Source organism: Scyliorhinus torazame, chromosome 4, assembly GCF_047496885.1.
Source record: "Scyliorhinus torazame isolate Kashiwa2021f chromosome 4, sScyTor2.1, whole genome shotgun sequence".
Taxonomy (NCBI): domain Eukaryota; kingdom Metazoa; phylum Chordata; class Chondrichthyes; order Carcharhiniformes; family Scyliorhinidae; genus Scyliorhinus; species Scyliorhinus torazame.
In genome coordinates this window covers 49,387,289-49,499,622 of record NC_092710.1, presented here as the reverse complement: position 1 = coordinate 49,499,622, position 112,334 = coordinate 49,387,289, and the positions used below count along the sequence as shown (strand labels likewise).

General features: G+C 44.6%; 16 non-coding genes across 16 annotated transcripts; all 16 read left to right on the top strand.

Moving 5' to 3' along the window:
- Positions 1-12,199: 12,199 nt before the first annotated feature.
- trnat-agu (transfer RNA threonine (anticodon AGU)) lies at positions 12,200-12,273 on the top strand. Its single transcript has one exon. It is a non-coding gene; the product is annotated as a tRNA-Thr (tRNA).
- A 16,470-nt stretch (positions 12,274-28,743) lies between these two features.
- Positions 28,744-28,817, top strand: trnat-agu (transfer RNA threonine (anticodon AGU)). Its single transcript has one exon. It is a non-coding gene; the product is annotated as a tRNA-Thr (tRNA).
- A 1,785-nt stretch (positions 28,818-30,602) lies between these two features.
- Positions 30,603-30,676, top strand: trnat-agu (transfer RNA threonine (anticodon AGU)). Its single transcript has one exon. It is a non-coding gene; the product is annotated as a tRNA-Thr (tRNA).
- Positions 30,677-32,255: 1,579 nt separating this feature from the next.
- trnat-cgu (transfer RNA threonine (anticodon CGU)) lies at positions 32,256-32,329 on the top strand. The gene has a single exon. It is a non-coding gene; the product is annotated as a tRNA-Thr (tRNA).
- Positions 32,330-33,920: 1,591 nt separating this feature from the next.
- trnat-agu (transfer RNA threonine (anticodon AGU)) lies at positions 33,921-33,994 on the top strand. The gene has a single exon. It is a non-coding gene; the product is annotated as a tRNA-Thr (tRNA).
- A 1,592-nt stretch (positions 33,995-35,586) lies between these two features.
- trnas-aga (transfer RNA serine (anticodon AGA)) lies at positions 35,587-35,660 on the top strand. Its single transcript has one exon. It is a non-coding gene; the product is annotated as a tRNA-Ser (tRNA).
- A 1,578-nt stretch (positions 35,661-37,238) lies between these two features.
- Positions 37,239-37,312, top strand: trnat-agu (transfer RNA threonine (anticodon AGU)). Its single transcript has one exon. It is a non-coding gene; the product is annotated as a tRNA-Thr (tRNA).
- A 1,594-nt stretch (positions 37,313-38,906) lies between these two features.
- On the top strand, positions 38,907-38,980 carry trnat-agu (transfer RNA threonine (anticodon AGU)). The gene has a single exon. It is a non-coding gene; the product is annotated as a tRNA-Thr (tRNA).
- A 1,583-nt stretch (positions 38,981-40,563) lies between these two features.
- On the top strand, positions 40,564-40,637 carry trnat-agu (transfer RNA threonine (anticodon AGU)). The gene has a single exon. It is a non-coding gene; the product is annotated as a tRNA-Thr (tRNA).
- Positions 40,638-43,697: 3,060 nt separating this feature from the next.
- Positions 43,698-43,771, top strand: trnat-agu (transfer RNA threonine (anticodon AGU)). The gene has a single exon. It is a non-coding gene; the product is annotated as a tRNA-Thr (tRNA).
- Positions 43,772-46,831: 3,060 nt separating this feature from the next.
- trnat-agu (transfer RNA threonine (anticodon AGU)) lies at positions 46,832-46,905 on the top strand. The gene has a single exon. It is a non-coding gene; the product is annotated as a tRNA-Thr (tRNA).
- A 4,863-nt stretch (positions 46,906-51,768) lies between these two features.
- Positions 51,769-51,842, top strand: trnat-agu (transfer RNA threonine (anticodon AGU)). Its single transcript has one exon. It is a non-coding gene; the product is annotated as a tRNA-Thr (tRNA).
- A 10,891-nt stretch (positions 51,843-62,733) lies between these two features.
- On the top strand, positions 62,734-62,807 carry trnat-agu (transfer RNA threonine (anticodon AGU)). Its single transcript has one exon. It is a non-coding gene; the product is annotated as a tRNA-Thr (tRNA).
- Positions 62,808-74,193: 11,386 nt separating this feature from the next.
- Positions 74,194-74,267, top strand: trnat-agu (transfer RNA threonine (anticodon AGU)). Its single transcript has one exon. It is a non-coding gene; the product is annotated as a tRNA-Thr (tRNA).
- Positions 74,268-76,061: 1,794 nt separating this feature from the next.
- trnat-agu (transfer RNA threonine (anticodon AGU)) lies at positions 76,062-76,135 on the top strand. The gene has a single exon. It is a non-coding gene; the product is annotated as a tRNA-Thr (tRNA).
- Positions 76,136-82,657: 6,522 nt separating this feature from the next.
- Positions 82,658-82,731, top strand: trnat-agu (transfer RNA threonine (anticodon AGU)). Its single transcript has one exon. It is a non-coding gene; the product is annotated as a tRNA-Thr (tRNA).
- The last annotated feature ends 29,603 nt before the right edge of the window (positions 82,732-112,334 follow it).

The following is a 112,334-nucleotide window of genomic DNA, read 5'->3' as shown; positions in this document are numbered from 1 at the left end:
TGAGCTGGAGAGGCTGCATCACCAAAGAAGGAAATTCAAAACATCCCTCATGAAACGTTGAAGTAAATTATGAGAACCAGCAAAGATTAGGCCTTGGTAGCTCATTCGGTAGAGCTTCAGACTTTTAATATGAGGGTCCAGCGTTCAGGTCCCTATCAGGGCTTTTACTTTGGCTCAAGATGTTTGCTTCCCAATGAACAACAAAAAAGACAAAGAAAGAATGCAGAACGGGTCAAGGAAAATGGAAGAGCGGTGACAATATCATCTTTGCTAAAGAGCAACAGCCATGGAGAATTGTCAAGAAGTTTGCTACATTTTCAGTTCATGTTAAAACTCTCTCCTGACATTGTCCTATATTAAACCACAATAGATTTCTGGTCATGTTCACTCACTTCCCAGTTCGACCAATCATTTCCTGTTTGTTTACTTATCCCATGCAACACTGCTGAAAATCCAAATTGCAAGCCAAATAAAATAACTAATGCTGTACCTGCAAATCCATCTCGACTTTTATTGAGGCCAGACTGACGGGTAAAGAAATTTGGGATTTGACAATTAGTGCCGAAACCCGGGATTTCTCAAGACGGTTCTGACCAACTGCGAAATCAGAATTTGACTGATTATGAACAGGAGGATGGGGAAAAAGGGCCCACAATGTACAGCTGGAAAATGACCGCGCATTGATTTTTCCCCTCTTCTTATCATCTGATTAGTCTGGTCACTCGCGGTTGGTACAGAAAGATCGTCTCGATGAAATCAAAGGTCAGTCTGGGGATTAGAAATTTAATTGATGGGATTTCATATTGTTGATTTGGCTTGGGTTAGGTTTTGGGTTGATGGGACATCTAAAAGATGATTTAATTCCAAGTATAAGTGTTTTTATGGCTGATGTGACTTCAGTAGATGGAGGTTCAGTCAAGAATAAGTGTTGTTATGGCTGATGTGACTTCAGTAGTGAAGGTTCAGTCAAGTATAAGTGTTTTTAAATCTGAAGATGATTCAATTCCATGTGTGAGTGTTTTAAATCTATAGTTGATTAAGCTAAAAAATTGTACCCTTGGGCTGTAGTGGCGAAGGGCGCAGTTCTGAGGACTAGTTGAGATTGAGGGGAATGCTGCATATTGGTTGAAGCAGAAGTCTCTCAAAGGGTTAACAGCAGCAGCCAAAATTAAAGACGACAGACTGTGCTTCTCACTCAGGCCTTGAGATAACAGCAGCAGCCTATAGTGTAATCGGATACCTTTCCTTTGAGTCAGTGAACTCCAGCAAAGTTACGTTTTGAATTAATTAAAGGAAACCAGTGGGTTTCTCCACCTCTTTGATAAAAGTTATTATTTTCGAAAGCAATTGATTGAAATTGCCAGAATCTTAAGTTTTACTTACTTGAAATAATGTTTATCTCATTTTATTTGTGAATTAATAGAAACTTAAAGAAGATCATTGACACCATTTTAAAAAGTGTAAATCTGGAGATGATAGTTGACTTTGCCAACATTTTTGTGAATGTAAGAAAAACTCGTTTCAAGAAAAATTGTTAAGATAAAGAATTAATTAAGTTGTAAATGTTATACAAGTTTGTGTTAAGCAAATCGTAAATTTAGTTCTGAGTTGAGATCAGAGCTAAGCTTGCAAGTTGCAGTAATTCAATTTGAATTTTCAAACATTTTTAAGTTTTAAAAGAACACTGTTAGAACCTTTTCAATCGTTTTGCCAAGAAAAAAAAACGCGCAAGTAGAGACAGGAAAGGCTCGGGTCAAACAAAAGATGAGCTACGTAGTTCAATGGCTGGCCTTGAATTGACAGAAAATGATTAATTCAATAATTTAAAAATGTCAGTAAAAGTTTTGACTGCACCTGTAGCATTGTCTGCACTAATTCCAGAACCACCAGAGAATAATAATTTATATCCAGTCACTGCTCCCCAGATTCTAATCATGCCAGTAACTCCAGCCCTTTTTGGTTGATAGTGTGGGTCCCGATTTACCATCTTCACGATCAGTAGAGAAAGAGGAGCTCTGTTCCGCAAGCCCAGTTAGCTCGAGGATCAGATCTCAGACAGCGAGAGAAGGGCTTGGCCCTAACCAGAAACAATTAAGCATACCACCTAAATCCCTCCAAACCAAGGGGAAACTGCAAATTTCGAGAACAAAGGGAGCTGCAACAGATGATTTTGAAGAGAAAGAACTCCCTCTAGTGACAGGGAGGGACGTCGAAGTCTTGGAAGAACCAGAGGAAATAGCTAGAGTGCCCCCTGGTGGGACTCGGAGACAGTTGCCGATTAGGAAGATACCAATCACCTGAATTATGCTAGCCACGCCGCACTTCAGCAAGCCCATGCGTTAGACGACGATAGACGGACACAGATCCTGAATGCGTTGAATAACACATTTCAAAAGCCCATAAATATTTCTGCTATCTTAGACCTAAAACCTAAGAAGACTGAAGAGCCAGAGGAATTTCTGGAGCGTTTTAATGAAATCTACCGTGGGCAGTCAGGCGACTTGCCATATCAAAATGGTCAGAATTCCCCTCAATGTTGTGCTATGTTAATGCATTTCCTACCACCTTCTGTGGCTACTGCTGTGAAATGTAATAACATGAATTGGACAGAGAACGACCCTTCCCAGATGGCAAGGGCAGTCAGATTTTATTGGAAGGAAAGTGTAGGCCAGGAAGGAGGCTCAGTTACAAAGGTTAAGACTGAGTATGTAATGAAAAAGGATGATCTGCGACCCCAACAAGCGGCAGAAATGGTAGTTTACCAGCAGGAGGCCCAATATTGTGACTCTGGGTGGGTGGATCAGCGAGGGGGAGGATATCAAACCCACCCAAAGGGACCCTCAGCTCCTTTTTATGGCCCACCGTATGCACCAACAGCTTTACAACCGACGCCCCCTCTGAGGGGCCATTGGTCTACTGGGAGAAGAGGACGGGGCAGATATAGAGGGAGCAATGCATGTTTTAATTGCGGCCGTGCAGATCACTGGCAACAGGAATGCCCCTTTAAAAGACAGGCAGCAGAAGGAGATTATCCGCCCCAAAGGAGGGGGTACCCACCAAGGGGGGGACAGACGAGATACACTGACTTCTCCCAGGCAAACCCTTTCCCAACACAGGATTGACTAGCTAATTTAGTCATAAGGACTCCCCAATCGGACAGGGAACCTATTATCTCTCTGCAGATTGGAGATTAACGTCACTCATTTGTAATCGACACTGGAGCAGCCATGTCTTCTGTGCAATCAGAACTTCGACTACCATTATCCGACCACACGCAGCAATTGTCGGGGTTCCAAGGACAGGTGTGTGAGTATCCTATTTCTGAACCTGTGACAGTCACTTGCGAGAATAAGTCTGCAGATCATCAGTTTGTAGTGACTACTGGATTGGACAGTAATTTGTTGGCCCGAGATTTACTGTGTATCTTCCAGCTGCAGCTAGAATACGGAGACGAAGGGGTAAAGGTCCAATCGTGGAGGATGAGACAACAGTGCTATATTTCTATCACCCACCGTGGTGGACGTTAGACATTGAACAGTCACTGCATCACGTTACCCTGGCCTATGACAGAACCGGACAAAACAGGGAGTTGGAGGACAAATACCGGCCATTAATTGAGACCGAATGGCCAGTCAAAGGTACAGCCACAGTCACGGGAAAAGAAGGTGCAGCCGATTTTGTTACAATACCACCACATTTATGGCCACAGTCAGCTTCGGTAAGCCCTCATATTACACGTCAGGTCCACGACCAGTACCATGCCAGGGATCTGGGGCAAATGGTAAGGAGGGCAGTGGATCATTCGGATCCAACAGAGTACGCACTTCAAGTCATGCCGGACGGCACTGCCATAAAATATTTTGAGGTCCCTGAAACAATTAACACTCGACTGCAGCATCACTGGGGACATGATGTTTTGGAATATGTCAATCCACAGGCCTGGGCGAAATACCCATCACAAGTGGGAAAGACAAATGTTACACCTATAAAGGTAACGATTAAGGATCATGTAAAGCTACCTTCCATTCGGCAATACCCCGTGAAATCCCAAGCTGCTCCGTCTATAGACAAATTAACCCAAGAGCTGTTGCAACAGGGTATTTTGGTCCCTTGCCAATCAGAATGTAACACCCCCATACTTGCTGTGCCTAAACCAGCCAAACCAGACCAGTACCGATTAGTACAGGATTTACGTTCAATCAATGCCATCGCATAGCCGTTGTTTGCTCTCACCCTCCAACAGGATATTAAGGTGTATAGCTCCCACTCGGTCATCGCACTACTGAGGCAACTGCAGACTCAGCATCTTACCGCAGCTCGTCAGAATAGGTATGAGATATACCTTTTGAACAATCCACGTCTGACATTTAAACACTATACCACTATCAATCCAGCCTGTTTTCTTAGTGGTCCATGAAGACGCACCTGGCCACGACTGTTTAGCCTTGATTCAGGAAACTACCACAATAAGGGTCGATTTGAGTGACATTTCGTCAGAACAACCTGACATGATTATGTGTGGTCAAATATCCCACCGGGGTTTAGTTAATGACTTACTGCAGGCCCTCCTTATGCCCGCGCAGATTTCAGTTATTAAATGCGCTGCCCACACAAATGGTTAGACCCCAGTTGACGTTGGTAATGAACAAGCAGATCGTGCAGCGCGCACAGCCGCACAAATTCAGCAAGTGATGGTGCCTAAGATGTTAAGTCAGACTAAACGATCTACTATAAATATGTCTGCTTCTGACAAGTCAATGCCAACCATCCAAGACATCATAAGGTTACAGGAGGACGCTCCTGAGAGTGATAAACAAATGTGGAAACGGTTAGGTTGTACATATGATTCTGTTTCTTCTTTATGGACCACGCCAGCACATCAGACTTGTATGTCTGATATACTGGCTTTATGAGTCATCAAATGTGTACACTTTGCAACTCATTGTGGGGCTCGGGGGACTAGTGATTTGTTGTTGGACACTTGGTGGCACCCTAAAATGCAGGGGTTGGCCCAGAGTATCAGTAATCGGTGTTTGATTTGTCAGCAATATAACACCGGAAAAGGTATCCCTTGTGGGTTGGGGCAAACCCCATTGCCCAGTGGTCCCTTTGAGACGCTCCAAATGGATTACATTGAGTTGGAAAGGTGTCAATGTTATAAATATGTTTTGGTCATTGTGGGTGGGTTCAGCAGATGGGTTGAGGCATATCCGACTACCGATAATAAAGCTGCTACTGTGGTTAAAGTTCTGATGCGGGAAATCATTCCCCGGTACAGTAGACCAGCTCAGTTGAGTTCTGATAACGGGCCTCATTTTCTTGGACAGATTAACCTGCCTCCCTTCTCCAGTGCTATTTTACAGGTGTGGAGCATGATGGGGTGGCTACGCACCGTCTGTGTGATATTTGGCCTCACCTCGCTTGGAGTGTTATTGGCGACGGGCATAGAAAAGGGGAATATTATCTATATTTGTAACCCCAACCAATCTACAAGGATACATCACCTATGCAAAGGTGATGTTCTTCGCTGCCCCCATATACGAAGACATGGTATCGACTCATGGAAGGTCGTCAAAGTTAAGGAGAATGCAGGAGTCATGAAGCAATTGCACTGGTCCCGGCGATGGGAAGGGAACATTATATGGACATTGCCTCGTTTTTGGAGTAAATGTAAGTTTGATTTTGGATGTGTTAAGATTGGTGCGATAAAGGTAACATCAGACCGTCAGGAGAGCGTAGGAAGAGATTGTGAGAGAGCGAGAGGGACGAGAGAGAGGACGGGGCGTGTGAGAAGGGAAGTACAGCTAGAACGTAGGTTATCGGGAGATACACTTAATTTAGTTAAAGGCCAAACTGAGGAAAACCTGGGTAGTATGAATCACTTCTACCAGATTTACCACTGCTTGTATGGCCATGGACGGGTTGTCTGCTACCCGAACCCCGCAGCTGTGTCTAGGTTATTTTCTGTTTCACCGCTTTGGGGAACTCCCCAAACGGTGGTTCATTGTCAACGTTCCGAGCCACCGCCCGAGCAAGTCACTCTTCCTTACGATCCGGGTTGCGTACCACCGGCTATTTGCCTATCCCTTCCTCGGGATAATTCCCATTCACAGTATGATAGGCTGCAACGGTGGAGGGCATATATACCTAGCCACTTCACTCCCAATAGGGATTCCCGGTCGTACGAGGATTGTTTCAGCAGTGAAGGATACGGCTGTTTGCTGGTACAGGTGGAAACGAATATAACATGTCTGTTCCCCACCTGTACGGATAGGAGGTGCCATATCACCCAGGCGTCTGGCCAATGCGTTTGTTACAACACCACTTGCGTTCCATTGAACGCCGGCCTCCAGCTCCTTTGTGGCTGGGGGAATGTCTCTCATATCACTGTTGGGACGAGGGCTTTCCGCATTGCTAGGCGGCCCGAATGGGCGTTTCGAAGCTAGATAAACTGGGCTACTGGGGGGTTCCTTGGCTGTCAGCAATGGGAATTATTTTATTTGTGGCCTTACCATCTTGGGAAATGAAACCTTGGGAGCCCTCGGGGCAATAACCAAGGAATTGCCTCAGCTACGGTTGTTTGCAATGCAGAACCGGTATGCTCTTGACTATCTTCTGGCCCGTGAGGGTGGGGTATGCGCCATAGTGCAGGACAAGTGTATCATGGGAGTTCAGGACTTGACCGCTAACATCACTAAATTTATGGATCACATATGGGATCACCTAGACGGAATGCAGGATCCTGGCGCTTGGGGTAACTGGGGATTTGGAGGTTGGAAGGACTGGTTGATAAATATGGTCATGCATTTAGTGGTGGCTATCGGCTGCATCTTTGTGGGCCCAGCCATCCTTAAATGTGTGATGGGTAGAATGTGGGGTACACTGGAACAGATCAACGCCCCTAAAATCTTAGCTGTCAAAATCCATGAGGGTGCAGCTATGCCAGGAATTGGAAATGCAGTGACAGATCTTTTTAGATGAGGGACCGTAGCTATGGATTTGATAGTTCGGTTATCATGGAATGATAAAAGGAGGGAATGACGAATGTGATGTAAAATAGTTACTTTAGAGATATTAGTTACTGTAATGTAGAGATACGCCAGTCTCATTCTGGTGAGTTCACAGACAAATGATTTCAGACCGCATGGCAAAGCAAGGAGGAGGTGTGTCCACCAAAGGAGGAGAAAAGGATGCTGGGTAATAGGGGCCAGAGGAAGGGATTGGAAGTGAGCCAATCAGAATGTCTGACTAGGTCAGGAGGGGCATAGGATGACCTATGGGAATCGTCTATGTGAAACTTGATACCATTTGAATTGATTTGCAGAGATCCCTTTGTCTCTTTGTTCATTCGCTTTCCGGGGTGTAGGAGACTGGATGTGTCTTATGCCTCTGAGATGAATCAAGCTTGCAAGTCAAATAAAATAACTAATGCTGTACCTGCAAATCCATCTCGACTTTTATTGAGGCCAGACTGACGGGTAAAGAAATTTGGGATTTGACAGGATCACGCGCATTTGAAACTTTAACTCTGTGTCTGGCACCACGGAGATCCTCAGATTTTTAAAGATTTTACCCTCTCACTTTTAGTTTCTCTTGCAGATTTGCAGCATCCGCGGTATTTTCCTTTGAATGCATAATAGGATTTACCTCAAGAAAACCTGCAGGCACATTTTAAAAGTATAGCAACGACAACAGAGTGTAACGATTGAATGATTAACTGATTTGCTCTGACTACGAGTGACCCTGAGTTGAAAAAATTGCTCAGTTCTCTCTTCACAGATGCCGCCAGAACCGCTGAGATTTTCCATCTTTTCCCCTTTTTCTTTGAGATTTCACATCCAAAGTAATTTGCTTTTATGTTGAACAATTTCTGTTGCTGTACATTAGCAAGAACAATTCGGGCGGGAGAAATAGCGGTCCGTTTTGCATGAAGATTTGGTGCTGACAAATCTATTTCCACCCAAAAACTTTGAGATTTTGACACTTTGCAACTTGACCGGTTAACCTTACTTGCATTCACACTCTGCCACAACAAACGCCAGATGACACCGTTTACTCTCTCTCACAATACAATCTGTGTCTTTGTAGCTTCCCACTTATATTTCACCGAATTAAACGTAACCTTCAAAGCCTTGAAGTGACAGTGCAGGTCCAGGGGTAACAACTGCTGTCACATCACAAGTCACTGGTGAGAAGCGAGTAGTTGGTGCAAGCTGAAGAATTTGTGAAAGGAAGCCAAACGGAGGCTGCTGCTCTGCCTGCGAGTAAAATGAGCTGGAGAGGCTGCATCACCAAAGAAGGAAATTCAAAACATCCCTCATGAGACGTTGAAGTAAATTATGAGAACCAGCAAAGATTGGGCCTTGGTAGCTCATTCGGTAGAGCTTCATACTTTTATTATGAGGGTCCAGCGTTCAAGTCCCTATCAGGGCTCTTACTTTGGCTCAAGACGTTTGCTTCCCAATGAACAACAAAATAGAAGAATAAAGAATGCAGAACGGGTCAGGGAAAATGGAAGAACGGTGACAATATCATCTTTGCTGAAGTGCAACAGCCATGGAGAATTGTCAAGAAGTTTGCATCATTTTCAGTTAATGTTAAAATTCTCTCCTGACATTGTCCTGTATTATACCACAATAGATTTCTGGTCATGTTCACTGACTTCCCAGTTCGACCAATCATTTCCTGTTTGTTTACTAATCCCATGCAGAACTGCTACAAATCCAGCATTTCCAGTAATAAATGCAAGTTTACAGTTTCAAAGACTAGTGCCAATGAATATTTTAATTTGCACTCGGAAGGCCCGTATGAGATGTCAGGAAAACTGATGTTGAATCAAAATGATTGAAATCTGTTCTAAACTTGCACGCTAAGCTTGCATGCTGGTGCTGTGGCTTAGATGGTTACAGCACCTGTCTAGTAAACAGGAGATTCTCAGTTCAAATCTCAGTCGTGCTTTCAATGGAAGTTAACAGCTGGAGTAATGCCTGACATTTCATGGTAAATGCAGAAAATGTTGGCACAATCCCTGCAACGCAAACATTAAAGCTCACTTTTCCTTGCGTGCTGAAGCAATTTTTTCAAACCTTTAAACTCACATTTTCCGCTCATCTTCAATTTTGCTCACCTACACCATCGCATTTCCTCCTCGCTTCAGCCTTGTAGAAGGATCTCGCGCATTTGAAACTTTAACTCTCTATCTGGCACCATGGATAACCTCAGAATTTTAAAGATTTTATCCTCTCACTTTTAATTTCTATTGCAGATTTGCAGCATCCGCGGTATTTTCCTTTGAATGCATAATAGGATTTCCCTCAAGAAAACCTGGAGGAACATTTTAAAAGTATAGCAACGACAACAGAGTGTAACGATTGAATGATGAACTGATTTGCTCTGCCGAAGAGTCACCCTGAGTCGAAAAAATTGCTCAGTTCTCTCTTCCCAGATGCCGCCAGAACCGCTGAGATTTTCCATCTTTTCCCCTTTTTCTTTGAGATTTCACATCCGCAGCAATTTGCTTTTATATTGAACAATTTCTGTTGCTATACGTTAGCAAGAACAATTCGGGCGGGAGAAATAGCGGTCCGTTTTGCATGAAGATTTGGTGCTGACAAATCTATTCCCACCCAAAAACTTTGAGATTTTACACTTTGCAACTTGACCGGTTAACCTTACTTGCATTCACACTCTGCCACAACAAACACCAGATGACACCCTTTACTCTCTCTCACAGTACAATCTGTGTCTTTGTAACTTCCCACTTATATTTCACCGAATTAAACGTAATCTTCATAGCCTTGAAGTGACAGTGCAGGACCGGGGGTAACAACTGTTGTCACATCACAAGTCACTGGTAAGAAGCGAGTAGTTGGTGCAAGCTGAAGAATTTGAGAAAGGAAGCCAAACGGAGGCTGCTGCAATGCCTGCGAGTAAAATCAGCTGGAGAGGCTGCATCACCAAAGAAGGAAATTCAAAACATCCCTCATGAGACGCTGAAGTAAATTATGAGAACCAGCAAAGATTGGGCCTTGGTAGCTCATTCGGTAGAGCTTCATACTTTTATTATGAGGATCCAGCCTTCAAGTCCCTATCAGGGCTCTTACTTTGGCTCAATATGTTTGCTTCCCAATGAACAACAAAAAAGAAGAATAAAGAATGCAGAACGGGTCAGGGAAAATGGAAGAACGGTGACAATATCATCTTTGCTAAAGAGCAATAGCCATGGAGAATTGTCAAGAAGTTTGCATCATTTTCAGTTAATGTTAAAATTCTCTCCTGACATTGTCCTGTATTATACCACAATAGATTTCTGGTCATGTTCACTCACTTCCCAGTTCGACCAATCATTTCCTGTTTGTTTACTAATCCCATGCAGAACTGCTACAAATCCAGCATTTCCAGTAATAAATGCAATTTTACAGTTCCAAAGGATTTTTTAATATGCACTCGGAAGGTCCGTATGAGATGTCAGGAAAACTGATGTTGAATCAAAATGATTGAAATCTGTTCTAAACTTGCACCCTAAGCTCGCATGCTGGTGCTGTGGCTTAGATGGTTAAAGCGCCTGTCTAGTAAATAGGAGATCATGAGTTCAAATCTCAGCAGTGTTTTCAATGGAAATTAACAGCTGGAGTGATGCTGAACATTTCATGGTAAATGTAGAAAATGTTGGCGCAATCCCTGCAACGCGAACCTTAAAGCTCGCTTTTCCTTGTGTGCTGAAGCAATTTTTTCAAACCTTTAAACTCACATTTTCCGCTCATCTTCAATTTTGCTCACCTACCCCATCGCATTTCCTCCTCGCTTCAGCCTTGTAGAAGGATATCGCGCATTGGAAACTTTAACTCTGTGTCTGGCACCACGGATATCCTCAGAATTTTAAAGATTTTATCCTCTCACTTTTAGTTTCTCTGGCGGATTTGCAGCATCCGCGCTATTTTCCTTTGAGTCCAGAATAGGATTTACCCAAGAAAACCTGGAGGAACATTTTAAATGTATAGCAACGACAACATAGTGTAACGATTGAATGATTAACTGATTTGCTCTGCCTGAGAGTGACCCTGACTTCAAAAAATTGCTCAGTTCTCTCTTCCCAGATGCCGCCAGAACCGCTGAGATTTTCCATCTTTTCCCCTTTTTCTTTGAGATTTCACATCCGCAGTAATTTGCTTTTATATTGAACAATTTCTGTTGCTGTACGTTAGCAAGAACAATTCGGGCGGGAGAAATAGCGGTCCGTTTTGCATGAAGATTTGCTGCTGACAAACCTATTTCCACCCAAAAACTTTGAGATTTTGACACTTTGCAACTTGACCGGTTAACCTTACTTGCATTCACACTCTGCCACAACAAACGCCAGATGACACCGTTTACTCTCTCTCACAATACAATCTGTGTCTTTGTAGCTTCCCACTTATATTTCACCGAATTAAACGTAACCTTCAAAGCCTTGAAGTGACAGTGCAGGTCCGGGGGTAACAACTGATGTCACATCACAAGTCACTGGTGAGAAGCGAGTAGTTGGTGCAAGTTGAAGAATTTGTGAAAGGAAGCCAAACGGAGGCTGCTGCTATGCCTGCGAGTAAAATGAGCTGGAGAGGCTGCATCACAAAAGAAGGAAATTCAAAACATCCCTCATGAGACGTTGAAGTAAATTATGAGAACCAGCAAAGATTGGGCCTTGGTAGCTCATTCGGTAGAGCTTCATACTTTTATTATGAGCGTCCAGCGTTCAAGGCCCTATCAGGGCTCTTACTTTGGCTCAAGATGTTTGCTTCCCAATGAACAACAAAAAGAAGAATAAAGAATGCAGAACGTGTCAGGGAAATGGAAGAACGGTGACAATATCATCTTTGCTAAAGAGCAACAGCCATGGAGAATTGTCAAGAAGTTTGCATCATTTTCAGTTAATGTTCATATTCTCTGCTGACATTGTCCTGCATTATACCACAATAGATTTCTGGTCATGTTCACTCACTTCCCAGTTCGACCAATCATTTCCTGTTTCTTTACTTATCCCATGCAGAACTGCTACAAATCCATCATTTCCAGTAATAAATGCAATTTTACAGTTCCAAAGACGAGTGCCAATGAATATTTTAATTTGCACTCGGAAGGCCCTTATGAGATGTCAGGAAAACTGATGTTGAATCAAAATGATTGAAATCTGTTCTAAACTTGCACGCTAAGCTTACATGCTGGTGCTGTGGCTTAGATGGTTAAAGCGCCTGTCTAGTAAACAGGAGATCCTGAGTTCAACTCTCAGCAGTGCCTTCAATGGAAATTAACAGCTGGAGTGATGCTCAACATTTCATGGTGAATGCAGTAAATGTTGGCACAAGCCCTGCTATGCGAGCCTTAAAGCTCGCTTTCCCTTGTGTGCTAAAGCACTTTTTTCAAACGTTTTAACTCCCATTATCCGCGCATCTTCAATTTTGCTCACCTACACCATCGCATTTCCTCCTCGCTTCAGCCTTGTAGAAGGATCACGCGCATTTGAAACTTTAACTCTGTGTCTGGCACCACGGATATCCTCAGATTGTTAAAGATTTTATCCTCTCAGTTTTAGTTTCTCTTGCAGATTTGCAGCATCCGCGGTATTTTCCTTTGAATGCATAATAGGATTTACCTCAAGAAAACCTGGAGGAACATTTTAAAAGTATAGCAACAACAACAGAGTGTAACGATTGAATGATTAACTGATTTGCTCTGCCTAAGAGTGACCCTGAGTCGAAAAAATTGCTCAGTTCTCTCTTCACAGATGCTGCTAGAACCGCTGAGATTTTCCATCTTTTCTCCTTTTTCTTTCAGATTTCACATCCGCAGTAATTTGCTTTTATATTGAACAATTGTTCACCAAAGGAGGAGAAAATGATGCTGGGTAATAGGGGCCAGTGGAAGGGATTGGAAGTGAGCCAATCAGAATGTCTTACTAGGTCAGGAGGGGTATAGGATGACCTATGGGAATCGTGTAGGTGAAACTTGATACCATTTGAATTGATTTGCAGAGATCCCTTTGTCTCTTTGTTCATTCGCTTTCCGGGGTGTAGTAGACTGGATGTGTCTTATGCCTCTGAGATGAATCAAGCTTGCAAGCCAAATAAAATAACTAATGCTGTACCTGCAAATCCATCTCGACTTTTATTGAGGCCAGACCAGCGGGTAAAGAGATTTGGGATTTGACAATTAGTGCCGAAACCCGGGATTTCTCAAGAAGGTTCTGACCAACTGCGAAATCTGAATTTGACTGATTATGAACAGGAGGATGGGGAAAAAGGGCCCACAATGTACAGCTGGAAAATGACCGCGCATTGATTGTTCCCCTCTTCTTATCGTCTGATTAGTCTGGTCACTCGCGGTTGGTACAGAAAAATCGTCTCGATGAAATCAAAGGTCAGTCTGGGGATTAGAAATTTAATTGATGGGATTTCATATTGTTGATTCGGCTTGGGTTAGGTTTTGGGTTGATGGGACATCTAAAAGATGATTCAATTCCAAGTATAAGTGTTTTTATGGCTGATGTGACTTCAGTAGATGGAGATTCAGTCAAGTATAAGTGTTTTTATGGCTGATGTGACTTCAGTAGATGGAGGTTCAGTCAAGTATAAGTGTTTTTATGGCTGATGTGACTTCAGTAGTGAAGGTTCAGTCAAGTATAAGTGTTTTTAAATCTGAAGATGATTCAATTCCATGTGTGAGTGTTTTAAATCTATAGTTGATTAAGCTAAAAAATTGTACCCTTGGGCTGTAGTGGCAAAGGGCGCAGTTCTGAGGACTAGTTGAGATTGTGGGGAATGCTGCATATTGGTTGAAGCAGAAGTCTCTCAAAGGGTTAACAGCAGCAGCCAAAATTAAAGATGACAGACAGTGCTTCTCACTCAGGCCTTGAGATAACAGCAGCAGCCTATAGTGTAATCGGATACCTTTCCTTTGAGTCAGTGAACTCCAGCAAAGTTACGTTTTTAATTAATTAAAGGAAACCAGTGGGTTTCTCCACCTCTTTGATAAAAGTTATTATTTTCGAAAGCAATTGATTGAAATTGCCAGAATCTTAAGTTTTACTTACTTGAAATAATGTTTATCTCATTTTATTTGTGAATTAATAGAAACTTAAAGAAGATCATTGACACCATTTTAAAAAGTGTAAATCTGGAGATGATAGTTGACTTTGCCAACATTTTTGTGAATGTAAGCAAAACTCGTTTCAAGAAAAATTGTTAAGATAAAGAATTAATTAAGTTGTAAATGTTATACAAATTTGTGTTAAGCAAATCGTAAATTTAGTTCTGAGTTGAGATCAGAGATAAGCTTGCAAGTTGCAGTAATTCAATTTGAATTTTCAAACATTTTTAAGTTTTAAAAGAACACTGTTAGAACCTTTTCAATCGTTTTGCCAAGAAAAAAAAACGCGCAAGTAGAGACAGGAAAGGCTCGGTCAAACAAAAAATGAGCTACGTAGTTCAATGGCTGGCCTTGAATTGACAGAAAATGATTAATTCAATAATTTAAAAATGTCAGTAAAAGTTTTGACTGCACCTGTAGCATTGTCTGCACTAATTCGAGAACCACCAGAGTATAATAATTTATATCCAGTCACTGCTCCCCAGATTCCAATCATGCCAGTAACTCCAGCCCTTTTTGGTTGATAGTGTGGGTCCCGATTTACCATCTTCACGATCAGTAGAGAAAGAGGAGCTCTGTTCCGCAAGCCCAGTTAGCTCTAGGACCAGATCTCGGACAGCGAGAGAAGGGCTTGGCCCTAACCAGAAACAATTAAGCATACCACCTAAATCCCTCCAAACCAAGGGGAAACTGCAAATTTTGAGAACAAAGGGAGCTGCAACAGATGATTTTGAAGAGAAAGAACTCCCACTAGTGACAGGGAGGGACGTCGAAGTCTTGGAAGAACCAGAGGAAATAGCTAGAGTGCCCCCTGGTGGGACTCGGAGACAGTTGCCGATTAGGAAGATACCAATCACCTGAATTATGCTAGCCACGCCGCACTTCAGCAAGCCCATGCGTTAGACGACGATAGACGGACACAGATCCTGAATGCGTTGAATAACACATTTCAAAAGCCCATAAATATTTCTGCTATCTTAGACCTAAAACCTAAGAAGACTGAAGAGCCAGAGGAATTTCTGGAGCGTTTTAATGAAATCTACCGTGGGCAGTCAGGCGACTTGCCATATCAAAATGGTCAGAATTCCCCTCAATGTTATGCTATGTTAATGCATTTCCTACCACCTTCTGTGGCTACTGCTGTGAAATGTAATAACATGAATTGGACAGAGAACGACCCTTCCCAGATGGCAAGGTCAGTCAGATTTTATTGGAAGGAGAGTGTAGGCTAGGAAGGAGGCTCGGTTACAAAGGTTACGACTGAGTATGTAATGAAAAAGGATGATCTGCGACCCCAACAAGCGGCAGAAATGGTAGTTTACCAGCAGGAGCCCCAATATTGTGACTCTGGGTGGGTGGATCAGCGAGGGGGAGGATATCAAACCCACCCAAAGGGACCCTCAGCTCCTTTTTATGGCCCACCGTATGCACCAACAGCTTTACAACCGACGCCCCCTCTGAGGGGCCATTGGTCTACTGGGAGAAGAGGACGGGGCAGATATAGAGGGAGCAATGCATGTTTTAGTTGCGGCCGTGCAGATCACTGGCAACAGGAATGCCCCTTTAAAAGACAGGCAGCAGAAGGAGATTATCCGACCCAAAGGAGGGGGTACCCACCAAGGGGAGGACAGACGAGATACACTGACTTCTCCCACGCAAACCCTTTCCCAACACAGGATTGACTAGCTAATTTAGTCATAAGGACTCTCCAATCGGACAGGGAACCTATTATCTCTCTGCAGATTGGAGATTAACGTCACTCATTTGTAATCGATACTGGAGCAGCCATGTCTTCTGTGCAATCAGAACTTCGACTACCATTATCCGACCACACGCAGCAATTGTCGGGGTTCCAAGGACAGGTGTGTGAGTATCCTATTTCTGAACCTGTGACAGTCACTTGCGAGAATAAGTCTGCAGATCATCAGTTTGTAGTGACTACTGGATTGAACAGTAATTTGTTGGCCCGAGATTTACTGTGTATCTTCCAGCTGCAGCTAGAGTACGGAGACGAAGGGGTAACGGTCCAATCATGGAGGATGAGACAACAGTGCTATATTTCTATCACCTCCAGTGGTGGACGTTAGCCATTGAACAGTCACTGCATCACGTTACCCTGGCCTATGACAGAACCGGACAAAACAGGGAGTTGGAGGACAAATACCGGCCATTAATTGGGACCGAATGGCCAGTCAAAGGTACAGCCACAGTCACGGGAAAAGAAGGTACAGCCGATTTTGTTACAATACCACCACATTTATGGCCACAGTCAGCTTCGGTAAGCCCTCATATTACACGTCAGGTCCACGACCAGTACCATGCCAGGGATCTGGGGCAAATATTAAGGAGGGCAGTGGATCATTCGGATCCAACAGAGTACACACTTCAAGTCATGCCGGACGGCACTGCCATAAAATATTTTGAGGTCCCTGAAACAATTAACACTCGACTGCAGCATCACTGGGGACATGATGTTTTGGAATATGTCAATCCACAGGTCTGGGCGAAATACCCATCACAAGTGGGAAAGACAAATGTTACACCTATAAAGGTACCGATTAAGGATCATGTAAAGCTACCTTCCATTCGGCAATACCCCCTGAAATCCCAAGCTGCTCCGTCTATAGACAAATTAACCCAAGAGCTGTTGCAACAGGGTATTTTGGTCCCTTGCCAATCAGAATGTAACACCCCCATACTTGCTGTGCCTAAACCAGCCAAACCAGACCAGTACCGATTAGTACAGGATTTACGTTCAATCAATGCCATCGCATAGCCGTTACATGCTCTCACCCTCCAACAGGATATTACGGTGTATAGCTCCCACTCGGTCATCGCACTACTGAGGCAACTGCAGACTCAGCATCTTACCGCAGCTCGTCAGAATAGGTATGAGATATACCTTTTGAACAATCCACGTCTGACATTTAAACACTGTACCACTATCAATCCAGCCTGTTTTCTTAGTGGTCCATGAAGACGCACCTGGCCACGACTGTTTAGCCTTGATTCAGGAAACTACCACAATAAGGGTCGATTTGAGTGACATTTCGTCAGAACAACCTGACATGATTATGTGTGGTCAAATATCCCACCGGGGTTTAGTTAATGACTTACTGCAGGCCCTCCTTATGCCCGCGCAGATTTCAGTTATTAAATGCGCTGCCCACACAAATGGTTAGACCCCAGTTGACGTTGGTAATGAACAAGCAGATCGTGCAGCGCGGACAGCCGCGCAAATTCAGCAAGTGATGGTGCCTAAAATGTTAAGTCAGACTAAACGATCTACTATAAATATGTCTGCTTCTGACAAGTCAATGCCAACCATCCAAGACATCATAAGGTTACAGGAGGACGTTCCTGAGAGTGATAAACAAATGTGGAAACGGTTAGGTTGTACATATGATTCTGTTTCTTCTTTATGGACCACGCCAGCACATCAGACTTGTATGTCTGATGTACTGGCTTTATGAGTCATCGAATGCGTACACTTTGCAACTCATTGTGGCACTCGGGGGACTAGTGATTTGTTGCTGGACACTTGATGGCACCCTAAAATGCAGGGGTTGGCCCAGAGTATCAGTAATCGGTGTTTGATTTGTCAGCAATATAACACCGGAAAAGGTATCCCTTGTGGGTTGGGGCAAACCCCATTGCCCAGTGGTCCCTTTGAGACGCTCCAAATGGATTACATTGAGTTGATAAGGTGTCAATGTTACAAATATGTTTTGGTCATTGTGGATGGGTTCAGCAGATGGGTTGAGGCATATCCGACTACCGATAATAAAGCTGCTACTGTGGTTAAAGTTCTGATGCGGGAAATCATTCCCCGGTACAGTAGACCAGCTCAGTTGAGTTCTGATAACGGGCCTCATTTTCTTGGACAGATTAACCTGCCTCCCTTCTCCAGTGCTATTTTACAGGTGTGGAGCATGATGGGGTGGCTACGCACCATCTGTGTGATATTTGGCCTCACCTCGCTTGGAGTGTTATTGGCGACGGACATAGAAAAGGGGAATATTATCTATATTTGTAACCCCAACCAATCTACAACGATACATCACCTATGCAAAGGTGATGTTCTTCGCTGCCCCCATATACGAAGACATGGTATCGACTCATGGAAGGTCGTCAAAGTTAAGGGGAATGCAGGAGTCATGAAGCAATTGCACTGGTCCCGGCGATGGGAAGGGAACATTATATGGACATTGCCTCGTTTTTGGAGTACATGTAAGTTTGATTTTGGATGTGTTAAGATTGGTGCGATAAAGGTAACATCAGACCGTCAGGAGAGCGTAGGAAGAGATTGTGAGAGAGCGAGAGGGACGAGAGAGAGGACGGGGCATGTGAGAAGGGAAGTACAGCTAGAACGTAGGTTATCGGGAGATACACTTAATTTAGTTAAAGGCCAAACTGAGGAAAACCCGGGTAGTATGAATCACTTCTACCAGATTTACCACCGCTTGTATGGCCACGGACGGGTTGTCTGCAACCCGAACCCCGCAGCTGTGTCTAGGTTATTTTCTGTTTCACCGCTTTGGGGCACTCCCCAAACGGTGGTTCATTGTCAACGTTCCGAGCCACCGCCCGAGCAAGTCACTCTTCCTTACGATCCGGGTTCCGTACCACCGGCTATTTGCCTATCCCTTCCTCGGGATAATTCCCATTCACAGTATGATAGGCTGCAACGGTGGAGGGCATATATACCTAGCCACTTCACTCCCAATAGGGATTCCCGGTCGTACGAGAATTGTTTCAGCAGTGAAGGATACGGCTGTTTGCTGGTACAGGTGGAAACGAATATAACATGTCTGTTCCCCACCTGTACGGACAGGAGGTGCCATATCACCCAGGCGTCTGGCCAATGCGTTTGTTACAACACCACTTGCGATCCAGTGAACGCCTGCCTCCAGCTCCTTTGTGGCTGGGGGAATGTCTCTCATATCACTGTTGGGACGAGGGCTTTCCGCATTGCTAGGCGGCCCGAATGGGCGTTTCGAAGCTAGATAAACTGGGCTACTGGGGGGTTCCTTGGCTGTCAGCAATAGGAATTATTTTATTTGTGGCCTTACCATCTTGGGAAATGAAACCTTGGGAGCCCTCGGGGCAATAACCAAGGAATTGCCTCAGCTACGGTTGTTTGCAATGCAGAACCGGTATGCTCTTGACTATATTCTGGCCCGTGAGGGTGGGGTATGCGCCATAGTGCAGGACAAGTGTATCATGGGAGTTCAGGACTTGACCGCTAACATCACTAAATTTATGGATCACATACGGGATCATCTAGACGGAATGCAGGATCCTGGCGCTTGGGGAAACTGGGGGTTTGGAGGTTGGAAGGACTGGTTGATAAATATGGTCATGCATTTAGTGGTGGCTATCGGCTGCATCTTTGTGGGCCCAGCCATCCTTAAATGTGTGATGGGTAGAATGTGGGGTACACTGGAACAGATCAACGCCCCTAAAATCTTAGCTGTCAAAATCCATGAGGGTGCAGCTACGCCAGGAATTGGAAATGCAGTGACAGATCTTTTTAGATGAGGGACCATAGCTATGGATTTGATAGTTCGGTTATCATGGAATGATAAAAGGAGGGAATGATGAATTTGATATAAAATAGTTACTTTAGAGATATTAGTTACTGTAATGTAGAGATACGCCAGTCTCATTCTGGTGAGTTCACAGACAAATGATTTCAGACCGCATGGCAAAGCAAGGAGGAGGTGTGTCCACCAAAGGAGGAGAAAAGGATGCTGGGTAAAAGGGGCCAGAGGAAGGGATTGGAAGTGAGCCAATCAGAATGTCTGACCAGGTCAGGAGGGGTATAGGATGACCTATGGGAATCGTGTATGTGAAACTTGATACCATTTGAATTGATTTGCAGAGATCCCTTTGTCTCTTTGTTCATTCGCTTTCCGGGGTGTAGGAGACTGGATGTGTCTTCTGCCTCTGAGATGAATCAAGCTTGCAAGTCAAATAAAATAACTAATGCTGTACCTGCAAATGCATCTCGACTTTTATTGAGGCCAGACTGACGGGTAAAGAAATTTGGGATTTGACAGGATCACGCGCATTTGAAACTTTAACTCTGTGTCTGGCACCACGGAGATCCTCAGATTTTTAAAGATTTTACCCTCTCACTTTTAGTTTCTCTTGCAGATTTGCAGCATCCGCGGTATTTTCCTTTGAATGCATAATAGGATTTACCTCAAGAAAACCTGCAGGCACATTTTAAAAGTATAGCAACGACAACAGAGTGTAACGATTGAATGATTAACTGAATTGCTCTGACTACGAGTGACCCTGAGTTGAAAAAATTGCTCAGTTCTCTCTTCACAGATGCCGCCAGAACCGCTGAGATTTTCCATCTTTTCCCCTTTTTCTTTGAGATTTCACATCCGAAGTAATTTGCTTTTATATTGAACAATTTCTGTTGCTGTACATTAGCAAGAACAATTCGGGCGGGAGAAATAGCGGTCCGTTTTGCATGAAGATTTGGTGCTGACAAATCTATTTCCACCCAAAAACTTTGAGATTTTGACACTTTGCAACTTGACCGGTTAACCTTACTTGCATTCACACTCTGCCACAACAAACACCAGATGACACCCTTTACTCTCTCTCACAATACAATCTGTGTCTTTGTAGCTTCCCACTTATATTTCACCGAATTAAACGTAATCTTCAAAGCCTTGAAGTGACAGTGCAGGTCCGGGGGTAACAACTGATGTCACATCACAAGTCACTGGTAAGAAGCGGGTAGTTGGTGCAAGCTGAAGAATTTGTGAAAGGACGCCAAACGAAGGTTGCTGCTGTGCCTGCGAGTAAAATGAGCTGGAGAGGCTGCATCACCAAAGAAGGAAATTCAAAACATCCCTCATGAGACTTTGAAGTAACTTAGAGAACCAGCAAAGATTAGGCCTTGCTAGCTCATTCGATAGAGCTTCAGAATTTTAATATGAGGGTCCAGCGTTCAAGTCCCTATCAGGGCTCTTACTTTGGCTCAAGACGTTTGCTTCCCAATGAACAACAAAAAAGAAGAATAAAGAATGCAGAACGGGTCGGGGAAAATGGAAGAACGGTGACAATATCATCTTTGCTGAAGTGCAACAGCCATGGAGAATTGTCAAGAAGTTTGCTACGTTTTCAGTTCATGTTAAAACTCTCTCCTGACGTTGTCCTGTATTAAACCGCAATAGATATCTGGTCATTTTCACTCAACTCCCAAGTCGACCAAGCATTTCCTGTTTGTTTACTTATCCCATGCAGAACTGCTACAAATCCAGCATTTCCAGTAATAAATGCAATTTTACAGTTCCAAAGACCAGTGCCAATGAATATTTTAATTTGCACTCGGAAGGCCCGTATGAGATGTCAGGAAAACTGATGTTGAATCAAAATGATTGAAATCTGTTCTAAACTTGCACGCTAAGCTTGCATGCTGGTGCTGTGGCTTAGATGGTTAAAGCACCTGTTTAGTGAACAGGCGATCTTGAGTTCAAAGCTCAGCATTGCCTTCACTGGAGATTAACGGCTGGCGTGATGCTCAACATTTCATGGTGAATGAGGGAAATATCGGCAGAATCCATGTAACATAAAGCTTGCTTTCACTTGTGTGCTGAAGCACCTTTTTGAAACATATTAACTCCCATTTTCGGCTCACCATCAATTTTGCTCACCTCCACCATCGCATTTCCTCATCGCTTCAGCCCTGTAGAAGGATCACGCGCATTTGAAACTTTAACTCTGTGTCTGGCACCACGGATATCCTCAGATTTTTAAAGATTTTATCCTCTCACTTTTAGTTTCTCTTGCAGATTTGCAGCATCCGCGGTATTTTCCTTTGAATGCGTAATAGGATTTACCTCAAGAAAACCAGGAGGAACATTTTAAAAGTATAGCAACGACAACAGAGTGTAACGATTGAATGATTAACTGATTTGCCCTGTCTCCGAGTGACCCTGAGTCGAAAAAATTGCTCAGTTCTCTCTTCACAGATGCCGCCAGAACCGCTGAGATTTTCCATCTTTTCCCCTTTTTGTTTGAGATTTCACATCCGCAATAATTTGCTTTTATATTGAACAATTTCTGTTGCTGTACGTTAGCAAGAACAATTCGGCGGGAGAAATAGCGGTCCGTTTTGCATCAAGATTTGGTGCTGACAAATCTCTTTCCACCCAAAAACTTTGAGATTTTGACACTTTGCAACTTGACCGGTTAACCTTGCTTGCATTCACACTCTGCCACAACAAACACCAGATGACACCCTTTACTCTCTCTCACAACACAATCTGTGCCTTTGTAGCTTCCCACTTATATTTCACCGAATTAAACGTAATCTTCAAAGCCTTGAAGTGACAGTGCAGGTCCGGGGGAACAACTGATGTCACATCACAAGTCAGTGGTAAGAAGCGAGTAGTTGGTGCAAGCTGAAGAATTTGTGAAAGGAAGCCAAACGGAGGCTGCTGCTGTGCCTGCGAGTAAAATGAGCTGGAGAGGCTGCATCACCAAAGAAGGAAATTCAAAATATCCCTCATGAGACTTTGAAGTAACTTATGAGAACCAGCAAAGATTAGGCGTTGGTAGTTCATTCGGTCGAGCTTCAGAATTTTAATATGAGGGTCCAGCGTTCAAGTCCCTATCAGGGCTCTTACTTTGGCTCAAGACGTTTGCTTCCCAATGAACAACAAAAAAGAAGAATAAAGAATGCAGAACGGGTCAGGGAAAATGGAAGAACGGTGACAATATCACCTTTGCTAAAGTGCAACAGCCATGGAGAATTGTCAAGAAGTTTGCTACATTTTCAGTTCATGTTAAAACTCTCTCCTGACATTGTCTTGTATTAAACAACAATCGATTTCTGGTCATGTTCACTCACTTCCCAGTTCGACCAGTCATTTCCTGTTTGTTTACTTATCCCATGCTGAACTGCTACTAATCCAGCATTTCCAGAAATAAATGCAATTTTACAGTTCCAAATACCAGTGCCAATGAATATTTTAATTTGAACTCGGAAGGCCCGTATTGTAGATCCCCAAATTTCTTTCTCTGTCAGTCTGGCCTCAATAAAAGTTGAGACGGATTCGCACGTAAAAAGAAGTTATTTATTTAGCTTGCAAGCTTAATCATCTTACAGAAACGTAAAAGACATCCAGCCTCTTACACCCCAGAAAAACGACTGACTAAAAGACAAAGGGATCTCTGCAAAATCAATTCAAATGGTATCAAGTTTCACATACTCGACGGACATAGGTCAGCCTATGTCCCTCCTGACCTGTTCGATCTATTCTGATTGGCTCACTTCCAATCCCTTTCTCTGGCCCCTATCAATGCAGCATCACTCTCATAGACACACCTCTTCCTGCTTTTTCCATGCGGTCTCAATCCCCTTTGTCCCTAACTGCCAGAATCAAAGTGGCTTATTTCTACATTACATTAACTAGTATCTCTAAAGTAACTATTTTATATCACATTCGTCATTCCCTCCTTTTATCATTCCATGATAACCGAACTATCCAATCCATAGCTACGGTTCCTCATCTAAAAAGATCCTTCGCTGCATTTCCAATTCCTGTCTTAGCCCCCCTTCATCTGCCTCACCCTCATGGATTTTAACAGTTAAATTTTTTTTCGGTGATTGGGGCGGTGATCTGATCTTGTGCACCCCGCATTCTACCCATCACACATTTAAGGATGGCCAGGCCCACAAAGATGCAGCCGATAGCTACCACTAGATACATGGCCATATTTATCAACCAGTCCTTCCATCCTCCAAATCCCCAGTTACCCCAAGAGTCAGGATCCTGCATCCCGTCCAAGTGATCCCGTATGCGATCCATAAATTTAGTAATGTTAGCGGTCAAGTCCTGAACACCCATGATACACTTGCCCTGTACTATGGCGCATACCCCACCCTCACGGGCCAGAAGATAGTCAAGTGCATACCGGTTCTGCATTGCAAACAACCGTAGCTGAGACAACTCCTTGGTTAGTGCCCCGAGGGCTCCCAAGGTTTACTACCCGGGTTTTCCTCAGTTTGGCCTTTAACTAACTTAAGTGTATCTCCCGGTAACCTACGTTCTAGCTGTACTTCCCTTCTCACACGCCCCGTCCTCTCTCTAGTCCCTTTCTCTTTCTCATGGTCTCTTCCTACACTCTTCTGACAGCCTGATTTTACCTTTATTGTACCACTTTTAACACATCCAAAATCACATTTACATGTATTCCAAAAACAAGGCAATGTCCATATAATGTTCCCTTCCCATCGCCGGGACCGGTGCAGCTGCTTCATGACTCCTGCATTCTCCTTAACTTTGATGACCTTCCATGAGTTGATACCATGTCCTCGTACATGGGGGCAGCGAAGAACATCACCTTTGCATAGGTGATGTATCCTTGTAGATTGGTTGGGGCTACACAGATACATAATATTCCCCTTTTCCATATCCATCGCCAATAACACGCCAAGCGAAGTGAGGCCAAATATCAGACAGACGATGCGTAGCCACTCCATCATGCTCCACACCTGTAAAATAGCACTGGAGAAGGGAGGCAGGTTAGTATCCGACCTTTTACAGTAGTGGAGATGGACTCAATTTACAGTGATGTAGGTGGACCCAAGCACTTCGCCCCTCCACTTTAACTGCTGTGGGGGTGGTAAGGAGAACTTGGAAGGGCCCGTCCCATCGCGGCTCCGACCCCTTCCTAGTCCAATTTTTTGACCATGACATAACTACTGGGCTGGACTGAAAGTGAGCTAGGTACTGGGGCAATGGCTGGTGAGCCGCACGGACTGGGCCATGGAGTTCCTTGAGCACTTGCGTAAGGGCTAGAACATAGGTGGTCATTTCTTCAGTCATCTGATGAAACTGAACCCGTCTGGGAACCTGCAGGCTCCAAGGAGTTCTAAGAGGCCTGCCATAAAGAATCTCGGCGGGAGAGAGCCGGGCTGGTCCCGCAGGTGTAACCCGCAGCTGGAAGAGGGCAACGGGGAGCAACTTAAGCCATGTCAGTCCCGTATCTGCTCTTAATTTAGCCAATTTAGTTTTGAGGGTCTGATTGTGTCTCTCAACCAACCCGGCCGCCTGCGGTCTGTAAGCACAGTGTAACTGCTGGCGTATGCCCAACTGGGAGCAAAACTCCTTGTTAATTTGTCCAATAAAATGAGGCCCTTTATCAGAACTTAACTGAGCTGGTATACCATACCGGAGAATGATTTCCCTCATCAAGACTTTAACCACAGGAGCAGCTTTACTATAGATAGTCGGATACGCCTCGACCCATCTGCTGAACACATCCACAATGACCAAAACATATTTGTAACATTGACACCTTTCCAACTCAATGTAATCCATTTGGAGCGTCTCAAAGGGACCACTGGGCAACGGGGTTTGCCCCTTCCCACAAGGGATACCTTTTCCGGTGTTATATTGCTGACAAATCAAACACCGATTACTGATACTCTGGGCCAACCCCTGCATTTTAGGGTGCCACCAAGTGTCCAGCAACAAATCACTAGTCCCTCGAGCCCCACAATGAGTTGCAAAGTGTACACATTCAATGACCCATAAAGCCAGCGCATCAGACATACAAGTCTGATGTGCAGGCGTGGTCCATAAAGAGGAAACAGAATCATATGTACAACCTAACCGTTTCCACATTTGTTTATCACTCTCAGGAGCGTCCTCCTGTAACCTTATGACGTCTTGGATGGTTGGCATTCGCTTGTCAGAAGCAGACATATTCATAGTAGATCGTTTAGTCTGACTTAACATTTTAGGCACCATCACTTGCTGAATTTGTGCGGCTGTGCGCGCTGCACGATCTGCTCGTTCATTACCAACGTCAACTGGGGTTGTACCATTCGTGTGGGCAGCGCATTTAATAACGGAAATCTGCGCGGGCATAAGGAGGGCCTGCAGTAGGTCATTAACTAAACCCCGGTGGGATATTTGACCACACATAATCATGTCAGGTTGTTCTGACGAAATGTCACTCAAATCGCCCCTTATTGTGGTAGTTTCCTGAATCAAGGCTAAACAGTCGTGGCCAGGTGCGTCTTCATGGACAGGGGGACCACTAAGAAAACAGGCTGGATTGATAGTGGTACAGTATTTAAATGTCAGACGTGGATTGTTCAAAAGGTATATCTCATACCTATTCTGACGAGCTGCGGTAAGATGCTGACCATTCGCCCCATATCCCTGGCATGGTACTGGTCATGGACCTGACGTGTAATATGAGGGCTTACCGAAGCTGACTGTGGCCGTAAATGTGGTGATATTGTCACAAAATCGGCTGTACCTTCTTTTCCCGTGACTGTGGCTGTAACCTTGACTGGCCATTCGGTCTCAAGTAATGGCCGGTATTTGTCCTCCAACTCCCTGTTTCGTCCAGTTCTGTCATAGGCCAGGGTAACGTGATGCAGTGACTGTTCAGCGTCTAACGTCCACCACTGGGGGGGTGATAGAAATATAGCACTGTTGTCTCATCCTCCTCTTCGCTGATACACCCACCCAAAGTCACTATATTGGAGCTCCTGCTGGTAAACTACCATTTCTGCCGCTTGTTGGGGTCGCAGATCATCCTTTTTCATTACATACTCAGTCTTAACCTTTGTAACTGAGCCTCCTTCTTGGCCTACACCCTCCTTCCAGTAAAATCTGACTGCCCTTGCCATCTGGGAAGGGTCGTTCTCTGTCCAATTCATGTTATTACATTTCACAGCAGTAACCACAGAAGGTGGTAGGCAATGCATTAACATAGCACAGTATTGAGGGGAATTCTGACCATTTCGATACAGCAAATCGCCTGACTGCCCCCGGTAGATTTCATTAAAACGCTCCAGAAATTCCTCTGGCTCGTCAATCTTCCTAGGTTTTAGGTCTAATGTAACAGAAAGATTTATGGGCCTTTGAAATGTGCTATTCAACGCATTCAAGATCTGTGTCCTTCTTTTCTCTATTTGCTCTCTTTTTTTTTAAAAACTTAAAAATGTTTGAAAATTCAAATTGAATTACTGCAACTTGCAAGCTTAGCTCTGATCTCAACTCAGAACTAAATTTACAATTTGCTTAACACAAACTTGTATAACATTTACAACTTAATTATTTCTTTATCTTAACAATTTTTCTTTTAACAAGTTTTTTTTCTTTTACATACACATAAGTATTAGCAAAATCAGCTATCATCTCCAGATTGACACTTTTTAAAATGGTGTCCATGATCTTCTTTAAGTTTCTATTAATCTCCAGATAAAATGAGATAAACCTTATTTCAAGTAAGTAAAACTTAAGATTCTGGCAATTTCAATCAATTGCTTTCGAAAATAATAACTTTTATCAAAGAGGTGGAGAAAACCACTGGTTTCCTTTAATTAATTCAAAACGTAACTTTGCTGGTGTTCACTGACTCAAAGGAAAGGTATCCGATTACACTACGGCTGCTGCTGTTATCTCAAAGCCTGAGTGAGAAGCACTGTCTGTTTTCAACTCCGCCTGCTGCTGTTAACCCTTTGAGAGACTTCTGCTTCAACCAATATGCAGCATTCCTCACAATCTCAACTAGACCTCGGAACTTTACAGTCCAAGGAGACAATTTTAGCTTAATCAACTATATATTTAAAACACTCACACATAGAGTTGAACCATCTTCAGATTTAAAAACAGTTATACTGGACTGAACCTCCATCTATTGAAGTCTCATCAGCCCCTGAACCCATATAATAGACTGAACCTTCATTAATTAAGTCACATCAGCCTCTGAAGCCTTATAATAGACTGAACCTTCATTAATGAAGTCCCATCAGCCCAAAACCCTAACCCAAGCCGAAACAACAATATGAAATCCCATCAATTAAAGTGCTAATCCCCAGACTGACCTGTGATTTCGTCGAGGCGGTCTTTCTGTGCCAACCACGAGTGACCAGACTAATCAGACGATAAGAAGAGGGGAACAATCAATGCGCGGTCGTTTTCCAGTTCTACATTGAGGGCCCTTTGTTCCCCATCCTCCTGTTCATAATCAGTCTAATTCTGATTTCGCAGTTGGATCAGGATCGCCCAGAGAAATCCCGGTTTTCGGCACCAAATGCAGATCCCCAAATTTCTTTCTCTGTCAGTCTGGCCTCAATAAAAGTTGAGACGGATTCGCACGTAAAAAGAAGTTATTTATTTAGCTTGCAAGCTTAATCATCTTACAGAAACGTAAAAGACATCCAGCCTCTTACACCCCAGAAAAACGACTGACTAAAAGACAAAGGGATCTCTGCAAAATCAATTCAAATGGTATCAAGTTTCACATACTCGACGGACATAGGTCAGCCTATGTCCCTCCTGACCTGTTCGATCTATTCTGATTGGCTCACTTCCAATCCCTTTCTCTGGCCCCTATCAATGCAGCATCACTCTCATAGACACACCTCTTCCTGCTTTTTCCATGCGGTCTCAAACCCCTTTGTCCCTAACTGCCAGAATCAAAGTGGCTTATTTCTACATTACATTAACTAGTATCTCTAAAGTAACTATTTTATATCACATTCGTCAGTATGAGATGTCAGGAAAACTGATGTTGAATCAAAATGATTGAAAACTGTTCTAAACTTGCACGCTCAGCTTGAATGCTGGTGCTGTGGCTTAGATGGTTAAAGCGCCTGTCTAGTAAACAGGAGATCCTGAGTTCAAATCTCAGCAGTGCCTCCAATGGAAATTAACAGCTGGAGTGATGCTCAACATTTCATTGTGAATGCAGAAAATGTTGGCACAATCCCTGCAACACGAATGTTAAAGCTTGATTTCCCTGGTGTGCTGAACCTCTTTTTTCAAACCTTTTACCTCTCATTTTCCGCTCATCTTCAATTTTGCTCACCAACACCATCGCAGTTCCTCCTCGTTTCAGCTCTGTAGAAGGATATCGCGCATTTGAAACTTTAACTCTGTGTCTGGCACCACGGATACCCTCCGATTTTTAAAGATTTTATCCTCTCACTTTTAGTTTCGCTTGCAGATTTGCAGCATCCGCGGTATTTTCCTTTGAATGCATAATAGGATTTACCTCAAGAAAACCTGGACGAACATTTTAAAAGTATAGCAACGACAACAGAGTGTAACGATTGAATGATTAACTGATTTGCTCTGCCGAAGAGTGACCCTGAGTCGAAATAATTGCTCACTTCTCACTTCACAGATGCTGCCAGAACCGCTGAGATTTTCCAACTTTTCCCCTTTTTTTTAGAGATTTCACATCCGCAGTAATTTGCTTTTATATTGAACAATTTCTGTTGCTGTACGTTAGCAAGAACAATTCGGGCGGGAGAAATAGCGGTCCGTTTTGCATGAAGATTTGGTGCTGACAAATCTATTTCCACCCAAAAACTTTGAGATTTTGACACTTTGCAACTTGACCGGTTAACCTTACTTGCATTCACACTCTGCCACAACAAACACCAGATGACACACTTTACTCTCTCTCACAATACAATCAGTGTCTTTGTAGCTTCCCACTTATATTTCACCGAATTAAACGTAATCTTCAAAGCCTTGACGTGACAGTGCAGGTCCGGGGGTAACAACTGATGTCACATCACAAGTCACTGGTAAGAAGCGAGTAGTTGGTGCAAGCTGAAGACTTTGTGAAAGGAAGCCAAACGGAGGCTGCAGCTCTGCCTGCGAGTAAAATGAGCTGGAGAGGCTGCATCACCAAAGAAGGAAATTCAAAACATCCCTCATGAGATGTTGAAGTAACTTATGAGAACCAGCAAAGATTGGGCCTTGGTAGCTCATTCGTTAGAGCTTCAGAATTTTAATATGAGGGTCCAGCGTTCAAGTGCCGATCAGGGCTCTTACTTTGGCTCAAGACGTTTGCTTCCCAATGAACAACAAAAAAGAAGAATAAAGAATGCAGAACGAGTCAGGGAAAATGGAAGAACGGTGACAATATCATCTTTGCTAAAGTGCAACAGCCATGGAGAATTGTCAAGAAGTTTGCTACATTTTCAGTTCATGTTAAAATTCTCTCCTGACATTGTCCTATATTATACCTCAATAAATTTCTGGTCATGTTCACTCACTTCCCAATTCGACCAAGCATTTCCTGTTTCATAGATTATCATAGAATTTACAGTGCAGAAGGAGGCCATTCGGCCTATCGAGTCTGCACCGGCTCTTGGGAAGAGCACCCTACCCAAGGTCAACACCTCACCCTATCCCCATAACCCAGTAACCCCACCCAACACTCTAAGGGCAATTTTGGACACTAAGGGCAATTTATCATGGCCAATCCACCTAAGTTTGTTTACTTATCCCATGCAGAACTGCTACATATTCAGCATTTCCAGTAATAAATGCAATTTTACAGTTTCAAAGACTAGTGCCAATGAATATTTTAATTTGCACTCGAAAGGCCCGTATGAGATGTCAGGAAAACTGATGTTGAATCAAAATGATTGAAATCTGTTCTAAACTTGCACGCTAAGCTTGCATGCAGGTGCTGTGGCTTAGATGGTTAAAGCGCCTGTCTAGTAAACAGGAGATCCTGAGTTCAAATCTCAGCAGTGCCTTCAATGGAAATTAACTGCTGGAGTGATGCTCAACATTTCAAGGGGAATGCTGTTAATGTTGGCACAATCCCTGCAACATGAACATAAAAGCTTTTTTTCCCTTGTGTGCTGAAATGCTTTTTTCAAACCTTTTAACTCCTATTTTCAACTCATCTTCAATTTTGCTCACCTACACCATCACATTTCCTCCTTGCTTCAGCCCTGTAGAAGGATATCGCGCATTTGAAACTTTAACTCTGTGTCTGGCACCACGGATACCCTCCGATTTTTAAAGATTTTATCCTCTCACTTTTAGTTTCTCTTGCAGATTTGCAGCATCCGCGGTATTTTCCTTTGAATGCATAATAGGATTTACCTCAAGAAAACCTGGAGCAACATTTTAAATGTATAGCAACGACAACAGAGAGTAACGATTGAATGATTAACTGATTTGCTCTGCCTAAGAGTGACCCTGAGTCGAAAAAATTGCTCAGTTCTCTCTTCACAGATGCCGCCAGAACCGCTGAGATTTTCCATCTTTTCCCCTTTTTCTTAGAGATTTCACATCCGCAGTAATTTGCTTTAATATTGAACAATTTGTGTTGCTATACGTTAGTAAGAACAATTTGTGCGGGAGAAATAGCGGTCCGTTTTGCATGAAGATTTGGTGCTGACAAATCTATTTCCACCCAAAAACTTTGAGATTTTGACACATTGCAACTTGACCGGTTAACCTTACTTGCATTCACACTCTGCCACAACAAACACCAGATGACACCCTTTACTCTCTCTCACAATACAATCTGTGCCTTTGTAGCTTCCCACTTATATTTCACCGAATTAAGCGTAATCTTCAAAGCCTTGAAGTGACAGTGCAGGTCCGGGGGTAACAACTGATGTCACATCACAAGTCACTGGTGAGAAGCGAGTCGTTGGTGCAAGCTGAAGAATTTGTGAAAGGAAGCCAAACGGAGGCTGCTGCTATGCCTGCGAGTAAAATGAGCTGGAGAGGCTGCATCACCAAAGAAGGAAATTCAAAACATCCCTCATGAGACGTTGAAGTAAATTTTGAGAACCAGCAAAGATTGGGCCTTGGTAGCTCATTCGGTAGAGCTTCAGACTTTTATTATGAGGGTCCAGCGTTCAAGTCCCTATCAGGGCTCTTACTTTGGCTCAAGATGTTTGCTTCCCAATGAACAACAGAAAAGACGAAGAAAGAATGCAGAACGGGTCAAGGAAAATGGAAGAGTGGTGAAAATATCATCTTTGCTAAAGAGCAACAGCCATGGAGAATTGTCAAGAAGTTTGCTACATTTTCAGTTCATTTTAAAACTGTCTCCTGACCTTGTCCTGTATTAAACCACAATAGATTTCTGGTCATGTTCACTCACTTCCCAGTTCGACCAATCATTTCCTGTTTGTTTACTAATCCCATGCAGAACTGCTACAAATCCAGCATTTCCAGTAATAAATGCAATTTTACAGTTCCAAAGAATGTTTTAATATGCACTCGGAAGGCCTGTATGAGATGGCAAGAAAACTGATGTTGAATCAAAATGATTGAAATCTGTTCTAAACTTGCACACTAATCTTGCATGCTGGTGCTGTGGCTTAGATGGTTAAAGCGCCTGTCTCGTAAACAGGAGATCATGAGTTCAAATCTCAGCAGTGCCTTCAATGGAAATTATCGGCTGGAGTGATGCTGAACATTTCATGGTAAATGCAGAAAATGTTGTCGCAATCCCTGCAGCGCGGACCTTAAAGCTTGCTTTCCCTTGTGTGCTGAAGCAATTTTTTCAAACCTTTAAACTCACATTTTCCGCTCATCTTCAATTTTGCTCACCTACACCATCGCATTTCCTCCTCGCTTGAGCCTTGCAGAAGGATATCGCGCATTTGAAACTTTAACTCTGTGTCTGGCACCACGGATAACCTCAGAATTTTAAAGATTTTATCCTCTCACTTTTAGTTTCTCTTGCAGATTTGCAGCATCCGCGGTATTTTCCTTTGAATGCATAATAGGATTTACCTCAAGAAAACCTGGAGGAACATTTTAAAAGTATAGCAACGACAACAGAGTGTAACGATTGAATGATTAACTGATTGCTCTGCCGAAGAGTCACCCTGAGTCGAAAAAATTGCTCAGTTCTCTCTTCCCAGATGCCGCCAGAACCGCTGAGATTTTCCATCTTTTCCCCTTTTTCTTTGAGATTTCACATCCGCAGTAATTTGCTTTAACATTGAACAATTTCTGTTGCTGTACGTTAGCAAGAACAATTCGGGCGGGAGAAATAGCGGTCCGTTTTGCATGAAGATTTGGTGCTGACAAATCTATTTCACCCAAAAACTTTGAGATTTTGACACTTTGCAACTTGACCGGTTAACCTTACTTGCATTCACACTCTGCCACAACAAACGCCAGATGACACTGGTTTACTCTCTCTCACAATACAATCTGTGTCTTTGTAGCTTCCCACTTATATTTCACCGAATTAAACGTAACCTTCAAAGCCTTGAAGTGACAGTGCAGGTCCGGGGGTGACAGCTGTTGTCACATCACAAGTCACTGGTAAGAAGCGAGTAGTTGGTGCAAGCTGAAGAATTTGTGAAAGGAAGCCAAACGGAGGCTGCTGCTATGCCTGCGAGTAAAATGAGCTGGAGAGGCTGCATCACCAAAGAAGGAAATTCAAAACATCCCTCATGAGACGTTGAAGTAAATTATGAGAACCAGCAAAGATTGGGCCTTGGTAGCTCATTCGGTAGAGATTCATACTTTTATTATGAGGGCCCAGCGTTCAAGTCCCTATCAGGGCTCTTACTTTGGCTCAAGACGTTTGCTTCCCAATGAACAACAAAAAAGAAGAATAAAGAATGCAGAACGGGTCAGGGAAAATGGAAGAACGGTGACAATATCATCTTTGCTAAAGTGCAACAGCCATGGAGAATTGTCTAGAAGTTTGCTTCATTTTCAGTTCATGTTAAAATTCTCTCCTGACATTGTCCTGTATTATACCACAATAGATTTCTGGTCATGTTCACTCACTTCCCAGTTCGACCAATCATTTCCTGTTTGTTTACTTATCCCATGCAGAGCTGCTACAAATCCAGCATTTCCAGTAATAAATGCAATTTTACAGTTCCAAAGACCAGTGCCAATGAATATTTTAATTTGCACTCGGAAGGCCCGTATGAGATGTCAGGAAAACTGATGTTGAATCAAAATGATTGAAATCTGTTCTAAACTTGCAAGCTAAGCTTGCATGCTGGTGCTGTGGCTTAGATGGTTAAAGCGCCTGTCTAGTAAACAGGAAATCCTGAGTTCAAATCTCAGCAGTGCCTTCAATGGAAATTAACAGCTGGAGTAATGCTCAACATTTCATGGTCAATGCAGAAAATGTTGGTGCAATCCCTGCAACACGAACCTTAAAGCTTGCATTCCCTTGTGTGCAGAAGCAATTTTTTCAAACCTTTAAACTCACATTTTCCACTCATCTTCAATTTTGCTCACCTACACCATCGCATTTCCTCCTCGCTTCAGCCTTGTAGAAGGATATCGCGCATTTGAAATTTTAACTCTGTGTCTGGCACCACGGATAACCTCAGAATTTTAAAGATTTTATCCTCTCACTTTTAGTTTCTCTTGCAGATTTGCAGCATCCGCGGTATTTTCCTTTGAATGCATAATAGGATTTACCTCAAGAAAACCTGGAGGAACATTTTAAAAGTATAACAACGACAACAGAGAGTAACGATTGAATGATTAACTGATTTGCTCTGCCGAAGAGTCACCCTAGGTCGAAAAAATTGCTCAGTTCTCTCTTCCCAGATGCCGCCAGAACCGCTGAGCTTTTCCATCTTTTCCCCTTTTTCTTTGAGATTTCACATCCGCAGTAATTTGCTTTAATATTGAACAATTTCTGTTGCTGTACGTTAGCAAGAACAATTCGGGCGGGAGAAATAGCGGTCCGTTTTGCATGAAGATTTGCTGCTGACAAATCTATTTCTACCCAAAAACTTTGAGATTTTGACACTTTGCAACTTGACCGGTTAACCTTACTTGCATTCACACTCTGCCACAACAAACGCCAGATGACACCGTTTACTCTCTCTCACAATACAATCTGTGTCTTTGTAGCTTCCCACTTATATTTCACCGAATTAAACGTAATCTTCTTAGCCTTGAAGTGACAGTGCAGGACCGGGGGTAACAACTGATGTCACATCACAAGTCACTGGTGAGAAGCGAGTAGTTGGTGCAAGCTGAAGAATTTTTGAAAGGAAGCCAAACGGAGGCTGCTGCTCTGCCTGCGAGTAAAATGAGCTGGAGAGGCTGCATCACCAAAGAAGGAAATTCAAAACATCCCTCATGAGACGTTGAAGTAAATTATGAGAACCAGCAAAGATTGGGCCTTGGTAGCTCATTCGGTAGAGCTTCATACTTTTATTATGATGGTCCAGCGTTCAAGTCCCTATCAGGTCTCTTACTTTGGCTCAAGACGTTTGCTTCCCAATGAACAACAAAAAAGAAGAATAAAGAATGCAGAACGGGTCAGGGAAAATGGAAGAACGATGACAATATCATCTTTGCTAAAGTGCAACAGCCATGGAGAATTATCTAGAAGTTTGCTTCATTTTCAGTTCATGATAAAATTCTCTCCTGACATTGTCCTGTATTAGACCACAATAGATTTTTGGTCATGTTCACTCACTTCCCAGTTCGACCAATCATTTCCTGTTTGTTTACTAATCCCATGCAGAACTGCTACAAATCCAGCATTTCCAGTAATAAATGCAATTTTACAGTTTCAAAGACTAGTGCCAATGAATATTTTAATTTGCACTCGGAAGGCCCGTATGAGATGTCAGGAAAACTGATGTTGAATCAAAATGATTGAAATCTGTTCTAAACTTGCACGCTAAGCTTGCATGTTGGTGCTGTGGCTTAGATGGTTAAAGCACCTGTCTAGAAAACAGAAGATCCTGAGTTCAAATCTCAGCAGTGCCTTCAATGGAAATTAACAGCTGGAGTAATGCCTGACATTTCATGGTAAATGCAGAAAATGTTGGCACAATCCCCGCAACGCGAACCTTAAAGCTCACTTTTCCTGGTGTGCTGAAGCAATTTTTTCAAACCTTTAAACTCACATTTTCCGCTCATCTTCAATTTTGCTCACCTACACCATCGCATTTCCTCCTCGCTTCAGCCTTGTAGAAGGATATCGCGCATTTGAAACTTTAACTCTGTGTCTGGCACCACGGATAACCTCAGAATTTTAAAGATTTTATCCTCTAACTTTTAGTTTCTCTTGCAGATTTGCAGCATCCGCGGTATTTTCCTTTGAATGCATAATAGGATTTACCTCAAGAAAACCTGGAGGAACATTTTAAAAGCATAGCAACGACAACAGAGTGTAACGATTGAATGATTAACTGATTTGCTCTGCCGAAGAGTAACCCTGAGTCGAAAAAATTGCTCAGTTCACTCTTCCCAGATGCTGCCAGAACCGCTGAGATTTTCCATCTTTTCCCCTTTTTCTTTGAGATTTCACATCCGCAGCAATTTGCTTTTATATTGAACAATTTCTGTTGCTGTACGTTAGCAAGAACAATTCGGGCGGGAGAAATAGCGGTCCGTTTTGCATGAAGATTTGGTGCTGACAAATCTATTTCCACCCAAAAACTTTGAGATTTTGACACTTTGCAACTTGACCGGTTAACCTTACTTGCATTCACACTCTGCCACAACAAACACCAGATGACACCCTTTACTCTCTCTCACAATACAATCTGTGTCTTTGTCGCTTCCCACTTATTTTTCACCGAATTAAACGTAATCTTCAAAGCCTTGAAGTGACAGTGCAGGTCCGGGGGTAACAACTGATGTCACATCACAAGTCACTGGTAAGAAGCGAGTAGTTGGTGCAAGCTGAAGAATTTGTGAAAGGAAGCCAAACGGAGGCTGCTGCTCTGCCTGCGAGTAAAATGAGCTGGAGAGGCTGCATCAGCAAAGAAGGAAATTCAAAACATCCCTCATGAGACTTTGAAGTGACTTAGAGAACCAGCAAAGATTAGGCCTTGGCAGCTCATTCGGTAGAGCTTCATACTTTTATTATGCGGGTCCAGCGTTCCAGTCCCTATCAGCGCTCTTACTTTGGCTCAAGACGTTTGCTTCCCCATGAACAACAAAAAAGAAGAATAAAGAATGCAGAACGGGTCAGGGAAAATGGAAGAACGGTGACAATATCATCTTTGCTAAAGTGCAACAGCCATGGAGAATTGTCTAGAAGTTTGCTTCATTTTCAGTTCATGTTCAAATTCTCTCCTGACATTGTCCTGTATTATACCACAATAGATTTCTGGTCATGTTCACTCACTTCCCAGTTCGACCAATCATTTCCTGTTTGTTTACTTATCCCATGCAGAACTGCTACAAATCCAGCATTTCCAGTAATAAATGCAATTTTACAGTTCCAAAGAATGTTTTAATATGCACTCGGAAGGCCCGTATGAGATGGCAAGAAAACTGATGTTGAATCAAAATGATTGAAATCTGTTCTAAACTTGCACGCTAAGCTTGCTTGCTGGTGCTGTGGCTTAGATGGTTAAAGCGCCTGTCTAGTAAACAGGAGATCCTGAGTTCAAATCTCAGCAGTGCCTCCAATGGAAATTAACGGCTGGAGTGATGCTGAACGTTTCATGGTAAATGCTGAAAATGTTGGCACAATCCCTGCAACCCGAACCTTAAAGCTTGCATTCCCTAGTGTGCTAAAGCAATTTTTTCAAACCTTTAAACTCACATTTTCCGCTCATCTTCAATTTTGCTCACCTACACCATCGCATTTCCTCCTCGCTTCAGCCTTGTAGAAGGATATCGCGCATTTGAAACTTTAACTCTGTATCTGGCACCACGGATAACCTCAGAATTTTAAAGATTTTATCCTCTCACTTTTAGTTTCTCTGGCAGATTTGCAGCATCCGCGGTATTTTCCTTTGAGTCCAGAATAGGATTTACCTCAAGAAAACCTGGAGGAACATTTTAAATGTATAGCAACGACAACACAGTGTAACGATTGAATGATTAACTGATTTGCTCTGCCTAAGAGTGACCCTGACTTCAAAAAATTGCTCAGTTCTCTCTTCCCAGATGCCGCCAGAACCGCTGAGATTTTCCATCTTTTCCCCTTTTTCTTTGAGATTTCACATCCGCAGTAATTTGCTTTTATATTGAACAATTTCTGTTGCTGTACGTTAGCAAGAACAATTCGGGCGGGAGAAATAGCGGTCCGTTTTGCATGAAGATTTGCTGCTGACAAACCTATTTCCACCCAAAAACTTTGAGATTTTGACACTTAGCAACTTGACTGGTTAACCTTACTTGCATTCACACTCTGCCACAACAAACACTAGAAGACACCCTTTACTCTCTCTCACAATACAATCTTTGTGTCTTTGTAGCTTCCCACTTATATTTCATCGAATTAGACGTAATCTTCAAAGCCTTGAAGTGACAGTGCAGGTCCGGGGGTAACAACTGATGTCACATCACAAGTCACTGGTAAGAAGCGAGTAGTTGGTGCAAGCTGAAGAATTTGTGAAAGGAAGCCAAAAGGAGGCTGCTGCCATGCCTGTGATTAAAATGAGCTGGAGAGGCTGCATCACCAAAGAAGGAAATTCAAAACATCCCTCTTGAGACTTTGAAGTAACTTATGAGAACAAGCAAAGATGAGGCCTTTGTAGCTCATCAGGTAGAGGTTCAGACTTTTAATCTGAGGCGCCAGTGTTCATGTCCCTATCAGGGCTCTTACTTTGGCTCAAGGCGTTTGCTTACCAATGAACAACAAAAAAGATGAATAAAGAATGCAGAACGGGTCAGGGAAAATGGAAGAACGGTGACAATATCATCTTTGCTAAAGTGCAACAGCCGTGGAGAATTGTCAAGAAGTTTGCTTCATTTTCAGTTCATGTTAAAACTCTCTCCTGACATTGTCCTGTATTAAACCACAATAGATTTCTGGTCATGTTCACTCACTTCCCAGTTCGACCAATCATTTCCTGTTTGTTTACTTATCCCATGCAGAACTGCTACAAATCCAGCATTTCCAGTAATAAATGCAATTTTACAGATTCAAAGACCAGTGCCAATTAATATTTTAATTTGCACTCGCAAGGCCCGTATGAGATGTCAGGAAAACTGATGTTGAATCGAAATGATTGAAATCTGTTCTAAACTTGCACGCTAAGCTTGCATGCTGGTGCTGTGGCTTAGATGGTTAAAGCGCCTGTCTAGTAAACAGGAGATCCTGAGTTTCAATCTCAGCAGTGCCTTCACTGGAAATTAACAGCTGGAGTGATGCTCAACATTTCCGGGTGAATGCAGTAAATGTTGGCACAATCCCTGCAACATGAATGTTCAAGCTCGCTTTCCCTTGTGTGCTGAAGCACTTTTTTCAAACCTTTAAACTCCCATTTTCCGCTCATCTTCAATTTTGCTCACCTACACCATCGCATTTCCTCCTCGCTTCAGCCTTGTTGAAGGATATCGCGCATTTGAAACTTTAACTCTGTGTCTGGCACCACGGATATCCTCAGACTTTTAAAGATTTTATCCTCTCACTTTTAGTTTCTCTTGCAGATTTGCAGCATCCACGGTATTTTCCTTTGAATGCATAATAGGATTTACCTCAAGAAAACCTGGAGGATCATTTTAAAAGTATAGCAACGACAACAGAGTGTAACAATTGAATGATTAACTGATTTGCTCTGCCTAAGAGTGACCCTGAGTCGAAAAGATTGCTCAGTTCTCTCTTCACAGATGCTGCCAGAACCGCTGAGATTTTCCATCTTTTCCCCTTTTTCTTTGAGATTTCACATCCGCAATAATTTGCTTTTATATTGAACAATTTCTGTTGCTGTACGTTGCAAGAACAATTCGGGCGGGAGAAATAGCGGTCCGTTTTACATGAAGATTTGGCGCTGACAAATCTATTTCCACCCAAATACTTTGAGATTTTGACACTTTCCAACTTGACCGGTTAACCTTACTTGCATTCACACTCTGCCACAACAAACACCAGATGACACCCTTTACTCTCTCTCACAATACAATCTGTGCCTTTGTAGCTTCCCACTTATATTTCACCGAATTAAACGTAATCTTCAAAGCCTTGAAGTGACAGTGCAGGTCCGTGGGTAACAACTGATGTCACATCACAAGTCACTGGTAAGAAGCGAGTAGTTGGTGCAAGCTGCAGAATTTGTGAAAGGAAGCCAAACGGAGGCTGCTGCTATGCCTGCGAGTAAAATGAGCTGGAGAGGCTGCATCACCAAAGAAGGAAATTCAAAACATCCCTCATGAGACTTTGAAGTAACTTATGAGAAGCAGCAAAGATTAAGCCTTGGTAGCTCATTCGGTAGAGCATCAGACTTTTAATATGAGGGTCCAGCGTTCAAGTCCCTATTAGGGCTCTTACTTTGGCTCAAGACGTTTGCTTCCCAATGAACAACAAAAAAGAAGAATAAAGAATGCAGAACAGGTCAGGGTAAATGGAAGAACGGTGACAATATTATCTTTGCTAAAGAGCAACAGCCATGGAGAATTGTCAAGAAGTTTGCTACATTTTCAGTTCATGTTAAAATTCTCTCCTGACATTGTCCTGTATTAAACCACAATAGATTTCTGGTCATGTTCACTCTCTTCCCAGTTCGACCAATCATTTCCTATTTGTTAACTTATCCCATGCAGAACTGCTACAAATCCAGCATTTCCAGTAATAAATGCAATTTTACAGTATCAAAGAGTAGTGCCACTGAATATTTTAATTTGCACTCGGTATGAGATGTCAGGAAAACTGATGTTGAATCACAATGATTGAAATCTGTTCTAAACTTGCAAGCTGAGCTTGCCTGCTGGTGCTGTGGCTTAGATGGTTAAAGCGCCTGTCTAGTAAACAGGAGATCCTGAGTTCAAATCTCAGCAGTGCCTTCAATGGAAATTAACAGCTGGAGTGTTGCTGAACATTTCATGGTCAATGCAGAAAGTGTTGGCACAATCCCTGCAACGCGAGCCTTAAAGCTTGCATTCCCTTGTGTGCTGAAGCAGTTTTTTCAAACCTTTAAACTCACATTTTCCGCTCATCTTCAATTTTGCTCACCTACACCATCGCAGTTCCTCCTCGTTTCAGCCCTGTAGATGGATCACGCGCATTTGAAACTTTAACTCTGTGTCTGGCACCACGGATATCCTCAGATTTTTAAAGATTTTATCCTCTCACTTTTAGTTTCTCTTGCAGATTTGCAGCATCCGCGGTATTTTCCTTTGAATGCATAATAGGATTTACCTCAAGAAAACCTGGAGGAACATTTTAAAAGTATAGCAACGACAACAGAGTGTAACGATTGAATGATTAACTGATTTGCTCTGCCTAAGAGTGACCCTGAGTCGAAAAAATTGCTCAGTTCTCTCTTCCCAGATGCCGCCAGAACCGCTGAGATTTTCCATCTTTTCCCCTTTTTCTTTGAGATTTCACATCCGCAATAATTTGCTTTTATATTGAACAATTTCTGTTGCTGTACGTTAGCAAGAACAATTCGGGCGGGAGAAATAGCGGTCCATTTTGCATGAAGATTTGGTGCTGACAAATCTATTCCCACCCAAAAACTTTGAGATTTTGACACTTTGCAACTTGACCGGTTAACCTTACTTGCATTCACACTTTGCCACAACATACACCAGATGACACCCTTTACTCTCTCTCACAAAACAATCTGTGTCTTTGTAGATTCCCACTTATATTTCACCGAATTAAACGTAATCTTCAAAGCCTTGACGTGACAGTGCAGGTCCGGGGGTAACAACTGATGTCACATCACAAGTCACTGGTAAGAAGCGAGTAGTTGGTGCAAGCTGAAGAATTTGTGAAAGGATGCCAAACGGAGGCTGCTGCTATGCCTGCGAGTAAAATGAGCTGGAGAGGCTGCATCACCAAAGAAGGAAATTCAAAACATCCCTCATGAGACGTTGAAGCAAATTCTGAGAACCAGCAAAGATTAGGCCTTGCTAGCTCATTCGGTAGAGCTTCAGACTTTTAATATGAGGGTCCAGCGTTCAAGTCCCTATCAGGGCTCTTACTTTGGCTCAAGACGTTTGTTTCCAATGAACAACAAAAAAGAAGAATAAAGAATGCAGAACGGGTCAGGGAAAATGGAAGAACGGTGACAATATCATCTTTGCTAAAGTGCAACAGCCATGGAGAATTGTCTAGAAGTTTGCATCATTTTCAGTTCATGTTAAAACTCTCTCCTGACATTGTCCTGTATTACACCACAATAGATTTCTGGTCATGTTCACTCACTTCCCAGTTAAACCAATCATTTCCTGTTTGTTTACTAATCCCATGCAGAACTGTTACAAATCCAGCATTTCCAGTAATAAATGCAATTTTACAGTTCCAAAGAATGTTTTAATATGCACTCGGAAGGCCCGTATGAGATGGCAAGAAAACTGATGTTGAATCAAAATGATTGAAATCTGTTCTAAACTTGCAGGCGAAGCTTGCATGCTGGTGCTGTGGCTTAGATGGTTAAAGTGCCTGTCTAGTAAGCAGGAGATCCTGAGTTCAAATTTCAGCAGTCCCTTCAATGGAAATTAACAGCTGGAGTGATGCTCAACGTTTCATGGTGAATGCAGAAAATGTTGGCACAATCCCTGCAACACGAACGTTAAAGCTTGCTTTCCCTTGTGTGCTGAAGCACTTTCTTCAAACCGTTTAACTCCCATTTTCCGCTCATCTTCAATTTTGCTCACATACACCATCGCATTTCCTCCTCGTTTCAGCCCTGTAGATGGATCACGCGCATTTGAAACTTTAACTCTGTGTCTGGCACCACGGATATCCTCAGATTTTTAAAGATTTTATCCTCTCACTTTTAGTTTCTCTTGCAGATTTGCAGCATCCGCGGTATTTTCCTTTGAATGCATAATAGGATTTACCTCAAGAAAACCTGGAGGAACATTTTAAAAGTATAGCAACGACAACAGAGTGTAACGATTGAATGAGTAACTGATTTGCTCTGCCGAATAGTGACCCATGTGTCGAAAAAATTGCTCAGTTCTCTCTTCCCAGATGCCGCCAGAACCGCTGAGATTTTCCATCTTTTCCCCTTTTTCTTTGAGATTTCACATCCGCAATAATTTGCTTTTATATTGAACGCCAGATGACACCCTTTACTCTCTCTCACAATACAATCTGTGTCTTTGTAGCTTTCCACTTATATTTCACCGAATTAAACGTAATCTTCAAAGCCTTGAAGTGACAGTGCAGGTCCGGGGGTAACAACTGATGTCACATCACAAGTCACTGGTAAGAAGCGAGTAGTTGGTGCAAGCTGAAGAATTTGTGAAAGGAAGCCAAACGGAGGCTGCTGCAATGCCTGCGAGTAAAATGAGCTGGAGAGGCTGCATCACCAAAGAAGGAAATTCAAAACATCCCTCATGAGACGTTGAAGTAAATTATGAGAACCAGCAAAGATTAGGCCTTGGTAGCTCATTCGGTAGAGCTTCAGACTTTTAATATGAGGGTCCAGCGATCAAGTCCCTATCAGGGCTCTTACTTTGGCTCAATATGTTTGCTTCCCAATGAACAACAAAAAAGACAAAGAAAGAATGCAGAACGGGTCAAGGAAAATGGAAGAGCGGTGACAATATCATCTTTGCTAAAGAGCAACAGCCATGGAGAATTGTCAAGAAGTTTGCTACATTTTCATTTCATGTTAAAACTCTCTCCTGACATTGTCCTGTGTTAAACCACAATAGATTTCTGGTCATGTTCACTCACTTCCCAGTTCGACAAATCATTTCCTGTTTGTTTACTTATCCCATGCAACACTGCTGCAAATCCAGCATTTCCAGTAATAAATGCAATTTTACAGTTCCAAAGAATGTTTTAATATGCACTCGGAAGGCTCGTATGAGATGGCAAGAAAACTGATGTTGAATCTAAATGATTGAAATATGTTCTAAACTTGCACGCTAAGCTTGCATGCTGGTGCTGTGGCTTAGATGGTTAAAGTGCCTGTCTAGTAAACAGGAGATCCTGAGTTCAAATCTCAGCAGTGCCTTCAATGGAAATTAACAGCTGGAGTGATGCTGAACATTTCATGGTAAATGCAGAAAGTGTTGGCACAATCCCTGCAACGCGAGCCTTAAAGCTTGCATTCCCTTGTGTGCTGAAGCAATTTTTTCAAACCTTTAAACTCACATTTTCCGCTCATCTTCAATTTTGCTCACCTACACCATCGCATTTCCTCCTCGCTTCAGCCTTGTAGAAGGATATCGCGCATTTGAAACTTTAACTCTGTGTCTGGCACCACGGATAACCTCAGAATTTTAAAGATTTTATCCTCTCACTTTTAGTTTCTCTTGCAGATTTGCAGCATCCGCGGTATTTTCCTTTGAATGCATAATAGGATTTACCTCAAGAAAACCTGGAGGAACATTTTAAAAGTATAGCAACGACAACAGAGTGTAACGATTGAATGATTAACTGATTTGCTCTGCCGAAGAGTCACCCTGAGTCGAAAAAATTGCTCAGTTCTCTCTTCCCAGATGCCGCCAGAACCGCTGAGATTTTCCATCTTTTCCCCTTTTTCTTTGAGATTTCACATCCGCAGTAATTTGCTTTAATATTGAACAATTTCTGTTGCTGTACGTTAGCAAGAACAATTCGGGCGGGAGAAATAGCCGTCCGTTTTGCATGAAGATTTGGTGCTGACAAATCTATTTCCACCCAAAAACTTTGAGATTTTGACACTTTGCAACTTGACCGGTTAACCTTACTTGCATTCACACTTTGCCACAACATACACCAGATGACACCCTTTACTCTCTCTCACAAAACAATCTGTGTCTTTGTAGATTCCCACTTATATTTCACCGAATTAAACGTAATCTTCAAAGCCTTGACGTGACAGTGCAGGTCCGGGGGTAACAACTGATGTCACATCACAAGTCACTGGTAAGAAGCGAGTAGTTGGTGCAAGCTGAAGAATTTGTGAAAGGATGCCAAACGGAGGCTGCTGCTATGCCTGCGAGTAAAATGAGCTGGAGAGGCTGCATCACCAAAGAAGGAAATTCAAAACATCCCTCATGAGACGTTGAAGCAAATTCTGAGAACCAGCAAAGATTAGGCCTTGCTAGCTCATTCGGTAGAGCTTCAGACTTTTAATATGAGGGTCCAGCGTTCAAGTCCCTATCAGGGCTCTTACTTTGGCTCAAGACGTTTGTTTCCAATGAACAACAAAAAAGAAGAATAAAGAATGCAGAACGGGTCAGGGAAAATGGAAGAACGGTGACAATATCATCTTTGCTAAAGTGCAACAGCCATGGAGAATTGTCTAGAAGTTTGCATCATTTTCAGTTCATGTTAAAACTCTCTCCTGACATTGTCCTGTATTACACCACAATAGATTTCTGGTCATGTTCACTCACTTCCCAGTTAAACCAATCATTTCCTGTTTGTTTACTAATCCCATGCAGAACTGTTACAAATCCAGCATTTCCAGTAATAAATGCAATTTTACAGTTCCAAAGAATGTTTTAATATGCACTCGGAAGGCCCGTATGAGATGGCAAGAAAACTGATGTTGAATCAAAATGATTGAAATCTGTTCTAAACTTGCAGGCGAAGCTTGCATGCTGGTGCTGTGGCTTAGATGGTTAAAGTGCCTGTCTAGTAAGCAGGAGATCCTGAGTTCAAATTTCAGCAGTCCCTTCAATGGAAATTAACAGCTGGAGTGATGCTCAACGTTTCATGGTGAATGCAGAAAATGTTGGCACAATCCCTGCAACACGAACGTTAAAGCTTGCTTTCCCTTGTGTGCTGAAGCACTTTCTTCAAACCGTTTAACTCCCATTTTCCGCTCATCTTCAATTTTGCTCACATACACCATCGCATTTCCTCCTCGTTTCAGCCCTGTAGATGGATCACGCGCATTTGAAACTTTAACTCTGTGTCTGGCACCACGGATATCCTCAGATTTTTAAAGATTTTATCCTCTCACTTTTAGTTTCTCTTGCAGATTTGCAGCATCCGCGGTATTTTCCTTTGAATGCATAATAGGATTTACCTCAAGAAAACCTGGAGGAACATTTTAAAAGTATAGCAACGACAACAGAGTGTAACGATTGAATGAGTAACTGATTTGCTCTGCCGAATAGTGACCCATGTGTCGAAAAAATTGCTCAGTTCTCTCTTCCCAGATGCCGCCAGAACCGCTGAGATTTTCCATCTTTTCCCCTTTTTCTTTGAGATTTCACATCCGCAATAATTTGCTTTTATATTGAACGCCAGATGACACCCTTTACTCTCTCTCACAATACAATCTGTGTCTTTGTAGCTTTCCACTTATATTTCACCGAATTAAACGTAATCTTCAAAGCCTTGAAGTGACAGTGCAGGTCCGGGGGTAACAACTGATGTCACATCACAAGTCACTGGTAAGAAGCGAGTAGTTGGTGCAAGCTGAAGAATTTGTGAAAGGAAGCCAAACGGAGGCTGCTGCAATGCCTGCGAGTAAAATGAGCTGGAGAGGCTGCATCACCAAAGAAGGAAATTCAAAACATCCCTCATGAGACGTTGAAGTAAATTATGAGAACCAGCAAAGATTAGGCCTTGGTAGCTCATTCGGTAGAGCTTCAGACTTTTAATATGAGGGTCCAGCGATCAAGTCCCTATCAGGGCTCTTACTTTGGCTCAATATGTTTGCTTCCCAATGAACAACAAAAAAGACAAAGAAAGAATGCAGAACGGGTCAAGGAAAATGGAAGAGCGGTGACAATATCATCTTTGCTAAAGAGCAACAGCCATGGAGAATTGTCAAGAAGTTTGCTACATTTTCATTTCATGTTAAAACTCTCTCCTGACATTGTCCTGTGTTAAACCACAATAGATTTCTGGTCATGTTCACTCACTTCCCAGTTCGACAAATCATTTCCTGTTTGTTTACTTATCCCATGCAACACTGCTGCAAATCCAGCATTTCCAGTAATAAATGCAATTTTACAGTTCCAAAGAATGTTTTAATATGCACTCGGAAGGCTCGTATGAGATGGCAAGAAAACTGATGTTGAATCTAAATGATTGAAATATGTTCTAAACTTGCACGCTAAGCTTGCATGCTGGTGCTGTGGCTTAGATGGTTAAAGTGCCTGTCTAGTAAACAGGAGATCCTGAGTTCAAATCTCAGCAGTGCCTTCAATGGAAATTAACAGCTGGAGTGATGCTGAACATTTCATGGTAAATGCAGAAAGTGTTGGCACAATCCCTGCAACGCGAGCCTTAAAGCTTGCATTCCCTTGTGTGCTGAAGCAATTTTTTCAAACCTTTAAACTCACATTTTCCGCTCATCTTCAATTTTGCTCACCTACACCATCGCATTTCCTCCTCGCTTCAGCCTTGTAGAAGGATATCGCGCATTTGAAACTTTAACTCTGTGTCTGGCACCACGGATAACCTCAGAATTTTAAAGATTTTATCCTCTCACTTTTAGTTTCTCTTGCAGATTTGCAGCATCCGCGGTATTTTCCTTTGAATGCATAATAGGATTTACCTCAAGAAAACCTGGAGGAACATTTTAAAAGTATAGCAACGACAACAGAGTGTAACGATTGAATGATTAACTGATTTGCTCTGCCGAAGAGTCACCCTGAGTCGAAAAAATTGCTCAGTTCTCTCTTCCCAGATGCCGCCAGAACCGCTGAGATTTTCCATCTTTTCCCCTTTTTCTTTGAGATTTCACATCCGCAGTAATTTGCTTTAATATTGAACAATTTCTGTTGCTGTACGTTAGCAAGAACAATTCGGGCGGGAGAAATAGCCGTCCGTTTTGCATGAAGATTTGGTGCTGACAAATCTATTTCCACCCAAAAACTTTGAGATTTTGACAGTTTGCAACTTGACCGGTTAACCTTACTTGCATTCACACTCTGCCACAACAAACGCCAGATGACACCGTTTACTCTCTCTCACAATACAATCTGTGTCTTTGTAGCTTCCCACTTATATTTCACCGAATTAAACGTAACCTTCAAAGCCTTGAAGTGACAGTGCAGGTCCGGGGGTAACAACTGATGTCACATCACAAGTCACTGGTGAGAAGCGAGTAGTTGGTGCAAGCTGAAGAATTTGTGAAAGGAAGCCAAACGGAGGCTGCTGCTATGCCTGCGAGTAAAATGAGCTGGAGAGGCTGCATCACCAAAGAAGGAAATTCAAAACATCCCTCATGAGACGTTGAAGTAAATTATGAGAACCAGCAAAGATTGGGCCTTGGTAGCTCATTCGGTAGAGCTTCATACTTTTATTATGAGGGTCCAGCGTTCAAGTCCCTATCAGGGCTCATACTTTGGCTCAAGACGTTTGCTTCCCAATGAACAACAAAAAAGAAGAATAAAGAATGCAGAACGGGTCAGGGAAAATGGAAGAACGGTGACAATATCATCTTTGCTAAAGTGCAACAGCCATGGAGAATTGTCTAGAAGTTTGCTTTATTTTCAGTTCATGTTAAAATTCTCTCCTGACATTGTCCTGTATTATACCACAATAGATTTCTGGTCATGTTCACTCACTTCCCAGTTCGACCAAGCATTTCCTGTTTCATAGATTATCATAGAATTTACAGTGCAGAAGGAGGCCATTCGGCCTATCGAGTCTGCAGCGGCTCTTGGGAAGAGCACCCTACCCAAGGTCAACACCTCACCCTATCCCCATAACCCAGTAACCCCACCCAACACTCTAAGGGCAATTTTGGACACTATGGGCAATTTATCATGGCCAATCCACCAAAGTTTGTTTACTTATCCCATGCAGAACTGCTAAAAATTCAGCAGTGCCTTCAATGGAAATTAACAGCTGGAGTGATGCTTAACTTTTCAAGGTGAATGCAGTAAATGTTGGCACAATCCCTGCAACGTGAACTTTAAAGCTTGCTTTCCCTTGTGTGCTGAAGCACTTTTTTCAAATCTTTTAACTCCCATTTTCAACTCATCTTCAATTTTGCATTTCCTCCTTGCATCAGCCCTGTAGAAGGATCACGCGCATTTGAAACTTTAACTCTGTGTCTGGCACCACGGATAACCTCAGAATTTTAAAGATTTTACCCTCTCACTTTTAGTTTCTCTTGCAGATTTGCAGCATCCGCGGTATTTTCCTTTGAATGCATAATAGGATTTACCTCAGGAAAACCTTGAGGAACATTTTAAAAGCATAGCAACGACAACAGAGTGTAACGATTGAAAGATTAACTGATTTGCTCTGCCGAAGAGTGACCCTGAGTCGAAAAAATTGCTCAGTTCTCTCTTCCCAGATGCCGCCAGAACCGCTGAGATTTTCCATCTTTTCCCCTTTTTCTTTGAGATTTCACCTCCGCAGTAATTTGCTTTTATATTGAACAATTTCTGTTGCTGTACGTTAGCAAGAACAATTCGGGCGGGTGAAATAGCGGTCCGTTTTGCATGAAGGTTTGGTGCTGACAAATCTATTCCCACCCAAAAACTTTGAGATTTTGACACATTGCAACATGACCGGTTAACCTTACTTGCATTCACACTCTGCCACAACAAACACCAGATGACACCCTTTACTCTCTCTCACAATACAATCTTTGTCTTTGTAGCTTCCCACTTATATTTCACCGAATTAAACGTAATCTTCAAAGCCTTGAAGTGACAGTGCAGGACCGGGGGTAACAACTGTTGTCACATCACAAGTCGCTGGTAAGAAGCGAGTAGTTGGTGCAAGCTGAAGAATTTGAGAAAGGAAGCCAATCGGAGGCTGCTGCTATGCCTGCGAGTAAAATGAGCGGGAGAGGCTGAATCTACAAAGAAGGAAATTCAAAACATCCCTCATGAGACGTTGAAGTAAATTATGAGAACCAGCAATAATTGGGCCTTGGTAGCTCATTCGGTAGAGCTTCATACTTTTATTATGACGGTCCAGCGTTCAAGTCCCTATCAGGGCTCTTACTTTGGCTCAAGACGTTTGCTTCCCAATGAACAACAAAAAAGAAGAATAAAGAATGCAGAACGGGTCAGGGAAAATGGAAGAACGGTGACAATATCATCTTTGCTAAAGAGCAACAGCCATGGAAATTGTCAAGAAGTTTGCATCATTTTCAGTTCATGTTAAAATTCTCTCCTGACATTGTCCTGTATTATACCACAATAGATTTCTGGTCATGTTCACTCACTTCCCAGTTCGACCAATCATTTCCTGTTTGTTTACTTATCCCATGCAGAACTGCTACAAATCCAGCATTTCCAGTAATAAATGCAATTTTACAGTTCCAAAGAATGTTTTAATATGCACTCGGAAGGCCCGTATGAGATGGCAAGAAAACTGATGTTGAATCAAAATGATTGAAATCTGTTCTAAACTTGCAGGCAAAGCTTGCATGCTGGTGCTGTGGCTTAGATGGTTAAAGTGCCTGCCTAATCAACAGGTGATCCTGAGTTCAAATCTCGGCAGTGCCTTCAATGGAAATTAACAGCTGGAGTGATGCTCAATGTTTCATGGTGAATGCAGAAAATGTTGGTACAATCCCTGCAACGCAAACCTTTAAGCTCGCTTTCCCTTGTGTGCTGAAGCACTTTCTTCAAACCGTTTAACTCCCATTTTCCGCTCATCTTCAATTTTGCTCACCTACACCATCGCATTTCCTCCTCGTTTCAGCCCTGTAGAAGGATCACGCGCATTTGAAACTTTAACTCTGTGTCTGGCACCACGGATAACCTCAGAATTTTAAAGATTTTATCCTCTCACTTTTAATTTCTCTTGCAGATTTGCAGCATCCGCGGTATTTTCCTTTGAATGCATAATAGGATTTCCCTCAAGAAAACCTGGAGGAACATTTTAAAAGTATAGCAACGACAACAGAGTGTAACGATTGAATGATGAACTGATTTGCTCTGCCGAAGAGTCACCCTGAGTCGAAAAAATTGCTCAGTTCTCTCTTCCCAGATGCCGCCAGAACCGCTGAGATTTTCCATCTTTTCCCCTTTTTCTTTGAGATTTCACATCCGCAGCAATTTGCTTTTATATTGAACAATTTCTGTTGCTGTACGTTAGCAAGAACAATTCGGGCGGGAGAAATAGCGGTCCGTTTTGCATGAAGATTTGGTGCTGACAAATCTATTTCCACCCAAACACTTTGAGATTTTACACTTTGCAACTTGACCGGTTAACCTTACTTGCATTCACACTCTGCCACAACAAACACCAGATGACACCCTTTACTCTCTCTCACAATACAATCTGTGTCTTTGTAGCTTCCCACTTATATTTCACCGAATTAAACGTAATCTTCATAGCCTTGAAGTGACAGTGCAGGACCGGGGGTAACAACTGTTGCCTCATCACAAGTCACTGGTAAGAAGCGAGTAGTTGGTGCAAGCTGAAGAATTTGTGACAGGAAGCCAAACGGAGGCTGCTGCTGTGCCTGCGAGTAAAATGAGCTGGAGAGGCTGCATCACCAAAGAAGGAAATTCAAAACATCCCTCATGAGACGTTGAAGTAAATTATGAGAACCAGCAAAGATTGGGCCTTGGTAGCTCATTCGGTAGAGCTTCATACTTTTATTATGAGGGTCCAGCGTTCAAGTCCCTATCAGGGCTCTTACTTTGGCTCAAGACGTTTGCTTCCCAATGAACAACAAAATAGAAGAATAAAGAATGCAGAACGGGTCAGAGAAAATGGAAGAACGGTGACAATATCATCTTTGCTAAAGAGCAACAGCCATGGAGAATTGTCAAGAAGTTTGCATCATTTTCAGTTAATGTTAAAATTCTCTCCTGACATTGTCCTGTATTATACCACAATAGATTTCTGGTCATGTTCACTCACTTCCCAGTTCGACCAATCATTTCCTGTTTGTTTACTAATCCCATGCAGAACTGCTACAAATCCAGCATTTCCAGTAATAAATGCAATTTTACAGTTTCAAAGACTAGTGCCAATGAATATTTTAATTTGCACTCGGAAGGCCCGTATGAGATGTCAGGAAAACTGATGTTGAATCAAAATGATTGAAATCTGTTCTAAACTTGCATGCTAAGCTTGCATGCTGGTGCTGTGGCTTAGATGGTTAAAGCGCCTGTCTAGTAAACAGGAGATCCTGAGTTTAAATCTCAGCAGTGCCTTCAATGGAAATTAACAGCTGGGGTGATGCTGAACATTTCATGGTAAATGCAGAAAATGTTGGCACAATCCCTGCAACGCGAGCCTTAAAACTTGCATTCCCATGTGTGCTAAAGCAATTTTTTCAAACCTTTAAACTCACATTTTCCGCTCATCTTCAATTTTGCTCACCTACACCATCGCATTTCCTCCTCGCTTCAGCCTTGTAGAAGGATCACGCGCATTTGAAACTTTAACTCTGTGTCTGGCACCACGGATAACCTCAGAATTTTAAAGATTTTATACTCTCACTTTTAGTTTCTCTCGCAGATTTGCAGCATCCGCGGTATTTTCCTTTGAATGCATAATAGGATTTACCTCAAGAAAACCTGGAGGAACATTTTAAAAGTATAGCAATGACAACAGAGCGTAACGATTGAATGATTAACTGATTTGCTCTGCCGAAGAGTCACCCTGAGTTGAAAAAATTGCTCAGTTCTCTCTTCCCAGATGCCGCCAGAACCGCTGAGATTTTCCATCTTTTCCCCTTTTTCTTTGAGATTTCACATCCGCAGTAATTTGCTTTTATCTTGAACAATTGTTCACCAAAGGAGGAGAAAATGATGCTGGGTAATAGGGGCCAGTGGAAGGGATTGGAAGTGAGCCAATCAGAATGTCTTACTAGGTCAGGAGGGGTATAGGATGACCTATGGGAATCGTGTAGGTGAAACTTGATACCATTTGAATTGATTTGCAGAGATCCCTTTGTCTCTTTGTTCATTCGCTTTCCGGGGTGTAGTAGACTGGATGTGTCTTATGCCTCTCAGATGAATCAAGCTTGCAAGCCAAATAAAATAACTCATGCTGTACCTTCAAATCCATCTCGACTTTTATTGAGGCCAGACTGACGGGTACAGAAATTTGGGATTTGACAATTAGTGCCGAAACCCGGGATTTCTCAAGACGGTTCTGACCAACTGCGAAATCAGAATTTGACTGATTATGAACAGGAGGATGGGGAAAAAGGGCCCACAATGTCCAGCTGGAAAATGACCGCGCATTGATTGTTCCCCTCTTCTTATCGTCTGATTAGTCTGGTCACTCGCGGTTGGTACAGAAAGGTCGTCTCGATGAAATCAAAGGTCAGTCTGGGGATTAGAAATTTAATTGATGGGATTTCATATTGTTGATTCGGCTTGGGTTAGGTTTTGGGTTGATGGGACATCTAAAAGATGATTCAATTCCAAGTATAAGTGTTTTTATGGCTGATGTGACTTCAGTAGATGGAGATTCAGTCAAGTATAAGTGTTTTTATGGCTGATGTGACTTCAGTAGTGAAGGTTCAGTCAAGTATAAGTGTTTTTAAATCTGAAGATGATTCAATTCCATGTGTGAGTGTTTTAAATCTATAGTTGATTAAGCTAAAAAATTGTACCCTTGGGCTGTAGTGGCGAAGGGCGCAGTTCTGAGGACTAGTTGAGATTGTGGGGAATGCTGCATATTGGTTGAAGCAGAAGTCTCTCAAAGGGTTAACAGCAGCAGCCAAAATTAAAGACGACAGACAGTGCTTCTCACTCAGGCCTTGAGATAACAGCAGCAGCCTATAGTGTAATCGGATACCTTTCCTTTGAGTCAGTGAACTCCAGCAAAGTTACGTTTTGAATTAATTAAAGGAAACCAGTGGGTTTCTCCACCTCTTTGATAAAAGTTATTATTTTCGAAAGCAATTGATTGAAATTGCCAGAATCTTAAGTTTTACTTACTTGAAATAATGTTTATCTCATTTTATTTGTGAATTAATAGAAACTTAAAGAAGATCATTGACACCATTTTAAAAAGTGTAAATCTGGAGATGACAGTTGACTTTGCCAACATTTTTGTGAATGTAAGAAAAACTCGTTTCAAGAAAAATTGTTAAGATAAAGAATTAATTAAGTTGTAAATGTTATACAAGTTTGTGTTAAGCAAATCGTAAATTTAGTTCTGAGTTGAGATCAGAGCTAAGCTTGCAAGTTGCAATAATTCAATTTGAATTTTCAAACATTTTTCTGTTTTAAAAGAACACTGTTAGAACCTTTTCAATCGTTTTGCCAAGAAAACAAAACGTGCAAGTAGAGACAGGAAAGGCTCGGGTCAAACAAAAGATGAGCTACGTAGTTCAATGGCTGGCCTTGAATTGACAGAAAATGATTAATTCAATAATTTAAAAATGTCAGTAAAAGTTTTGACTGCACCTGTAGCATTGTCTGCACTAATTCCAGAACCACCAGAGTATAATAATTTATATCCAGTCACTGCTCCCCAGATTCTAATCATGCCAGTAACTCCAGCCCTTTTTGGTTGATAGTGTGGGTCCCGATTTACCATCTTCACGATCAGTAGAGAAAGAGGAGCTCTGTTCCGCAAGCCCAGTTAGCTCTAGGACCAGATCTCGGACAGCGAGAGAAGGGCTTGGTCCTAACCAGAAACAATTAAGCATACCACCTAAATCCCTCCAAACCAAGGGGAAACTGCAAATTTTGACAACAAAGGGAGCTGCAACAGATGATTTTGAAGAGAAAGAACTCCCACTAGTGACAGGGAGGGACGTCGAAGTCTTGGAAGAACCAGAGGAAATAGCTAGAGTGCCCCCTGGTGGGACTCGGAGACAGTTGCCGATTAGGAAGATACCAATCACCTGAATTATGCTAGCCACGCCGCACTTCAGCAAGCCCATGCGTTAGACGACGATAGACGGACACAGATCCTGAATGCGTTGAATAACACATTTCAAAAGCCCATAAATATTTCTGCTATCTTAGACCTAAAACCTAAGAAGACTGAAGAGCCAAAGGAATTTCTGGAGCGTTTTAATGAAATCTACCGTGGGCAGTCAGGCGACTTGCCATATCAAAATGGTCAGAATTCCCCTCAATATTGTGCTATGTTAATGCATTTCCTACCACCTTCTGTGGCTACTGCTGTGAAATGTAATAACATGAATTGGACAGAGAACGACCCTTCCCAGATGGCAAGGGCAGTCAGATTTTATTGGAAGGAGAGTGTAGGCCAGGAAGGAGGCTCGGTTACAAAGGTTAAGACTGAGTATGTAATGAAAAAGGATGATCTGCGACCCCAACAAGCGGCAGAAATGGTAGTTTACCAGCAGGAGCCCCAATATTGTGACTCTGGGTGGGTGGATCAGCGAGGGGGAGGATATCAAACCCACCCAAAGGGACCCTCAGCTCCTTTTTATGGCCCACCGTATGCACCAACAGCTTTACAACTGACGCCCCCTCTGAGGGGCCATTGGTTACTGGGAGAAGAGGACGGGGCAGATATAGAGGGAGCAATGCATGTTTTAATTGCGGCCGTGCAGATCATTGGCAACAGGAATGCCCCTTTAAAAGACAGGCAGCGGAAGGAGATTATCCGACCCAAAGGAGGGTGTACCCACCAAGGGGAGGACAGACGAGATACACTGACTTCTCCCAGGCAAACCCTTTCCCAACACAGGATTGACTAGCTAATTTAGTCATAAGGACTCTCCAATCGGACAGGGAACCTATTATCTCTCTGCAGATTGGAGATTAACGTCACTCATTTGTAATCGACACTGGAGCAGCCATGTCTTCTGTGCAATCAGAACTTCGACTACCATTATCCGACCACACACAGCAATTGTCGGGGTTCCAAGGACAGGTGTGTGAGTATCCTATTTCTGAACCTGTGACAGTCACTTGCGAGAATAAGTCTGCAGATCATCAGTTTGTAGTGACTACTGGATTGGACAGTAATTTGTTGGCCCGAGATTTACTGTGTATCTTCCAGCTGCAGCTAGAGTACGAGACGAAGGGGTAACGGTCCAATCATGGAGGATGAGACAACAGTGCTATATTTCTATCACCCCCAGTGGTGGACGTTAGACATTGAACAGTCACTGCATCACGTTACCCTGGCCTATGACAGAACCGGACAAAACAGGGAGTTGGAGGACAAATACCGGCCATTAATTGGGACCGAATGGCCAGTCAAAGGTACAGCCACAGTCACGGGAAAAGAAGGTACAGCCGATTTTGTTACAATACCACCACATTTATGACCACAGTCAGCTTCGGTAAGCCCTCATATTACACGTCAGGTCCACGACCAGTACCATGCCAGGGATCTGGGGCAAATGGTAAGGAGGGCAGTGGATCATTCAGATCCAACAGAGTACGCACTTCAAGTCATGCCGGACGGCACTGCCATAAAATATTTTGAGGTCCCTGAAACAATTAACACTCGACTGCAGCATCACTGGGGACATGATGTTTTGGAATATGTCAATCCACAGGTCTGGGCGAAATAACCATCACAAGTGGGAAAGACAAATGTTACACCTATAAAGATAACGATTAAGGATCATGTAAAGCTACCTTCCATTCGGCAACACCCCCTGAAATCCCAAGATGCTCCGTCTATAGACAAATTAACCCAAGAGCTGTTGCAACAGGGTATTTTGGTCCCTTGCCAATCAGAATGTAACACCCCCATACTTGCTGTGCCTAAACCAGCCAAACCAGACCAGTACCGATTAGTACAGGATTTACGTTCAATCAATGCCATCGCATAGCCGTTACATGCTCTCACCCTCCAACAGGATATTACGGTGTATAGCTCCCACTCGGTCATCGCACTACTGAGGCAACTGCAGACTCAGCATCTTACCGCAGCTCGTCAGAATAGGTATGAGATATACCTTTTGAACAATCCACGTCTGACATTTAAACACTGTACCACTATCAATCCAGCCTGTTTTCTTAGTGGTCCATGAAGACGCACCTGGCCACGACTGTTTAGCCTTGATTCTGGAAACTACCACAATAAGGGTCGATTTGAGTGACATTTCGTCAGAACAACCTGACATGATTATGTGTGGTCAAATATCCCACCGGGGTTTAGTTAATGACTTACTGCAGGCCATCCTTATGCCCGCGCAGATTTCAGTTATTAAATGCGCTGCCCACACAAATGGTTAGACCCCAGTTGACGTTGGTAATGAACAAGCAGATTGTGCAGCGCGGACAGCCGCGCAAATTCAGCAAGTGGTGGTGCCTAAAATGTTAAGTCAGACTAAACGATCTACTATAAATATGTCTGCTTCTGACAAGTCAATGCCAACCATCCAAGACATCATAAGGTTACAGGAGGACGCTCCTGAGAGTGATAAACAAATGTGGAAACGGTTAGGTTGTACATATGATTCTGTTTCTTCTTTATGGACCACGCCAGCACATCAGACTTGTATGTCTGATGTACTGGCTTTATGAGTCATCGAATGTGTACACTTTGCACTCATTGTGGGGCTCGGGGGACTAGTGATTTGTTGCTGGACACTTGGTGGCACCCTAAAATGCAGGGGTTGGCCCAGAGTATCAGTAATCGGTGTTTGATTTGTCAGCAATATAACACCGGAAAAGGTATCCCTTGTGGGTTGGGGCAAACCCCATTGCCCAGTGGTCCCTTTGAGACGCTCCAAATGGATTACATTGAGTTGGAAAGGTGTCAATGTTATAAATATGTTTTGGTCATTGTGGATGGGTTCAGCAGATGGGTTGAGGCATATCCGACTACCGATAATAAAGCTGCTACTGTGGTTAAAGTTCTGATGCGGGAAATCATTCCCCGGTACAGTAGACCAGCTCAGTTGAGTTCTGATAACGGGCCTCATTTTCTTGGACAGATTAACCTGCCTCCCTTCTCCAGTGCTGTTTTACAGGTGTGGAGCATGATGGGGTGGCAATGTACCGTCTGTGTGATATTTGGCCTCACCTCGCTTGGAGTGTTATTGGCGACGGACATAGAAAAGGGGAATATTATCTATATTTGTAACCCGAACCAATCTACAAGGATACATCACCTATGCAAAGGTGATGTTCTTCGCTGCCCCCATATACGAAGACATGGTATCGACTCATGGAAGGTCGTCAAAGTTAAGGAGAATGCAGGAGTCATGAAGCAATTGCACTGGTCCCGGCGATGGGAAGGGAACATTATATGGACATTGCCTCGTTTTTGGAGTACATGTAAGTTTGATTTTGGATGTGTTAAGATTGGTGCGATAAAGGTAACATCAGACCGTCAGGAGAGCGTAGGAAGAGATTGTGAGAGAGCGAGAGGGACGAGAGAGAGGACGGGGCGTGTGAGAAGGGAAGTACAGCTAGAACGTAGGTTGTCGGGAGATACACTTAATTTAGTTAAAGGCCAACCTGAGGAAAACCTGGGTAGTATGAATCACTTCTACCAGATTTACCACTGCTTGTATGGCCATGGACGGGTTGTCTGCTACCCGAACCCCGCAGCTGTGTCTAGGTTATTTTCTGTTTCACCGCTTTGGGGAACTCCCCAAACGGTGGTTCATTGTCAACGTTCCGAGCCACCGCCCGAGCAAGTCACTCTTCCTTACGATCCGGGTTCCGTACCACCGGCTATTTGCCTATCCCTTCCTCGGGATAATTCCCATTCACAGTATGATAGGCTGCAACGGTGGAGGGCATATATACCTAGCCACTTCACTCCCAATAGGGATTCCCGGTCGTACGAGAATTGTTTCAGCAGTGAAGGATACGGCTGTTTGCTGGTACAGGTGGAAACGAATATAACATGTCTGTTCCCCACCTGTACGGACAGGAGGTGCCATATCACCCAGGCGTCTGGCCAATGCGTTTGTTACAACACCACTTGCGTTCCATTGAACGCCGGCCTCCAGCTCCTTTGTGGCTGGGGGAATGTCTCTCATATCACTGTTGGGACGAGGGCTTTCCGCATTGCTAGGCGGCCCGAATGGGCATTTCGAAGCTAGATAAACTGGGCTACTGGGGGGTTCCTTGGCTGTCAGCAATAGGAATTATTTTATTTGTGGCCTTACCATCTTGGGAAATGAAACCTTGGGAGCCCTCGGGGCAATAACCAAGGAATTGCCTCAGCTACGGTTGTTTGCAATGCAGAACCGGTATGCTCTTGACTATCTTCTGGCCCGTGAGGGTGGGGTATGCGCCATAGTGCAGGACAAGTGTATCATGGGAGTTCAGGACTTGACCGCGAACATCACTAAATTTATGGATCACATACGGGATCACCTAGACGGAATGCAGGATCCTGGCGCTTGGGGTAACTGGGGATTTGGAGGTTGGAAGGACTGGTTGATAAATATGGTCATGCATTTAGTGGTGGCTATCGGCTGCATCTTTGTGGGCCCAGCCATCCTTAAATGTGTGATGGGTAGAATGTGGGGTACACTGGAACAGATCAACGCCCCTAAAATCTTAGCTGTCAAAATCCATGAGGGTGCAGCTACGCCAGGAATTGGAAATGCAGTGACAGATCTTTTTAGATGAGGGACCGTAGCTATGGATTTGATAGTTCGGTTATCATGGAATGATAAAAGGAGGGAATGACGAATGTGATATAAAATAGTTACTTTAGAGATATTAGTTACTGTAATGTAGAGATACGCCAGTCTCATTCTGGTGAGTTCACAGACAAATGATTTCAGACCGCATGGCAAAGCAAGGAGGAGGTGTGTCCACCAAAGGAGGAGAAAAGGATGCTGGGTAATAGGGGCCAGAGGAAGGGATTGGAAGTGAGCCAATCAGAATGTCTGACTAGGTCAGGAGGGGTATAGGATGACCTATGGGAATCGTGTATGTGAAACTTGATACCATTTGAATTGAGTTGCAGAGATCCCTTTGTCTCTTTTTTCATTCGCTTTCCGGGGTGTAGTAGACTGGATGTGTCTTATGCCTCTGAGATGAATCAAGCTTGCAAGTCAAATAAAATAACTAATGCTGTAACTGCAAATCCATCTCGACTTTTATTGAGGACAGACTGACGGGTAAAGAAATTTGGGATTTGACAGGATCACGCGCATTTAAAACTTTAACTCTCTGTCTGGCACCACGGAGATCCTCAGATTTTTAAAGATTTTACCCTCTCACTTTTAGTTTCTCTTGCAGATTTGCAGCATCCGCGGTATTTTCCTTTGAATGCATGATAGTATTTACCTCAAGAAAACCTGCAGGCACATTTTAAAAGTATAGCAACGACAACAGAGTGTAACGATTGAATGATTAACTGATTTGCTCTGACTACGAGTGACCCTGAGTTGAAAAAATTGCTCAGTTCTCTCTTCCCAGATGCCGCCAGAACCGCAGAGATTTTCCATCTTTTCCCCTTTTACTTTGAGATTTCACATCCGCAGTAATTTGCTTTAATATTGAACAATTTCTGTTGCTGTACGTTAGCAAGAACAATTTGGGCGGGAGAAATAGCGGTCCGTTTTGCATGAAGATTTGGTGCTGACAAATCTATTTCCACCCAAAAACTTTGAGATTTTGACACTTTGCAACTTGACCGGTTAACCTTACTTGCATTCACACTCTGCCACAACAAACACCAGATGACACCCTTTACTCTCTCTCACAATACAATCAGTGTCTTTGTAGCTTCCCACTTATATTTCACCGAATTAAACGTAACCTTCAAAGCCTTGAAGTGACAGTGCAGGTCCGGGGGTAACAACTGATGTCACATCACAAGTCACTGGTAAGAAGCGAGTAGTTGGTGCAAGCTGAAGAATTTGTGAAAGGAAGCCAAACGGAGGCTGCTGCGATGCCTGCGAGTAAAATGAGCTGGAGAGGCTGCATCACCAAAGAAGGAAATTCAAAACATCCCTCATGAGACGTTGAAGTAAATTATGAGAACCAGCAAAGATTGGGCCTTGGTATCTCATTCGGTAGAGCTTCATACTTTTATTATGAGGGTCCAGCGTTCAAGTCCCTATCAGGGCTCTTACTTTGGCTCAAGACGTTTGCTTCCCAATGAACAACAAAAAAGAAGAATAAAGAATGCAGAACGGGTCAGGGAAAATGGAAGAACGGTGACAATATCATCTTTGCTAAAGTGCAACAGCCATGGAGAATTGTCTAGAAGTTTGCTTCATTTTCAGTTCATGTTAAAATTCTCTCCTGACATTGTCCTGTATTATACCACAATAGATTTCTGGTCATGTTCACTCACTTCCCAGTTCGACCAATCATTTCCTGTTTGTTTACTTATCCCATGCAGAACTGCTACAAATCCAGCATTTCCAGTAATAAATGCAATTTTACAGTTTCAAAGACCAGTGCCAATGAATATTTTAATTTGCACTCGGAAGGCCCGTATGAGATGTCAGGAAAACTGATGTTGAATCAAAATGATTGAAATCTGTTCTAAACTTGCACGCTAAGCATGCATGCTGGTGCTGTGGCTTAGATGGTTAAAGTGCCTGTCTAGTAAACAGGTGATTGTGAGTTCAAATCTCAGCAGTGCCTTCAATGGAAATTAACAGCTGGAGTAATGTCTGACTTTTCCTGGTAAATGCAGAAAATGTTGGCACGACCCCTGCAACGCGAACCTTCAAGCTCTCTTTCCCTTGTGTGCTGAAGCAATTTTTTCAAACCTTTAAACTCACATTTTCCGCTCATCTTCAATTTTGCTCACCTACACCATCGCATTTCCTCCTCGCTTCAGCCTTGTAGAAGGATATCGCGCATTTGAAACTTTAACTCTGTGTCTGGCACCACGGATAACCTCAGAATTTTAAAGATTTTATCCTCTCACTTTTAGTTTCTCTTGCAGATTTGCAGCATCCGCGGTATTTTCCTTTGAATGCATAATAGGATATACCTCAAGAAAACCTGGAGGAACATTTTAAAAGTATAGCAACGACAACAGAGTGTAACGATTGAAAGATTAACTGATTTGCTCTGTTGAAGAGTCACCCTGAGTCGAAACAATTGCTCAGTTCTCTCTTCCCAGATGCCGCCAGAACCGCTGAGAATTTCCATCTCTTCCCCTTTTTCTTTGAGATTTCACATCCGCAGTAATTTGCTTTTATATTGAACAATTTCTGTTGCTGTACGTTAGCAAGAACAATTCGGGCGGGAGAAATAGCGGTCCGTTTTGCATGAAGATTTGGTGCTGACAAATCTATTCCCACCCAAAAACTTTGAGATTTTGACACTTTGCAACTTGACCGGTTAACCTTACTTGCATTCACACTCTGCCACAACAAACACCAGATGACACCCTTTACTCTCTCTCACAATACAATCTGTGTCTTTGTAGCTTCCCACTTATATTTCACCGAACTAAACGTAATCTTCAAAGCCTTGAAGTGACAGTGCAGGACCGGGGGTAACAACTGTTGTCACATCACAAGTCACTGGTAAGAAGCGAGTAGTTGGTGCAAGCTGAAGAATTTGTGAAAGGAAGCCAAACGGAGGCTGCTGCTATGCCTGCGAGTAAAATGAGCTGGAGAGGCTGCATCACCAAAGAAGGAAATTCAAAACATCCCTCATGAGACGTTGAAGTAAATTATGAGAACCAGCAAAGATTGGGCCTTGGTAGCTCATTCGGTAGAGCTTCAGACTTTTATTATGAGGGTCCAGCGTTCAAGTTCCTATCAGGGCTCTTACTTTGGCTCAAGACGTTTGCTTCCCAATGAACAACAAAATAGAAGAATAAAGAATGCAGAACGGGTCAGGGAAAATGGAAGAACGGTGACAATATCATCTTTGCTAAAGTGCAATAGCCATGGAGAATTGTCAAGAAGTTTGCATCATTTTCAGTTAATGTTAAAATTCTCTCCTGACATTGTCCTGTATTATACCACAATAGATTTCTGGTCATGTTCACTCACTTCCCAGTTCGACCAATCATTTCCTGTTTGTTTACTAATCCCATGCAGAACTGCTACAAATCCAGCATTTCCAGTAATAAATGCAATTTTACAGTTCCAAAGAATATTTTAATATGCACTCGGAAGGCCCGTATGAGATGGCAAGAAAACTGGTGTTGAATCAAAATGATTGAAATCTGTTCTAAACTTGCACCCTAAGCTCACATGCTGGTGCTGTGGCTTAGATGGTTAAAGCGCCTGTCTAGTAAACAGGAGATCTTGAGTTCAAATCTCAGCAGTGCTTTCAATGGAAATTAACAGCTGGAGTGATGCTGAACATTTCATGGTAAATGCAGAAAATGTTGGCGCAATCCCTGCAACGCGAACCTTAAAGCTTGCATTCCCTCCAATTATCAGCAAATCAAGGTTTATTGCAAAACCCAGGTCAAAATCATCAAACAGAAGAAATTATAATAAAATCTTAAACTCTAACACAAACTAAGTCTATTCAGAAAGTACTATAATGGACACAACGTAAAATCTTATTGTTACACAGTTTTAGCAATGACACAGAACACAAATCAAGTCCCCTTCCCCAAATCCTCAACCACTATCAAAGTCAAGGGAGTTTCGCAAGCTGCTGCAGGGTACTTACAGTCACAGGCTGCAGGAGGTCAAGTCAGAGGTGGAGAGGTCAAGCCAAGAGACCCTCAATCGAAATACATCCCCTTTTATATTGTTTTACCTGGCTATTTCCTGTGTTCGGCCAGCCCCTTTTGCATTGAATCCATAAGGTTTAAAGTTCCCGCTGGTCCTGCCCCCTTTGAGCCGGTCAGACCTGTCAAGATAGGAGTACCTCCCCTAGGTCCGCCTCCAGTCTGCTTTTTGAGATAACGAGGTTGAGCTCCCTTGTGAAGATTTTCAAAGTCTTCCATCTGCTCCGGAGATCGCTGCTATGTTGATGGGGTGTTGATTGGATTCTGCTCTTGTGGAGGCATAGTCATTTACATCTGCATGGGGCTATGACCATCCCGTTGTCCTGCTTGCAGGCAGGCCCCTTGTGTATTCCCGTGCCCCTTTGACTGTGTTTTAATCTTATCTAGTTGTCTGGCTCCTTCTTCCTTGTAGCTCCTGGGGGGGGTTTGTAAATACCTATGCCCCTACTCGGCTCAGCGGACCAAGCCTGCTGGGAAATTTGGTTACGTTCCCTTGGCTGAAAAGTGTCCAGTTTACAGTCTCTGGGTTTTATCCTTGGGCAGTCCAAAAAGGGCCGAATTGCCCGAAAACCTTACAGATGCCCCTTCGATACGTCCCTACCTGCTTGGACCGTATCGACACAGGTGAAGGGCAATTCATTTCCTTTTGTGTGGACCGTAGGCCCCCCCCTCAACAACATGCGAAACTACAAGTCCCAAGACAGTTCCCTTAATCTAGGCTACCCCTAATTTCATTGAAAGGGAAAGACAAGACCATACTTAATTCAAACACACAGTAACATACACACATTTCACCGGAACCCCAAACGTAAGGGTCCCTGTACATATATCACAATCAAGTAACTGAAACCCGCGAATCCATACACCTATTTACATTTGAATCTCTTTATTTCACTAAGGATGCTCTTTTCTGGGCTGCACTTCGCTTCTTCCCGTTGAAGGCTCTTCATTTTTCCTCCATCGTCGATACCTGCAGCTGAGAGGTTCAGTACAACTGAGGCGACAGCATAATGTACCCCCTGGTACAACATTTTCTTTGTGGGGACAAACATTAAACCATTCTCAGGCCCCCCTGGTGGTGATCGGACAGTTGTGAGGGTCGATTGGTTGGGCTGTGGGCAGGGGTCGCTTTACCTGAACCAGCAGTTCGGTAGCTTTTACAGTCATCCCTTCCCTGGGCGTTACACATCCCTCCCCACTGCGGTCAATTCATCCCGTTCCCTGGGTTCTGCCATCACCTTACAAAAGTGATCGATGCCCCTTGTGGACATGCCTTGGTAGACCCCCATAAACACAAATAAATGCCCTGGTCAGAAGCCCACCACTTATCCCAGCAAACGGTGATCCTACCCGGTGAGCCTGTGATGGTCCGGTAGGTGTTGTTGTCCAGGCGTTCCCAGTCCGAGGACCGATCCCTCATGTCCAGGCTCAGCTTCCTGGGCCACCACCATCTCCCCAAAGGAATGTCCCCCTTACAGGTTAAACACACCCGCCTGCCCTCAGTCACCCTAACCCGGTCAGTCGCCACCTGTATCTCCTCGCAGAGTACAGAGGCCTCTCCATAGGCGAAGCTCTGGTGGCTGGAGTACCTGGTCGAGTTTGACCCCAGCCACCCAGGCCACCTCCCCAGGTGTGAGTAGCGGGTCTGCTCTGTGGCCACCTGGTCTCCCTGTCCGGTAGTGACAAGAGGGGCTCTGCCGCCAGAGCACCCGTAGACGAAGGACTCTTCTGTCTCGCCTCTGCGGAGTTCTCCCGGTCCCACCATCGCCAGGATCATCAGCAAGTTCCACATCGGCGGGTGCCCCATCTGTAAAACAGACAAAACACATCCTTGCCTCTACAGAACTACCTACCTTAAAGTGCATGGCTTCTATCCAGCGGCAGCAGCAGCTCCCGCTTTGAAGTTGGGAAATTGACATGAAATTGCCGCAGCCTGTCTGTGGTTCTGTGTCCACAGCCCGGCTCCACCAGGGTCCTAGTGCCTGCTGCTCAATCATTATTTCACTGCACTATGCGCTTCTGTGATCCCACGATCCTAAATAACCCACACACCACTAAACATTAATTAGAACTAACAGGGGGGGAATGCTATATACAATGCCACCCGTCTCCGGGTGGCCAAATTAAAACTGGACCCCGCTATACTGGGGCTGTTCACCTGTTTGGACCAACGGCTCGGGCCAGACCTCCCCCTCCCGGGGGTCCGGACTGCCCCTTGCCTCTCCTTCCCCAAAGGGGTTCGGGGATCCCTTTCTGCTCCCTCCGGAGACTGGGCTACCTGTGGCAGCACTGGATAATGTCCTACATCCCTCACCGTTCCCTTCTACTGGGGACCATCTTACCGGGGGCTTGGAGACCCGATTGCTCCTTCGTCCCCTGGATGGTTCCCACGCCCAAGGTGATACCTCCCTCTCCTCTGCCTCCCTAGCCTGTATACTAAGGCAGGCCACCTGACCCACAGGTAATGGCTTGGGAATCGTTACTGTCCCTGGGCTGGGTGCTTGCAGCACTGTCAATTTCTTTGGGACTGCCCCTTCGGGACAGCACCTTGTCACCGGCTGTGTGACCGTGGAGTCAGGGATCTCCCCCACCGTCGTTAATTCTACGGGGGGTTTCTCCACTACCATCCCCAGTCTTCCCCCCACCTTGCTCTTTCTTGCCCTTATGGGGTGGAACAATTTAAATTGACTGATGTAGCGTTCGCATGGGTCCCACCTTAAGGGATTTAAACTGCAAATAGCCGCTGAGGCAGCCTCCAGATTGGGACCCTGCACCTGGACCGGACCAGGGTCTGGGGCTAGAACTACCCCTGCGCTCCCTTTTTCCTGAGGCTGCTCCCTGGGTAGTCATACGGGTTCTTGTGGTGTGGGTGCGGGCAGGCCCTGGCCCGTTGCCATTGCCACCTGTCCCGACCCAGCTGCTAGGCTCTGCAAAAAGGCTAAAAGTTTTTTTAATTCGATGGTTTCCGGGGCAGCTGCTCCTGCCGCCGGGGTCTGACTCTTTACTGCGGGAGCCCTCTCCTCCTTGCTAGGGTTTTCACACTCCCTCTTGAAATGCCCGGCCTTACCACACCTGTAGCATACCGGTCTCTTGTCGGAGGTCCGGGTGCCCTCATGCTTCCACTCTCTCTTAGGGGGTGCTGGCGCGATTTCATGCACCTTACCCTTAAGGGGCTTTTCCTCACTCCTCTCCCCATTGCGATATGCGAGGGTGAGTTTCCTAAGGACCTCTGCCTCATTAAGGGCCGGGGTCTGCGGGTCGAACCAGTGTTCGGCTTTTGCCCTAACGTTAGGGAGACAGTTGGCTACTAGGGTCTTTAGCCAGTGGGCTGTTCTCTCCCCTAAATTCAGTCTATCCGCGGGGACCCCGCACGCCTCCACATAGACAATCCACATCCTGTCTGCGAACATAGTGGGAGATTCCCCTGGTTGCTGCTTGGTTTCCCCCACCCTCATGAAAGGGCTCCCCAGATTCAAACCCATTGCCTCCAGCACAGCAGTCTGTGCTGCCGCCCATGTGTCAGGTTGTCCCCCATTCCCGGAGGTCACTGCCCTGCATAGCTGTGCATCTAGGGTCATCAGGAGCATCCTTACTTGCTCCCCCTCGTCGCAGTCATTAATGCTGGCTGCCTGCTCCACCGCCATAAAATGAAGCGACGGATCCCCTTTTGGAGTTAGCCTGGGAACGTGGGCCACCATCCCCCTGAGCGCGGATGCCCCATGAGGAATGATAATGTCGCCCTCAACCGGTCCCCTATTCGCCAGTCCCGCCGGGGGACCATACCTTCTCTGCCTGACAGGGCACATCTGCCCTACCTGGGGTTCCTGCTCCTCCGCCTCCCCGGCGTCCAGCTCTCCTGCCCCGTTGGGTAGCCCCCCTGTCCCCGGGCTAACTACCCATATAGGAGACGCCGCTATCTGGGGATACACCACTGACCCCCCTTGGACCTGCCCCTGACCGGGCGGTCCGAACCCTACCTGCTGACCCGGCCCCATCACCGGCATCCCAGGCAGCGGTCTGTCCCCATCCCATGGGGACCCACATACGAAACCAGGCGGACACGCCGCCAGCTGGGGGTACCCTGCCGACCCCCCTTGGACTTGCCCCTGAACGTGCAATCCGATCCCCCCCTGCCGACCCGGACACAATCCCGGCGCCTCAGGAGGCGGTCGATTCCCCTTAGCCTTTGGGGAATCATCCGCTGCGAGGAGCCCCTTGCCCCTTGGAAACCCCCCTGGACCTACCAGGTGTACCTGTCCCCTGACCTTGGACAAGGTCTCCTCCAACTCTGTTATCCGTGCCTGGCACGGCCCGTGAGCACAGTCCCCTACTTCCTCGCGAGCCACTCGGTACGCTGCCTGGATGTCCCGGAACTTCCCCTCCAGCTTCCTACACTGCTCTGTACTCCGAGCATAGAGTTCCTGGAGCCTCCATTCCTTTGTCTTACCCTCCACTATCTGGCAGTGGAGATATTCCTTCTCGCACCGGTTAGACTCGCTTTCCTGTAGGCTGTCCTGTTTCATTTCTGCCAATTCCTCCCGCAGTCGTTCCGCTGCGCTAGCGCTGTCCCCTGCGCTGGCCCTAACTTCTCCCAACTCCTGCTCTAATTCTTCGACCCTTCGCTCTGTTTTGACTACCTGCTGGGACAGGCAGACCAGCCAAACTGCCTTCTCCAAGTGCCGTTTGTGTGCCTTACTTTCTGTCCATGCAGCCGCCACCATTACGGGTCGCTCCGCATTGATTAGTTCTGAGACCCAAGGTTTGGTGAGGTTGACCTTTTGCCACATATACGAGGAGATTCTCTCCTCCATTTTACTTCGTTCCCTCACCCCCTCTGCCAAGTCACATACTCCAAACCACCGGGCTCCTGCCGCGGTCGCCATTGTAGAGGGTGCCATCTCTGCTACTCCACTACTGGGCCGATATCTGGGGTTTGAGTATCTGTGTGTGTCTCTCTCCAGCTGGCACTGAAACTTCAGAGGCCAGGGGATGCCGCACTGGGACACCTCCACAGAAGAGAGCACTGAATCAAGCCTGCCGTTTATTCCTAACCGGAAGCCTGAGGCTTATATCACACAGATATCCAGACCCCCACCAATGCCCAGGTGATTCTCTCTCTTGCCGGTGGTACAACACCCACCCGGTTCCTACTTCGCTGGAGTAGCTTTCCCAAGAGAGAGAAGAGGACACTGCTGTTTATTACCTAACCAGCAGCCTGTCCTGAGTGAATCGTTCAAGATGACCCTAGATTCTCGAACCCGGAATTAAGGTGAGGAATATCTTAACAATGACTTGGTCAGAGATCGCTGGTGAGAGATTGAAGAATTTAAACGACTCCAATTATCAGCAAATCAAGGTTTATTGCAAAACCCAGGTCAAAATCATCAAACAGAAGAAATTATAATAAAATCTTAAACTCTAACACAAACTAAGTCTATTCAGAAAGTACTATAACGGACACAACGTAAAATCTTATTGTTACACAGTTTTAGCAATGACACAGAACACAAATCAAGTCCCCTTCCCCAAAGCCTCAACCACTATCAAAGTCAAGGGAGTTTCGCAAGCTGCTGCAGGGTACTTACAGTCACAGGCTGCAGGAGGTCAAGTCAAAGGTGGAGAGGTCAAGCCAAGAGACCCTCAATCGAAACACAGCCCCTTTTATATTGTTTTACCTGGCTTTTTCCTGTGTTCGGCCAGCCCCTTTTGCATTGAATCCATAAGGTTTAAAGTTCCCGCTGGTCCTGCCCCCTTTGAGCCGGTCAGACCTGTCAAGATAGGAGTACCTCCCCTCGGTCCGCCTCCAGTCTGCTTTTTGAGATAACGAGGTTGAGCTCCCTTGTGAAGATTTTCAAAGTCTTCCATCTGCTCCGGAGATCGCTGCTATGTTGATGGGGTGTTGATTGGATTCTGCTCTGGTGGAGGCATAGTCATTTACATCTGCATGGGGCTATGACCATCCCGTTGTCCTGCTTGCAGGCAGGCCCCTTGTGTATTCCCGTGCCCCTTTGTCTGTGTTTTAATCTTATCTAGTTGTCTGGCTCCTTCTTCCTTGTAGCTCCTGGGGGGGGTTTGTAAATACCTATGCCCCTACTCGGCTCAGCGGACCAAGCCTGCTGGGAAATTTGGTTACGTTCCCTTGGCTGAAAAGTGTCCAGTTTACAGTCTCTGGGTTTTATCCTTGGGCAGTCCAAAAAGGGCCGAATTGCCCGAAAACCTTACACCGCTCATCTTCAATTTTGCTCACCTACACCATCGCATTTCCTCCTCGCTTCAGCCTTGTAGAAGGATATCGCGCATTTGAAACTTTAACTCTGTGTCTGGCACCACGGATAACCTCAGAATTTTAAAGATTTTATCCTCTCACTTTTAGTTTCTCTTGCAGATTTGCAGCATCCGCGGTATTTTCCTTTGAATGCATAATAGGATTTACCTCAAGAAAACCTGGAGGAACATTTTAAAAGTATAGCAACGACAACAGAGTGTAACGATTGAATGATTAACTGATTTGCTCTGCCGAAGAGTCACCCTGAGTCGAAAAAATTGCTCAGTTCTCTCTTCCCAGATGCCGCCAGAACCGCTGAGCTTTTCCATCTTTTCCCCTTTTTCTTTGAGATTTCACATCCGCAGTAATTTGCTTTAATATTGAACAATTTCTGTTGCTGTACGTTAGCAAGAACAATTCGGGCGGGAGAAATAGCGGTCCGTTTTGCATGAAGATTTGGTGCTGACAAATCTATTTCCACCCAAAAACTTTGAGATTTTGACACTTTGCAACTTGACCGGTTAACCTTACTTGCATTCACACTCTGCCACAACAAACGCCAGATGACACCGTTTACTCTCTCTCACAATACAATCTGTGACTTTGTAGCTTCCCACTTATATTTCACCGAATTAAACGTAACCTTCAAAGCCTTGAAGTGACAGTGCAGGTCCGGGGGTAACAACTGATGTCACATCACAAGTCACTGGTAAGAAGCGAGGAGTTGGTGCAAGCTGAAGAATTTGTGAAAGGAAGCCAAACGGAGGCTGCTGCTATGCCTGCGAGTACAATGAGCTGGAGAGGCTGCATCACCAAAGAAGGAAATTCAAAACATCCCTCATGAGACGTTGAAGTAAATTATGAGAACCAGCAAAGATTGGGCCTTGGTAGCACATTCGGTAGAGCTTCAGACTTTTAATATGAGGGTCCAGCGTTCAAGTCCCTATCAGGGCTCTTACTTTGGCTCAAGATGTTTGCTTCCCAATGACAACAAAAAAGAAGAATAAAGAATGCAGAACGGGTCAGGGAAAATGGAAGAGCGGTGACAATATCATCTTTGCTAAAGAGCAACAGCCATGGAGAATTGTTAAGAAGTTTGCTACATTTTCAGTTCATGTTAAAACTCTCTCCTGACATTGTCCTGTGTTAAACCACAATAGATTTCTGGTCATGTTCACTCACTTCCCAGTTCGACCAATCATTTCCTGTTTGTTTACTTATCCCATGCAACACTGCTGCAAATCCAGCATTTCCAGTAATAAATGCAATTTTACAGTTCCAAAGAATGTTTTAATATGCACTCGGAAGGCCCGTATGAGATGGCAAGAAAACTGATGTTGAATCAAAATGATTGAAATCTGTTCTAAACTTGCACGCTAAGCTTGCATGCTGGTGCTGTGGCTTAGATGGTTAAAGCGCCTGTCAAGAAACAGGAGATCCTGAGTTTAAATCTCAGCTAGTGCCTTCAATGGAAATTGACAGCTGGAGTGATGCTCAACATTTCATGTTGAATGCAGAAAATGTTGGCACAATCCCTGCAACACCAACCTTAAAGCTCGCTTTCCCTTGTGTGCTGAAGCACTTTTTTCAAACCTTTTAACTCCCATTTTCCGCTCATCTTCAATTTTGCCCTCCTACACCATCTCATTCCCTCCTCGCTTCAGCCTTGTAGAAGGATATCGCGCATTTGAAACTTTAACTCTGTGTCTGGCACCACGGATATCCTCAGATTCTTAAAGATTTTACCCTCTCACTTTTAGTTTCTCTTGCAGATTTGCAGCATCCACGGTATTTTCCTCTGAATGCATAATAGGATTTACCTCAAGAAAACCTGGAGGAACATTTTAAAAGTATAGCAACGACAACAGAGTGTAACGATTGAATGATTAACTGATTTGCTCTGCCGAAGAGTCACCCTGAGTCGAAAAAATTGCTCAGTTCTCTCTTCCCAGATGCCGCCAGAACCGCTGAGCTTTTCCATCTTTTCCCCTTTTTCTTTGAGATTTCACATCCGCAGTAATTTGCTTTAATATTGAACAATTTCTGTTGCTGTACGTTAGCAAGAACAATTCGGGCGGGAGAAATAGCGGTCCGTTTTGCATGAAGATTTGGTGCTGACAAATCTATTTCCACCCAAAAACTTTGAGATTTTGACACTTTGCAACTTGACCGGTTAACCTTACTTGCATTCACACTCTGCCACAACAAACGCCAGATGACACCGTTTACTCTCTCTCACAATACAATCTGTGTCTTTGTAGCTTCCCACTTATATTTCATTGAATTAGACGTAATCTTCAAAGCCTTGAAGTGACAGTGCAGGTCCGGGGGTAACAACTGATGTCACATCACAAGTCACTGGTAAGAAGCGAGTAGTTGGTGCAAGCTGAAGAATTTGTGAAAGGAAGCCAAACGGAGGCTGCTGCTATGCCTGCGAGTAAAATGAGCTGGAGAGGCTGCATCACCAAAGAAGGAAATTCAAAACATCCCTCATGAGACATTGAAGTAAATTATGAGAACCAGCAAAGATTGGGCCTTGGTAGCACATTCGGTAGAGCTTCAGACTTTTAATATGAGGGTCCAGCGTTCAAGTCCCTATCAGGGCTCTTACTTTGGCTCAAGATGTTTGCTTCCCAATGACAACAAAAAAGAAGAATAAAGAATGCAGAACGGGTCAGGGAAAATGGAAGAGCGGTGACAATATCATCTTTGCTAAAGAGCAACAGCCATGGAGAATTGTTAAGAAGTTTGCTACATTTTCAGTTCATGTTAAAACTCTCTCCTGACATTGTCCTGTGTTAAACCACAATAGATTTCTGGTCATGTTCACTCACTTCCCAGTTCGACCAATCATTTCCTGTTTGTTTACTTATCCCATGCAGAACTGCTACAAATCCAGCATTTCCAGTAATAAATGCAATTTGATAGTTCCAAAGAATGTTTTAATATGCACTCGGAAGGCCCGTATGAGATGGCAAGAAAACTGATGTTGAATCAAAATGATTGAAATCTGTTCTAAACTTGCACGCTAAGCTTGCATGCTGGTGCTGTGGCTTAGATGGTTAAAGCGCCTGTCAAGAAACAGGAGATCCTGAGTTTAAATCTCAGCTAGTGCCTTCAATGGAAATTGACTGCTGGAGTGATGCTCAACATTTCATGGTGAATGCAGAAAATGTTGACACAATCCCTGCAACACCAACCTTAAAGCTCGCTTTCCCTTGTGTGCTGAAGCACTTTTTTCAAACCTTTTAACTCCCATTTTCCGCTCATCTTCAATTTTGCTCACCTACACCATCTCATTCCCTCCTCGCTTCAGCCTTGTAGAAGGATATCGCGCATTTGAAACTTTAACTCTGTGTCTGGCACCACGGATATCCTCAGATTCTTAAAGATTTTACCCTCTCACTTTTAGTTTCTCTTGCAGATTTGCAGCATCCACGGTATTTTCCTCTGAATGCATAATAGGATTTACCTCAAGAAAACCTGGAGGAACATTTTAAAAGTATAGCAACGACAACAGAGTGTAACGATTGAATGATTAACTGATTTGCTCTGCCTAAGAGTGACCCTGAGTCGAAAAAATTGCTCAGTTCTTCCTTCACAGATGCTTCCAGAACCGCTGAGAATTTCCATCTTTTCCCCTTTTTCTTTGAGATTTCACATCCGCACTAATTTGCTTTTATATTGAACAATTTATGTTGCTGTACGTTAGCAAGAACAATTCGGGCGGGAGAAATAGCGGTCCGTTTTGCATGAAGATTTGGTGCTGACAAATCTATTTCCACCCAAAAACTTTGAGATTTTGACACTTTGCAACTTGACCGGTTAACCTTACTTGCATTCACACTCTGCCACAACAAACACCAGATGACACCCTTTACTCTCTCTCACAATACAATCTGTGTCTTTGTAGCTTCCCACTTATATTTCACCGAATTAAACGTAATCTTCAAAGCCTTGAAGTGACAGAGCAGGTCCGGGGGTAACAACTGTTGTCACATCACAAGTCACTGGTAAGAAGCGAGTAGTTGGTGCAAGCTGAAGAATTTGTGAAAGGATTCCAAACGGAGGCTGCTGCTTTGCCTGCGAGTAAAATGAGCTGGAGAGGCTGCATCACCAAAGAAGGAAATTCAAAACATCCCTCATGAGACGTTGAAGTAACTTATGAGAACCAGCAAAGATTGGGCCTTGGTAGCTCATTCGGTAGAGCTTCAGACTTTTAATATGAGGGCCCAGCGTTCAAGTCCCTATCAGGACTCTTACTTTGGCTCAAGACGTTTGCTTCCCAATGAGCAACAAAAAAGACGAAGAAAGAATGCAGAACGGGTCAGGGAAAATGGAAGAACGGTGACAATATCATCTTTGCTGAAGAGCAACAGCCATGGCGAATTGTCAAGAAGTTTGCTACATTTTCAGTTCATGTTAAAACTCTCTCCTGACATTGTCCTGTATTAAACCACAATAGATTTCTGGTCATGTTCACTCACTTCCCAATTCGACCAAGCATTTCCTGTTTGTTTACTTATCCCATTCTGAACTGCTACAAATTCAGCATTTCCAGTAATAAATGCAATTTTACAGTTTCAAAGACCAGTGCCAATGAATATTTTAATTTGCACTCGGAAGGCCCGTATGAGATGTCAGGAAAACTGATGTTGAATCAAAATGATTGAAATCTGTTCTAAACTTGCACGCTAAGCTTGCATGCTGGTGCTGTGGCTTAGATGGTTAAAGTGCCTGTCTAGTAAACTGGAGATCCTGAGTTCAAATCTCAGCAGTGCCTTCAATGGAAATTAACTGCTGGAGTGATGCTCAACATTTAAAGGTGAATGCTGTGAATGTTGGCACAATCCCTGCAACGCAAACTTTAAAGCTCGCTTTGCGTTGTGTGCTGCAGCACTTTCTTCAAACCTTTTAACTCATATTTTCAACTCATCTTCAATTTTGCATTTCCTCCTCGCATCAGCCCTGCAGAAGGATCACCAGCATTTGAAACTTTAACTCTGTGTCTGGCACCTCGGATATCCTCAGATTTTTAAAGATTTTATCCTCTCACTTTTAGTTTCTCTTGCAGATTTGCAGCATCCGCGGTATTTTCCTTTGAATGCACTTTTTTCAAACCTTTTAACTCCCATTTTCGGCTGATCTTAAATTTTGCTCACCTACACCATCGCATTTCCTCCTCGCTTCAGTCCTGTAGAAGGATCACGTGCATTTGAAACTTTAACTCTGTGTCTGCACCACTCCTCAGATTTTTAAAGATTTTATCCTCTCACTTTTAGTTTCTCTTGCAGATTTGCAGCATCTGCGGTATTTTCCTTTGAATGCATAATAGGATATACCTCAAGAAAACCTGGAGGAACATTTTAAAAGTATAGCAACGACAACAGAGTGTAACGATTGAATGATTAACTGATTTGCTCTGCCGAAGAGTGACCGTGAGTCGAAAAAATTGCTCAGTTCTCTCTTCCCAGATGCCGCCAGAACCGCTGAGATTTTCCATCTTTTCCCCTTTTTCTTTGAGATTTCACATCCGCAGTAATTTGCTTTTATATTGAACAATTTCTGTTGCTGTACGTTAACAAGAACAATTCGGGCGGGAGAAATAGCGGTCCGTTTTGCATGAAGATTTGGTGCTGACAAATCTATTCCCACCCAAAAACGTTGAGATTTTGACACTTTGCAACATGACCGGTTAACCTTACTTGCATTCACACTCTGCCACAACAAACACCAGACGACACCCTTTACTCTCTCTCACAATACAATCTGTGTCTTTGTAGCTTCCCACTTATAATTACCGAATTAAACGTAATCTTCAAAGCCTTGAAGTGACAGTGCAGGTCCGGGGGTGACAGCTGTTGTCACATCACAAGTCGCTGGTAAGAAGCGAGTAGTTGGTGCAAGCTGAAGAATTTGTGAAAGGAAGCCAAACGGAGGCTGCTGCTATGCCTGCGAGTAAAATGAGCTGGAGAGGCTGCATCACCAAAGAAGGAAATTCAAAACATCCCTCATGAGACTTTGAAGTAACTTAGAGAACCAGCAAAGATTAGGCCTTGGTAGCTCATTTGATAGAGCTTCGGAATTTTAATATGAAGGTCCAGCGTTCAAGTCCCTATCAGGGCTCTTACTTTGGCTCAAGACGTTTGCTTCCCAATGAACAACAAAAAAGAACAATAAAGAATGCAGAACGGGTCAGGGAAAATGGAGGAACGGTGACAATATCATCTTTGCTAAAGTGCAACAGCCATGGAGAATTGTCAAGCAGTTTGCTACATTTTCAGTTCATGTTAAAATTCTCTCCTGACATTGTCCTGCATTATACCACAATAGATTTCTGGTCATGTTCACTCACTTCCCAGTTCGACCAATCATTTCCTGTTTGCTTACTTATCCCATGCAGAACTGCTACAAATCCAGCATTTCCAGGAATAAATGCAATTTTACAGTTTCAAAGACCATTGCCAATGAATATTTTAATTTGCACTCAGAAGGCCCGTATGAGATGGCAAGAAAACTGATGTTGAATCAAAATGTTTGAAATCTGTTCTAAACTTGCACACTAAGCTGGCATGCTGGTGCTGTGGCTTAGATGGTTAAAGCGCCTGTCTAGTAAACAGGAGATCCTGAGTTCAAATCTCAGCAGTGCCTTCAATGGAAATTAACTGCTGGAGTGATGCTCAACATTTAAAGGTGAATGCTGTGAATGTTGGCACAATCCCTGCAATGCAAACTTTAAAGCTCGCTTTGCGTTGTGTGCTGCAGCACTTTCTTCAAACCTTTTAACTCATATTTTCAACTCATCTTCAATTTTGCATTTCCTCCTCGCATCAGCCCTGCAGAAGGATCACCAGCATTTGAAACTTTAACTCTGTGTCTGGCACCTCGGATATCCTCAGATTTTTAAAGATTTTATCCTCTCACTTTTAGTTTCTCTTGCAGATTTGCAGCATCCGCGGTATTTTCCTTTGAATGCAGAATAGGATTTACCTCAAGAAAACCAGGAGGATCATTTTAAAATTATAGCAACGACAACAGAGTTTAACGATTGAATGATTAACTGATTTGCTCTGCCTAAGAGTGACCCTGAGTCGAAGAAATTGCGCAGTTCTCTCTTCACAGATGCTGCCAGAACCGCTGAGATTTTCCAGCTTTTCCCCTTTTTCTTTGAGATTTCACATCCGCAGTAATTTGCTTTAATATTGAACAATTTCTGTTGCTGTACGTTAGCAAGAACAATTCGGGCGGGAGAAATAGCGGTCCGTTTTGGATGAAGATTTGGTGCTGACAAATCTATTCCCACCCAAAAACTTTGAGATTTTGACACTTTGCAACTTGACCGGTTAACCTTACTTGCATTCACACTCTGCCACAACAAACGCCAGATCACACCGTTTACTCTCTCTCACAATACAATCTCTGTCTTTGTAGCTTCCCACTTATATTTCACCGAATTAAACGTAACCTTCAAAGCCTTGAAGTGACAGTGCAGGTCCGGGGGTAACAACTGATGTCACATCACAAGTCACTGGTGAGAAGCGAGTAGTTGGTGCAAGCTGAAGAATTTGTGAAAGGAAGCCAAACGGAGGCTGCTGCTGTGCCTGCGAGTAAAATGAGCTGGAGAGGCTGCATCACCAAAGAAGGAAATTCAAAATATCCCTCATGAGACTTTGAAGTAACTTATGAGAACCAGCAAAGATTAGACCTTGGTAGCTCATGCGGTAGAGCTTTAGACTTTTATTATGAGGGTCCAGCGTTCAAGTCCCTATCAGGGCTCTTACTTTGGCTCAAGACGTTTGCTTCCCAATGAACAACAAAAAAGAAGAATAAAGAATGCAGAACGGGTCAGGGAAAATGGAAGATCGGTGACAATATCATCTTTGCTAAAGAGCAACAGCCATGGAGAATTGTCAAGAAGTTTGCTTCATTTTCAGTTCATGTTAAAATTCTCTCCTGACATTGTCCTGTATTATACCACAATACATTTCTTGTCATGTTCACTCACTTCCCAGTTCGACCAATCATTTCCTGTTTGTTTACTTATCCCATGAGTACTGCTACAAATCCAGCATTTCCAGTAATAAGTGCAATTTTACAGTTTCAAAGACCAGTGCCAATGAAAATTTTAATTTGCACTCGGAAGGCCCGTATGAGATGTCAGGAAAACTGATGTTGAATCAAAATGATTGAAATTTGTTCTAAACTTGCACGCTAATCTTGCATGCTGGTGCTGTGGCTTAGATGGTTAAAGAGCCTGTCTTGCAGACAGGAGGTCCTGAGTTCAATTCTCAGCAGTGCCTTCAATGGAAGTTAGCAGCTGGAGTGATGCACAACATTGCAGGGTGAATGCAAAAAATGTTGGCAATGTCTCTGCAGCGCAAACCTTAAAACTTGTTTACCCTTCTGTGCTGAAGCACTTTCTTCAAATCGTTCAACTCCCATTTCCCGCTCATCTTCAAATTTGCTCACCTACACCATCGCATTTCCTCCTCGTTTCAGCCCCGTAGAAGGATCACGCGCATTTGAAACTTTAACTCTGTGTCTGGCACCACGGATATCCTCAGATTTTTAAAGATTTTATCCTCTCACTTTTAGTTTCTCTTGCAGATTTGCAGCATCCGCGGTATTTTCCTTTGAATGCATAATAGGATTTACCTCAAGAAAACCTGGAGGAACATTTTAAAAGTATAGCAACGACAACAGAGTGTAACGATTGAATGATTAACTGATTTGCTCTGCCAAAGAGTCACCCTGAGTCGAAAAAATTGCTCAGTTCTCTCTTCCCAGATGCCGCCAGAACCGCTGAGATTTTCCATCTTTTCCCCTTTTTCTTTGAGATTTCACATCCGCAGTAATTTGCTTTTATATTGAACAATTTCTGTTGCTGTACGTTAGCAAGAACAATTCGGCGGGAGAAATAGCGGTCCGTTTTGCATGAAGATTTGGTGCTGACAAATCTATTTCCAACCAAAAACTTTGAGATTTTGACACTTTGCAACTTGACCGGTTAACCTTACTTGCATTCACACTCTGCCACAACAAACACCAGATGACACCCTTTACTCTCTCTCACAATACAATCTGTGTCTTTGTAGCTTTCCACTTATATTTCACCGAATTAAACGTAATTTTCAAAGCCTTGAAGTGACAGTGCAGGTCCGGGGGAAACAACTGATGTCACATCACAAGTCACTGGTAAGAAGCGAGTAGTTGGTGCAAGCTGAAGAATTTGTGAAAGGAAGCCAAATGGAGGCTGCTGCAATGCCTGTGAGTAAAATGAGCTGGAGAGGCTGCATCACCAAAGAAGGAAATTCAAAACATCCCTCATGAGACGTTGAAGTAAATTATGAGAACCAGCAAAGATCAGGCCTTGGTAACTCATTCGGTAGAGCTTCAGACTTTTATTATGAGGGTCCAGCGTTCAAGTCCCTATCAGGGCTCTTACTTTGGCTCAAGATGTTTGCTTCCCAATGAACAACAAAAAAGACGAAGAAAGAATGCAGAACGGGTCAAGGAAAATGGAAGAGCGGTGAAAATATCATCTTTGCTAAAGAGCAACAGCCATGGAGAATTGTCAAGAAGTTTGCTACATTTTCAGTTCATTTTAAAATTCTCTCCTGACATTGTCCTGTATTATACCACAATAGATTTCTGGTCATGTTCACTCACTTCCCAGTTCGACCAATCATTTCCTGTTTGTTTACTAATCCCATGCAGAACTGCTACAAATCCAGCATTTCCAGTAATAAATACAATTTTACAGTTCCAAAGAATTTTTTAATATGCACTCGGAAGGCCCGCATGAGATGGCAAGAAAACTGATGTTGAATCAAAATGATTGAAATCTGTTCTAAACTTGCACCCTAAGCTCGCATGCTGGTGCTGTGGATTAGATGGTTAAAGCGCCTGTCGAGTAAACAGGAGATCCTGAGTTCAAATCTCAGCAGTGCCTTCAATGGAAATTCACGGCTGGAGTGATGCTGAACATTTCATGGTGAATGCAGAAAATGTTGGCGCAATCCCTGCAACGCGAACCTTAAAGCTCGCTTTTCCTTGTGTGCTGTAGCATTTTTTTCAAACCTTTAAACTCACATTTTCCGCTCATCTTCAATTTTGCTCACCTACCCCATCGCATTTCCTCCTCGCTTCAGCCGTGTAGATGGATATCGCGCATTTGAAACTTTAACTCTGTGTCTGGCACCACGGATAACCTCAGAATTTTAAAGATTTTATCCTCTCACTATTAGTTTCTCTTGCAGATTTGCAGCATCCGCGGTATTTTCCTTTGAATGCATAATAGGATTTACCTCAAGAAAACCTGGAGGAACATTTTAAAAGTATAGCAACGACAACAGAGTGTAACGATTGAATGATAAACTGATTTGCTCTGCCGAAGAGTGACCCTGAGTCGAAAAAATTGCTCAGTTCTCTCTTCACAGATGCTGCCAGAACCGCTGAGATTTTCCATCTTTTCCCCTTTTTCTTTGAGATTTCACATCCGCAGTAATTTGCTTTAATATTGAACAATTTCTGTTGCTGTACGTTAGCAATTCGGGCGGGAGAAATAGCGGTTCGTTTTGCATGAAGATTTGGTGCTGACAAATCTATTTCCACCCAAAAACTTTGAGATTTTGACACTTTGCAACTTGACCGGTTAACCTTACTTGCATTCACACTCTGCCACAACAAACGCCAGATGACACCGTTTACTCTCTCTCACAATACAATCTGTGTCTTTGTAGCTTCCCACTTATATTTCACCGAATTAAACGTAACCTTCAAAGCCTTGAAGTGACAGTGCAGGTCCGGGGGTAACAACTGATGTCACATCACAAGTCACTGGTAAGAAGCGAGAAGTTGGTGCAAACTGAAGAATTTGTGAAAGGAAGCCAAACGGAGGCTGCTGCAATGCAAGCGAGTAAAATGAGCTGGAGAGGCTGCATCACCAAAGAAGGAAATTCAAAACATCCCTCATGAGACGTTGAAGTAAATTATGAGAACCAGCAAAGATTAGGCCTTGGTAGCTCATTCGGTAGAGGTTCATACTTTTATTATGAGGGTCCAGCGTTCAAGGCCCTATCAGGGCTCATACTTTGGCTCAAGACGTTTGCTTCCCAATGAACAACAAAAAGAAGAATAAAGAATGCAGAACGGGTCAGGGAAATGGAAGAACGGTGACAATATCATCTTTGCTAAAGAGCAACAGCCATGGAGAATTGTCAAGAAGTTTGCATCATTTTCAGTTAATGTTAAAATTCTCTCCTGACATTGTCCTGTATTATACCACAATAGATTTCTGGTCATGTTCACTCACTTCCCAGTTCGACCAATCATTTCCTGTTTGTTTACTAATCCCATGCAGTTCTGCTACAAATCCAGCATTTCCAGTAATAAATGCAATTTTACAGTTCCAAAGAATGTTTTAATATGCACTCGGAAGGCCCGTATGAGATGGCAAGAAAACTGATGTTGAATCAAAATGATTGAAATCTGTTCTAAACTTGCACCCTAAGCTCGCATTCTGGTGCTGTGGCTTAGATGGTTAAAGTGCCTGTCTAGTAAACAGGAGATCCGGAGTTCAAATCTCAGCAGTGCCTACAATGGAAATTAACGGCTGGAGTGATGCTGAACATTTCATGGTAAATGCAGAAAATGTTGGCACAATCCCTGCAACGCGAACCTCAAAGCTTGCATTCCCATGTGTGCTAAAGCAATTTTTTCAAACCTTTTAACTCACATTTTCCACTCATCTTCAATTTTGCTCACCTACACCATCGCATTTCCTCCTCGCTTCAGCCTTGTTGAAGGATATCGCGCATTTGAAACTTTAACTCTGTGTCTGGCACCACGGATATCCTCAGACTTTTAAAGATTTTATCCTCTCACTTTTCGTTTCTCTTGCAGATTTGCAGCATCCACGGTATTTTCCTTTGAATGCATAATAGGATTTACCTCAAGAAAACCTGGAGCAACATTTTAAAAGTATAGCAACGACAACAGAGTGTAACGATTGAATGATTAATTGATTTGCTCTGCCTAAGAGTGACCCTGAGTCGAAAAGATTGCTCAGTTCTCTCTTCACAGATGCTGCCAGAACCGCTGTGATTTTCCATCTTTTCCCCTTTTCCTTTGAGATTTCACATCCGCAATAATTTGCTTTTATATTGAACAATTTCTGTTGCTGTACGTTAGCAAGAACAATTCGGGCGGGAGAAATAGCGGTCCGTTTTACATGAAGATTTGGCGCTGACAAATCTATTTCCACCCAAATACTTTGAGATTTTGACACTTTCCAACTTGACCGGTTAACCTTACTTGCATTCACACTCTGCCACAACAAACACCAGATGACACTCTCTCTCACAATACAATCTGTGCCTTTGTCGCTTCCCACTTATATTTCACCGAATTAAACGTAATCTTCAAAGCCTTGAAGTGACAGTGCAGGTCCGTGGGTAACAACTGATGTCACATCACAAGTCACTGGTAAGAAGCGAGTAGATGGTGCAAGCTGCAGAATTTGTGAAAGGAAGCCAAACGGAGGCTGGTGCTCTGCCTGCGAGTAAAATGAGCTGGAGAGGCTGCATCACCAAAGAAGGAAATTCAAAACATCCCTCATGAGACTTTGAAGTAACTTATGAGAAGCACCAATGATTAGGCCTTGGTAGCTCATTCGGTAGAGCATCAGACTTTTAATATGAGGGTCCAGCGTTCAAGTCCCTATTAGGGCTCTTACTTTGGCTCAAGACGTTTGCTTCCCAATGAACAACAAAAAAGAAGAATAAAGAATGCAGAACGGGTCAGGGAAAATGGAAGAACGGTGACAATATTATCTTTGCTGAAGAGCAACAGCCATGGAGAATTGTCAAGAAGTTTGCTACATTTTCAGTTCATGTTAAAATTCTCTCCTGACATTATCCTGTATTAAACCACAATAGATTTCTGGTCATGTTCACTCTCTTCCCAGTTCGACCAATCATTTCCTATTTGTTAACTTATCCCATGCAGAACTGCTACAAATCCAGCATTTCCAGTAATAAATGCAATTTTACAGTATCAAAGACTAGTGCCACTGAATATTTTAATTTGCACTCGGTATGAGATGTCAGGAAAACTGATGTTGAATCAAATGATTGAAATCTGTTCTAAACTTGCAAGCTGAGCTTTCCTGCTGGTGCTGTGGCTTAGATGGTTAAAGCGCCTGTCTAGTAAACAGGAGATCCTGAGTTCAAATCTCAGCAGTGCCTTCAATGGAAATTAACAGCTGGAGTAATGCTGAACATTTCATGGTGAATGCAGAAAACGTTGGCACAATCCCTGCAACAACAACCTTAAAGCTTGCTATCCCATGTGTGCTGAAGTGCTTTTTTTCAAACCTTTTAACTCCCATTTCCCGCTCATCTTCAATTTTCTCACCTACACCATCGCATTTCCTCCTCGTTTCAGCCCTGTAGAAGGATCACGCGCGTTTGAAACTTTAACTCTGTGTCTGGCACCACGGATATCCTCAGATTTTTTAAGATTTTATCCTCTCACTTTTAGTTTCTCTTGCAGATTTGCAGCATCCGCGGTATTTTCCTTTGATTGCATCATAGGATTTACCTGAAGAAAACCTGGAGGAACATTTTAATAGTATAGCAACGACAAGAGTGTAACGATTGAATGATTAACTGATTTGCTCTGCCTAAGAGTGACCCTCAGTCGAAAAAATTGCTCAGTTCTCACTTCACAGATGCTGCCAGAACCGCTGGGATTTTCCATCTTTTCCCCTTTTTCTTTGAGATTTCACATCCGCAATAATTTGCTTTTATATTGAACAATTTCTGTTGCTGGACGTTAGCAAGAACAATTTGGACGGGAGAAATAGCGGTCCGTTTTGCATGAAGATTTGGTGCTGACAAATCTATTTCCACCCAAAAACTTTGAGATTTTGACTCTTTGCAACTTGACCGGTTAACCTTACTTGCATTCACACTCTGCCACAACAAACACCAGATGACACCCTTTACTCTCTCTCACAATACAATCTGTGTCTTTGTAGCTTCCCACTTATATTTCACCTAATTAAACGTAATCTTCAAAGCCTTGAAGTGACAGTGCAGACCGGGGGTAACAACTGTTGTCTCATCACAAGTCACTGGCAAGAAGCGAGTAGATGGTGCAAGCTGAAGAATTTGTGAAAGGAAGCCAAACGGAGGCTGCTGCTATGCCTGCGAGTAAAATGAGCTGGAGAGGCTGCATCACCAAAGAAGGAAATTCAAAACATCCCTCATGAGACTTTGAAGTAACTTATGAGAACCAGCAAAGATTGGGCCTTGGTCGCTCATTCGGTCGAGCTTCAGACTTTTATTATGAGGGTCCAGCGTTCAAGTCCCTATCAGGGCTCTTACTTTGGCTCAAGACGTTTGCTTCGCAATGAACAACAAAAAAAATGAATAAAGAATGCAGAACGGGTCTGTAAAAATGGAAGAATGGTGACAATATCATGTTTGCTAAAGTGCAACAGCCAGGGAGAATTGTCAAGACGTTTGCTACATTTTCAGTTCATGTTAAAATTCTCTCCTGGCATTGTCCTGTCTTATACCACAATAGATTTCTGGTCATGTTCACTCACTTCCCAATTCGACCAAGCATTTCCTGTTTCATAGATTATCATAGAATTTACAGTGCAGAAGGAGGCCATTCGGCTCATCGAGTCTGCACCGGCTCTTGGAAAGAGCACCCTACCCAAGGCCAACACCTCACCCTATCCCCATAACCCAGTAACACCACCCAACACTCTCAGGGCAATTTTGGACACTAAGGGCAATTTATCATGGCCAATCCACCTAAGTTTGTTTGCTTATCCCATGCAGAACTGCTACAAATTCAGCATTTCCAGTAATAAATGCAATTTTACAGTTTCAAAGAATGTTTTAATATGCACACAGAAGGCCCGTGTGAGATGTCAGGAAAACTGATGTTGAATCAAAATGATTGAAATCTGTTCTAAACTTGCTAACTAAGCTTGTTTGCTGGTGCTGTGGCTTAGATGGTTAAAACGCCTGTCTAGTAAACAGAAGATCCCGAGTTCAAATCTGAGCAGTGCCTTCAATGGAAATTAACAGCTGGAGTGATGCTCAACATTTCATGGTGAATGCAGAAAATGTTGGCACAATCCCTGCAATGCGAACCTTGAAGCTCACTTTCCCTTGTGTGCTTCAGCAATTTTTTCAAACCTTTAAACTCACATTTTCCGCTCATCTTCAATTTTGCTCACCTACACCATCGCATTTCCTCCTCGCTTGTGCCTTGTAGAAGAATCACGCGCATTTGAAACTTTAACTCTGTGTCTGGCACCACGGATATCCTCAGATTTTTAAAGATGTTACCCTCTCACTTTTAGTTTCTCTTTCAGATTTGCAGCATCCGCGGTATTTTCCTTTGAATGCATAATAGGATTTACCTCAAGAAAACCTGGAGGAACATTTTAAAAGTATAGCAACGACAACAGAGTGTAACGATTGAATGATTAACTGATTTGCTCTGCCTAAGAGTGACCCTGAGTCGAAAAAATTGCTCAGTTCTCTCTTCACAGATGCCGCCAGAACCGCTGAGATTTTCCATCTTTTCCCCTTTTTCTTTGAGATTTCACATCCGCAATAATTTGCTTTGATATTGAACAATTTCTGTTGCTGTACGTTAGCAAGAAGAATTCGGACGGGAGAAATAGCGGTCCGTTTTGCATGAAGATTTGGTGCTGACAAATCTATTTCCACCCAAAAACTTTGAGATTTTGACACTTTGCAACTTGACCGGTTAACCTTACTTGCATTCACACTCTGCCACAACAAACACCAGATGACACCCTTTACTCTCTCTCACAATACAATCTGTGTCTTTGTAGCTTCCCACTTATATTTCACCGATTTAAACGTAATCTTCAAAGCCTTGAAGTGACAGTGCAGGTCCGGGGGTAACAACTGATGTCACATCACAAGTCACTGGTAAGAAGCGAGTAGTTGGTGCAAGCTGAAGAATTTGTGACAGGAAGCCAAACGGAGGCTGCTGCTATGCCTGCGAGTAAAATGAGCTGGAGAGGCTGCATCACCAAAGAAGGAAATTCAAAACATCCCTCATGAGACTTTGAAGTAACTTATGAGAAGCAGCAAAGATTAGGCCGTGGTAGCTCATCCGGTAGAGCTTCAGAATTTTAATATGAGGGTCCAGCGTTCAAGTCCCTATCAGGGCTCTTACTTTGGCTCAAGACGTTTGCTTCCCAATGAACAACAAAAAAGAAGAATAAAGAATGCAGAACGGGTCAGGGAAAATGCAAGAAAGGTGACAATATCATCTTTCCTAAAGTGCAACAGCCGTGGAGAATTGTCAAGAAGTTTGCTACATTTTCAGTTCATGTTAAAACTCTCTCCTGACATTGTCCTGAATGAAACCATAATCGATTTCTGGTCATGTTCACTCACTTCCCAGTTCGACCAATCAGTTCCTGTTTGTTTACTTATCCCATGCAGAACTGCTACAAATCCAGCATTTCCAGTAATAAATGCAATTTTACAGTTCCAAAGAATGTTTTAATATGCACTCGGAAGGCCCGTATGAGATGTCAGGAAAACTGATGTTGAATCAACATGATTGAAATCTGTTCTAAACTTGCACACTAAGCTTGCATGCTGGTTCTGTGGCTTAGATGGTTAAAGCGCCTGTCTAGTAAACAGGAGATCCTGAGTTTAAATCTCAGCAGTTCCTTCATTCGAACTTAACAGCTGGAGTAATGTTCAACATTTCATGGTGAATGCAGAAAATGTTGGCACAATCCCTGCAACACGAATGTTAAAGCTTCTTTTCCCTTGTGTGCAGAAGCAATTTTTTCAAACCTTTTAACTCCCATTTTCCGCTCATCTTCAATTTTGCTCACCTACACCATCGCATTTCCTCCTCGCTTCAGCCCTGTAGAAGGATTGACGAACGTGATATTCAATAGTTACTTTAGATATATTAGTTACTGTAATGTAGAGATAGGCCAGTCTCATTCTGGTGAGTTCACAGACAAAGGATTTCAGACCGCATGGCAAAGCAAGGAGGAGGTGTGTCCACCAAAGGAGGAGAAAATGATGCGGTGTAATAGGGGCCAGTGGAAGGGATTGGAAGTGAGCAAATCAGAATGTCTGACTTGGTCAGGAGGGGTATAGGATGACCTATGGGAATCGTGTAGGTGAAAATTGATACCATTTGAATTGATTTGCAGAGATCCCTTTGTCTCTTTGTTCATTCGCTTTCCGGGGTGTAGTAGACTGGATGTGTCTTATGCCTCTGAGATGAATCAAGCTTGCAAGCCAAATAAAATAACTCATGCTGTACCTTCAAATCCATCTCGACTTTTATTGAGGCCAGACTGACGGGTACAGAAATTTGGGATTTGACAATTAGTGCCGAAATCCGGGATTTCTCAGGACGGTTCTGACCAACTGCGAAATCAGAATTTGACTGATTATGAACAGGAGTATGGGGAAAAAGGGCCCACAATGTACAGCTGGAAAATGACCGCGCATTGATTTTTCCCCTCTTCTTATCGTCTGATTAGTCTGGTCACTTGCGGTTGGTATAGAAAGATCGTCTCGATGAAATCAAAGGTCAGTCTGGGGATTAGAAATTTAATTGATGGGATTTCATATTGTTGATTCGGCTTGGGTTAGGTATTGGGTTGATGGGACATCTAAAAGATGATTCAATTCCAAGTATAAGTGTTTTTATGGCTGATGTGACTTCAGTAGATGGAGGTTCAGTCAAGAATAAGTGTTTTTATGGCTGATGTGACTTCAGTAGTCAAGGTTCAGTCAAGTATAAGTGTTTTTAAATCTGAAGATGATTCAATTCCATGTGTTAGTGTTTTAAATCTATAGTTGATTAAGCTAAAAAATTGTACCCTTGGGCTGTTGTGGCGAAGGGTGCAGTTCTGAGGACTAGTTGAGATTGTGGGGAATGCTGCATATTGGTTGAAGCAGAAGTCTCTCAAAGGGTTAACAGCAGCAGCCAAAATTAAAGACGACAGACAGTGCTTCTCACTCAGGCCTTGGGATAACAGCAGCATCCTGTAGTGTAATCGGATACCTTTCCTTTGAGTCAGTGAACTCCAGCAAAGTTACGTTTTGAATTAATTAAAGGAAACCAGTGGGTTTCTCCACCTCTTTGATAAAAGTTATTATTTTCGAAAGCAATTGATTGAAATTGCCAGAATCTTAAGTTTTACTTACTTGAAATAATGTTTATCTCATTTTATTTGTGAATTAATAGAAACTTAAAGAAGATCACTGACACCATTTTAAAAAGTGTAAATCTGGAGATGATAGTTGACTTTGCCAACATTTTTGTGAATGTAAGAAAAACTCGTTTCAAGAAAAATTGTTAAGATAAAGAATTAATTAAGTTGTAAATGTTATACAAGTTTGTGTTAAGCAAATCGTAAATTTAGTTCTGAGTTGAGATCAGAGCTAAGCTTGCAAGTTGCAGTAATTCAATTTGAATTTTCAAACATTTTTAAGTTTTAAAAGAACACTGTTAGAACCTTTTCAATCGTTTTGCCAAGAAAAAAATGCGCAAGTAGAGACAGGAAAGGCTCGGGTCCAACAAAAGAGGAGCTATGTACTTCAATGGCTGGCCTTGAATTGACAGAAAATGATTAATTCAATACTTTAAAAATGTCAGTAAAAGTTTTGACTGCACCTGTAGCATTGTCTGCACTAATTCCAGAACCACCAGAGTATAATAATTTATATCCAGTCACTGCTCCCCAGATTCTAATCATGCCTGTAACTCCAGCCCTTTTTGGTTGATAGTGTGGGTCCCGATTTACCATCTTCACGATCAGTAGAGAAAGAGGAGCTCTGTTCCGCAAGCCTAGTTAGCTCTCGGACCAGATCTCGGACAGCGAGAGACGGGCTTGATCCTAACCAGAAACAATTAAGCATACCACCTAAATCCCTCCAAACCAAGGGGAAACCGCAAATTTCGAGAACAAAGGGAGCTGCAACAGATGATTTTGAAGAGAAAGAACTCCCTCTAGTGACAGGGAGGGACGTCGAAGTCTTGGAAGAACCAGAGGAAATAGCTAGAGTGCCCCCTGGTGGGACTCGGAGACAGTTGCCGATTAGGAAGATACCAATCACCTGAATTATGCTAGCCACGCCGCACTTCAGCAAGCCCATGCGTTAGACGACGATAGATGGACACAGATCCTGAATGCGTTGAATAACACATTTCAAAAGCCCATAAATATTTCTGCTATCTTAGACCTAAAACCTAAGAAGACTGAAGAGCCAGAGGAATTTCTGGAGCGTTTTAATGAAATCTACCGTGGGCAGTCAGGCGACTTGCCATATCAAAATGGTCAGAATTCCCCTCAATATTGTGCTATGTTAATGCATTGCCTACCACCTTCTGTGGCTACTGCTGTGAAATGTAATAACATGAATTGGACAGAGAACGACCCTTCCCAGATGGCAAGGGCAGTCAGATTTTATTGGAAGGAGAGTGTAGGCCAGGAAGGAGGCTCGGTTACAAAGGTTAAGACTGAGTATGTAATGAAAAAGGATGATCTGCGACCCCAACAAGTGGCAGAAATGGTAGTTTACCAGCAGGAGCCCCAATATTGTGACTCTGGGTGGGTGGATCAGCGAGGGGGAGGATATCAAACCCACCCAAAGGGACCCTCAGCTCCTTTTTATGGCCCACCGTATGCACCAACAGCTTTACAACCGACGCCCCCTCTGAGGGGCCATTGGTCTACTGGGAGAAGAGGACGGGGTAGATATAGAGGGAGCAATGCATGTTTTAATTGTGGCCGTGCAGATCACTGGCAACAGGAATGCCCCTTTAAAAGACAGGCAGCAGAAGGAGATTATCCGACCCAAAGGAGGGGGTACCCACCAAGGGGAGGACAGACGAGATACACTGACTTCTCCCAGGAAAACCCTTTCCCAACACAGGATTGACTAGCTAATTTCGTCATAAGGACTCTCCAATCGGACAGGGAACCTATTATCTCTCTGCAGATTGGAGATTAACGTCACTCATTTGTAATCGACACTGGAGCAGCCATGTCTTCTGTGCAATCAGAACTTCGACTACCATTATCCGACCACACGCAGTAATTGTCAGGGTTCCAAGGACAGGTGTGTGAGTATCCTATTTTTGAACCTGTGACAGTCACTTACGAGAATAAGTCTGCAGATCATCAGTTTGTAGTGACTACTGGATTGGACAGTAATTTGTTGGCCCGAGATTTACTGTGTATCTTCCAGCTGCAGCTAGAGTACGGAGACGAAGGGGTAACGGTCCAATCATGGAGGATGAGACAACAGTGCTATATTTCTATCACCCCCAGTGGTGAACGTTAGACATTGAACAGTCACTGCACCACGTTACCCTGGCCTATGACAGAACCGGACAAAACAGGGAGTTGGAGGACAAATACCGGCCATTAATTGGGACCGAATGGCCAGTCAAAGGTACAGCCACAGTCACGGGAAAAGAAGGTACAGCCGATTTTGTTACAATACCACCACATTTATGGCCACAGTCAGCTTCGGTAAGCCCTCATATTACACGTCAGGTCCACGACCAGTACCATGCCAGGGATCTGGGGCAAATGGTAAGGAGGGCAGTGGATCATTCGGATCCAACAGAGTACGCACTTCAAGTCATGCCGGACGGCACTGCCATAAAATATTTTGAGGTCCCTGAAACAATTAACACTCGACTGCAGCATCACTGGGGACATGATGTTTTGGAATATGTCAATCCACAGGTCTGGGCGAAATACCCATCACAAGTGGGAAAGACAAATGTTACACCTATAAAGGTAACGATTAAGGATCATGTAAAGCTACCTTCCATTCGGCAATACCCCCTGAAATCCCAAGCTGCTCCGTCTATAGACAAATTAACCCAAGAGCTGTTGCAACAGGGTATTTTGGTCCCTTGCCAATCAGAATGTAACACCCCCATACTTGCTGTGCCTAAACCAGCCAAACCAGACCAGTACCGATTAGTACAGGATTTACGTTCAATCAATGCCATCGCATAGCCGTTACATGCTCTCACCCTCATAAAATCATAGAATCATAGAATTTACAGTGCAGAAGGAGGCCATTCGGCCCATCGAGTCTGCACCGGCTCTTGGAAAGAGCACCCTACCCAAGGTCAACACCTCCACCCTATCCCCATAACCCAGTAACCCCACCCAACACTAAGGGCAATTTTGGACACTAAGGGCAATTTAGCATGGCCAGTCCAACTAACCCGCACACCTTTGTACTGTGGGAGGAAACCGCAGCACCCGGAGGAAACCCACGCAGACACGGGGAGGATGTGCAGACTCCGCACAGACAGTGACCTAAGCTGGGAATCGAACCTGGGACCCTGGAGCTGAGAAGCAATTGTGCTAACCACCATGCTACCGTGCTGCCCTCCAATAGGATATTACGGTGTATAGCTCCCACTCGGTCATCGCACTACTGAGGCAACTGCAGACTCAGCATCTTACCGCAGCTCGTCAGAATAGGTATGAGATATACCTTTTGAACAATCCACGTGTGACATTTAAACACTGTACCACTATCAATCCAGCCTGTTTTCTTAGTGGCCCCCCTGTCCATGAAGACGCACCTGGCCACGACTGTTTAGCTTTGATTCAGGAAACTACCACAATAAGGGTCGATTTGAGTGACATTTCGTCAGAACAACCTGACATGATTATGTGTGGTCAAATATCCCACCGGGGTTTAGTTAATGACTTACTGCAGGCCCTCCTTATGCCCGCGCAGATTTCAGTTATTAAATGCGCTGCCCACACAAATGGTTAGACCCCAGTTGACGTTGGTAATGAACAAGCAGATTGTGCAGCGCGGACAGCCGCGCAAATTCAGCAAGTGATGGTGCCTAAAATGTTAAGTCAGACTAAACGATCTACTATAAATATGTCTGCTTCTGACAAGTCAATGCCAACCATCCAAGACGTCATAAGGTTACAGGAGGACGCTCCTGAGAGTGATAAACAAATGTGGAAACGGTTAGGTTGTACATATGATTCTGTTTCTTCTTTATGGACCACGCCAGCACATCAGACTTGTATGTCTGATGTGCTGGCTTTATGGGCCATTGAATGTGTACACTTTGCAAATCATTGTGGGGCTCGAGCGACTAGTGATTTGTTGCTGGACACTTGGTGGCACCCTAAAATGCAGGGGTTGGCCCAGAGTATCAGTAATCGGTGTTTGATTTGTCAGCAATATAACACCGGAAAAGGTATCCCTTGTGGGTTGGGGCAAACCCCATTGCCCAGTGGTCCCTTTGAGACGCTCTAAATGGATTACATTGAGTTGGAAAGGTGTCAATGTTATAAATATGTTTTGGTCATTGTGGATGGGTTCAGCAGATGGGTTGAGGCGTATCCGACTACCGATAATAAAGCTGCTACTGTGGTTAAAGTTCTGATGCGGGAAATCATTCCCCGGTACAGTAGACCAGCTCAGTTGAGTTCTGATAACGGGCCTCATTTTCTTGGACAGATTAACCTGCCTCCCTTCTCCAGTGCTATTTTACAGGTGTGGAGCATGATGGGGTGGCTACGCACCGTCTGTGTGATATTTGGCCTCACCTCGCTTGGAGTGTTATTGGCGACGGACATAGAAAAGGGGAATATTATCTATATTTGAAACCCCAACCAATCTACAAGGATACATCACCTATGCAAAGGTGATGTTCTTCGCTGCCCCCATATACGAAGACATGGTATCGACTCATGGAAGGTCGTCAAAGTTAAGGAGAATGCAGGAGTCATGAAGCAATTGCACCGGTCCCGGCGATGGGAAGGGAACATTATATGGACATTGCCTCATTTTTGGAGTACATGTAAGTTTGATTTTGGATGTGTTAAGATTGGTGCGATAAACGTAACATCAGACCGTCAGGGGAGCGTAGGAAGAGATTGTGAGAGAGAGAGAGGAACGAGAGAGAGGACGGGGCGTGTGAGAAGGGAAGTACAGCTAGAACGTAGGTTATCGGGAGATACACTTAATTTAGTTAAAGGCCAAACTGAGGAAAACCTGGGTAGCATGAATCACTTCTACCAGATTTACCACCACTTGTATGGCCACGGACGGGTTGTCTGCTACCCGAACCCCGCAGCGGTGTCTAGGTTATTTTCTGTTTCACCGCTTTGGGGCTCTCCCCAAATGGTTGTTCATTGTCAACGTTCCGAGCCACCGCCCGAGCAAATCACTCTTCCTTACGATCCGGATTCAGCACCACCGGCTATTTGCCTATCCCTTCCTCGGGATAATTCCCATTCACAGTATGATAGGCTGCAACGGTGGAGGGCATATACACCTAACCACTTCACTCCCAATAGGGATTCCCGGTCGTACGAGAATTGTTTCAGCAGTGAAGGATACGGCTGTTTGCTGGTACAGGTGGAAACGAATATAACATGTCTGTTCCCCACCTGTACGGACAGGAGGTGCCATATCACCCAGGCGTCTGGCCAATGCGTTTGTTACAACACCACTTGCGTTCCATTGAACGCCGGCCTCCAGCTCCTTTGTGGCTGGGGGAATGTCTCTCATATCACTGTTGGGACGAGGACTTTCCGCATTGCTAGGCGGCCCGAATGGGCATTTCGAAGCTAGATAAACTGGGCTACTGGGGGGTTCCTTGGCTGTCAGCAATAGGAATTATTTTATTTGTGGCCTTACCATCTTGGGAAATGAAACCTTGGGAGCCTTCGGGGCAATAACCAAGGAATTGCCTCAGCTACGGTTGTTTGCAATGCAGAACCGGTATGCTCTTGACTATCTTCTGGCCCGTGAGGGTGGGGTATGCGCCATAGTGCAGAACAAGTGTATCATGGGAGTTCAGGACTTGACCGCTAACATCACTAAATTTATGGATCACATACGGGATCACCTAGACGGAATGCAGGATCCTGACGCTTGGGGTAACTGGGGATTTGGAGGTTGGAAGGACTGGTTGATAAATATGGTCATGCATTTAGTGGTGGCTATCGGCTGCATCTTTGTGGGCCCAGCCATCCTTAAATGTGTGATGGGTAGAATGTGGGGTACACTGGAACAGATCAACGCCCCTAAAATCTTAGCTGTCAAAATCCATGAGGGTGCAGCTACGCCAGGAATTGGAAATGCAGTGACAGATCTTTTTAGATGAGGGACCATAGCTATGGATTTGATAGTTGGGTGTCATCTGTTGTTTGTTGCGGCAGAGTGTGAACGTAAGTAAGCTCACCCGGTAAAGTAGCAAACTTAGCTTTGCACTAAGATCTCACCAAACTAAGCGTCATCTTCAAAGCCTTGAGTTCCCAGTGCAATTCGGTGGGTAATAGTTGTCACATCACAAGTCACTGGTAAGAAGCGAGTAGTTGATGCAACCTGATGAATTTGTAAAAGGATGCCATAGGGAGCTTGCCGGTTTGTCTGCTAGGAAAATAAGCTGGAGAGGCTGCATTACCAAACAAGGAAATTCAAAACATCCCTCACAAGACATTGAAATAACCTAGTCGATAGAGCATCAGACCTTTAAGCTGAGAGACCAGGATTCGAGTTCCTGTCAGGACTCTTATTTTGGATGAGGACGTTTGCTTCCCAATGAACAATAGCAAATGAATATAAAATGCAGGATGCTTCAGGGAAAGTGGAAGAATCGTGACAACATCACCTTCGCCAAATTGCAACGCCCATCGAGAATTCTTATCAATTTTGCTCTGTTTTCAGTTAATGTTAAAACTCTCTCCTGGGCTTGTCATGCATTATAACCCTATAGTTTTCAGGTGATTTTCATTCACTTCCCAATTTGCCAGTTCAAATCTCAACTGTGCCTTCATACATTTAGATCAAAGCAAGTAGATTGAGAAGAGATGCTCAATGCTCCTTGGTGAAAACAGCAAACTCTAGCAGAATCTCTGCAGTACCAACCTTGAGTCATGTTTTCTATCACACTTTTTTCAAACCTTTCAGCTCCCATTTGCCGCTAAACTTTAATTTTATTCTATCGCATTTCCTCCCCTCTTCACTCTGAAAAGGGATCACAAGGATTTGCCACCTTAAGTTTGGGTCTGTCTTAAAAGATCTCCTCAGTGGAAGAATCGTGACAACATCATCTTCGCCAAATTACAACAGCCATCGAGAATTTTCATCAATTTTGCTCCATTTTCAGTTTATGTTCAGTTTGTGTGTCTATTTTAATGCAAGGAGCATCCGAAATAAGGTAGGTGAACTTGGAGCGTGGATTGGTACTTGGGACTACGATGTTGTGGCCAATACGGTGACTTGGTTAGAACAGGGACAGGAATGGTTGTTGGAAGTTCCGCTATATAGATGTTTTGGTAAGAGTCGGGAAGGTGGTAAAAGAGGTGGAGGAGTAGCATTGTTGACAAGGATAGTTTAATGGATGCAGAAAGGCAGTTCGAGGAGGATCTGCCTACTGAGGTAATATGGGCTAAAGCTAGAAATAGGAAAGGAGCGGTCACGTTGTTAGATGTTTTCTATAGGCCCCCAAATAGTAATAGAGATGCAGAGGAAGAAATTGTGAAGCAGATTATGGATAGGTGTGGAGATCTCAGGGTTGTTGTCATGGGTGACATTAACTTTCCAACTATTGATTGGAACCTCTATAGTTCGAACAGTTCGGATGGGGCAGTTTTTGTACAGTGTGTGCAGGAGGGTTTCCTGACACAATATGTGGATAGGCCGACAAGAGGTGGGGCCACATTGGATTTGATCCTGGGCAATGAACCGGGCCAAGTATTAAATTTGATTGTGGGAGAGCACTTTGGAGATAGTGACCACAATTCGGTGTCTTTCACTATTGCAATGGAGAGCGATAGGGCCATACGCAGGGCAGGGTTTATAATTGGGGGAGGGGTAATGCGATTAGGCAAGAATTAGGAAGCATAAGATGGGAACAGAAACTGTCAGGGATAGGCACAAATGAAAAGTGGAGCTTGTTCAAGGAACAAATACTGCATGTCCTTGATAGACATGTCCCTGTCAGGCAGGGAGGAAATATCCGTGGTTCACAAAAGAGGTTGAATGTCTTGTCAAGAAGAAAAAGGAAGTGTATGTAAGGATGAGAAAACAAGGTTCAGTTGGGTTACAAGGTAGCAAGGAATGAGCTAAAAAAAAAGGGCTTAGGAGAGCTAAGAGGGGGCATGAAACGTCTTTGGCGGGCCGGATCAAGGAAAACCCCAAAGCTTTTTTACTCTTATGTGAGAAATAAAAGAATGACCAGGGTGAGGTTAGGGCTGGTCAAGGACAGTAGTGGGAACTTGTGCATGGAGTCAGAAGAGATAGGAGAGGCGTTGAATGAATACTTTTCTTCAGTGTTCACCAAGGAGAGGAGCCATGTTTTTGAGGATGAGAGTGTGATGTAGGCTGGAGGAGGTAGATGTTCTGAGGGAAGATATATTAGCAATTTTGAAAAACCTGAGGGTCGACAAGTTCCCTGTGCCAGATGGGATATATCCTAGGATTCTTTGGGAGACAAGGAATGAGATTGCAGAGCCTTTGGCTTTGATCTTTGGGTCCTCACTGTCCATGGGGATAGTGCCAGAGGACTGGAAAGTGGCGAATGTTGTTCCTCTGCTCAAGAAAGGGAATAAGAATGACCCTAGTAATTATAGGCTGGTTAATCTTACTTTGGTGGTCGGTAAGTTAATGGAAAGGGTCCTGAGGGATAGGAATAATGACCATTTGGAAAGATGCAGCTGAATCCGGGATAGTCAACACGGATTTGTGAAGAGTAAGTCTTGCCTCATAAATTTGATTGAATTCTTTGAGGAGGTAACGAAGTGTGTAGATGAAGGTAGAGCAGTTGATGTCACATACATGGATTTCAGTAAGGCATTTGATAAGGTTCCCCATTGTCATCTCATGAAGAAAGTAAGGAGGTGTGGGATAGAGGGAAATTTGGCCAATTGGATAAGTAACTGGCTATCACATAGAAGGCAGAGGGTGGTGGTGGATGGAAAATTTTCAGACTGGAGACCAGTTACCAGTGGTGTACCACAGGGATCAGTGCTGGGTCCTCTGCTATTTGTGATTTTTATAAATGACTTGGAGGAGGGGGCTGAAGGGTGGGTCAAGAAATTTGCTGATGACACCAAGATTGGTGGAGTAGTGGATGAGGCGGAGGGCTGTTGTCGACTGCAAAGAGCCATTGATAGGATGCAGAGCTGGGCTGAAAAATGGCAGGTGGAGTTTAACCCTGATAAGTGCGAGGTGATTCATTTTGGTCGAACAAATTTGAATGCGGATTATAGGGTCAACGGCAGGGTTCTGAGGAATGTGGAGGAACAGAGAGATCTTGGGTTTCATGTCCACAGATCTCTTAAGGTTGCCACTCAAGTGGATGGAGCCGTGAAGAAGGCGTATAGTGTGTTAGCGTTTATTAACAGGGGGCTTGAGTTTAAGAGCCATGGGGTTATGCTGCAACTGTACAGGACCCTAGTGAGACCACATTTGGAGTATTGTGTGTAGTTCTGGTTACCTCATTATGGGAAGGATGTGGAAGCATTGGAAAGGGTGCAAAGGAGATTTACCAGGATGCTGCCTGGATTGGAGGGTAGGTCTTATGAGGAAAGGTTGAGGGAGCGAGGGCTTTTCTCATTGGAGCAAAGGAGGATGAGAGGCGACTTAATAGAGGTTTATAAGATAATGAGGGGCATAGATAGAGTGGAGTTCAGAGACTATTCCCTCGGGTGGATGTAGCTTTTACAAGGGGGCATAACTATAAGGTTTGGGGTGGGAGATATAGGAGGGATGTCCAAGGTAGATTCTTTACTCAGTGAGTGGTTAGAGTGTGGAATGGACTGCCTGCTGTGATAGTGGAGTCGGACACTTTAGGAACTTTCAAGCAGTTATTGGATAGGCACATGGAGCACAGCAGAATGACAGAGAGTGGGATAACGTTTTGTTGATTTTGGCTAGAATTAACTCAAGAGCCTTCACTTCAAGTATGATTCAACAGTCTTCCTAGACAATTTAATCAAAATAAACTTTATTCTAAGAACTTAGTATCATTTATATAAACACACAGCAAACATTTTTATCAATTACAAACAAAGATACTCCACAGCTACAGTAATTTATGTATTACACTTAATGAACTCCCCCTTAACTGCTCCAATTCAAAAACAAAATCCCATAAACTAAGAAACCATTTTCAACCCAGCACTCTGCATTCTCACTAGGTGGAGATTGGTAAAGGTGTGTGTGTGATTCAGACATTCCCCACTAGGTGGAGATTGGTAAAGGTGTGTGTGTGATTCAGATATTCCCCACTAGGTGGAGATTGGTAAAGGTGTGTGTGTGATTCAGACATTCCCCACTAGGTGGAGATTGGTAAAGGTGTGTGTGTGATTCAGACATTCCCCACTAGGTGGAGATTGGTAAAGGTGTGTGTGTGATTCAGACATTCCCCACTAGGTGGAGATTGGTAAAGGTGTGTGTGTGATTCAGACATTCCCCACTAGTTGGAGATTGGTAAAGGTGTGTGTGTGATTCAGACATTCCCCACTAGGTGGAGATTGGTAAAGGTGTGTGTGTGTGATTCAGACATTCCCCACTAGGTGGAGATTGGTAACGGTGTGTGTGTGTGATTCAGACATTCCCCACTAGGTGGAGATTGGTAAAGGTGTGTGTGTGATTCAGATATTCCCCACTAGGTGGAGATTGGTAAAGGTGTGTGTGTGATTCAGACATTCCCCACTAGGTGGAGATTGGTAAAGGTGTGTGTGTGATTCAGACATTCCCCACTAGGTGGAGATTGGTAAAAGTGTGTGTGTGATTCAGACATTCCCCACCAGAGGGCCTCTCTCTCTCTGCCTCTGCAGAGCTGCTTGTCAGAGGCAGAAAAATGCAGCATTTGATCTTCTGAATCTCTTGCCACCGAGTTGTTTATGATTCTGAAATGTGTAAAGGTTCCTGCCGGTAATGTCTGTGGACAGACAAAACATGTAACCCAGACACACTCTCGCCCCCACACACAACAAATAGGTCAGCTTGCAAAGGTCAGCTCCATTTGTAAAAGCAACCAGAACTTTTGGAAGAAATTGATTCAAGTTAAAGTCAGCTTTAATGTAATAGTAATCAGCAAATGTGGGTAAGGTACGTGAGCGTGTGTGAGTGTGAGTGTGTGTGTCTGTGTGTGAGAGCTTGTGTGTGAAGATTTATGTGAGTGTGTGTAAGTGTGTGTGTGAGAGCTTGTGTCCATCTGCGTATGTGAGGATAGGACTGCTTGTGTGTGTGAATATGTATGTGTCTGGCCAGCATGTCAGGGCACGTGAGCATATGTATGTGTATGTGAGTGTTTGTGTGTGTGTGTGTGTGTGAATATGTATGTGTCTGGCCAGCATGTCAGTGCACTTGAGCATATGTATGTGTATGTGAGTGTTTGTGTGTGGCTGTGTGTGTGTGTGAATATGTATGTGTCTGGCCAGCATGTCAGTGCACGTGAGCATATGTTTGTGTGTGTGTGTGTGGCTGTGTGTGTGAATATGTTTGTGTGACTGTGTCGTTGAAGATCTGTGAGTGTGTGTGATATTCTAACCATAGCCAGCAGCAAATAGGGATGGATTATAAAATGCTGTCCCTGTCCCAAACAGAGGGGCCTGCAACCTGTGGAGAAATGAATAATAAAAAGCAGCCATGATGTGGAGATGCCGGTTTTGGACTGGCCTGGGCTCAGTGAGAAGTCTAACAACACCAGGTTAAAGTCCAACAGGTTTGTTTTGATTCACTAGCTTTCGGAGCACTGCTCCTTCCTCAGGTGAATGAAGAGGTGTTGTAAGACTTCTTACAATAAAAAGCAGGTTAGAGTCCTGTCTCCTGCTGCTGTGTCTGTTGAGTATATTGAGGCTGTGTGTGACTAGCCCAGCTCCTGAGCAGAGGGCTGAAGACTCTGTTTCTACTGAGTTATGTTCGCAGCAGCATGTTTAAATGGAAATGAGTGAGGATGACTCTCCCACAGGGGGAGTCCAGCAGAGTGACTTTGCTACAGTGACAGGGGTCCACACATATCCGAGCTGTCAGCACACAGTCTGGGAGGCAGGGAAGTGAGGGATATAAAATTTTCAAATTAAACTCCAAAGACACCCGAAGCTGAGTGGAGCTGACACTCGTTCACTCGCTGCCAAAGTCTCCGGGAGGTGGCTGCAAGTTGCTGTGGATGGAGAGCTGTCAGTATGATGTGTGTCACACAACACACATGGGAGAATGTTGGGTAGTAAATGAAGATTGTTAACGTAACCAATGGGTCAGTGTATTGGAGTCCCTTGCAGTGCCACACACACTGTATTCACATGGGAGTCAACTTTCGGGGCAATGTGATCGTCATGGAATAAAGCCTCACAGATTTCAGGGCTAAATCGCTGGCTTTGAATGCAGACCAAGGCAGGCCAGCAGCACGGTTCAATTCCCGTACCTGCATCCCCAAACGGGCTTTTCACAGTAACGTCATTTGAAGCCTACTTGTGACAATAAGCGATTTTCATTTAAATTTTTCAAATGAGTCACCTGGATTGCGAGTGACACAGGACCTGTTGTGTAGCTGAGTGTGTGTGGGGTACAGTTTACAGAGAGCTGAGCCTGGAATGCCTGTGACACAGGAGTTGTTGTGTAGCTGAGTGTGTGTGTGGGGTACAGTTTACAGAGAGCTGGGCCTGGAATGCCTGTGACACAGGAGCTGAGTGTGTGTGAGGTACAGGTTACAGAGAGCTGAGCCTCCTGTATCTCTCTGAGGCTACTTGTCAAAGGCACATTTGCAGCATCAGATCTCTCCCCATTGCTCAGCGAGTGCTAAGATTCTGAAATGTGTCACGTTTTCCAGCTCTAAACTGTAGCGACTGCCTAAATGTGAATGTCCAGGCAGACACGAAGAGACACACACAGGCACAGGGACACACACACACACAGGCACAGGGACACACACACACACAGGCACACACACACACACACAGGCACACACACACACACACACACACACACACAGGGACACACACAGACACAGACTCACACACACACACACACAGGGACACAAACAGACACACACACACAGGGACACACACAGACACAGACTCACACACACACAGACACAGGGACACAAACACACACACAGGGACACACACACACAGGCACGTTAAACAAAGAGGTCAGTTTCTAAGCGTGAGCTCCCACTGTAAAAGCAGCAAGAATGTTTGGAAGAAATGTATGTCTGTGGAAACTTAACATAAAGCAGCAAATCAGGAGTGGCTCTACCTTCTGTAGTCGGAGATGATCAAGCTGCAATGGCCAGTTGTAGATGGTGTTCATTGGGATCTGCGTTGTGGCCGAGGTGTGGATTGGGGCAAGAGAGAGAGAGAGACACAGCCCTGGGATAATCCTTCGAGCAGGGGTCGACAAGCCACCCCCCCAATCTCTGAGGTTTCTCTTGGTCTGGCCCAGACCTGGAGGAGGTGTGTTCAGGTGAGGATAACCGTGAGCTGGTTGGGTATCATTAGTGGGGAGGTGGGGATTCTTTTTGTGACTCATTGGGGGTATTTAAAGAGTAGGAATCCATCTTCTCTCTCTTTACCATGTGGACCTCGTAAGTATAAGTGTCTGAGCTCTGTGTGTGAATGTGTGTGTGTGAGCATGGAGTCGCAGCTCTGATATTTTGCACCCCACAGTACAATTCTGACCTGGGATCTCTCTCCCCAACACCGAGGCTGAGCTGAGGGTGAATCAAGCCCTGGAGATATGTGGAACGGTGAGTATGAAACTCCAATTTCTGTCTCTTTGATTCCTGCCTCATTCTGCTACTGACTGTCTCTTTTCAATCCACTCTCTCTCTCTCTCTCTCTCTTTCTTACTGCATTCCACCCAATCTCTCTCTCCCTGTCTTTTCCCTATCTCAATCTCTGTCTTTCATTCCATAACGATGTATGATCTAGCTTTTCTCCACGTTGACTTTCTCACTGTCTCCATCTCTCTCTCTCTCTGTCTTTCTCTCTCTCTCTTTCTGTCTTTCTCTGTCCTTCTTTCTCTCTCTGACTCTCTGTCCTTCTTTCTCTCGCTATCTTTCTCTCTGTCCTTCTCTTTCTCTCTGACCTTTCTCTCTGTCCTTCTTTGTCTCTGTCTTTCTCTGTCTCTCTCTCTCTCTCTCTGTCCTTCTTTCTCTCTGTCTTCTCTCTGTCCTTTCTCTCTCTGTCTTTCTCTCTGTCCTTCTTTCTCTCTCTCTTTCTGTCCTTCTCTGTCTCTCTTTCTCTGTCTCTCTTTCTCTGTCTCTCTTTCTCTGTCTCTCTTTCTCTGTCTCTCTTTCTCTGTCTCTCTTTCTCTGTCTCTTTCTCTGTCTCTCTCTCTGTCTCTCTCTCTGTCTCTCTCTCTGTCTCTCTCTCTGTCTCTCTCTCTGTCTCTCTCTCTGTCTCTCTCTCTGTCTCTCTCTCTGTCTCTCTCTCTGTCTCTCTCTCTGTCTCTCTCTCTGTCCTTCCTTCTCTGTCCTTCCTTCTCTGTCCTTCCTTCTCTGTCCTTCCTTCTCTGTCCTTCTCTCTCTCTCTGTCCTTCTCTCTCTCTCTGTCTTTCTCTGTGTCTTTTCTCCCTTTCTCTGTGTCTTTTCTCCCTTTCTCTGTGTCTTTTCCCACTTCCTCTCCGTCTTTCTGTCCTTCTTTCTCTCTGTCTTTCTCTGTCTCTCTGTCCTTTCTCTGTCTGTCCCTCTGTGTCTGTCCCTCTGTGTCTGTCCCTCTGTGTCTGTCCCTCCCCCCGTGTCTGTCCCTCCCCCCGTGTCTGTCCCTCCCCCCGTGTCTGCCCCCCCCCGTGTCTGCCCCCCCCGTGTCTGCCCCCCCCCGACTGTCCCCCCCCCCCAACTGTTTCCCCCCCCCCGACTGTTTCCCCCCCCCGACTGTTTCCCCCCCCCCGACTGTTTCCCCCCCCCCGACTGTTTCCCCCCCCCCGACTGTTTCCCCCCCCCCGACTGTTTCCCCCCCCCGACTGTTTCCCCCCCCCCGACTGTTTCCCCCCCCCCGACTGTTTCCCCCCCCCCGACTGTTTCCCCCCCCCCGACTGTTTCCCCCCCCCCCAACTGTTTCTTCCCCCCCCAACTGTTCCCCCCCCCCAACTGTTTCCCCCCCCTCTATTTGCCCCCCCCCCCCGCCAACTATTCCCACCCCCCCTCAAATTTTTTTACAACCCAAAAACGTTTTCCTGCAATTATTTCCCCCCCCTCCAAATATTTTCCCCCCCCAAATATAATCCCCCTGGGAAAAAAAACAATCCTCAGGTCAGGTTGGTTGTTTACACATTTTATTGCCAATGTGGATACAGAGCTGGGTGGGGGGGGGGGGGGGGTTGGAGGGGTGGGGGGGGGGGGGGGGGTTGGGTTGGGGGGAGGGGGGTTGGGTTGGGGGGGGGGGGTTGGGTTGGGGGGGGGGGGTTGGGTTGGGGGGGGGGGTTGGGTTGGGGGGGGGGTTGGGTTGGGGGGGGGGGGGTTGGGCCCCCCCTTACAAAACCCTGACCAACACGGGGAGAGTTCAAATGAAATGAAGGTGCAAATCCACTATTTAATTTATTAAAACACATCAGACCCCTCCTGCGTTCCCTCCTGCTCCCACACTCCACCTCCTTAATCCCCTCCTGAGGCTGCGTTCCCTCCTGCTCCCAACCTCCACCTCCTTAATCCCCTCCTGAGGCTGCGTTCCCTCCTGCTCCCACTCTCCACCTCCTTAATCCCCTCCTGAGGCTGCGTTCCCTCCTGCTCCCACTCTCCACCTCCTTAATCCTCTCCTGAGGCTGCGTTCCCTCCTGCTCCCACTCTCCACCTCCTTAATCCCCTCCTGAGGCTGCGTTCCCTCCTGCTCCCACTCTCCACCTCCTTAATCCCCTCCTGAGGCTGCGTTCCCTCCTGCTCCCACTCTCCACCTCCTTAATCCTCTCCTGAGGCTGCGTTCCCTCCTGCTCCCACTCTCCACCTCCTGAATCCTCTCCTGAGGCTGCGTTCCCTCCTGCTCCCACACTCCACCTCCTTAATCCTCTCCTGAGGCTGCGTTCCCTCCTGCTCCCACACTCCACCTCCTTAATCACCTCCTGAGGCTGCGTTCCCTCCTGCTCCCAACCTCCACCTCCTTAATCCCCTCCTGAGGCTGCGTTCCCTCCTGCTCCCACACTCGACCTCCTTAATCCTCTCCTGAGGCTGCGTTCCCTCCTGCTCCCACTCTCCACTTCCTTAATCCCCTCCTGAGGCTGCGTTCCCTCCTGCTCCCACTCTCCACCTCCTTAATCCCCACCTGAGGCTGCGTTCCCTCCTGCTCCCAACCTCCACCTCCTTAATCCCCTCCTGAGGCTGCGTTCCCTCCTGCTCCCACACTCCACCTCCTTAATTCTCTCCTGAGGCTGCGTTCCCTCCTGCTCCCACTCTCCACCTCCTTAATCCCCTCCTGAGGCTGCGTTCCCTCCTGCTCCCACACTCCACCTCCTTAATCCTCTCCTGAGGCTGCGTTCCCTCCTGCTCCCACACTCCACCTCCTTAATCACCTGAGGCTGCGTTCCCTCCTGCTCCCACACTCCACCTCCTTAATCCCCTCCTGAGGCTGCGTTCCCTCCTGCTCCCACACTCCACCTCCTTAATCCCCTCCTGAGGCTGCGTTCCCTCCTGCTCCCACTCTCCACCTCCTTAATCCCCTCCTGAGGCTGCGTTCCCTCCTGCTCCCACTCTCCACCTCCTTAATCCTCTCCTGAGGCTGCGTTCCCTCCTGCTCCCACTCTCCACCTCCTTAATCCCCTCCTGAGGCTGCGTTCCCTCCTGCTCCCACTCTCCACCTCCTTAATCCCCTCCTGAGGCTGCGTTCCCTCCTGCTCCCACTCTCCACCTCCTTAATCCTCTCCTGAGGCTGCGTTCCCTCCTGCTCCCACTCTCCACCTCCTGAATCCTCTCCTGAGGCTGCGTTCCCTCCTGCTCCCACACTCCACCTCCTTAATCCTCTCCTGAGGCTGCGTTCCCTCCTGCTCCCACACTCCACCTCCTTAATCACCTCCTGAGGCTGCGTTCCCTCCTGCTCCCAACCTCCACCTCCTTAATCCCCTCCTGAGGCTGCGTTCCCTCCTGCTCCCACACTCGACCTCCTTAATCCTCTCCTGAGGCTGCGTTCCCTCCTGCTCCCACTCTCCACTTCCTTAATCCCCTCCTGAGGCTGCGTTCCCTCCTGCTCCCACTCTCCACCTCCTTAATCCCCACCTGAGGCTGCGTTCCCTCCTGCTCCCAACCTCCACCTCCTTAATCCCCTCCTGAGGCTGCGTTCCCTCCTGCTCCCACACTCCACCTCCTTAATTCTCTCCTGAGGCTGCGTTCCCTCCTGCTCCCACTCTCCACCTCCTTAATCCCCTCCTGAGGCTGCGTTCCCTCCTGCTCCCACACTCCACCTCCTTAATCCTCTCCTGAGGCTGCGTTCCCTCCTGCTCCCACACTCCACCTCCTTAATCACCTGAGGCTGCGTTCCCTCCTGCTCCCACACTCCACCTCCTTAATCCCCTCCTGAGGCTGCGTTCCCTCCTGCTCCCACACTCCACCTCCTTAATCTCCTGAGGCTGCGTTCCCTCCTGCTCCCACTCTCCACCTCCTTAATCCCCTCCTGAGGCTGCGTTCCCTCCTGCTCCCACACTCCACCTCCTTAATTCTCTCCTGAGGCTGCGTTCCCTCCTGCTCCCACTCTCCACCTCCTTAATCCCCTCCTGAGGCTGCGTTCCCTCCTGCTCCCACACTCCACCTCCTTAATCCTCTCCTGAGGCTGCGTTCCCTCCTGCTCCCACACTCCACCTCCTTAATCACCTGAGGCTGCGTTCCCTCCTGCTCCCACACTCCACCTCCTTAATCCCCTCCTGAGGCTGCGTTCCCTCCTGCTCCCACACGACATCTTGTTCACTGGAATAACTCACCCAACCCTCGATGTGCAAATGTCACCGGTCTCCCACTCCCCCAGAGACACTGACTCCTGCCTCTTCTTCTCCCCCCCCCCCCCCCCCCACTCACCCCCAGCGACACTGAGACTCCAGCCCACACCTCCCAAAAAAACAAAATCGAGCCCAACGCTTGAGTGCCGATTAGAATAATGAAACCCCAATAATGCCGGACAAACACACATTGACATTTATTCTGTTTCTCTCAGGTTAGAACTCCTGTCTGAGGAAATCCTCGCCGAGGAAAGATTCTCTTTGCGTCGTCCAAGCTTCAAAATCAACTTTCCTCGGGGAGAGAAAGCTGGAAATTGATTAAAGCCAAGCGTTATTGAAATAATAAAGGCACAGCAACATTCTGGGACTGCCCTCAATCTGTTTAATAAAACCCATTTTATAAACACGGCCAGACGATGCTACAATTTAGTTGTTTTAAAAAACATTTTATTGAAGTACTTGCATAATTTTTATAACAATAACAAAAGCAATTATAACATAACCATCAACATGGTAGACTAGACATTTCCCACCCAACCCCTTCTGTACATCCCTTAACCATATTGCACCTCTCCTCCCCCTCTTCACAATGCTGCTTCTGCTGACATTAATTTTCCCCGAGAAACTCGACGAACGGCTGCCTCCTCCGAGAGAACCCCAGCATTGACCCCCTCAAGGCAAACTTTATTTTCTCCAGCTGGAGAAACCCAGCCATGTCACTGAGACAAGTCTCCACACTCGGGGGAGCTCCGAGTCCCTCCACGTTAAAAGGATCCATCTACGGCCTACCAGGGAGGCAAAGGCCAGAACGTCGGCCTCCTTCACTCCCTGAACTCCCGGGTCTTCTGACACTCCAAAGATCGCTGCCTCCGGATTCGTCACCACCCGCGTGTCTAGCACCCTGGACATTGCTTCAGCAAAACCCTCTGAGCTTCGGACATGCCCAAAACATGTGGACGTGGTTTGCTGGGCTTCCCGCACACCTCGCACATCTATCTTCTACCCAAAAACCTTGCTCATCCTCGCCGCTGCCATGTGTGCCCGGTGTACCACTTTAAACTGGATTAGGCTGAGCCTGGCACATGGTGAGGAGGAATTAACCCTGCTTAGGGTGTCTGCCCGCAGACCCGCCTCTAACTCTCCACCTAACTCCTCCTCCCACTTGCCCTTCAGTTCCTCCACCTCCAACTAATCCTGATAAATATCTGACACTTTCCCTTCCCCCACTCTCCCTGCTCACTCCAGGACTGGTGTTTAGTCTCTGTCTCTCCCCCGCCTCCCACATCTGCCCCTCTGTCTCCCCCCACCCTCTCCCCCTCTGTCTCCCCCCACCCTCTGTCTCCCCCCCACCCTCTTCCCCTCTGTCTTCCTTTGCCTCCAACAAATCCTGATAAATATCTGACACTTTCCGCTCCCCCACTCTCCCTGCTCACTCCAGGACTGGTGTTTAGACTCTGTCTCTCCCCGCCTCCCACATCTGCCCCTCTGTCACCTCCCCCACCCTCTCCCCCTCTGTCTCTCCCCGCCCTCTGTCTCCCCCCCCCCACCCTCTCCCCCTCTGTCTCCCCCACCCTCTGTCTTCCTCTCCCCCTTTGTCTCCCCCCACCCTCTCCCCCTTTGTCTCCCCCCACCCTCTCCCCCTTTGTCTCCCCCCACCCTCTCCCCCTTTGTCTCCCCCCACCCTCTCCCCCTTTGTCTCCCCCCACCCTCTCCCCCTTTGTCTCCCCCCACCCTCTCCCCCTCTGTCTCCCACCCACCCTCTCCCCCTCTGTCTCCCACCCACCCTCTGTCTCCCCCCCACCCTCTCCCCCTCTGTCTCACCCCCCCCACCCTCTCCCCCTCAGACTCCTCCCACCCTCTCCCCCTCAGACTCCCCCTACCCTCTTGCACACTCACTCTTTCCCTCACCCCCAACCTTGACCGAGACTATATTATGAAAATTAAAATCCCCCAGTGTGACCACTCCATTACTCCTGCAAGTTTTCCCAATCTCCCTGCACATTTCATCTTCTAATTCCTGTTGACTATTTGGGTACAATCCCAATGAGGTCACCATCCCATCCTTAGTTCCACCCACAAAACATTGCTGGATGATTCCTCGGTTATTTCATCTCTTGACTACTGCCGTGGCGTTCCCCTTAATCAAAAAGGCAACTCCCCTTTCCTGCACCTCTGTCCCTCCTGAAGCAGCTGTACCTATCGTGTCAATCCAGCTCCCTGCCGTTGCTGAGGACTGCGACCCTTTCAGCCCCACTGCTTTGCAATTACAACACTGAGGGAGCACCCGATACCCAATTACAACACTGACGGAGCACCCGATAGTCAATTACAACACTGAGGGAGCACCCGATACCCAATTACAACGCTCGGGGAGCACCCAATTACAACACTGACGGAGCACCCGATAGTCAATTACAACACTGAGGGAGCACCCGAAAACCAATTACAACGCTCGGGGAGCAACCAATTACAACACTGACTGAGCACCCGATAGTCAATTACAACACTGAGGGAAACCGGATACCCAATTACAACACTGACGGAGCACCCGATACCCAATTACAACACTGAGGGAGAACCCGATAACCAGTTACAACACTGAGGGAGCACCGGATAAACATTTACAACACTGACGGAGCACCCGATAACCAGTTACAACACTGAGGGAGAACCCGATAACCAGTTACAACACTGAGGGAGCACCCGATAAACATTTACAACACTGACGGAGCACCCAATAACCAGTTACAACACTGAGGGAGCACCCGATAAACAATTACAACACTGACGGAGCACCCGATAATCAATTACAACACTGACGGAGCACCCGATAACCAATTACAACACTGAGAGAGCACCCGATAACCAGTTACAACACTGATGGAGCACCCGATTACAAATTACAACACTGAGAGAGCACCCGATAACCAATTACAACACTGACGGAGCACCCGATAATCAATTACAACACTGACGGAGCACCCGATAAACAATTACAACACTGACAGAGCACCCGATAAACAATTACAACACTGACGGAGCACCCGATAAACAATTACAACACTGACGGAGCACCCGATAACCAATTACAACATTGACGGAGCACCCGATAGTCAATAACAAACTGAGGGAGCACCCGAAAACCAATTACAACGCTCGGGGAGCAAACGATAACCCAATTACAACACTGAGCGAGCACCCGATAAACAATTACAACACTGATGGAGCACCCGATAACCAATTACAACACTGAGAGAGCACCCGATAACCAATTACAACACTGACGGCGCACCCGATAACCAGTTACAACACTGAGGGAGCACCCGATAAACAATTACAATACTGATGGTGCACCCGATACCCAATTACAACACTGACGGAGCACCCGATAAACAATTACAACACTGAGGGAGCACCCGATAAACAATTACAACACTGAGAGAGCACCTGATAAACAATTACAACACTGACGGAGCACCCGATAAACAATTACAACACTGGTGGAGCACCCGATAAACAATTACAACACTGAGGGAGCACCCGATAAACAATTACAACACTGACGGAGCACGCGATAAACTATTACAACACTGACGGAGCACCCGATATCCAATTACAACACTGACGGAGCACCCGATACCCAATTACAACACTGACGGAGCACCCGATAAACAATTACAACACTGAGGGAGCACCCGATACCCAATTACAACACTGACGGAGCACCCGAAAACCAATTACAACGCTCGGGGAGCACCCAATTACAACATTGACGGAGCACCCGATAGTCAATTACAACACTGAGGGAGCACCCGAAAACCAATTACAACGCTCGGGGAGCAACCAATTACAACACTGACTGAGCACCCGATAGTCAATTACAACACTGAGGGAAACCGGATACCCAATTACAACACTGACGGAGCACCCGATACCCAATTACAACACTGAGGGAGAACCCGATAACCAGTTACAACACTGAGGGAGCACCGGATAAACATTTACAACACTGACGGAGCACCCGATAACCAGTTACAACACTGAGGGAGAACCCGATAACCAGTTACAACACTGAGGGAGCACCCGATAAACAATTACAACACTGACGGAGCACCCGATAAACAATTACAACACTGACGGAGCACCGATAACCAATTACAACACTGAGAGAGCACCCGATAACCAGTTACAACACTGATGGAGCACCCGATTACAAATTACAACACTGAGAGAGCACCCGATAACCAATTACAACACTGGCGGAGCACCCGATAATCAATTACAACACTGACGGAGCACCCGATAAACAATTACAACACTGACGGAGCACCCGATAAACAATTACAACACTGACGGAGCACCCGATAACCAATTACAACATTGACGGAGCACCCGATAACCAATTACAACATTGACGGAGCACCCGATAGTCAATAACAAACTGAGGGAGCACCCGAAAACCAATTACAACGCTCGGGGAGCAAACGATAACCCAATTACAACACTGAGCGAGCACCCGATAAACAATTACAACGCTGATGGAGCACCCGATAACCAATTACAACACTGAGAGAGCACCCGATAACCAATTCCAACACTGACGGCGCGCCCGATAACCAGTTACAACACTGAGGGAGCACCCGATAAACAATTACAATACTGATGGTGCACCCGATAACCAGTTACAACACTGAGGGAGCACCCGATAAACAATTACAATACTGATGGTGCACCCGATACCCAATTACAACACTGACGGAGCACCCGATAAACAATTACAACACTGAGGGAGCACCCGATAAACAATTACAACACTGAGAGAGCACCCGATAACCAGTTACAACACTGATGGAGCACCCGATAACCAGTTACAACACTGAGGGAGCACCCGATAAACAATTACAATACTGATGGTGCACCCGATACCCAATTACAACACTGACGGAGCACCCGATAAACAATTACAACACTGAGGGAGCACCCGATAAACAATTACAACACTGAGAGAGCACCTGATAAACAATTACAACACTGACGGAGCACCCGATAAACAATTACAACACTGGTGGAGCACCCGATAAACAATTACAACACTGAGGGAGCACCCGATAAACAACTACAACACTGATGGAGCACCCGATAAACAATTACAACACTGAGAGAGCACCCGATAAACAATTACAACACTGACGGAGCACCCGATCAACAATTACAACACTGGTGGAGCACCCGATAAACAATTACAACACTGAGGGAGCACCCGATAAACAATTACAACACTGAGGGAGCACCCGATAACCAATTACAATACTGACGGAGCACCCGATAACCAATTACAAAACTGAGGGAGCACCCGATAGCCAATTACAACACTGAGGGTGCACCCGATAACCAATTACAACACTGACGGAGCGCCCAATAACCAATTACAACACTGACGGAGCACCCGATAACCAATTACAAAACTGAGGGAGCACCCGATAACCAATTACAACACTGAGGGTGCACCCGATAACCAATTACATCACTGACGGAGCACCCGATAAACTATTACAACACTGACGGAGCACCCGACACCCAATTACAACACTGACGGAGCACCCGATAAACTATTACAACACTGACGGAGCACCCGATAAACAATTACAACACTGAGGGAGCACCCGATACCCAATTACAACACTGACGGAGCACCCGAAAACCAATTACAACGCTCGGGGAGCACCCAATTACAACACTGACGGAGCACCCGATAGTCAATTACAACACTGAGGGAGCACCCGAAAACCAATTACAACGCTCGGGGAGCAACCAATTACAACACTGACTGAGCACCCGATAGTCAATTACAACACTGAGGGAAACCGGATACCCAATTACAACACTGACGGAGCACCCGATACCCAATTACAACACTGAGGGAGAACCCGATAACCAGTTACAACACTGAGGGAGCACCGGATAAACATTTACAACACTGACGGAGCACCCGATAACCAGTTACAACACTGAGGGAGAACCCGATAACCAGTTACAACACTGAGGGAGCACCCGATAAACATTTACAACACTGACGGAGCACCCAATAACCAGTTACAACACTGAGGGAGCACCCGATAAACAATTACAACACTGACGGAGCACCCGATAAACAATTACAACACTGACGGAGCACCGATAACCAATTACAACACTGAGAGAGCACCCGATAACCAGTTACAACACTGATGGAGCACCCGATTACAAATTACAACACTGAGAGAGCACCCGATAACCAATTACAACACTGGCGGAGCACCCGATAATCAATTACAACACTGACGGAGCACCCGATAAACAATTACAACACTGACGGAGCACCCGATAAACAATTACAACACTGACGGAGCACCCGATAACCAATTACAACATTGACGGAGCACCCGATAACCAATTACAACATTGACGGAGCACCCGATAGTCAATAACAAACTGAGGGAGCACCCGAAAACCAATTACAACGCTCGGGGAGCAAACGATAACCCAATTACAACACTGAGCGAGCACCCGATAAACAATTACAACGCTGATGGAGCACCCGATAACCAATTACAACACTGAGAGAGCACCCGATAACCAATTCCAACACTGACGGCGCGCCCGATAACCAGTTACAACACTGAGGGAGCACCCGATAAACAATTACAATACTGATGGTGCACCCGATAACCAGTTACAACACTGAGGGAGCACCCGATAAACAATTACAATACTGATGGTGCACCCGATACCCAATTACAACACTGACGGAGCACCCGATAAACAATTACAACACTGAGGGAGCACCCGATAGCCAATTACAACACTGAGGGTGCACCCGATAACCAATTACA